The sequence below is a fragment of the Pecten maximus genome, chromosome 3 (assembly GCF_902652985.1).
Source record: "Pecten maximus chromosome 3, xPecMax1.1, whole genome shotgun sequence".
Lineage (NCBI taxonomy): Eukaryota > Metazoa > Mollusca > Bivalvia > Pectinida > Pectinidae > Pecten > Pecten maximus.
Window position 1 is genome coordinate 36247091 of NC_047017.1, and position 119935 is coordinate 36367025.

At 37.2% G+C, this 119935-nt stretch overlaps 2 protein-coding genes across 3 annotated transcripts; one reads left to right on the top strand and one right to left on the bottom strand.

Moving 5' to 3' along the window:
* Positions 1-6966: 6966 nt before the first annotated feature.
* LOC117324037 lies at positions 6967-93473 on the bottom strand. 2 transcript variants are annotated; one of them, XR_004531884.1, is made up of 21 exons: positions 93371-93473; positions 88171-90399; positions 87554-87723; positions 58271-58409; positions 54367-54428; positions 49376-49871; positions 48528-48624; positions 47363-47507; positions 46077-46164; positions 44356-44417; positions 44066-44145; positions 43799-43928; positions 42014-42086; positions 41450-41523; positions 41034-41217; positions 39742-39837; positions 39272-39323; positions 38799-38948; positions 18426-18525; positions 9652-11965; positions 6967-9112 (listed from the first exon to the last, which is right to left on the bottom strand). XR_004531884.1 is itself a non-coding variant. In XM_033879647.1 (20 exons), exons 2-20 carry the CDS (start codon positions 90203-90205, stop codon positions 11933-11935), a joined length of 4266 nt encoding a protein of 1421 aa, XP_033735538.1. In that variant the 5' UTR covers positions 90206-90399; positions 93371-93473; the 3' UTR covers positions 9119-11932. The 2 variants fall into 2 exon arrangements, 1 of the variants encoding a protein (XP_033735538.1); XM_033879647.1 differs by lacking the exon at positions 6967-9112 and having other exon boundaries at positions 9119-11965.
* Positions 93474-93499: 26 nt separating this feature from the next.
* Positions 93500-111034, top strand: LOC117324038. Its single transcript, XM_033879648.1, has 7 exons — positions 93500-93780; positions 99603-101090; positions 104878-104994; positions 105394-105829; positions 107121-107360; positions 110117-110265; positions 110566-111034. Exons 2-7 carry the CDS (start codon positions 99605-99607, stop codon positions 110649-110651), a joined length of 2514 nt encoding a protein of 837 aa, XP_033735539.1. The 5' UTR covers positions 93500-93780; positions 99603-99604; the 3' UTR covers positions 110652-111034.
* The last annotated feature ends 8901 nt before the right edge of the window (positions 111035-119935 follow it).

A 119935-nucleotide genomic window follows, 5' to 3' on the forward strand; every position in this document is an offset into this window, starting at 1 on the left:
TAGGGACACTCTTGTGGCCTCTGGAAACAGTCCCCGAGGACTATATTAGGGATACTTTTGTGGCCTCTGGAAACAGTCCCTCGAGGACTATATTAGGGACACTCTTGTGGCCTCTGGAAACAGTCCCCTAGGACTCCATTAGGGATACTCTTGTGGCCTCTGGAAACAGTCCCCGAGGACTCCATTAGGGATACTCTTGTGGCCTCTAGAAACAGTCCCCGAGGACTATATTAGGGACACACTTGTGGCCTCTGGAAACAGTCCCCGAGGACTATATTAGGGACACTCTTGTTGCCTCTGGAAATAGTCCCCGAGGACTATATTAGGGATACTTTTGTGGCCTCTGGAAACAGTCCCCGAGGACTATATTAGGGATACTCTTGTGGCCTCTGGAAACAGTCCCCGAGGACTATATTAGGGACACTCTTGTGGCCTCTGGAAATAGTCCCCGAGGACTATATTAGGGACACTCCTGTGGCCTCTGGAAACAGTCCCCGAGGACTATATTAGGGATACTTTTGTGGCCTCTGGAAACAGTTACCGAGTACTATAGTTGGGATACTCTTGTGGCCTCTGGAAACAGTCCCCAAGGTTTTCCCCTGCTATAACTATACTTCATGGCAATCTTTATCTACAGGGATCACGTATGGATTTCTCGTTATACCATCATAACAGTAAATAGGAAACTGTTGGCAAACAAACTTGACCGAAATATACACGTGTACAATACATCGAGAGGTCAGCGCCGCTGTATTAATTATGACTGGTGATAGTATGAGATATGAGCTTGTCTATTGTATGGTGGGTTCTGTGTGGACACGGTGACGCCACTGGGTGATGTAGCTACTACAGGACGGACACACACTCGCCGATATGTAGTATATATAACGGGTATGTAGGTAGACCACTCGTCACTCCAGTAATATAACTCCAGTTTTACGACAGTCTCCGGTTATATAGAATATCTAATGGTTAGCCGGCCGCTTTCACAAGTCTGTTAGAATAGTGAGTGCGTAGCTCAAATATCGATAGACCGTTCAATATTGTAAACCATTGTTAAAATCACCGAGTTGTGATGTAAGTCCTTGTAAAAATACATTGTATTACGATGTTTACAACACTGTTTCTTTTTTAATCAAGAAATGAACGTGTTAATCTTCAGTACCATATTCTAAAGACGGACGTCACACTTGACAAGGCTGTGGACTGTTGTCAGCGGGATACTAAATTCGATGATACGATATGTGAATTAGTTATGGCTTAATAAAAAGGAACATGACAAAATACACATTCGTCTAGAGGTCCGCATTGGGAGATTCGCTTGATCACATCTCTGCCTTTATTTGGTTAAACGTTTAAGAAAATCTGTAATAATTATCAAGTTATGGTATAATTTCAAATTATTCTAGATTCGTCTGGTTTTGAGGATTCAATGGATCAATGGGATACCTTACTCAATGTCTCTTTCATCTATAAACAACGGTTTTTGAAATGCTCAGTCGATTTATAGTCTCCAAATGTCATTATTTAACGCAGAAAAGATCGTCAGTTATTAAAACATTGCTTCTGGTATCGACATTCTAAAGAATTAATAACCGGTCTACAATTCCACTCAAATGAATAAGTACACATCATGGATGGAGATATGCCAGAAACTGACTCGAAATATCGGCTAATTCTCCTTAGTCTAACGCTTAAAGGCAATCCAACTGACTAGGCGACTCTTTTGAAGTGTTTGTCAATCAGAGAAATCCTAACTAAGGAAGCCGTATAATGGCACGTCTGCACCAACACAACTAAATGAAAGTATTTACGATAAATTATTTTCACGCACGTTCATAATGAAATTTACGTCTGCAAATGTGTGTTCGCACTTCAGCAATTGGACCGATGTTAACCGTAGATAAAGATTTAAGATGTATAGGAAAACGACTTCATTATCTTGTCAAGGGGAGCCTTCGCTAGTACGTTCCTGAAGTGTCTAATTCATGGTAAAGTTTGAGTGAAGGGACGACAGATGATCCAGTGAGGCACGCGTCGCCGTCAACACGTCCAAGTGTTCACGCTGATCACCACACCATTATCTGTAAGGGGAAGTATCGGTGGCAGATTTGGCGCACTGCAATCTTGATAGGCTGCACCATTACATCTCGTGTTAGGTAACGGCCTAGCTGTCTACCTTGGCAGTATCATAACACGTAATATTACTCAGCAATTAAGTCAGGAAATGATCTAAAGAGATTCGAGAAATAAAACTAATAGGAGGCCATCAGAGAGAAAACGTAAACATAAATTTAAGCTCCCTCAGATGTGTAAATGGTAGCAGACCTTCTTCTCCGAGGTGTAGATTGAATTATTTCAATAAAACTTGTACACCGATGCATCCGTGCCACCGCGTGGCAGGTACCAAGGAGCCACGCCCTCTCTCTCATCTTAATCAGTCCAGTATCTAAATGCAGCCATACTATCTTAGGACGCTGTGATGGCGTTCCTTCACGTGCAAATTCGGCCATCACAAGAAAGTTGCACATCAATGGAATATAAGAAATGCGTTACAATTGAAATCAGCCATCGTGTGTTAAACACCTGTGTATATGACGCAACTGTGTATACCAGGTACATACATACATACATACGTGTATGTACGTCGCTGTGTACAATCAATCAAAATAGTCCAGTACCAAAACGATCAGGGAATTTTGTCTATGTGTTTTTTTTTCAGTTATCAAGGGGAATCAAAAGAATGTCTATACTATGTACCAATACAATATACCTGTAACGAACTGCTCCTGCTATGATAAGAGGAACTTGCTTGCTTATTGCAAACACTAAGGCATTTGGTTTGGAACAAGTAAATGACAGCTGCCTGATCTATTCTTCAAAGCTTAATATCAAAGTTCTTTTTTCCTGTGGTGAAACATATATATTTTCTGAATAAAAACAAAGCGGAGACTATTTAGCAGGTTATTTATTGAGTAATCAGTATTACCATTCAGTAATCAGTATTACCATTCAGTAATCAGTATTACCATTCAGTAATCACTATTACCATTCAGTAATCAGTATTACCATTCAGTAATCAGTATTACCATTCAGTAATCACTATTACCATTCAGTAATCACTATTACCATTCAGTAATCAGTATTACCATTCAGTTTACCCCCACACAGGGAAGCACTTATAGCATTTGACTGCAGAGATCTGAAAACGACTTTCATATCTCAAAAGTCACCCAACACATGATACAGATGCTGGACACCGGTCACTTTGACACGTGAGCAATCCCTCAATGTCCACCGATATACAATAGCCATGTCAACACACACTGACATGCTTTTCTCCACAGAGACAGAAATAATCCTTAACAGGTGTTAAATGTTTTACACAAGTTATAATAAAATTAATACAGATAACAGGAATGATGTAGTTTTGAATATCAATTTGTGCTGGACATCTACGAAATTGCATTCTGAGAGAGGTAAAAAGAGAAAATATATCATTAGCCATGGCTTGGCTGGTATATCCTGAACCAATTTATTTTACTATAGCTATTATTCAGCATCACAAATTAAATATAGAAGCAAACATAAAGTTTAAAATAATATTAAAAACTAAAAGTAGATGAAGAATTATGGGTCCCTGAAAATTCAAAGCTTTCTTTTTAGATTAACAAAGTTCTCGGTGACATATGCCGAATTGTCACCCTGGTATTGTACAGAAAACTCCACAACACTGTACTGCTTGTTCTAGCAGCGCACGTTTACAGCCTAGTCACAACAAAATGTATGTTAAATGTGCATCATAAATCAAACTTTAAATGGTGCCTAACTAAACAGAAAATAGATTCTACTGCCAAAATATTCTGTTTAGTACTTTGTTTTAATTGCCTTATCATCCCCAATTTGTATTGTAATTAGTGGACTGTCAGGATCACTAAATGGTCGCTCATGTGTAGGTGTGGGGAAGAATTCCAGGGTGGTCGACTTTAGGGTGGGAAGAAAGGGTGTAGACTTAAGGGTGGGAAGAAAGGGTGTAGACTTTAGGGTGGGAGCAAAGGTTGTAGACTTTAGGGTGGGAACAAAGGGTGTAGACTTTAGGGTGGGAACAAAGGTTGTAGACTTTAGGGTGGGAGCAAAGGTTGTAGACTTTAGGGTGGGAACAAAGGGTGTAGACTTTAGGGTGGGAGCAAAGGGTGTAGACTTAAGGGTGGGAAGAAAGGGTGTAGACTTAAGGGTGGGAACAAAGGTTGTAGACTTTAGGTGTAGACTTTAGGGTGGGAGCAAAGGGTGTAGACTTTAGGGTGGGAACAAAGGGTGTAGACTTAAGGGTGGGAACAAAGGTTGTAGACTTTAGGGTGGGAACAAAGGGTGTAGACTTAAGGGTGGGAGCAAAGGGTGTAGACTTAAGGGTGGGAAGAAAGGGTGTAGACTTAAGGGTGGGAACAAAGGTTGTAGACTTTAGGGTGGGAACAAAGGGTGTAGACTTTAGGGTCAGAACAAAGGGTGTAGACTTTAGGGTGGGAACAAAGGTTGTAGACTTTAGGGTGGGAACAAAGGTTGTAGACTTTAGGGTCAGAACAAAGGGTGTAGACTTTAGGGTGGGAACAAAGGTTGTAGACTTTAGGGTCGGACCAAAGGGTGTAGACTTTAGGGTGGGAACAGAGGGTGTAGACTTAAGGGTGGGAACAGAGGGTGTAGACTTTAGTGTGGGAACAGAGGGTGTAGACTTTAGTGTGGGAACAGAGGGTGTAGACTTTAGGGTGGGAACAGAGGGTGTAGACTTTAGGGTCGGACCAAAGGGTGTAGACTTTAGTGTTGGGACAAAGGGTGTAGCCTTTAGGGTGGGAACAAAGGGTGTAGACTTTAGGGTGGGAACAAAGGGTGTAGACTTTAGTGTCGGGACAAAAGGTCTGTACACGCTCTACCAAGGACAGGTGTTTTTACATCCTTTTAATTTCACCTAGGTTGACAAAGGGGATTCCCCTTCTTAAGCAATTATGAAGAGGGCAAACAGAGTAAGAGAAAAATACTCATTCACCCCTTAGGAGTGAGACAAGGGGATCTCAACTCTCAGGGAAAGATTGTCTTATGTTTGTCAATTAAAGACTCCTACTCAACACCCCTCAGGTGACATGCCCTTGTCCCAACCCAAGGGAGTCTCCCGCACCAACATCATGGAGGTTTGGGGTGAACGATTGTATTAGTCTCCCACACCAACATCATGGAGGTTTGGGGTGAAAGATTGTATTAGTCTCCCGCACCAACATCATGGAGATTTGGGGTGAAAGATTGTATTAGTCTCCCGCACCAACATCATGGAGTTTTGGGGTGAAAGATTGTATTAGTCTCCCGCACCAAAATCATAGAGGTTTGGGGTGAATGATTGTATTAGTCTCCTACACAAACATCAGGGAGGTTTGGGGTGAAAGATTGTATTAGTCTCCCGCACCCATCTTCGCTAGCCAAGGCTTCTGATTACGTTACACTACACGAACCCTTGGCGGATATAGTCGTGTTCAAACCGTCGCGCCCTGGAATCCCAGGGCACCCAATCAAATCGCGTTTTACGTTCAGGCTTGGTTTCGCAGTAAACAAAAATTGCGGCACCCAGTACAGAGCTACAATGTCGACTATGTCATGGCATTTTACCTATATACAGAGACGAACTATCTTTAGGGAAACATTCGCAGTGTTTGATCAATCTATTTAAGTCATTGATCACATATCTCATCAAAATGACACAAGCCTCCATGTGTGTTTGTAAACATCTAAGATGAAGTAAATCGGTAACGCTCGTTTTGATTGGTCGAAAATTTCATGCGTAAAGAGTGGTAATTTTGAATCTCCGCTAGAGGGCCAGAACTGACGCCTATATCCGCCAAGGGTTCGTGGAGTGTAACGTAATCAGAAGCCTTGGCTAGCGAAGATGCCCGCACCAAACTCATGGAGGTTTGGGGTGAAAGATTGTATTAGTCTCCTACACCAAAATCATGGAGGTTTGGGGTGAACGATTGTATTAGTCTCCCGCACCAAACTCATGGAGGTTTGGGGTGAAAGATTGTATTAGTCTCCCGCACCAAAATCATGGAGGTTTGGGGTGAAAGATTGTATTAGTCTCCTACACCAAAATCACGGAGGTTTGGGGTGAACGATTGTATTAGTCTCCCGCACCAAAATCATGGAGGTTTGGGGTGAACGATTGTATTTATTAGTCTCCCGCACCAAAATCATGGAGGTTTGGGGTGAACGATTGTATTAGTCTCCCGCACCAAAATCATTGAGGTTTGGGGTGAACGATTGTATTAGTCTCCCACACAAACATCATGGAGGTTTTGGGTGAAAGATTGTATTAGTCTCCCGCACCAACATCTTAGAGGTTTCTTCATCACCAGCCATAACCAAGAATTTTAATTGACAAATGCATTATGACATTCAACAATAAATTTAGACTTCCAAGTTAACCCAGATAACCAAGAACATATCAGCAATGAGCAGATAGAAGTACAGTATACAGTATATATACTGTAATACATCAGTGTGTTAAAGCTTCACAATAAACCAAAGATTCCTAAATAATTGTTTCCATGAGGCAAAGTAAATTTCTCAATGTTTTTTGTAATTGTTTAAACAAACAAATAGCCAATTCTATAACATTCCATTTGATGCACTTTCTATCTGACCTATGCTGTAACAAAACTGAGAAAAAAAAAAGATATTAATGTGATTTTATAGAATTCTGTAACAACATCATATTTTCCTGATGAATTTTCACAAAATGAAAAATGCATTCAAATGAGACTTATTTTTGACAATAATCTTTGGTAATGTAGTTTTGGTACAGGGTGAATTTTGAAATCTGAGCGTAACATCCGGTACACAAACATCAAAGTAAGTGTTACTGATCCTTACAATGTTGGCAGTAGGTCCCATGTCTCTCTCATCAATTATAAGTATGAAACACACATATTTACATTGTTCATGGAAATGCATAAAACATCAATTTATTAAAACATACATATCACAGACAACCTGTTTAAATACAATCATATGGCAATGTGTCCAGCAAACATGGCATAAAGAATCTAGTAAGGCACACTCCAGCATCCTTTATAATCACCTCGTACAATTTAATACACAATTTACTTTTTAGTTGATAGATCTGGCTGACTCACAACAGCAGTATGTACCTCCTAAATGTATAATATCACTTTCGTTTACCAGGAGTATTTGGTGAGGGGTGTACCTAACACAAGCTCTAATATTGACAGGAAAAGTTTGATCACATCACATATTGCTGTCTGATAAAACCAATTTTATCTTTTGCTGTCTGATGTTTAATTTTCAGCTTCTATTTTCAAGTTTGTTTTACTTTCAAACCAAGGTTAAGATTTGATTTTTTTTATATTTTCTGTCCAATCAAAAGAATTGCTGCTTTTTTGTACATCAAGATTTAAATAAATTGCAATACAAAAACAAATTTTTCTTTTTTTTTTTCTTTTTGAGTGAACACATTTCTGTACACTAAAACAGAGGAAAATCCTCAAAATATTTCAATCTCTAGTTTTACTCGTATAGCACATTGTTTCTGGAAAACACCTGTTTCAGGAATTTTACATACATGCATGCTACATTTTACCCCTTTCAGAATAATATTATTTACTTTGATTGTAACCTTGTCTGTTATGTTGGTTAATTTCAAACTGATAACTTATATAATTATCAGATTTAACATTTCACACCTACATTGTACCCGATATTACAAGTGATAGCTGGGTACACTTCCCTTATATACACAATGTGGACGGATAACACCAGAAACACCACCAATCCTAGTCCTCTCACCTAGTCTTCCTACTTACATACACTGCCCTCCATTAAACCATTCACATTTTTTCGAACACAAGAATTTCAAATTCAGTAGAACTAGTTTAAAAGTGGAATACTGCCATCTTAATTTGATAACTTTTTATTATCTCCAGTGTAAATGAACTATTGAAAAATAAAAATCCTTGAAATGTGATGTTTTGGCAATATCATTTTCACAAATTTATATGAAATGAAAGCTATTTTACATACTCTTAAGAAAACATTTTTGAGGGATAATTTTACCAGTGTAATCTTATGGTGCAAATTATAAAAACATGTCTTTTTGAAATGTCTGCAGCCCTCTGTGTACACTCAAGGAGGTGGAGTAGACTGTTGCATGTATTCCTGTTACTACTGAAGTACAAATATTCAGGTTTATTTTGAGCTTATCAATAAAACAACAACTCAAAATAATGTGTCAAGTTTTTTGGAGGGCAGCTGTGTATGAACTACAAATGTTGAAGTTGAAAATGAAACAAAAATTACTATCAAATGCAGCAACATAAAGACAGAATTGAAATGACAATTCAATCCTATAATTATAAACATTGATCGGATGAAAAATTAAAAATAATAAATATTGGTTAATATAAGATAATAGACAACATAACATTCACATAGTAAACCATTTCCTGTAATCTACACTCAGATTTACATCCTTACCATCATTTAAGTTAAAAGTTTTATTGAAAAGTTTCCAAAAGATTTTAAGTGAAACTTTTGATTATATCCAGTTTATTTGAGGGTCTGCCTCCACAGAGATAGAACAGAAAGATGTGGCAATATGTAGTTTTGGGTCTAGAAATATTCTCCATGACAGCTCAAGGTCCTTGTTTGGGGTTTGATATTATCAAAACACATCTGGGACATGATCATTTGACAAAGGTTTCATGCCTCGAAACAATATGTCTTCACAAGGAACATTGTTATACAAAAAAAAAAATTAAAAATCATTGCGACCATTTGAAGAATTCTTATTTTCAAGCAGACAACTGTTCAAAAACTGATAGAAATTATGAAATCTTATGGAATACTTGTATTTGTGGTTCCTCATTAAATTTGCTTTTGTGTACAGAAGAACCGAATAAAACATCAACTTTGGGTAACTTGATGATCAGTGACCATCAAACGTCTGTGTATATTGAATCTCCTGGAACATATTTTGAACCAATCATCAAAAACAATTATATTATGCTCCCAGATGAAAAAACCCACCTATTACAATGTATTAACCTACAAGATAAACCTGGTACACTGTAGGCTGCATCATGAGAGATAAACCTGGTACACTGTAGGCTGATAGATAAACCTGGTACACTGTAGGCTGTGATATAAACCTGGTACACTGTAGGCTGTGATATAAACCTGGTACACTGTAGGCTGAGAGATAAACCTGGTACACTGTAGGCTGAGAGAAAAACCTGGTACACTGTAGGCTGAGAGATAAACCTGGTACACTGTAGGCTGAGAGATAAACCTGGTACACTATAGGCTCAGAGATACACCTGGTACACTGTAGGCTGAGAGATACACCTGGTACACTGTAGGCTGAGAGATAAACCTGGTACACTGTAGGCTGAGAGATACACCTGGTACACTGTAGGCTGAGAGATAAACCTGGTACACTGTAGGCTGAGAGATAAACCTGGTACACTGTAGGCTCAGAGATACACCTGGTACACTGTAGGCTGAGAGATAAACCTGGTACACTGTAGGCTGAGAGATAAACCTGGTACACTGTAGGCTGAGAGATAAACCTGGTACACTGTAGGCTCAGAGATACACCTGGTACACTGTAGGCTGAGAGATAAACCTAGTACACTGTAGGCTGAGAGATAAACATGGTACAATGTAGCCTTGGAGATAAACCTGGTACACTGTAGCCTCAGAGATAAACCTGGTACACTGTAGGCTCAGAGATAAACCTAGTACACTGTAGCATCGGACATTAAAGAAAATTGCAATAGGAACATGAAACAATTAATGATATAAATATAGGATGGAATGGTGTGCGTTTGCATCACAAAAGCTGATAAATTTCAGCAAGATCGGTAAACAAATAAATAAATTACAATGTAAAACTTTCAACAACAAATTGCAGTAAAAATTATTTTTGCATATAAAAATTAAACACGGAATGTGAACAAATATAAGCAGCACAGATGAAACATGGCAGCATTGCTGTGATCAGCTGTTTTAATCAGCTGTTTTGATCAGCTGATATAAAGACATATAAAGTAATGATTATCATGATTTACTGGCGACCTCAGTCAGAACCTGTCTGTACACACTCCACATGGTGAGAGGATTTGCATAGCGATTCAATTTGTATTCCAGTTTCTTCTGACACAAATGATGTTGTTTAGGAACCAAGATGTCACCAGCAGTTAGTAGATCTACAGCTCGTTAACAGGTGCATTAGTATGTCATTAACTGATTAATAAAAAAAGACCTTACAACTTTAAGACAAAATGATCTTTTAAGATGTGGTAAAATGAATAGGAAAGATTGACAAACTGACCTGTATCTGACCAGGGTAAGGAGAAGATAGGATATCAACTAAGTCTATCATAACCTCTAACCGTCCTCTAGTCGACTCTACACTAACTTATCCTTACCACCATGTACTAATAGCAGGACCATACATTATAATACTCCTACCCTTTGTTACAAAAAGTACAATGTTGATACTAAATACCTATGTATAGGGTAAAAGAGCAAAACTCCATTAAGGTTACATCAGACTCTTGTAAAATTACTGTATTCACGACCAAGACGATAAAGAGATTTCTTCTGTAAATGCAGATACATTTCATACTCTTATCAAATCTGACCTTCCATGAGAAGTGATGTATCAGAAATTAATGTGATCACTGATCTGGAATATTGTCTGACTTATCTTACACCCAGTGTGTACATATATCTGTTGAATGTCAGTGGATTCCAGACTCACATACCCCAACAAACCATTACACAATGTACGATCACTGAGGTTTCTATACCATTCCTACACGACTGGTATATACTGGCTCCTTCCTGCTGGGTCCCCATTCATCATATCCTATTTGAATGTACTTGGTGATTTAGGTCTACCAGAGGGGACAAAGTACAAACAACACAGGAGCAGCTCATCATGACTAGCCTTATTAGCACTTTCTGGCAAGGGTTTCCCATGTTGTAGTCTAGACCAAGGGAAGATAACCCAGGATTTACTTGTAGTTACTTAAATTCAATTTTATAATGTTTCAATAATAATATCTTTGTTACATCACAAAACAATCAGTCTTTGACAAGATGTAGCCATAAAATTATTTAAAAGAAATAATTAAAAAAAAAAGAAGGAAAATAAAGTTTGTTATATGATAATCACAACCAGGATACATGCTTGTAAACTACCCTCTCTTCACCATCACTTTGTATAGCACAACCTGCAGTGGTGACAGGTGACATTGAGACTTTTTCATGAACACATGATCCTATATAATACAACCTTGAAAGACAATTCTGGCAAGGACACTAGCGTTTCAGTAGTGGAACTTGTGGCCTGTGACAATAGCCAGTGTACCTGTACACTGACCACATAACACACAATTGATATCTGGTGGGATTCAAGTTAGCATTATGCAAATGTTAAAATCAGCTAGGGAAACAAAACTTTCCCAAATCATCCCAGTCGGGACTCCTCATCCCCACTCTGAACTTCTGACTCTCAGTCTGAAATTAGCACAACTCCAGGAATGATATAAAAAATCATGAACAATGATCTATACATGGATAAATCCAAACCGACACTGAATTACTGGCACAATGTGGATTGTCTGGAAGACCCCAGGGTCTGGCTAATTCACCTGACCGTGGCACAATGATGGCTGCCCATTATTCCAATCATAAATCGGATCCAAAGTTGAGTGCGTAACTTGTTTTCCTCTTGCAGAACCAGTTGCTACTTGCTATTGTGGCACCACACACTTTGGTACCACATGTGGAGGTATATACATCAGAGTATTGCTGTAGATGTTTTTTCCAGTACACCAATCTAACTCTACACAGTAAGATGTGAATGAGCTTAGAGCATCCCCTTACTGGCAAGTCGGTCTTTCTGAAATATACAAAACATATCTCTACTTAATTTAAACATCAAAAATTAACCTGGTAAAATACAGTCTGCAGTCAGTAATGAAATTGATCCCCAGGTACCTGTAATATACAAATCTGTAGCTACATATACAGTCTGTAATAAAACTGATTCCTAGCTATATATATAGGTACCAGTAATATACATGAAAAACTGTCTTCAGTTTTCAAATTATCGGGTAATGTACAAATCTGTCGTCAGTAATCAAATAATCAGGTAATGTACAAATCTATCATCAGTAATCAAATTATCAGGTAATGTACAAATCTGTCATCAGTAATCAAACTACCAAGTAAATATGTGGAGTCCGCAATGACATTTTTTTTATGTGATGTGCATGAGCAGCTTACAATTTTAAAATGTACTAGAATAACATAATACCTGATGTGAGAGTTAGGTAGCTGTGTGTGCATGACTTTATTTATTGGTACAACAGTTGGGTTAAATTACACCTAAGATCAACTGGAGCTCCATATGGTTTACCCAAAGGAACAAAGCCTTTTTACTGTTTCATATACCAGGTAGCAAAGTCTGAACTAATTCCCCATTCTTAGTTCTAGATGAAATGGTTTACCTCAATTAAATCAAGATTTCTTTATGTATTTTTAAGTTTTCAACTAAAGATGAGAGGAACCATCCTTTATCAGTATAATCCTGCATTTCACACTAATATAACCAAATCAATTACCATTCGTGTCACTAGAATCAAATTGTAAAAACCTTAGCATTAATTTTTAGAATATCTATACTGATGAAAACCTAATTTAAGTATTCCCATTACATCACGAAGTAATCTTAAAGATTAGTTTAAGAAGTAATGGCTGAAAAATTGGAGAAATATTGGCAATAAAATTCTTGTCGAGACCTGATTAGAACCAGCAGGAACAGTTCTGTGTTTCCATATGTGTTTAAATGTACCCACTGTAATCAAAGGGCCTAGTTGCGTGGAGGTATGTAGCATTTCCTTCAGTGGTGCTACATCAAAGGGAGGATTGGCGGGGATATCTGGCCACCAAGTCAACCTAGGAGAGGAGTATGTACAGTGTGTTGGTGTACTTATCACTACCAACAACAAGTCGGAATGACAGGTATGGTGTGTACCCCACACACACACTACACTGACGGTAACATTTTAGTCATTAGCTATAATAACTCTTAACGTATCGATAACAAACTGTTTGGCTCAGGTAAAATTATAAAACTTGTAAGACACAAGGGGCACATTGGTACACTTGAGGTAAGTGGACTTGACAAGTAAGTAAATTGTACAGGACAAACAACAGGAGTACCCCCCACTGTCACTCCACTTGTCTACCCATCCCTGTATCTGTTACAGGTAGAGTACCCCGACTGTCACTCCCCTTGTCTACCCATCCCTGTATCTCTTACAGGTAGAGTACCCCGACTGTCACTCCACTTGTCTACCCATCCCTGTATCTCTTACAGGTAGAGTACCCCGACTGTCACTCCCCTTGTCTACCCATCCCTGTATCTCTTACAGGTAGAGTACCCCCCACTGTCACTCCCCTTGTCTACCCATCCCTGTATCTTTTACAGGTAGAGTACCCCCCACTCTCACTCCCCTTGTCTACCCATCCCTGTATCTCTTACAGGTAGAGTATGCCCATTGTCATTTATTAAAGCTAGTTTTAACCAGATAAATAACACTTGAAATAATGACAAAAAGTCAAAGTAACGTTTATAGAAATTTTCTTCGGACTATTACAAATTTATGTATAGCCATTTGCCTAGATAATACCTAAATCATACATTATTCTACCATTCAGAATAGATACAAAAACAAGAAGAATTGATTGGTAAGATTTTCCAAACATCCTGTTTTCTAACATTAAATATCATCCCCTCTTCCTGACATCCATCATCTAGACAAAACCTACTTTTAAAGAATGGAAAAGCACTTATACTATAGATGTCTGTCGTCATTCCAAACCGATTCTTCATGTAGTGACCAAACTAGACTGTGTACAGATAACACTTACAGATAAGATTATACAAGAATTGGCTCCTCTTTTTCATATTCTTAATAGAAAACACAAACTTATTTTTTTTCAAAAGCTATAGCATTAATCTTCCTGACAGGCTGGTGTTAGCTACTCCAAACCACTACAGTACAACCTGTAAAATTCTCCAAACACTGAGCCATTCTAGTCGTGACAGTTTGGTGATAATACCAATATCAGCAGGGCGCTGAAGGCATCGGTCACAGATGTGTATACAACAGTAACGGACAGGAGAAATCCCGGCCAGGAGGCAGACACAAACAGGACTAGTTGGAAGTGTGTCTGAGATAAACTCTTCAATTTTAAAACGATAGCTATAATGTTAATAGTTTAATCTTAAATTCAAACATGCTGAGACATTAAACACTTAGACTGCAATAAATGTCAAGTGGGATATAATTATACAGCCGAAAACTTTCCAAAACTTCCTACCAGTGACGGCAAGGGTGCTATCAGAACTTCGGCACCACACAACAGTATATAAACTATGCTATAGATAGATATCTCAAGATCTGCCTCTATTCCAGCGATTTTATGAAGTTTTAATTCTATTTGAAGTTCTCCTTGGAAAGGAAAAGTACAAAACTTAAGCAAACCAAAAGAAAGGTTATCATGCAATAGCATTAATGTTCAGTAGTGTTTCTTTTATATCAGATGGAAATGGAAGTCTGTTTTGTTCAACATGTACAAAAAATGTAAAATTCTCCAAATCTACAGTAAAGATAATGCCCAATTAATCTGGTCATTACTCTTACACTCGCTAAAACAAACGCCAGCCTCTGATTTAGTAGAAATGAAAGGTGTGGAGTGATAGGACTGGAGCCAGGCTGACTATGGTCAGAGCCAGGCACCACTAGCTTACTCATTCCTTAGCATAGCTGGGGTGTGAGTGCACATCAGATACAGCCCACAGTCCCAGTGTCTGTCCCTTCATTAGGACCAGACAGGGAGGGTGTAAGGAATAGCTCCCAACAATCCCTCAAGATTAATGCTGCAGTCCCATTGGCCCAACCCCAACCACTTTAGTGGCAAAAAGCCCCCATCCCCTACTGCTTCAGTGGCAAAAGTTTCCCTTCCTTTACTACAAAAGTCCCCCATCCCCTACCACAGTCCGTCATCCCCCTAATATTGCCTGACAACAATATCTGACCATCAGGACTACACTGCTAAGTGTACATATTAACTATATATTGGAAGTTTTTCTTACTTCATACTTCATTACAGTGAAATCCTTATATCTACCTTACTGGACACTCCAGGTTATAATCTAGATCTGATATGTTGAGTTGGACACTCAGGGTTATCTGTAATCTTGTCTGATATGTTGAGTTGGACACCCAGGGTTATCTTTAATCTAGTCTGATATGTTGAGTTGGACACTCAGAGTTCTGTAATCTAGATCTGATATGTTGAGTTGGACACTCAGGGTTCTGTAATATAGTCTGATATGTTGAGTTGGACACTCAGGGTTCTGTAATCTAGTCTGATATGTTGAGTTGGACACTCAGGGTTCTGTAATCTAGATCTGATATGTTGAGTTGGACACTCAGGGTTCTGTAATATAGTCTGATATGTTGAGTTGGACACTCAGGGTTCTGTAATCTAGTTCTGATATGTTGAGTTGGACACTCAGGGTTCTGTAATATAGTCTGATATGTTGAGTTGGACACTCAGAGTTCTGTAATCTAGATCTGATATGTTAAGTTGGACACTCAGGGTTCTGTAATCTAGTCTGATATGTTGAGTTGGACACTCAGGGTTCTGTAATCTAGTCTGATATGTTGAGTTGGACACTCAGGGTTCTGTAATATAGTCTGATATGTTGAGTTGGACACTCAGGGTTCTGTAATCTAGTCTGATATGTTGAGTTGGACACTCTGGGTTATCTTTAATCTAGATCTGATATGTTGAGTTGGACACTCAGAGTTCTGTAATATAGTCTGATATGTTGAGTTGGACACTCAGGGTCCTGTAATCTAGATCTGATATGTTAAGTTGGACACTCAGGGTTCTGTAATCTAGTCTGATATGTTGAGTTGGACACTCAGGGTTCTGTAATCTAGTCTGATATGTTGAGTTGGACACTCAGGGTTCTGTAATATAGTCTGATATGTTGAGTTGGACACTCTGGGTTATCTTTAATCTAGATCTGATATGTTGAGTTGGACACTCAGAGTTCTGTAATATAGTCTGATATGTTGAGTTGGACACTCAGGGTTCTGTAATCTAGATCTGATATGTTGAGTTGGACACTCAGGGCTATCTGTAATCTAGTCTGATATGTTGAGTTGGACACTCAGGGTTATTTGTAATCTTGTCTGAAATGTTGAGTTGGACACTCAGAGTTCTGTAATCTAGTCTGATATGTTGAGTTGGACACTCAGGGTTCTGTAATCTAGATATGATATATTGAGTTGGACACTCAGGGTTCTGTAATCTAGATCTGATATGTTGAGTTGGACACTCAGGGCTATCTGTAATCTAGTCTGATATGTTGAGTTGGACATTCAGGTTATCTGTAATATAGTCTGATATGTTGAGTTGGACACTCAGGGTTCTGTAATCTAGATCTGATATGTTGAGTTGGACACTCAGAGTTCTGTAATCTAGTCTGATATGTTGAGTTGGACATTCAGGGTTATCTGTTATCTAGTCTGAAATGTTGAGTTGGACACTCAGAGTTCTGTAATCTAGTTCTGATATGTTGAGTTGGACACTCAGGGTTCTGTAATATAGTCTGATATGTTGAGTTGGACACTCAGGGTTCTGTAATATAGTCTGATATGTTGAGTTGGACACTCAGGGTTCTGTAATCTAGATCTGATATGTTGAGTTGGACACTCAGGGTTCTGTAATATAGTCTGATATGTTGAGTTGGACACTCAGGGTTCTGTAATCTAGATCTGATATGTTGAGTTGGACACTCAGGGTTCTGTAATATAGTCTGATATGTTGAGTTGGACACTCAGGGTTCTGTAATATAGTCTGATATGTTGAGTTGGACACTCAGGGTTCTGTAATCTAGTTCTGATATATGTTGAGTTGGACACTCAGGGTTCTGTAATCTAGTTCTGATATGTTGAGTTGGACACTCAGGGTTCTGTAAGCTAGATCTGATATGTTGAGTTGGACATTCAGGGTTATCTGTTATCTAGTCTGAAATGTTGAGTTGGACACTCAGAGTTCTGTTATCTAGTCTGAAATGTTGAGTTGGACACTCAGAGTTCTGTAATATAGTCTGATATGTTGAGTTGGACACTCAGGGTTCTGTAATATAGTCTGATATGTTGAGTTGGACACTCAGGGTTCTGTAATACAGTCTGATATGTTGAGTTGGACACTCAGGGTTCTGTAATCTAGATCTGATATGTTGAGTTGGACACTCAGGGTTCTGTAATATAGTCTGATAGTTGAGTTGGACACTCAGGGTTCTGTAATATAGTCTGATATGTTGAGTTGGACACTCAGGGTTCTGTAATCTAGTTCTGATATGTTGAGTTGGACACTCAGGGTTCTGTAAGCTAGATCTGATATGTTGAGTTGGACACTCAGGGTTCTGTAATCTAGTCTGATATGTTGAGTTGGACACTCAGGGTTCTGTAATCTAGTTCTGATATGTTGAGTTGGACACTCAGGGTTCTGTTATATAGTCTGATATGTTGAGTTGGACACTCAGGGTTATCTGTAATCTAGTTCTGATATGTTGAGTTGGACACTCAGGGTTATCTGTAATCTAGTCTGATATGTTGAGTTGGACATTCAGGGTTATCTGTTATCTAGTCTGAAATGTTGAGTTGGACACTCAGAGTTCTGTAATCTAGTTCTGATGAGTTGAGTTGGACACTCAGGGTTATCTGTAATCTAGTTCTGATATGTTGAGTTGGACACTCAGGGTTATCTGTAATCTAGTTCTGATATGTTGAGTTGGACACTCAGGGTTCTGTAATCTAGTTCTGATATATGTTGAGTTAGACACTCAGGGTTCTGTAATCTAGTTCTGATATGTTGAGTTGGACACTCAGGGTTCTGTAAGCTAGATCTGATATGTTGAGTTGGACACTCAGGGTTCTGTAATCTAGATCTGATATGTTGAGTTGGACACTCAGGGTTCTGTAATCTAGTTCTGATATGTTGAGTTGGACACTCAGGGTTCTGTTATATAGTCTGATATGTTGAGTTGGACACTCAGGGTTATCTGTAATCTAGTTCTGATATGTTGAGTTGGACACTCAGGGTTCTGTAATCTAGATCTGATATGTTGAGTTGGACACTCAGGGTTCTGTAATATAGTCTGATATGTTGAGTTGGACACTCAGGGTTCTGTAATCTAGTCTGATGAGTTGAGTTGGACACTCAGGGTTCTGTAATCTAGTTCTGATATGTATTATTATAAGTATACTTACCAGTCCCCCTGGTTTCTTGGAGCGAGTCCTAATTTGTGCAGAGGTTGCTACCTTTTTCCCCTCCTGTAACTGTCTTACCCGTGTCTGGGCATCCTTAATCCTGTGGATAATAACAAGTACAATCAATGATTGCGAACGCTTACCGGCGGCGGCAATCACACTATGCATTCATTTTTTATGTATGTATAAGCATGTGATTTTGAAATTGTATGTCACATAATATCGCTCCTAGACCTCTAATATAATGGATGTATAAACCAAATAAGAAGGGTGTGGACTTACAGGCTTTTCAAAACTAACCCTCAAAATCTTTAAAGTGGGTTTTTGTGTCAAAAAAAGTAAGTCCACTAAATGGTAAAATGTAAAAAAAAAATCACAAATTTTTTCTGCATGATTTTGCCACAGCATTACTCCTGGATCTCTAATGAATTTTTTTGGACTTGCCCCCAAAACTTTAAAGTGACTTTTGGTGCCAAAAAAGTTAAGTCCACAAAATGGCAAAATGTGAAAAATCGCAATTTTTTTCTGCATGATTTTGCCATAACATCACTCCTAGACCTCTAATGAATGTATAAACCAAATTAGAAGGGCATGAGGTGTATACTTTTGGACTTAAAAGCTCTCCAAAAATTTGCCCCAAAAACTTTTAAGTTTTGGGGTGGGATGCCAACGTGGACGCTGACGATGGGGGTGTCAGCATTAGCTCTCGGTTACTCGTAACTGGTGAGCTAACAATATACTGAGCTAACAATATACTGTCAGTTTTAATAAACAAATAGAACTATGGTGAGTCAACACTGTAAAGTTAAATGGTTTAAATAATGAAACCCTGGAAGATTAACATTGTAATGTTAAATGTCTTAACTAATGGAACTTTGGTAGATTAACATTGTAATGTAAAATGTCTTAACTAATGGAACTTTGGAAGATTAACATTGTAATGCTAAATGTCTTAACTAATGGAACTTTGGTAGATTAACATTGTAATGTAAAATGTCTTAACTAATGGAACTCCAGTAGATTAACATTGTAATGTAAAATGTCTTAACTAATGGAACTTTGGTAGATTAACATTGTAATGTAAAATGTCTTAACTAATGGAACTTTGGTAGATTAACATTGTAATGTAAAATGTCTTAAATAATGGAACTCCAGTAGATTAACATTGTAATGTTAAATGTCTTAAATAATGGAACTTTGGTAGATTAACATTGTAATGTAAAATGTCTTAACTAATGGAACTTTGGTAGATTAACATTGTAATGTAAAATGTCTTAAATAATGGAACTCCAGTAGATTAACATTGTAATGTTAAATGTCCTCAATAATGGAACTCTAGTAGATTAACATTGTAATGTTAAATGTCTCAATAATGGAACTCTAGTAGATTAACATTGTAATGTTAAATGTCTCAATAATGGAACTCTAGTAGATTAACATTGTAATGTAAAATGTCTTAACTAATGGAACTTTGGTAGATTAACATTGTAATGTTAAATGTCTTAAATAATTGAACTCCAGTAGATTAACATTGTAATGTAAAATGTCTTAAATAATTGAACTCCAGTAGATTAACATTGTAATGTAAAATGTCTTAAATAATTGAACTCCAGTAGATTAACATGGTAATGTTAAATGTCTCAATAATGGAACTCCAGTAGATCAACATTGTAATGCTAAAATGTTTTAACTAATGGAACTCCAGTAGATCAACATTGTAATGTTAAATGTCTTAACTAATGGAACTTTGGAAGATCAACATTGTAATGCTAAATGTCTTAGCTAATGGAACTCCAGTAGATTAACATTGTAATGTTAAATTTCTAACTCCAATGTTGCTGGATCAAAGATTTACCCTATCTGACTACCATACAATATCTATACTACCAGACTTTCAACGTGAATGTGCTTAAGTTATCTATTAATAAGGTTGGATAACTTTCAAGCAGTACTTTTTACAGTTCATTGATTGTGGACCCCCCACCTCCTCCCTTCCATCCTCATTAAGTAAAATTTGAAGTGTCACACCACATTCTGCCTACTACTATATGCCTGATGACAGAAGTTACGAAAGAATGTGATCGCTCATCCTTCACTCACTATAAGCTTTAGTGACTTGGATGTAGACAGAGCAACCAAAATACAAAAAGACGAAGATTGAAGATACTGAAGATATCATAGGTTTTTCTTTTAGTAACCAATCCAATTAAACTTTACAATGTATCTAGTAAACCACCTAGTAACCAGTCAAAGTTGGTAAGACAGAACTGTAATCTGTACAGCCAATCAGACACAGGAACACAGGAGGTTGTAAATGATCTATCAAGGGGTGTACAACTGGACTCTACCTGACAGGACAAGGAATAGGATCAAAAGATAAACCATATCTAAACATCTACACAGTTTTCTATTGGAAAATCAATGGTCCATCAGTTTGTTTGTATAGATAACTAATGAACAATGACATGTACAGTATTTAGTCTGTAATTACTACATTATATAACTCCTCAGTGATCAAGCTGACTATACAGTCTGTATGTTCTACAGTATATAATTTGATCCTCAGTCGTCAAGCTGACTATACATTTGTCTGTTTGTACTACAGTATAGTATTGAGTTTCTATGCATCAGTTTGTGTTTCTTCTGTGTTGTTGAGGTTGTGCCATTGGGCAAGACACTTAACCCTATAATTGCCCTGGATAGATGGCATGTGAAGGGCCTTTTGCTTATTGTTAAGTGAGGTAGTCACCAACTACTACGAGGAGAACCTGAGGTAGCACACTACAGTAGGACAGCCTGACCATGGGCGATTTTTTTGTCAACTCTTTACGTACTCATTCAAATTTCGTGGTCGCTACCGGAAGTGAATGCTGGGTAGGTCCTTTGTGTATTGGAGCATATGGCCATCACATCAGACATCGATAAAACGATCTTTTACTGTTGTGTGATGCTTAATATTAAATGAATTAATGATTGATGGAGTTGGTAAAATGAGGATCTTGAAAATCTATAGTAACAGTGACCTCATGTTTGACCCATGGTGGTTGAAATTGTGAACATGTACAAAAGATGATGGTTATGAGTAAGCTAGCTAGAACATGAAGTTTCAGGGCATAAAAATCAAGGACTTCTGTCAATATGGTGTTATACCGATAAAGTACTATCTAAAATACTGATTTGGGCTTCATCCTCAGTCAATATTTGATATTTTAGGCTCATGTTTTAGTGCCCTGAGCGGTAATGGTTATAATATATATACACATCAAAGGTGTCTTCTTGGGATTCATCCTTTAGTTATTCATAGTGCAAAAACCTAAAATCTGCTGTATACTTGAATTATTTTTTATATTGTGCTTTTGTTTTTAAATCCTGTCCCATCCTTGTTTGTTATTTACAAACACATCTATTCCTGGCATCTCAACCTATAATCTATCAAGAACATTGACCTGTTATTGGGCTTACTTAAAACTCATTCACCCTTTAAATGGGTTTTTCAGATCCCTTGATTCCAGTAAAATACTTTAACTGCAAATAAAATCCTTATTTCAAAGATAATCTGTGAAATGTTTGTCTAACTGTTGGCATGGTTTGAATTCCTATATGAATACAAAGCTGCTATCTAACTGCCCCCAGTGGTGCTACACAGTTCTAAAATGTTCACTACAAATAGTTACATCCACAGAGGTTTAACACCTACATTCCAATGACCCAGAATGAAAAAATTAACCTCAGGGTTCGACCCTTAGATCACTTATCATAATCAAATAAATGATCTAGGGGTTGAACCCTAGGGGTGATTTTCCATTCTGTTTCATAGAATGTGTCAAGCCCCTGTGGCTACATCTATTGTTGCCCCTCCCCCAGGTAACCTGTGGCTACATCTATTGTTGCCCCTCCTCCAGGTAACCTGTCGTTACATCTATTGTTGGTCCTCCCCCAGGTAACCTGTGGCTACATCTATTGTTGCCCCTCCCCCAGGTAACCTGTGGCTACATCTATTGTTGGCCCTCCCCCAGGTAACCTGTGGTTACATCTCCTGTTGGCCCTCCCCCAGGTAACCTGTGGCTACATCTATTGTTGGCCCTCCCCCAGGTAACCTGTGATTACATCTACTGTTGGACCTCCCCCAGGTAACCTGTGGTTACATCTATTGTTGGACCTCCCCCAGGTAACCTGTGGAAACACCAACTGTTGGCCCTCCCCAAGGTAACCTGTGATTACATCTACTGTTGGACCTCCCCCAGGTAACCTGTGGATACATCAACTGTTGGCCCTCCCCAAGGTAACCTGTGGTTAGATCTACTGTTGGCCCTCCCCCAGGTAACCATTTACTGTTGCCCCTCCCCAGGTAACCCTGTGGTTGTACATCTTTTGTTACCCCTCCCCAGCGTAACTTGTGGTTGTACATCTACTGTTGCCCCCCCCCCCCCCCCCCCCCTCCCCCAGGTAACCTGTGATTACATCTACTGTTGGACCTCCCCCAGGTAACCTGTGATTACATCTACTGTTGGACCTCCCCCAGGTAACCTGTGATTACATCTACTGTTGGACCTCCCCCAGGTAACCTGTGGTTACATCTACTGTTGGACCTCCCCCAGGTAACCTGTGGTTACATCTACTGTTGGCCCTCCCCCAGGTAACCTGTGATTACATCTACTGTTGGACCTCCCCCAGGTAACCTGTGGTTACATCTACTGTTGGCCCTCCCCCAGGTAACCTGTGGTTACATCTACTGTTGGCCCTCCCCAAGGTAACCTGTGGTTAGATCTACTGTTGGACCTCCCCCAGGTAACCTGTGGTTACATCTACTGTTGGACCTCCCCCAGGTAACCTGTGGTTACATCTACTGTTGGCGTTCCCCCAGGTAACCTGTTGTGTCAGTTCACACACTAAACACAGGTAATAAACATGGTAGCACCTGTTCCTGTCTAATGAGGAATCAAGTAGCAGAGTTTATTGTTTTGTAACATCCTATCTTAGATAACAATGATTCATTCTTCAAAGACAATTCACTTATCACCTTTCTCAACAATCCTCAAGATGACAGGTTAAACTGAAATTCCACATATCTTCCTTCTTATCCAACTTACTCTAAACAATAAAATTCTCACAGACATATAGAAATCCTACCTTACCATTTAGACAGACACCTCCATTCTTTTTGTTTCTCTAATCAACACATTTCATTACCATGTCAACACAACTCAATCAATGGTCAGATTCAACATCATTTCCACACAGAATTTCTCAATAAACCACAGGCCCTTTGTACTTTATTTGCCATGAAATATTTTAACCTCAACTTAAGATGGTTCTGGCTCCTAAATTAGTGCCACCTTCCTATCTAATCAACCATAACTGTTGAGAAATAGGCATGTCGAGGTTCAGGTGGCCTGAAATTCCTTTAAAATATAGCCTGTGTTAAGTAGGGACTGATGCATACATCAATCTTCCTACTTTTAACTTGTTACCACAAGAGATTCCAGTGAGAATGTAAAACGCTGTGCTCTGTTGTGGCCAATGGAAAACTGTCTTGTTTGCAATACTGAACTCTGACAGTTGAGGAAAATTTATATAACTAATGAACATCGACCAAGAGGCCGAGAAGGTCTGTATTATTTGAAAAATGACAAGTATTCATATCAAAAATTGTTTTGAAATTTCTCAATATTACCAATGAGCTGGAAAATCATAATTATATAGTTGATCTATGTCATCAAGAAAGAAATTCAAGGATGTTCATGTGAGAGAACTGTATTCATAAACTCAGTGAATATTCTTAAAAAGAATTCTGTTTTTTTTTTGTACAGATTTAATAATCTCAGATTTAACCTCTGAAAGCACTCTAAGTTGACATTTGAGCTGACCTAAGTACAGCTTATTAGATAAAACTAATTTGGTACTACTAACCTACATTATGTACACTGTACTCGAGCGTCATTGATCCAGATCTTTTCAAGATGATTTTAGGGCTCTTCAATTTTTTCTAAATTATTTCTTGTACATTTGATCCTTTTGACCTTAAATGTACACCAAAGTTATTCATATGTCAGGAAACTTCAAAGTACTTCTTGCTAGTATCTGTTGCCTAGTGGTCACAGACCAAAGCACTTAAGTGTTCTGGAAAAGATTCTTGGAATTGTTCCCCAGAAGTTTTCCAACCTGATCCTTGAGTGCTGTGTGTAACATTCTGTTCTCCAATAACTGCATATTGTGATTTAATATAACAATAGGCATGAAATCACATTGCAGAACTGACTGAAAGTGCAAGGAAGCAACAAATATATCAATATAGACAATTTGGCAAATCAGTCTACGGAACAATTCTATAGAACTTTACCTGGGTTTTGCTCCTGAACACTTGTGAAGAGTTTTGTCTGAAAGGGTTGTAGATCTGTACCTAAATCCTAACAAGGATCAGGTGAGTAGGAACATAAACAATTTTTGAAAAAAAAACCAATATGCAGAAAATACATGTGAAAGACAAAAAACAAGAATCGTTGGAGTAGTATAGGCTGTACCCCCTACTGGTGTACTATCTCTTCTATGTGTATTTCTGTCCCCACATCAACATAATACCAGAAGATATGACAAATTATTTTATATCAACATGATTCCAGCAGACACCCTGACTTACCACCTACGTACACTGGACTGATACCAGCTATAAGGAATGAAACTGAACCAATTTTAATCACAGACATTTATCTAAATACCTCACACTTGTTGGTGAGAAGTAGCCATGTTTGATGTGAATTTTATCAGTAGTTACCTACAGACTGGGGAGAAAATAACTTGCTATCTATTACACCATCCAGGACTCCCTCTACCGCACAAAAACACAGGTTAATACCTTAAAGTGTTTTACTAATTTTGCAGAAAACCTTTTTGGCGGTTGAATGAAAGACATATTAATAGCAGTGTGATATCTGGAATGTAGTGATAATGTGATATGTTACATACTAACCACATGTATTTACACAGATATGGCAGCAAGATGAGGACTGTCGATATCCCATGTACCCCTGTGGTGTGGATTAGGAGGACTGACTAGATATCCTGTGAACCAATGTGGTGTGGATTATGAGGACTGTTTAGATATCCCATGTACCCCTGTGGTGTGGATTATGAGGACTGTCTTGATATCCCATGTACCCCTGTGGTGTGGATTATGAGGACTGTCGATATCCCATGTACCCCTGTGGTGTGGATTATGAGGACTGTCGATATCCCATGTACCCCTGTGGTGTGGATTATGAGGACTGTCTTGATATCCTGTGTACCAATGTGGTGTGGATTATGAGGACTGTCTAGATATCCTGTGTACCAATGTGGTGTGGATTATGAGGACTGTCTTGATATCCTGTGTACCAATGTGGTGTGGTAGATGAGGACTGACTAGATATCCTGTGTACCCTGTGTTGGGGGGGTGGATGAGGACTGACTAGATATCCTCTGTGTACCCCTGTGGTGTGGTAGATGAGGACTGACTAGATATCCTCTGTGTACCCTGTGTTGGGGTAGATGAGGACTGACTAGATATCCTGTGTACCCTGTGTTTGGGTGGATGAGGACTGACTAGATATCCTCTGTGTACCCCTGTGGTGTGGTAGATGAGGACTGACTAGATATCCTCTGTGTACCCTGTGTTGGGGTGGATGAGGACTGACTAGATATCCTCTGTGTACCCCTGTGGTGTGGTGGATGAGGACTGTCTAGATATCCTCTGTGTACCCTGTGGTGGGGTGGATGAAGACTGACTAGATATCCTCTGTGTACCCTGTGTTGGGGTGGATGAGGACTGACTAGATATCCTCTGTGTACCCCTGTGGTGTGGTAGATGAGGACTGACTAGATATCCTCTGTGTACCCTGTGTTGGGGTGGATGAGGACTGACTAGATATCCTCTGTGTACCCCTGTGTTGGGGTAGATGAGGACTGACTAGATATCCTCTGTGTACCCTGTGTTGGGGTGGATGAGGACTGACTAGATATCCTCTGTGTACCCCTGTGTTGGGGTGGATGAGGACTGACTAGATATCCTCAGTGTACCCCTGTGTTGGGGTGGATGAGGACTGACTAGATATCCTCTGTGTACCCCTGTGTTGGGGTGGATGAGGACTGACTAGATATCCTCTGTGTACCCCTGTGTTGGGGTGGATGAGGACTGACTAGATATCCTCTGTGTACCCCTGTGGTGTGGTGGATGAGGACTGTCTAGATATCCTGTGTGTACCCTGTGGTGGGGTGGATGAGGACTGACTAGATATCCTCTGTGTACCCCTGTGGTGTGGTGGATGAGGACTGTCTAGATATCCTGTGTGTACCCTGTGGTGGGGTGGATGAGGACTGACTAGATATCCTGTGTGTTCCCCTGTGGTGGGGTGGATGAGGCCATCCTCCCTAATGATTGGTTGTCTGATATAGATTGGACCCAGTACCAGTATGAGGCATATTGTTGGAGACTTTGCTGATCCCCACTTTTAAAGATGTCCAGAAACAAAGAATAGTGATTGAAACCTTTACCCATTAATCTGTTTGTATGTGGCCTCCTGGTCAGAGTATAACCCCCACCTTTCTTATCCTCCATCAAATCAAAGGTAATAACAAGGAATGGCTAATCTGATAGAAGAAAGGAGAAAGGCAGAACACTTACTGAGTTGAGATGCAGCAGCATCCTTAGTAAATCTTAGTTACTCTAAAACTGTGACCTATATCTCGATTGTTTCCTGTATTATGATAAAACACACAAATTCATATAAACCTGATCACATCAAACACTAATCAGATCTGGAATGCCTACTTCCTCAGAATAAAACACAATCAAATCTCTTTGAACGTTGTTTTTTCTCATAGGTTTATCATAATCAATCATAACATAAAATAGACACAATTTGGACTTGAAATTAGATACCATTTGAAAATGATTTAAAAATTTGAGTAATGGGTACTGGATTGATATAAAGCAGTGTGAGGCATTAGAATTGACTAGATATCAGTGTACCGACAGCCCTGCTACTCTCTACACCAACTCCTCCAACATTAGAACTGACTGGAGTATCAGTGTACTGACAGCCTGCTACTCTCTACACCAACTCCTCCAACATTAGAATTGACTGGAGTATCAGTGTACTGACAGCCCTGCTACTCTCTACACCAACTCCTCCTATATTAGAACTGACTGGAGTATCAGTGTACTGACAGCCCTTCTACTCTCTACACCAACTCCTACATTAGAACTGACTGGAGTATCAGTGTACTGACAGCCTGCTACTCTCTACACCAACTCCTCCAACATTAGAACTGACTGGAGTATCAGTGTACTGACAGCCTGCTACTCTCTACACCAACTCCTCCAACATTAGAACTGACTGGAGTATGAGTGTACTGACAGCCCTTCTACTCTCTACACCAACTCCTCCTACATTAGAACTGACTGGAGTATCAGTGTACGGACAGCCTGCTACTCTCTACACCAACTCCTCCTACATTAGAACTGACTGGAGTATCGGTGTACCGACAGCCCTGCCACTCTCTACACCAACTCCTCCTACATAAGAATTGACTGGAGTATGAGTGTACTGACAGCCCTGCTACTCTCTACACCAACTCCTCCTTCATTAGAACTGACTGGAGTATCAGTGTACTGACAGCCTGCTACTCTCTACACCAACTCCTCCTACATTAGAACTGACTGGAGTGTCAGTGTACTGACAGCCTGCTACTCTCTACACCAACTCCTCCTATATTAGAACTGACTGGAGTATGAGTGTACTGACAGCCTGCTACTCTCTACACCAACTCCTCCTACATTAGAACTGACTGGAGTATCAGTGTACTGACAGCCTTCTACTCTCTACACCAACTCTTCCTACATTAGAACTGACTGGAGTATCAGTGTACTGACAGCCTTCTACTCTCTACACCAACTCCTCCTATATTAGAACTGACTGGAGTATCAGTGTACTGACAGCCCTGCTACTCTCTACACCAACTCCTCCAACATTAGAATTGACTGGAGTATCAGTGTACTGACAGCCCTTCTACTCTCTACACCAACTCCTCCTACATTAGAACTGACTGGAGTATCAGTGTACTGACAGCCCTGCTACTCTCTACACCAACTCCCCTATATTAGAACTGACTGGAGTATCAGTGTACTGACAGCCCTTCTACTCTCTACACCAACTCCTCCTACATTAGAACTGACTGGAGTATCAGTGTACTGACAGCCCTGCTACTCTCTACACCAACTCCTCCTTCATTAGAACTGACTGGAGTATGAGTGTACTGACAGCCTGCTACTCTCTACACCAACTCCTCCTACATTAGAACTGACTGGAGTATCAGTGTACTGACAGCCCTGCTACTCTCTACACCAACTCCTCCTACATTAGAACTGACTGGAGTATCGGTGTACCGACAGCCCTTCTACTCTCTACACCAACTCCTCCAACATTAGAACTGACTGGAGTATCAGTGTACTGACAGCCCTGCTACTCTCTACACCAACTCCTCCAACATTAGAATTGACTGGAGTATCAGTGTACTGACAGCCCTTTTACTCTCTACACCAACTCCTCCTACATTAGAACTGACTGGAGTATCAGTGTACTGACAGCCCTTCTACTCTCTACACCAACTCCTCCAACATTAGAACTGACTGGAGTATGAGTGTACTGACAGCCCTTCTACTCTCTACACCAACTCCTCCTACATTAGAACTTACTGGAGTATCAGTGTACTGACAGCCCTGCTACTCTCTACACCAACTCCTCCTACATTAGAACTGACTGGAGTATGAGTGTACTGACAGCTCTGCTACTCTCTACACCAACTCCTCCAACATTAGAACTGACTGGAGTATCAGTGTACTGACAGCCTGCTACTCTCTACACCAACTCCTCCTACATTAGAATTGACTGGAGTATCAGTGTACTGACAGCCCCGCTACTCTCTACACCAACTCCTCCAACATTAGAACTGACTGGAGTATCAGTGTACCGACAGCCCTTCTACTCTCTACACCAACTCCTCCTACATTAGAACTGACTGGAGTATCAGTGTACGGACAGCCTGCTACTCTCTACACCAACTCCTCCTACATTAGAATTGACTGGAGTATCAGTGTACCGACAGCCCTGCTACTCTCTACACCAACTCTTCCAACATTAGAACTGACTGGAGTATCAGTGTACTGACAGCTCTGCTACTCTCTACACCAACTCCCCCTACATTAGAACTGACTGGAGTATGAGTGTACTGACAGCCTGCTACTCTCTACACCAACTCCTCCTATATTAGAACTGACTGGAGTATCAGTGTACTGACAGCCCTTCTACTCTCTACACCAACTCCTCCAACATTAGAACTGACTGGAGTATCAGTGTACTGACAGCCCTGCTACTCTCTACACCAACTCCTCCTACATTAGAACTGACTGGAGTATCAGTGTACTGACAGCCCTGCTACTCTCTACACCAACTCCTCCTACATTAGAACTGACTGGAGTATCAGTGTACTGACAGCCTGCTACTCTCTACACCAACTCCTCCTACATTAGAACTGACTGGAGTATCAGTGTACTGACAGCCCTGCTACTCTCTACACCAACTCCTCCTATATTAGAACTGACTGGAGTATCAGTGTACTGACAGCCCTGCTACTCTCTACACCAACTCCTCCTACATTAGAACTGACTGGAGTATCAGTGTACTGACAGCCTGCTACTCTCTACACCAACTCCTCCTACATTAGAACTGACTGGAGTATCAGTGTACTGACAGCCTGCTACTCTCTACACCAACTCCTCCTACATTAGAACTGACTGGAGCATCAGTGTACTGACAGCCTGCTACTCTCTACACCAACTCCTCCTACATTAGAACTGACTGGAGTATGAGTGTACTGACAGCCTGCTACTCTCTACACCAACTCCTCCTACATTAGAACTGACTGGAGTATGAGTGTACTGACAGCCTGCTACTCTCTACACCAACTCCTCCTACATTAGAACTGACTGGAGTATGAGTGTACTGACAGCCCTTCTACTCTCTACACCAACTCCTCCTACATTAGAACTGACTGGAGTATCAGTGTACTGACAGCCCTGCTACTCTCTACACCAACTCCTCCTTCATTAGAACTGACTGGAGTATCAGTGTACTGACAGCCCTTCTACTCTCTACACCAACTCCTCCAACATTAGAACTGACTGGAGTATCAGTGTACTGACAGCCCTGCTACTCTCTACACCAACTCCTCCTATATTAGAACTGACTGGAGTATCAGTGTACTGACAGCCCTGCTACTCTCTACACCAACTCCTCCTACATTAGAACTGACTGGAGTATCAGTGTACTGACAGCCTGCTACTCTCTACACCAACTCCTCCAACATTAGAACTGACTGGAGTATCGGTGTACTGACAGCCCTGCTACTCTCTACACCAACTCCTCCTACATTAGAACTGACTGGAGTATCAGTGTACTGACAGCCTGCTACTCTCTACACCAACTCCTCCTACATTAGAACTGACTGGAGTATCAGTGTACTGACAGCTCTGCTACTCTCTACACCAACTCCCCCTACATTAGAACTGACTGGAGTATGAGTGTACTGACAGCCTGCTACTCTCTACACCAACTCCTCCTATATTAGAACTGACTGGAGTATCAGTGTACTGACAGCCCTTCTACTCTCTACACCAACTCCTCCAACATTAGAACTGACTGGAGTATCAGTGTACTGACAGCCCTGCTACTCTCTACACCAACTCCTCCTATATTAGAACTGACTGGAGTATCAGTGTCCTGACAGCCCTGCTACTCTCTACACCAACTCCTCCTACATTAGAACTGACTGGAGTATCAGTGTACTGACAGCCTGCTACTCTCTACACCAACTCCTCCAACATTAGAACTGACTGGAGTATCAGTGTACTGACAGCCTGCTACTCTCTACACCAACTCCTCCAACATTAGAACTGACTGGAGTATGAGTGTACTGACAGCCCTGCTACTCTCTACACCAACTCCTCCTACATTAGAACTGACTGGAGTATCAGTGTACTGACAGCCTGCTACTCTCTACACCAACTCCTCCAACATTAGAACTGACTGGAGTATCAGTGTACTGACAGCCTGCTACTCTCTACACCAACTCCTCCAACATTAGAACTGACTGGAGTATGAGTGTACTGACAGCCTGCTACTCTCTACACCAACTCCTCCTACATTAGAACTGACTGGAGTATCAGTGTACTGACAGCCCTGCTACTCTCTACACCAACTCCTCCTATATTAGAACTGACTGGAGTATCAGTGTACTGACAGCCCTTCTACTCTCTACACCAACTCCTCCAACATTAGAATTGACTAGATATCAGTGTACTGACAGCCCTGCTACTCTCTACACCAACTCCTCCTATATTAGAACTGACTGGAGTATCAGTGTACTGACAGCCCTGCTACTCTCTACACCAACTCCTCCTACATTAGAACTGACTGGAGTATCAGTGTACTGACAGCCTGCTACTCTCTACACCAACTCCTTCAACATTAGAACTGACTGGAGTATCGGTGTACTGACAGCCCTGCTACTCTCTACACCAACTCCTCCTACATTAGAACTGACTGGAGTATCAGTGTACTGACAGCCTGCTACTCTCTACACCAACTCCTCCTACATTAGAACTGACTGGAGTATCAGTGTACTGACAGCCTGCTACTCTCTACACCAACTCCTCCTACATTAGAACTGACTGGAGTATCAGTGTACTGACAGCCTGCTACTCTCTACACCAACTCCTCCTACATTAGAACTGACTGGAGTATGAGTGTACTGACAGCCTGCTACTCTCTACACCAACTCCTCCTACATTAGAACTGACTGGAGTATGAGTGTACTGACAGCCTGCTACTCTCTACACCAACTCCTCCTACATTAGAACTGACTGGAGTATCAGTGTACTGACAGCCCTGCTACTCTCTACACCAACTCCTCCTTCATTAGAACTGACTGGAGTATCAGTGTACTGACAGCCCTTCTACTCTCTACACCAACTCCTCCAACATTAGAACTGACTGGAGTATCAGTGTACTGACAGCCCTGCTACTCTCTACACCAACTCCTCCTATATTAGAACTGACTGGAGTATCAGTGTACTGACAGCCCTGCTACTCTCTACACCAACTCCTCCAACATTAGAACTGACTGGAGTATCAGTGTACTGACAGCCTGCTACTCTCTACACCAACTCCTCCTATATTAGAACTGACTGGAGTATCAGTGTACTGACAGCCCTGCTACTCTCTACACCAACTCCTCCTATATTAGAACTGACTGGAGTATCAGTGTACTGACAGCCCTGCTACTCTCTACACCAACTCCTCCAACATTAGAACTGACTGGAGTATCAGTGTACTGACAGCCTGCTACTCTCTACACCAACTCCTCCTACATTAGAACTGACTGGAGTATCAGTGTACTGACAGCCTGCTACTCTCTACACCAACTGCTCCTACATTAGAACTGACTGGAGTATCAGTGTACTGACAGCCTGCTACTCTCTACACCAACTCCTCCTACATTAGAACTGACTGGAGTATCAGTGTACTGACAGCCCTGCTACTCTCTACACCAACTCCTCCTATATTAGAACTGACTGGAGTATCAGTGTACTGACAGCCCTGCTACTCTCTACACCAACTCCTCCTACATTAGAACTGACTGGAGTATCAGTGTACTGACGGCCCTGCTACTCTCTACACCAACTCCTCCTACATTAGAACTGACTGGAGTATCAGTGTACTGACAGCCTGCTACTCTCTACACCAACTCCTCCTACATTAGAACTGACTGGAGTATCAGTGTACTGACAGCCTGCTACTCTCTACACCAACTCCTCCTACATTAGAACTGACTGGAGTATCAGTGTACTGACAGCCTGCTACTCTCTACACCAACTCCTCCTACATTAGAACTGACTGGAGTATCAGTGTACTGACAGCCTGCTACTCTCTACACCAACTCCTCCTACATTAGAACTGACTGGAGTATCAGTGTACTGACAGCCTGCTACTCTCTACACCAACTCCTCCAACATAAGAATTGACTGGAGTATCAGTGTACTGACAGCCTGCTACTCTCTACACCAACTCCCCCTATATTAGAACTGACTGGAGTATCAGTGTACTGACAGCCTGCTACTCTCTGCACAAACTCCTCCTACATTAGAACTGACTGGAGTATCAGTGTACTGACCGCCCTGCTAGTCTCTTCACAAACATCTGTTATAAACAAATTCCGTACTACTTAGGGCTATGATATTTACATCAGATTTATAGCTGAATATTGTATTTTTTTTTTCTCCTTTTATTGTAAACATATTGGGATTGAGATCTACTCTCTTAGTTTCATCTAAATTTATTGAAAGTGGAAGTTTTTTTTTGTTTTTGGTTGCTTTTTTAAAAAAAAATTCAATGACATATAGTTTGGTTCAAATCTGGATAAGAGTGATTAAAGAGTGATTGCCCTTTGTTTTTTATACTCAGTTATTGGCATTACTTTCACATTTGGCAGGTTTAACAATATATCATCAGGGCAAACAGTTTTGCTTTCTTCACAATTACTTTAATTTGACTATTATTCTTGCTTCATTTCAATGTTTTTATGCATTTTGACACAAGAATATCTTTTTAGCATTGGGAACTGTCATATACTCCATTTACACAATAATTTCTAAAAAATTAATTCTCAAATCCTCTATTTTCAAACAGAGCTGATCGACTGACAACTATCAGTACTAATACTCCTTTACATGTTTTGTATTTTAATTACATATCAAACCCATTTGAGACACCATGCAGTAATTCAATAGGTGAAGCAAAGGTTTAATATCAAATCAAGCTGACTAGAACCAGGTTCATTCACTTTCTGATGCAGTCATTACACACCAACTTGAGCTTATTACATAACAATTCTCACACTTCAGATCTGAAAAATAAGCCTGCAATATCAGTGTTTATGAGCCATCACCCTTGGGTACATATGAAAACAATTAGCCACAAGAGATTAACACACCTGTCCTATTACACAACGACCAAATCCCATTTCACCAATTCAGTTTCAAAAGGATGGAAATCGTTCTACACACAACATATATTAGATACACGATTTCCAGCTGAAAATTTCTTCATCATAAAATGTTATGAGTGCTGGTAGTAATTACATTCAGCACTGCTGACAGACTGGCTTCATATCCCGGATGGCGGATAAATCCAAACAACATTATTATTACACAATTCAACACACTTCTTATAGCATTAACAGAGTGTCGAGTGTTTCCTGTAATGCCCTGTTAGCTAATCCACAGCATCAGCTAACAAATCTCTTTTTATTTTCACACATTTTATCATCAGAAGCTTTTTCATCTTGCACATAAAAGCCAAAAACGAAAGTGTGTACTTTGGTGAAAAATGTTATTATAATTCAGGACTTAAGTAACTATATCAACTTGGAAGCCGACCTGAAGCTTTAACATTGGCCTACCCCATCCCTGGGAATTACTGACAGAGAAACTATTTTGATGGAATACTAGGTCATATCTACGCCGGTCCTCAATGAACGCTGTAAAATTCAGCTCAGATATGAAAATAAATACATCAACATTTGAAATGCTGCTCTAACACATTTCTTGCGTCACAAGAGATTTTCTCCAATGGCAAGGAAATCTGTAACTGACTTTTTTTTGTTGAGCAGTAAATTAGGAATGGGCTGTAAATAGGACAAGTGTGGTGATAATGACTGGCAAATGACCAACATGTGGATTGTCTTACCTGGCCGACAACTACATAACAATTTCTATGTACATTCGAGGCATTAAGGATTAAAAGGAGTGGCAATCCCTTAACTCATAAACAACATTTTCACTTACTTATGAATTTTAAAGACACTCGAAATAGCAAGAAATTCCCATACCTGCTCCTCTGAATTCTTATCCATATGCATTTTATTTCACCTTAATTCGAGATAATACAGGAAGTAGTGTAAAAACTAAATGTAGCTATTATTCTCCTCCGGCAGTTTCCGTTTCCTTTTCTGAATTAATTTGTAGGGATAGAAACAATCCCTGGCATCCACGTAAAATTGTTCAAATGTTCACGTGTAAGTGAGAGTTGATTCTTTTACTGCATTCAGGTGTCAGACTCGGTCCTACAGCCATTCTTGCTAGTACATCAAGTTCTAGGATTCTCAATCCCGATGAAAATGTGAAACTACGGAATAAGATACTATTTGGACTAATTAATACAAACAAGGGTATAAACATCTTTGTGGTACTATATAGTACAGCTAGTATATAAATAACATTCTAGCCAACTGAATTATCAATTAAAATCAATTATAAATGGTTCACCATTCATATAATAAAATGCTCATTTAGTCACTAATTGATGCATCACTTACCAATTAATGTCAAAGCCCATATTTCAGTCTCAATCTAAAACCTATATGGCAAGTCAAGATAGTCAATTTGTACACAACCTTAAATGGCTGTTGTACAATAACAATGTCATTGCACAGTTACTGTTACATAGCTGAATGTCTCCCACGTAACAGCAATTGGTATGTCAGATAGGTGAATGTCTCCAACGTAACAGCAATTGGTATGTCAGATAGGTGAATGTCTCCCACGTAACAGCAATTGGTATGTCAGATAGGTGAATGTTTCCCACGTAACAGCAATTGGTATGTCAGATAGGTGAATGTTTCCAACGTAACAGCAATTGGTATGTCAGATAGGTGAATGTCTCCCTCGTAACAGCAATTGGTATGTCAGATAGGTGAATGTTTCCCACGTAACAGCAATTGGTATGTCAGATAGGTGAATGTCTCCCACATAACAGCAATTGGTATGTCAGATAGGTGAATGTCTCCAACGTAACAGCAATTGGTATGTCAGATAGGTGAATGTCTCCAACGTAACAGCAATTGGTATGTCAGATAGGTGAATGTCTCCCACGTAACAGCAATTGGTATGTCAGATAGGTGAATGTCTCCACGTAACAGCAATTGGTATGTCAGATAGGTGAATGTTTCCAACGTAACAGCAATTGGTATGTCAGATAGGTGAATGTCTCCCACGTAACAGCAATTGGTATGTCAGATAGGTGAATGTTTCCCTCGTAACAGCAATTGGTATGTCAGATAGGTGAATGTTTCCCTCGTAACAGCAATTGGTATGTCAGATAGGTGAATGTTTCCAACGTAACAGCAATTGGTATGTCAGATAGGTGAATGTTTCCCTCGTAACAGCAATTGGTATGTCAGATAGGTGAATGTTTCCAACGTAACAGCAATTGGTATGTCAGATAGGTGAATGTTTCCCTCGTAACAGCAATTGGTATGTCAGATAGGTGAATGTTTCCAACGTAACAGCAATTGGTATGTCAGATAGGTGAATGTTTCCCTCGTAACAGCAATTGGTATGTCAGATAGGTGAATGTTTCCAACGTAACAGCAATTGGTATGTCAGATAGGTGAATGTTTCCCTCGTAACAGCAATTGGTATGTCAGATAGGTGAATGTTTCCCACGTAACAGCAATTGGTATGTCAGATAGGTGAATGTCTCCCACGTAACAGCAATTGGTATGTCAGATAGCTGAATCTGACCACATAACAATGGCGTTGGGAATTGGTTGAGATTTCAACATCGATGATCAGATAAAATCCTCTTTTTTTTCCTTCTTTTTTTACTTCAGGGTTGAATATTGAACAGGTCTATTTCCTCTAGCCGAGCTTGTTGCCATTTTGATTTTATACTCTCCAAAAAGTTTCATATCTTTTTTTTTCATCATACTATTTCAATGTACCAATATTTATTAAAGTATATATTTTTTTGCAATTACCAGGTAACTGTTGAAATAGCATGATTGGTAAGAAGTTATAGTTAGAGTAAAATGACAGAACTTTCATTCTCACTCAGTGAAAATCTCATCTCATCACAGAGATGTTGTATGGATGATGTACAGGCTGATAGCAAAATCTTTATGTCCACTATAAGTTGTGATAGCATGAAATAATAATTTAGCTGCTGATTTTCTAATTTTTTATCAAATGTTCAAATATTGGTCATCTCCAAGCTTCATCATCAAACCTTATGAGTACAATTTACAAATTTTTCTTCAACATTTTACAATCAAAACTGCTTAATACGTGCAGGTTTGTGTTACTTTTTAAAGTTAGTTATGATGGAATGGAGATGTTGGTATAGGCCGAGATCTAGGACAGCAGATTCCATGGCATGTTTCATATCCTGGTGGTATAGGCCGAGATCTAGGACAGCAGATTCCATGGCATAATGTTTCATATCCTGGTGGTATAGTCTGAGATCTAGGACAGCAGATTCCATGGCATAATGTTTCATATCCTGGTGGTATAGTCTGAGATCTAGGACAGCAGATTCCATGGCATAATGTTTCATATCCTGGTGGTATAGTCTGAGATCTAGGACAGCAGATTCCATGGCCTAATGGCATGTAGTATTATGTCTCATCTCTAATTTTTCTTTTATATATATTGCATACAATAGATAAATCTGTATATGGTAACTTGACATGTAATTCCTCTGAATACAACATAATGTTATTGACAGCTACCATATAACATGGAAACATTACAGATTATGTAATAACAATACATTCATAGTGACTGTCCCTATAGTGGTCGACCAGGTCTACCAGTACCCCTGACAGCAGTTTCAATGTCATTACAGTTGTTGTAGTAAGGACATTTGTATTACTATGTTTAAACTTTAAAGGTCTTATATCACCATTTACATTGACAAAGAATGCAGCATACCTGATCAAAACATGATTATGTTATAGAGATCAGTGAAATCTAACACTACAAACAAGAGACCTAATATAAACAGAATTTATATATCATCTCAGGATTTAATATGGATTACCTAGTAAGGAACAGGATATACACGGATACTTAAATGTCTGAAACAACATGTATATGTCAGGGTTTAACAATCATCAACACAGTTGAAGGACACCCAACCTATATTATGAACTACATTCTACGACATATTCATCAAAACTGTGTTTTAGGACAAAAATGTGACACAATGGCGTCCTCACAGATGTATCAATGTAAGCTCACCAGAGTTACTTCCCCTGAACACAAACTCTCTTATATGTTTTTTAAGCCTGAAGGATCATTTCTTTTTTTTAGATTGAACACTGACATCCAGCATTACCATCTAGAAGGAAACTTTTATGCTCTTTTTTCAGTTTTACTTCCCTCCTTTCCCCGGGGGTGGGAGGAGTTACTCCTCACCCCTCAGGTTACTTCATGGGTCTTACCTTTGTTTTATGACTCGCTGCTGCTCTTTTTTCCAGAAATCTTTGAAATCTTTACAGAACACCAGCCACAATGAGAAAAAATAATCTGGAGTAACTTCCTTTTCTCCACTCTTTGGTTTTATACAGAAAAACATGACTACTTCCTGGAACCTACAAAATATAAGTTAGGGCATCAGTCATAGACTGTTACACTTTAAACTTTTAGAAAATTGATTCGATTTCAGTCAGTTAATAACATGATTAAGAACCTAAACATTTTCTTTCATTTTACTGAGAACTCTATCTTCTGACTTAGATCTGACTCCATCTTCTGACTCTGATCTGACTCCATCTTCTGACTTAGATAAACTTAAGGCCTAGTTTGGATATTTAGGTACAATAATCTGCCTTTGTAGTTAAACTATGATGAGAGTATATCTATACAAAATCTGTCAGACTGACAACACGTTTACTTGCAGTAATTAAGTACTTACTTTGTACGACTTTCTTTCAAATTGTCTTCTTGATCTTTATATTCACGACGTCCTACAACACGACAAAGAATGGTAACTCAATCACCATAGTAACCAGTCAGCATGTCTAGTTAACAAGTCAAAACTTATAAAATTCCTTCAGAAAATTATTCGACTTCATCCTGACAGTACATGTATAGTTTTCAATAACTGCTTTTCAATTCTATTGAAGTTCTGACAGTTGATCAGTGAACAGATCTGATGTACCAGGCATAAATAGTTTGGTTTATTTTGTTAAATGTCCTATCAACAGCCATGGTCATCCAAGGATGTTCCTGGTTTTAGAGGTGAAGGAAAGTCAGAGTAGCCGGAGAAAACCCATCGACCTACAGTCAGTACCAGGCAACTGCCCCACGTTGGTTTAAAAGGCATAAATGATATGTTACATACCTATGATACCAAAAAACAACATCACAAGTAACAGAAAGTACCTCTCTCAAAGAATTCCGTCATTATGTCCTTGAAAGGCTGCACACACTCTTGACTAGCTTTGGACTTAATTATCTTCTCTGCGCATTTCTCTGCCGCTGAAATCAAGCAACATTTACATTAAACATTCAGTCAATAATACAGCTGAATTACCACAAAACTGTTGATAATACAGCTGAATTACCACAAAACTGTTGATAATACAGCTGAATTACCACAAAACTGTTGATAATACAGCTGAATTACCACAAAACTGTTGATAATACAGCTGAATTACCACAAAAACTGTTGATAATACAGCTGAATTACCACAAAACTGTTGATAATACAGCTGAATTACCACAAAACTGTTGATAATACAGCTGAATTACCACAAAAACTGTTGATAATACAGCTGAATTACCACAAAACTGTTGATAATACAGCTGAATTACCACAAAAACTGTTGATAATACAGCTGAATTACCACAAAACTGTTGATAATACAGCTGAATTACCACAAAAACAGTTGATAATACAGTTGAATTACCAAAAAACAGTTGATAATACAGTTGAATTACCAAAAAAACAGTTGATAAAACAGCTGAATTATCACAAAAACAGTTGATAATACAGTTGAATTACCAAAAAAAACAGTTGATAAAACAGCTGAATTATCACAAAAACAGTTGATAATACAGCAGAATTACCACAAAACAGTTGATAATACAGCAGAATTACCACAAAAACAGTTGATAATACAGCAGAATTACCACAAAACAGTTGATAATACAGCTGAATTACGGTACCACAAATGTTGATAATACAGCTAAATTACCACAAAAACAGTTGATAATACAGCTGAATTACCACAAATGTTGATAATACAGCTGAATTATCACAAAAAAGTTGATAATACAGTTGAATTACGGTACCACAAATGTTGATAATACAGCTGAATTACCACAAAAACAGTTGATAATACAGCTGAACTATCAAAAAACAGTTGATAATACAGCTGAATTACCACAAAACAGTTGATAATACAGCTGAATTACCACAAAAACAGTTCATAATACAGTTGAATTACCAAAAAACAGTTGATAATACAGCTGAATTACCACAAATGTTGATAATACAGCTGAATTACCACAAAACAGTTGATAATACAGCTGAATTACCAAAAAACAGTTGATAATACAGCTGAATTACCACAGAACAGTGGATAATACAGCTAAATTACCACAAAGCAGTCGATAGAAAGTAACAGAAAAAAAAAAAAAAATGGAAAATATATAATCGATTTAAAACCTACCATCAAAATCTTTCTTAATTTTTTTCATCTCCTTTTCGATTTCATCGAAAGCCACCAGTTTGGCCTGATTCAGGTCACTAGTATCAGGGATCGGGGCGGTTAGACGGTCTGAGCTGGTAACATCCCTCTCATATATCTTCACATACTGGGTAACAATGTACCACAGCAGACTTGACCGATTGTCCTGTAAATAGAAATCAGGACCTGTAAGCTGATATGTCAATGTCTGTATCCTGTTGTAAGGAGACATACACACAAGCTTTGATTCACAGAAGTAAACAGGGATGAGCTTGTTATCACTGTTCTGTAACAGACATGGTGGGCCATTACCAAGCACGGACTTATTGCTAGATAATACAATACAGTGTAATCCAGTTTTACTTACCATTTTAGCTCTATCAAAGTATTTTGCTTACCTTTGTTTTAACATCCCTAAGATTAGGCAATATCTCTATACTGAAACCATCAGCTTGACCTCGCGATCGGTTCCCTGAAATAAGTACAAGAATTACATGTAATCATATGTCTCTTCTATCCGGCTTTTTTAGTAGAGTAGGTTTTAAGCAAACTCCAGATTCCCCGCATTCTTAATTTCCAGAGTCAATGGACAATAAATTATGGATGGTATTTCATAAATGGAGGATGTATTGAGATGTCAACTGTGTGATCTTACTATAAACCAAGGTTGGTTAAAGTTGGACTTCAACTTTTTAAGCAACAGATCAAAATGCAAAACTTTCAAGTGAAATGGTGATGACGCCAATGTCACCACTCGAAAAGTAACAGTACAGTCTCGCTTCACAACTTTTTGTTGGAGACGAGACAATAAAAAGACATTGCAAATACCATTTAATATCCATAAAAACACTATCACTCAACATGAACTTAAATATGCTAGGTATTGTGTATAGTCCAACAGTTATGGCTAGTGTTACAGCTAACAATGAAAGACACAATATCAGACGTCAGCAGACTCTTACCCCCGTTCATGTAGTTTCCGATTGCCAAGACTAGACCCAAGATATTTTTTATTCCTTCGTCTCTCATCAGCAACTGTAAACAAAACAGTTCAAACAAATTAAAACAAACATACTGGGTATTGCTAAAGCAATGATGTCCCCTACCAGCCCCCACTAAAAACAGTAACAGTGTCCTTGTCCTGAAACTCAACTTGTCTTAAGATAAGACAAGATATTATGATCCTTTATAATTGTTTGAAGTTTTAACAAAATCTCACAAGGAATGATGCTGCTAGAGCACCAACAATCTTTGCTGGTATGTATTAACATACGTACAAGATGGAAAGAGAGAAAGACTAGTAAACTTCATTTTTCTAATTAAATCCTTTTTTAAAATATCCGAAAGGTTTAACACTTCCTGTTTCTGTAGAATGATCAGTTTGTTTTTCTAATCATTGTAATCTATCTCAGGAATACAATCTATTTTCAAAGATATAATAACAATCACATTAATATGTTTAACTATAACATCCATAACATCGTTGAGTTACATCCAAGGATAATATTCTGGATCCGTGTCATAATATCCCTAGCTTGATCAGCACACCTCTATGTCAGTAGTGATGTCATGAACTATGGTCTCTTAAATCTTGTCTTAATCTACCAGTAGTGTTAAACTTACTACATCAGTGACACAACAATCAAACTTACATCAGTCGTGTTATAACACACCAATCAAACTTACATCAGTCGTGTTATAACACACCAATCAAACTTACATCAGTCGTGTTATAACACATCAATCAAACTTACATCAGTCGTGTTATAACACACCAATCAAACTTACATCAGTCGTGTTATAACACACCAATCAAACTTACATCAGTCGTGTTATAACACATCAATCAAACTTACATCAGTCGTGTTATAACACACCAATCAAACTTACATCAGTCGTGTTATAACACACCAATCAAACTTACATCCGTCATATTATAACACACCAATCAAACTTACATCAGTCGTGTTATAACACACCAATCAAACTTACATCAGTCGTGTTATAACATACCAATCAAACTTACATCAGTCGTGTTATAACACACCAATCAAACTTACATCAGTCGTGTTATAACACATCAATCAAACTGACAACTTACATCAGTCGTGTTATAACACACCAATCAAACTGACATCAGTCGTGTTATAACACACCAATCAAACTTACATCAGTCGTGTTATAACACAACAATCAAACTTACATCAGTCGTGTTATAACACACCAATCAAACTTACATCCGTCATATTATAACACACCAATCAAACTTACATCAGTCATGTTATAACACACCAATCAAACTTACATCAGTCGTGTTATAACACACCAATCAAACTTACATCAGTCGTGTTATAACATACCAATCAAACTTACATCAGTCGTGTTATAACACACCAATCAAACTTACATCAGTCGTGTTATAACACACCAATCAAACTTACATCAGTCGTGTTATAACACACCAATCAAACTTACATCAGTCGTGTTATAACACACCAATCAAACTTACATCAGTCGTGTTATAACACACCAATCAAACTTACATCAGTCGTGTTATAACACACCAATCAAACTTACGTCAGTCGTGTTATAACACACCAATCAAACTTACGTCAGCCGTGTTATAACACAACAATCAAACTTACATCAGTCATGTTATAACATACCAATCAAACTTACATCAGTCATGTTATAACACACCAATCAAACTTACGTCAGTCGTGTTATAATACACCAATCAAACTTACATCAGCTGTCATCTTCAGATTGTTGAATTTGTTTTCTATCACAGACATGCTTTCTTGAAATGTTTGTTGAAAAATAAAACAGTGGATTCTATCTGCAAAGTCCGGTATTAATGTTAAGTCATACAGAAACCTGAAAATAGATAGAAACAGGGTCAGAATCATGGACAAACAATATTTAAGGGGTTATGACTGTAGAAGTTGACTTGACTGTACAAGGACTTTTTATAAGACATTATCAAAGGGTGCTGATCATCTCTCTATACTTACTGGTCAGGTTTATCGAGAGGTACATCTGGATGTTTTTCTACATGTTTTTTCAGTTTCTTTATTTCATCAGGTTCACCTCGCTGCAAAATAAAGTATCTTTAGTTAATGTCACAGAGGTTAAACTGGCATGACTTTCAGGTAAATTAACTCTTTATGTGTACCTATAGAGTTAGTCTGAAGTTATTCTAGAGAATGGCAAGAAGTCACTCATTATGAGAGGAAAGCCTTTATACATAATAAATAGCCAGACTCCATTCTAGGACCATTATCACAGTGTAGAAGGTACTCACACTATCGTATATTGCCCTGAGCTTCTCTGCGTTGACCACTGAGGTATCAAACGTTAAAATTGCTGAAAAAATCCAAATGAAATATTTAGCAGGTGGTTATTAAAATGCAGGTTCACTGATATGTGAAGTTAACAAATACCGTTTCTTCTCAATTAATGATATGTATTTTGAGAGGACAGTAAACAATTTTTTGGGGATACCATGTCAACTTTAATATTTACATAGGACTGATTATATCTATAGGTCCTCTTCCTGATGCATTTCACAAATACTCTTACTGACTGACTGCTATTAAATGTACATGTTCAGCTAATCTAATCATTAATAACCTCTATTTTCCTTGTTGAGACAGGTCTCCTGCCATAAGATAAGGATTTGAGGTCAGTAGAAGGATACAAACTATACTGGTACAGTAAAACTCGGATAAGTCGAAGTCGACGGGACCAAGCAAAATATTCGACTTATCCGATGGTTCGACTTATCCGTGTTTGTATACGGAGACAAAACCCGACTATCATCGGTTGTATGCAGAACAAGTGCTTGCATGATAACATAGTCGAAAATAAGCAATACATAATAACAAAGAAATTAATTAATTGTACATGATAACAATTATTCCTTTATCTAATAAACAATATTGTGCACAGTTACAGATAAAAACAAAGTTCATGCGTAATATAGTCTTTGACATAGACACACGATTTACACACGGGAGTTGCAAATGACAGCATAATATTCTATGAAAACGTTACATATATTATAAGAATATAAATGTATATATTGTACTCATATTATTTATCTTTAAATCCGTTTATTTTGTTCTCCAATTTAACAATATTAAACAATAAACAGTCCGGGAAAATTGATCGACCGTACGCGTGCTGATTTTGTATCAAAGGTGAAGGCCGCGGTCAGTGTTTTATCGGCTGCATAATCATGCATTGCCACAATCTTTTGAACAGAGTAAAAACATCCCGCATATCATTGTTACTATTGCATCGTCGTATTCAGAATTTAGGCATATATAGATAAATCAATGACAGACAGGTATTTTTCTTTGCATTTTTCGATCTTTGCATTTTTCGATGGAAGATATGTAATTTATCGTTTACTTTTTCCTTATTTTTTTCGGTGGCCTTGTGCATCAAAACAGTAAACAGAACACATATTGGTTTGTAGACTAAAACGTGCACATTTTATTCTTAGTTATATATACCTGAACGTTTTACTTCACCTGAGCACCTGTATAAACAATGGGATGATGCGTAACCGACAGCCGGAAACTAATAATAGGCTCTGTTTACACCGTTACGGGTGATCGGTCACACTCGGTCAATCAGACGAGGCCAGCAAATTTTACCTGAGACAGCATGACGCCTCGATGTTCGACACAAAAATGGAAATTTTGGTATAGTTTAGAAGGGAGGGACCACAAAATATATTCGACACAACCGCAGTATTCGATTCAACAGTGTTCGAGTCATCCGTGCTTAATTTACTAAGATAAAGAAGGGAAAAAATCGGGACCGAACGAAACGTTCGACTCATCCGATGTATTCGATTCAATTGCAACCGTGTTCGACACAAGTGAGTTTTACTGTATGTGTATAACAATTTCTGGGGTGTACATTACTACTGTCCATTGTTATTAAATCATGTGTATTTGGTACAGATTATGAGATATAAGATTTACACATCATTTAACAGTAGAATAGACATACCCTGTTCTATTTCAGTCATCTCCATCCTCAGGCTGGACAGTAGGATGCCCACCACCTGTGCTCGCTTAGGCTCAATCACCTTGGCTGCCTGTAAACAGTAGGGAAGTCATTAACAAAACAGGACAAATTCATCTCACAGTCCACATTTATTTAATATTACATGTCCACATTTATTTAGTATTACATGTCCACATTTATTTAGTATTACATGTCCACATTTATTTAGTATTACATGGCCACATTTATTAAATATTACATGTCCACATTTATTAAATATTACATGTCCACATTTATTTAGTATTACATGTCCACATTTATTTAGTATTATATGTCCACATTTATTTAGTATTACATGTCCACATTTATTTAGTATTACATGGCCACATTTATTTAGTATTACATGAGAGATTACTTCAAAATAGGCTCTCAGATTGTAAATTCAATCTTTTAAGCTAAGAACAATACAATTAACAAGAATAAATGGATAAATATTACTTACCTGTTATTGTAACTTGTAGGGATTAATGATGAAGATATATTACTTACCTGTTGTTGTAGGGATTAATGATTGAGATATATTATTTACCTGTTGTTGTAGGGATTAACGATGGATAAATATTACTTACCTGTTATTGTAGGGATTAATGACGGAGATATATTACTTACCTGTTGTTGTAGGGATTAATGATTGAGATTTATTATTTATCTGTTGTTGTATGGATTAACAATGGATACAGATGACTTATCAGTTGTTGTAGGGATTAATGATGGAGATATATTACCTGTTGTTGAAGGGATTTGTAATGGAGATATATTATTTACCTGTTGTTGTAGGGATTAATGATGGCGATATATTACCTGTTGTTGTAGGGATTAATGCTGGAGATATATTACCTGTTGTTGTAGGGATTAATGATGGAGATATATTACCTGTTGTTGTAGGGATTAATGATGTAGATATATTACTTATCATTTGTTGTAGGGATTAATGATGAATATATATTACTTACCTGTTGTTGTAGGGATTTATGATGTAGATATACTATTTACCTGTTGTTGTAGGGATTAATGATGAATATATATTACTTACCTGTTGTTGTAGGGATTTATGATGTAGATATACTATTTACCTGTTGTTGTAGGGATTAATGATGGAAATATTACTTACCTGTTGTTGTAGGGATTAATGATGGAAATATTACTTACCTGTAGTTGTAGGGATTTGTGATGTAGAGATATTACTTACCTGTTGTTGTAGGGATTAATGATGGAAATATATTACTTACCTGTTGTTGTAGGGATTTGCGACGATGAAGATTGGATCTGTGGTTGGTGTTAAGCTGCTGTTTAGAGAAGAGCGTGTCTACCTCTGTAAAGTTTAACCCACAGGCCTCGTGTAGTTCCTCCCAGACCAGGCGGGCATTGGCTATACTGTAACAACATAATTATTATACTGTAACAACATAATTATTATACTGTAACAACATAATTATTATACTGTAACAACACAATTATTATCTTATACTGTAACAACATAATTATTATACTGTAACAACATAATTATTATACTGTAACAACATAATTATTATACTGTAATCACATAATTATTATACTGTAACAACATAATTATTATCTAATACTGTAACAACATAATTATTATCTTGTTTTCAGTTTAAATTGGGTTAAAATTTAATTCACTTTCTAACTATAATATCTGCTGTCATTGGTTATTCCAATGACCAAAGACAGAATTCATTAATATATTAAATTTCTCCTTGTTTGTATGATACAGAACAAGCATGTGGGAGTAATCAACAGACTCAAAATTATCCAATACAATGTAATCATATATCCTATTGGTGTGAGACAGGGGGGGAGGGGTGTTTAAATCCCTGGCTTGGGATCCCTAGTCTCACTGCAAAGAAGGGGAATGATTATTTTTCTTTTACACTCTTATGCATCTACATTGTTGACTTGACATGATTGAATGATGATGTGACATAATTGTATTGTTGCTGTTACATCATAAAATTGTTCTGGAAGAGGAATCCTACTGTCTGAACCCTACAGGTGAGATATGAAATCTCACACCAGTAAAAGTGTGCCCACACCTCTGTGGTTTAGAAAATAGGTTGTCCCCCTTGGTTTTTCCACAAAGATGAAAATAAGTTATTTCAGACAAATCAGAGACCTTTTCTTTTTATTTGTCTCACATTTCCTTCATTTTTTTCTTTTTCTTTTCAATTCTCTCTTACCATGTCTTCTAGATCTGGTACTGAAAAAGTCTGACCATAAGGTCTAGATCAGAACTGTAATGTCACAAATCTATAATATAATGATTATGATGATGATTTCACAAATTAAGTGTGTTACGCTGCTTGGCATTGCTTTTCATTATTGTTCTACCCTTGGTATCAGAATGACCATAAGAGCTAGGGTATATCTACTCACTCTTTGTTCTTTGAATGCTTGATATCATGTAACTGTATCCTCTGCCAAAACAATGGTTTCATGGGTGACTTTGGATTGATGGGAGATTTTGAGGGTCCTGTAACACATAATTAATGTGTAAATTGTCTGATGTCATCATCAATTATCATAAAATATAACAGTAGAAACAAGAATATTGCAGGACGGAACAATATAAGCTGTCAAATGCCATATATTTATACAATCTTGTATCAAAATATAATTTGCATCATCGTAAGAGGCTAACTGCCATGCTATAAATCTTACTCTTCACTTCAAAGACAATATTTAATTATCTGATACTTTGAGGAAAATAAGTATTCAAGTCTTCAACATCAGAAATTCACAGCAATAACTTTTGGAAAAATAGTTGAATCAGATTTCTTTTGAAGCAAACACATCTTCATAGCATAATTATGATGCCTACCAAGTTTCAAAGAAATCGATCGAAAAATGTAGGAGATCCCCAGACACAAAATTAATTACTGAAATAAACAAATTCAGAGTGATAAAATAGCTTTTCTAAAAACAGTTGAATTCAGAATTCTTTTCAGGGAGTTTATATCGTGATCATATTAATATGTACCAAGTTTGAAAGAGATCCATTGAAAAATTTTGAAGATTGATTGCTGGACAAAAGTTTACAAAAGTTTACGCCATTTAACTAGACAACGCTATGCCAAAATACCCCCGCCAAATTTTACAGGCTCATAAAAAGGTTAAAATTGCATCCTTATTATCACTCCATAGGAGTCACCATCAGAATGACATGTACATAACCATGAAGTTAATGGTGTTATAATGGTTATCAATGGGATATTGATACTTACTTCTACTGCTAGGAAGTCCCAGCATGCCTGGAGCAGGAGGAGGGGGTGGGGGTGGTGGGGGCCCGCCCATGAACGGGGGAGGTGGTGGTGGTGGTGGAGGAGGAGGGGGTGCTGGGGGCTCTGGCCGGAGCTCTGGAGGCACGACCGGCGTGCCCATGTTGTCTCCATTCTCGCGGAGTATGTTGATGGGGTACTTGCCCGTCACACACTCAGGTGTAACAGCAGGTGTGTGATATTCTGAGTTGGATGGAGTGGACTGTGGTGTGGCAGTGACTGCAATGATTCTCGACCCATCTGGTCCATAAACGTGCCCATTGACTAGATCCTTCCCAGCAGCCTCTGCTTCTGCCAGAGCCTCCTGTGTATACTCTTCAATGCCTGCAAGGGCCTTGTATTTTTCCACCTCTCTCTGTAGGTTTGCGATACGCTCAGCATATTCCTGGACACTTTTCTCATGCTCCTCACGGAATTTGTCAAGTACCAACTGATGTTCTTCCTGTAACAAAGCACAGATAATTGTTACATCACCGCATCACTATCTTCCAAATTAACATTTAAAATTGGATACCAGTGACAAGTATCTTCTTTAAGTGTTTGACATTTAGGTTACACTTCCTTTTTGTCAAAATTTTGTAAAAAACAGTTCACATGGATTGTAAACATACAGATATCACAGAGGCATCACCATTGAATGATCTTTATTGGTTCTATGTTAGTGTGATCTTTACTTTTCCCTTCTTTCCTCTGTTTCTCTTAATGATCTGATAATGAGGAAAACTTTCAATGAAATCCAAAAAAGATCAAGAACTTTCTCAGAAACAGAGATAAAAACATTCACTTGTCAAAACAAAGATGGCTGCTTGTCTGCCAAATTACGGTAAACCTCCCGTTTGTTCGAACAAAATTAAATAAATATTGACGAACCTGTTCGAATTATTCGAAATTATGCTTCAGAAAATAAGCGTGAGTTCGAACTACTGTATTCGAGTCAATATCGGCGAAAATCTCGGCAGAGTAAAATCATTAGACACAAACACATCCATCGTAAATCTGATACGTAATAACGGCGGCCTGAACAATGGCACATTTACAAGTAAGTAAAATGATAGTATTTCATTTAATTCAATGTTAATTGATCGTTAAACGTTCTTCATTTCGCGATAACTATGATGGTTATTGCGCGAAGCCGCTCGGGCAATGCGTAGCTACAGTAGGCCCCAAAACAGTACCGTACACGTTTCATTTGTGACACAAAAGTTAAACATTTGTACAGTATAATCTTTGCATGGTTATATTTTTTTTATCTGAATGAGAAACTATCGCTATATTATTATAATAAATGGTCTCTTAAATACATCAAAAGCAGTCTAAATAACCTGTTGCGTTTACGAAAGCACTACTGTAACTTGTAAGAATAGGCGATATATGTTGGTAAAATTAGGTCAGAACATCAACATGTCTGCTTTTAAATATGCCCAGTCGTATTATCTACCAAACATAGTTAATACCTGCAAAATTATCCATCACTAATTGGGACACCTGTGGATTGTTTTGACTGGATATGAATGCTTTTCACGTAACTCAGCACGATCGGGCAACCGATCCTTTCAACTATACCGCAAGCGACACCTCGCGTAGCATGCTTACCTAGCGTGAGGTCGCAGGCTTTCAGGTAATACCTTGATTGGCAATACTTAAGAGATGTCCAGTCACAATTAAATAATCATAATGCTAAGTTAACACTAGTTATATGTGAAAATACACAGACGATTTCTTAGTTTGCCATACACAGCACAAATACAAATATCGCATGTTATTTATACATTGCCGGGGCCTACATTTGCAATCAGCTGTCTCGTGCGTGGTGTATTTTGCAATGTAACAAAAAATAAATTAACGCTAAAATATGTGGCATATATTAAATCACAGACGCATTCTAATGATCACGCATACAATCTAATAACCTAAACGTGCTTGCTGATCAAATTTAAATCTTTGCATTTTTTCTGGGTCGGTCATCGGGGCCGGGTCGTCGCGAGCTTTCAATGGAGTTTACGGGAAAAAATGTTACTTTACGTTCTTCATTTGACAAGTTCGAACAATCCGAAATGGTGTCTGTTATAAACGTCCAGAGTTCAAACTATTACTGGCTAAAAAATTACTGTTTTTCTAGAAAAAAATGTGTGTTCGAACTATCCGCGTGTTCGAATTAATCGAAGGTTTACCGTATTTACTTGATCAGACTCAAAATTGGACGAGCACAACTAGGGACCAAGGGGAATATAATCTAAGTTTGAGTAATATCCTTCCAGTACTTTGTAAGAATTAGCAATAATAATCTTCAACTGTCAAAATACAAGACAGCTACCTGTCCACCATTTTGTTTCCCCAATCAGACTCAAAATTGAATGGACACAACAACTAGGGACCAAGAGGAACATACAGATGAAGTTTGAGAAATATCTTTCCTGCTTCTCAAGAAATAGCAATAACAAAGATTGTTTCGGATGAACGATAGATAATGGACACTGAAAAATTTGAATAGCCCACCATCTAATGAGGATATATACGTATATATATATATCATTACCCGGAGTAATTTTTCCAAAGGGGTAAGAAGTGACCTTTGACACTTAAACCTAGACAGATGACCACCAAAATCCACTCAGGTGTAGAACTTGATGTCATGATATAAACTGAAAAGTTATACAAAACACAAACTTGGACTAGAATTATAGTCTAATGAGATAAAGTGGTTGATGTTATACACAAACTAGGACCAGAATCATGGTCTAATGAGATAAAGTGATTGATGTTATACACAAACTAGGACCAGAATCATGGTCTAATGAGATAAAGTGATTGATGTTATAAACAAACTTGGACTAGAATCATGGTCTAATGAGATAAAGTGATTGATGTTATAAACAAACTTGGACTAGAATTATGGTCTGATGGGATAAAGTGGTTGATGTTATACACAAACTAGGACTAGAATCATGGTCTAATGAGATAAAGTGGTTGATGTTATACACAAACTAGGACCAGAATCATGGTCTAATGAGATAAAGTGGTTGATGTTATACACAAACTAGGACCAGAATCATGGTCTAATGAGATAAAGTGGTTGATGTTATACACAAACTAGGACTAGAATTATGGTCTAATGAGATAAAGTGATTGATGTTATAAACAAACTTGGACTAGAATTATGGTCTATTGAGATAAAGTGGTTGATGTTATACACAAACTAGGACCAGAATCATGGTCTAATGAGATAAAGTGGTTGATGTTATACACAAACTAGGACCAGAATCATGGTCTAATGAGATAAAGTGGTTGATGTTATACACAAACTAGGACTAGAATTATGGTCTAATGAGATAAAGTGATTGATGTTATAAACAAACTTGGACTAGAATTATGGTCTATTGAGATAAAGTGATTGATGTTATAAACAAACTTGGACTAGAATCATGGTCTAATGAGATAAAGTGGTTGATGTTATAAACAAACTTGGACTAGAATCATGGTCTAATGATATAAAGTGGTTGATGTTATACACAAACTAGGACCAGAATTATGGTCTAATGAGATAAAGTGATTGATGTTATAAACAAACTTGGACTAGAATCATGGTCTAATGAGATAAAGTGGTTGATGTTATACACAAACTAGGACCAGAATCATGGTCTAATGAGATAAAGTGGTTGATGTTATACACAAACTAGGACCAGAATCATGGTCTAATGAGATAAAGTGGTTGATGTTATACACAAACTAGGACTAGAATTATGGTCTAATGAGATAAAGTGATTGATGTTATAAACAAACTTGGACTAGAATTATGGTCTATTGAGATAAAGTGGTTGATGTTATACACAAACTAGGACCAGAATCATGGTCTAATGAGATAAAGTGGTTGATGTTATACACAAACTAGGACTAGAATTATGGTCTAATGAGATAAAGTGATTGATGTTATAAACAAACTTGGACTAGAATTATGGTCTATTGAGATTAAGTGGTTGATGTTATACACAAACTAGGACCAGAATCATGGTCTAATGAGATAAAGTGATTGATGTTATAAACAAACTTGGACTAGAATCATGGTCTAATGAGATAAAGTGATTGATGTTATAAACAAACTTGGACTAGAATTATGGTCTGATGGGATAAAGTGGTTGATGTTATACACAAACTAGGACTAGAATCATGGTCTAATGAGATAAAGTGGTTGATGTTATACACAAACTAGGACCAGAATCATGGTCTAATGAGATAAAGTGGTTGATGTTATACACAAACTAGGACCAGAATCATGGTCTAATGAGATAAAGTGGTTGATGTTATACACAAACTAGGACTAGAATTATGGTCTAATGAGATAAAGTGATTGATGTTATAAACAAACTTGGACTAGAATTATGGTCTATTGAGATAAAGTGGTTGATGTTATACACAAACTAGGACCAGAATCATGGTCTAATGAGATAAAGTGGTTGATGTTATACACAAACTAGGACTAGAATTATGGTCTAATGAGATAAAGTGATTGATGTTATAAACAAACTTGGACTAGAATTATGGTCTATTGAGATTAAGTGGTTGATGTTATACACAAACTAGGACCAGAATCATGGTCTAATGAGATAAAGTGATTGATGTTATAAACAAACTTGGACTAGAATCATGGTCTAATGAGATAAAGTGATTGATGTTATAAACAAACTTGGACTAGAATTATGGTCTGATGGGATAAAGTGGTTGATGTTATACACAAACTAGGACTAGAATCATGGTCTAATGAGATAAAGTGGTTGATGTTATACACAAACTAGGACTAGAATCATGGTCTAATGAGATAAAGTGGTTGATGTTATACACAAACTAGGACTAGAATCATGGTCTGATGGGATAAAGTGATTGATGTTATACACAAACTAGGACTAGAATCATGGACTACAAGAAAATTATTGAGGTCATACCTTAAGTTTTTTCAAATCCTCTTGATATTCATGTCGTAATGTAACCATAGCTGCCTGGTGATCTGTAAACATGTAATTGTATGTTATTGGACAATGATGCATCTCAGGATCCATATTACTGAGGAAAAACAAATTCAGCAGGAAGTACACAAACATATTGTCATTATCTGCAGCCATACAGACCTTAAAAGTGTCTGTATATCAGTAAGTAGCTGGACAGTAATACAGGAATGATCCTGACTACTACCTACAATATACCAGTAACCACAGCATGTCTTTTAATGGACGTCATCCTTTGTAACTGTCTCTCCTCAAATATGAAAGTGTATAGAAGCCTGCAGGTATCGCAGGGATATCAAAATCATCTAAATAAATGTGCTTGAGATGACTGATATACTGTATCTTTTTTTCTGGGTATGAATACCTTCAGATAATGTTAAATTTCAGAATTTTAATACCTACATTTTAGATATTATTTTGATAGTTGGTGTCATGGTATTTCATAATTTTTTTCTTCTGATACACGCACATCGTGTTATTTGATAATCATGATACTGGTTATACCCGTGGGTTTACCTTCAAAGGGAACAACAGATCACAACAGTGTAGATATATAAAGACAGGGTAAGGATCTGTACTTACTATAGAGTAAAGGGAATGGATTACTTTATATGTCAGAAACAAAAGTCTAAATGTTGTAATGTTCCTTGACCGGACTATATATAAATCTGTTGATACATGGATAATAAATAAATACATATTTCTAAAACAGGAATAATAAAAAGTAAAATGATCTAAAAAGCTGGTGATAAAACAGTGATTAGAATTGTAAACTACAAAATTAATTTAAAATTTGATACTAATTGTGTAGTAGATGTGTATTGAACTATAAAAATGAAATGACCACGAAGTAAAATCACAGCTATTTTTAGTGTTACTATATGTATTAACTCTTGTGTCATGATCTGAGTTAGTTGGCAGCCAAGTTTATTTGCAGATGAAGTTTTTAAAATTTATCTAGACGATACTGTAAAATCAGTAACTGAAATACAATATGTAGATATAATATTAATTTGCACTATATACATGTACATTGGAAAATTCACTGCATATATATGTCAATACTAAAATGTTTGTGTTAGACGTAAAAATACACACGTTTCATTATATAATAACAGACGAAAAAACCTCTCCAAAGCCAGATGACAAGTTATTCCCTAGCATCAACAAATCACATAAAAAAACCACATCCTCTCCAAAACCAAACAGCCGAGTCAGAAACTTATCCTATCATCAACAAATCTCTTATATTTAAACAACAAACTTTTCTCCAGGTTGTATTTTCTGTAATTTTCAAAATCCATTCTCATGAAGAAGCCTTTAATTTTACAATATACAATTGCAATGGGAAACATTAATTCCCCATCTCCGGGCAACCATCGTACAAATAAACAAAGGACCATAACTGTCGATAAATTTATACAGGGACCTGATCTTAATACACAAAACTCTACAAGCCAAAGAGGCACCCCTACACTAATTCTGGTATAATGTAATTGAGACAACGAGAAGACAAAGACAATTAGAAGAACTCAGTACATACAAAATTTATAGTAAAAGTATTTCAGGGTAAGCCCTGTTCAAACAAAGTAAATGACAGATTGACTGAGTAACAAATCAAGTACATCTTTACCGTCCTCTTCTGAAGTACTGTCAAGGGCTGAATATAATGGTTCAGGTCGAGACTAACTATTCAACTATTACATTATATAATTACATGTGGAAGGCAAACTATCATAGCTCAGGTCATTGACTAGAATGGTACAGGTCAGAGACTTGCTATATTTCAGGTCAGAGACTAACTATATTTCAGGTCAGAGACTAACTATATTTCAGGTCAGAGACTTGCTATATTTCAGGTCAGAGGCTAACTATATTTCAGGTCAGTGACTAACTATATTTCAGGTCAGAGACTAACTATATTTCAGGTCAGAGACTAACTATATTTCAGGTCAGAGACTTGGTATATTTCAGGTCAGAGACTAACTATATTTCAGGTCAGAGACTAACTATATTTCAGGTCAGAGTCTAACTATATTTCAGGTCAGAGACTAACTACATGTATATTTCAGGTCAGAGACTAACTATATTTCAGGTCAGAGACTAACTATATTTCTTGTCGTGGTCTATATATTACAGTACAGGTCCGAGACTAACTATATTTCAGGTCAGAGTCTAACTACATGTATATTTCTTGTCGTGGTCTATATATTACAGTACAGGTCCGAGACTAACTATATTTCAGGCTGGGGTTAACTATATAGACATAAATTTGTACTTATTTTACAGACATGCTTATAACAATACACATCATCCTAAACACAATCTTATATGTCTTACATGACTTAATGGTTTGGTTATACATGCAGAGTAAGTACAAGCATGTTTATGACAAAGCATAAAGACTGAGCTATTTATATTCCTAATCATGATAAAGGTTATTATGGCTGATAGTAATTACAATGTACATATATAGCATCTCACAAACTATTACAACACTTACGCATATGATTTGAATGTTTGCGATGCGATCGTGCTGAAAAAGTATCAAAAAACTGTGATAATACTCATGCTGTTCTTAAAATCTTAAGTAACATGCTTTCTGCTTTTGGTTTCTTAAGCAACATTTCCCACTTTTATGATAATCAATCTTCAACTGAATTCAATTTAAAAAAAAACTGATTCAAAATTTGTAAACGACTGGACCATGAGTAAGACTTATTGAAAATGATAAGAAATTGGCTGTGAACATAGTAGTTCAATAGACTGTTGTATGTCAGGAACATGTTAATGGCATTTTAACGCACTATTCACTTCTATTGGTCCAATGATTCATCTTCAATGGTGAGGTCGTGACCTTCCGAAATCGTCATTATGACTGGTAAATGGCCCAGGCAGACACATTACACAGGAATGTATATTGGTGTGGGGGAGTGGGGGAGGTACCAATGTCACCAATCACCCCGGATATAGACAAACTACAACACAATCCAGATGTCTGATTTCTACTTTTCAGACTTGACCGACATATCTGCCCTGGTTATGACCTACTAAAGTTCAGGAATACACATTGATAGGAAGAAAGCCCTATGCTTCCTACATCAATGGTAGGCTGTCTTACTGATCTACAGTTCCCCTGTTTAATTCTTGATTAAATGTATATTGGAATCTCCACAAAAACCCATACTTTTAATCACCTGTTTATAAGAAGCCGTTATTTGTTTTATTCATCACAATTAATTTTAGTTAATTATATTTATATGATATATATCTTGATTAGTAGACAACTAATTAATACCAATTAATGCTCTGTTGTTTTGATATATTTTCTGACTACAAATTAATGCTCTGTTGTTTTGATATATCTTCTGACTACCAATTAATGCTCTGTTGTTTTTATATATCTTCTGACTACAAATTAATGCTCTGTTGTTTTTATATATCTTCTGACTACCAATTAATGCTCTGTTGTTTTTATATATCTTCCAGGGCTTCATTTCACTGGTTTGGGAAGGGGCTTTTTGTCTCATTTTGGGAAGAAAATTGATGAATCGGGAAAGATTTTTTCATGATTAAACGTCAAATTTTCGGAATTTGAATTCAATATGAAATAATTTCAATTGGGAATGGGGCCCATTAACAGCCCAAAAAAAATTCTCAGAAAAAGCCGTTTTCTGACTACCAATTATAATGCTTTATTGTTTTTATATCAACAACTTTGACACACGACAAGGCTGTATAATATACCAGCTCCTGTTTCTACTGATTTGTAATAAAAACAGCTATCTGCAGCAGGAATCAGTATAGCCGTCCATTCTCTGTTATCAGGGTAGTGGGTTCGTACCTGCTTCTGTGTACTTGAGTCCATGTTGACTGTCCTGATCGGGCAGGTTGGGTGGCCACATGGGCGTCAACTTGCCAATGTCAGCATTCTGTTTGGCCACAGGGTTCTCCGTGTGGGTCCAATAGTACATACAGTCCGTCTATAACATATAAACACCTTATTAGTCCAACCAACAGTTAAACAAAATCACAGACTTTAAAACACCCTACATTGATATATAAATGTAGTATTCTGATATATAATATCTCTACATACTTTTTAATGTTTTATATTTACTTTACCTGAATACTTACAAAGTTTTCAGTGTTAAATCAGTGGTTTCCCATAGACTTAAACAATAATTTGCTTTAATTTCCAAAGATAGCATGTACCATATCCAACTATAGCAGTCCAAGTAAAATATTTCTTACTTTATAGCAATGAAATAGAAAAAGAAATATTGTTCAAAATTCACATGTATCCCTATAGTTATCAGAGAATTCACTTCTTACTTTAACTAACGCAAAACATAACAGTGTTTACTTCAGTAGAACATCTTACAACATAACAGTGTTTACCTAGTCAGTAGAACATCTTACAACATAACAGTGTTTACCTCAGTAGAACATCTTACAACATAACAGTGTTTACCTAGTCAGTAGAACATCTTACAACATAACAGTGTTTACCTCAGTAGAACATCTTACAACATAACAGTGTTTACCTAGTCAGTAGAACATCTTACAACATAACAGTGTTTACCTAGTCAGTAGAACATCTTACAACATAACAAGTGTTTACTTCAGTAGAACATCTTACAACATAACACTGTTTACATCAGTAGAACATCTTACAAAATAACAGTGTTTACCTCAGTAGAACATCTTACAACATAACAGTGTTTACCTCAGTAGAACATCTTACAACATAACAGTGTTTACCTCAGTAGAACATCTTACAACATAACAGTGTTTACCTCAGTAGAACATCTTACAACATAACAGTGTTTACCTCAGTAGAACATCTTACAACATAACAGTGTTTACCTAGTCAGTAGAACATCTTACAACATAACAGTGTTTACCTAGTCAGTAGAACATCTTACAACATAACAGTGTTTACCTCAGTAGAACATCTTACAACATAACAGTGTTTACATCAGTAGAACATCTTACAACATAACAGTGTTTACCTCAGTAGAACATCTTACAACATAACAGTGTTTACCTCAGTAGAACATCTTACAACATAACAGTGTTTACCTAGTCAGTAGAACATCTTACAACATAACAGTGTTTACCTCAGTAGAACATCTTACAACATAACAGTGTTTACCTAGTCAGTAGAACATCTTACAACATAACAGTGTTTACCTCAGTAGAACATATCTTACAACATAACAGTGTTTACATCAGTAGAACATCTTACAACATAACAGTGTTTACCTAGTCAGTAGAACATCTTACAACATAACAGTGTTTAACTAGTCAGTAGAACATCTTACAACATAACAGCTAGTGTTTACCTCAGTAGAACATCTTACAACATAACAGCTAGTGTTTACCTCAGTAGAACATCTTACAACATAACAGTGTTTACCTCAGTAGAACATCTTACAACATAACAGTGTTTACATCAGTAGAACATCTTACAACATAACAGTGTTTACATCAGTAGAACATCTTACAACATAACAGTGTTTACCTAGTCAGTAGAACATCTTACAACATAACAGTGTTTACCTAGTCAGTAGAACATCTTACAACATAACAGTGTTTACCTAGTCAGTAGAACATCTTACAACATAACAGTGTTTACCTAGTCAGTAGAACATCTTACAACATAACAGTGTTTACATCAGTAGAACATCTTACAACATAACAGTGTTTACATCAGTAGAACATCTTACAACATAACAGTGTTTACCTAGTCAGTAGAACATCTTACAACATAACAGTGTTTACCTCAGTAGAACATCTTACAACATAACAGTGTTTACCTCAGTAGAACATCTTACAACATAACAGTGTTTACATCAGTAGAACATCTTACAACATAACAGTGTTTACATCAGTAGAACATCTTACAACATAACAGTGTTTACATCAGTAGAACATCTTACAACATAACAGTGTTTACATCAGTAGAACATCTTACAACATAACAGTGTTTACATCAGTAGAACATCTTACAACATAACAGTGTTTACCTAGTCAGTAGAACATCTTACAACATAACAGTGTTTATACCTAGTCAGTAGAACATCTTACAACATAACAGTGTTTACCTCAGTAGAACATCTTACAACATAACAGTGTTTACCTCAGTAGAACATCTTACAACATAACAGTGTTTACCTAGTCAGTAGAACATCTTACAACATAACAGTGTTTACCTCAGTAGAACATCTTACAACATAACAGTGTTTACCTCAGTAGAACATCTTACAACATAACAGTGTTTACCTAGTCAGTAGAACATCTTACAACATAACAGTGTTTACCTAGTCAGTAGAACATCTTACAACATAACAGTGTTTACCTAGTCATTAGAACATCTTACAACATAACAGTGTTTACCTCAGTAGAATATCTTACAATATAACACTGTTTACCTCAGTAGAACATCTTACAACATAACAGCTAGTGTTTACCTCAGTAGAACATCTTACAAAATAACATATATAAGGAAGTCTATGCCATTATATTATGCTATTATTACGCTATATAGCTCATACACATGTAAGAAAATTAACTTATAATGTATTACAACGGTAATTAACAGCTATATCTTAACACCTGGGATTAGACTGACTATATTAATTATAGCCTCCACATAACTATATCGTAAATTATTTGTTTTTACCTGTGGCATGGGAGGACCACTTTTTACAGCAGAAAAACTTTCACTGAAATTTTCAGTAAATTCCAACATCACGTAATTATTTGATCCGGTACATCCAATAAATGACATGACCGATTGGTCCACTTTACACGAATATCTGATATATATCTGAGGACATATCACAGATTCAGCCTACTAGACATACGGAGACGGTGGTCGGTGGTTTCCCGTCACATAAACAGTAAATGTCACAATACATGATACTGTCATACAAATCTGGGCAAGTCTCCAGCTCTCAAATATTTCCACTTTTATGAATGAAATTTAAATACTTTGACACAAGACGTAAATATGAATGGAATTTCATTTTAAATACCAATGCCATTCTCAACATAAAATGACTACACCACTTCGACAATAATTACTACGATTATATCTCTGTAGGATGGCCTGAAGGCATCACTCTTTCTTCGTCATTTTGTCTATTTGTATTTCATGCTTGGCCAATAAGAAAATGATTGTTTTAATCAAGAACTGTAATGTATACATAAATAATACTGATGTGTATAGTACTGTAGTCTTTACTCCCCTATCAGTATTTATACTGATGTGTATAGTATCCTAGTCTTTACGCCCCTATCAGTATTTATACTGATGTATCAGGTATAGTACTGTAGTCTTTACTCCCCTATCAGTATTTATACTGATGTGTATAGTATCCTAGTCTTTACGCCCCTATCAGTATTTATACTGATGTATCAGGTATAGTACTGTAGTCTTTACTCCCCTATCAGTATTTATACTGATGTGTATAGTATCCTAGTCTTTACGCCCCTATCAGTATTTATACTGATGTGTATAGTATCCTAGTCTTTACGCCCCTATCAGTATTTATACTGATGTGTATAGTATCCTAGTCTTTACGCCCCTATCAGTATTTATACTGATGTATCAGGTATAGTACCGTAGTCTTTACTCCCCTATCAGTATTTATACTGATGTATCAGGTATAGTACTGTAGTCTTTACTCCCCTATCAGTATTTATACTGATGTATCAGGTATAGTACCGTAGTCTTTACTCCCCTATCAGTATTTATACTGATGTATCGGGTATAGTACTGTAGTCTTTACTCCCCTATCAGTATTTATACTGATGTATCAGGTATAGTACCGTAGTCTTTACTCCCCTATCAGTATTTATACTGATGTATCAGGTATATATAGTACTGTAGTCTTTACTCCCCTATCAGTATTTATACTGATGTATCGGGTATAGTACTGAAGTCTTTACTCCCCTATCAGTATTTATACTGATGTATCAGGTATACATAGTACTGTAGTCTTTACTCCCCTATCAGTATTTATACTGATGTATCAGGTATAGTACTGTAGTCTTTACTCCCCTATCAGTATTTATACTGATGTATCAGGTATATATAGTACCGTAGTCTTTACTCCCATATCAGTATTTATACTGATGTATCGGGTATAGTACTGTAGTCTTTACTCCCCTATCAGTATTTATACTGATGTATCAGGTATAGTACTGTAGTCTTTACTCCCCTATCAGTATTTATACTGATGTATCAGGTATTGTACCGTAGTCTTTACTCCCCTATCAGTATTTATACTGATGTATCAGGTATAGTACCGTAGTCTTTACTCCCCTATCAGTATTTATACTGATGTATCAGGTATAGTACTGTAGTCTTTACTCCCCTATCAGTATTTATACTGATGTATCAGGTATAGTACTGTAGTCTTTACTCCCCTATCAGTATTTATACTGATGTATCAGGTATATATAGTACTGTAGTCTTTACTCCCCTATCAGTATTTATACTGATGTATCAGGTATAGTACTGTAGTCTTTACTCCCCTATCAGTATTTATACTGATGTATCAGGTATAGTACCGTAGTCTTTACTCCCCTATCAGTATTTATACTGATGTATCAGGTATAGTACCGTAGTCTTTACTCCCCTATCAGTATTTATACTGATGTATCAGGTATATATAGTACTGTAGTCTTTACTCCCCTATCAGTATTTATACTGATGTATCAGGTATATACTGTAGTCTTTACTCCCCTATCAGTATTTATACTGATGTATCAGGTATAGTACTGTAGTCTTTATTCCCCTATCAGTATTTATACTGATGTATCAGGTATATATAGTACCGTAGTCTTTACTCCCCTATCAGTATTTATACTGATGTATCAGGTATACATAGTACTGTAGTCTTTACTCCCCTATCAGTATTTATACTGATGTATCAGGTATAGTACTGTAGTCTTTACTCCCCTATCAGTATTTATACTGATGTATCAGGTATAGTACCGTAGTCTTTACTCCCCTATCAGTATTTATACTGATGTATCAGGTATATATAGTACCGTAGTCTTTACTCCCCTATCAGTATTTATACTGATGTATCAGGTATAGTACTGTAGTCTTTACTCCCATATCAGTATTTATACTGATGTATCAGGTATATATAGTACCGTAGTCTTTACTCCCCTATCAGTATTTATACTGATGTATCAGGTATATATAGTACCGTAGTCTTTACTCCCCTATCAGTATTTATACTGATGTATCAGGTATAGTACTGTAGTCTTTACTCCCCTATCAGTATTTATACTGATGTATCAGGTATAGTACCGTAGTCTTTACTCCCCTATCAGTATTTATACTGATGTATGGGGTATAGTACTGTAGTCTTTACTCCCCTATCAGTATTTATACTGATGTATCAGGTATATATAGTACTGTAGTCTTTACTCCCCTATCAGTATTTATACTGATGTATCAGGTATATACTGTAGTCTTTACTCCCCTATCAGTATTTATACTGATGTATCAGGTATAGTACTGTAGTCTTTACTCCCCTATCAGTATTTATACTGATGTATCAGGTATATACTGTAGTCTTTACTCCCCTATCAGTATTTATACTGATGTATCAGGTATAGTACTGTAGTCTTTACTCCCCTATCAGTATTTATACTGATGTATCAGGTATATATAGTACTGTAGTCTTTACTCCCCTATCAGTATTTATACTGATGTATCGGGTATAGTACTGTAGTCTTTACTCCCCTATCAGTATTTATACTGATGTATCAGCTATATACTGTAGTCTTTACTCCCCTATCAGTATTTATACTGATGTATCGGGTATAGTACTGTAGTCTTTACTCCCCTATCAGTATTTATACTGATGTATCAGGTATAGTACTGTAGTCTTTACTCCCCTATCAGTATTTATACTGATGTATCAGGTATATACTGTAGTCTTTACTCCCCTATCAGTATTTATACTGATGTATCAGGTATAGTACCGTAGTCTTTACTCCCCTATCAGTATTTATACTGATGTATCGGGTATATACCGTAGTCTTTACTCCCCTATCAGTATTTATACTGATGTATCGGGTATAGTACCGTAGTCTTTACTCCCCTATCAGTATTTATACTGATGTATCAGGTATAGTACCGTAGTCTTTACTCCCCTATCAGTATTTATACTGATGTATCAGGTATATATAGTACTGTAGTCTTTACTCCCCTATCAGTATTTATACTGATGTATCAGGTATATACTGTAGTCTTTACTCCCCTATCAGTATTTATACTGATGTATCAGGTATAGTACTGTAGTCTTTATTCCCCTATCAGTATTTATACTGATGTATCAGGTATATATAGTACCGTAGTCTTTACTCCCCTATCAGTATTTATACTGATGTATCAGGTATACATAGTACTGTAGTCTTTACTCCCCTATCAGTATTTATACTGATGTATCAGGTATAGTACTGTAGTCTTTACTCCCCTATCAGTATTTATACTGATGTATCAGGTATAGTACCGTAGTCTTTACTCCCCTATCAGTATTTATACTGATGTATCAGGTATATATAGTACCGTAGTCTTTACTCCCCTATCAGTATTTATACTGATGTATCAGGTATAGTACTGTAGTCTTTACTCCCATATCAGTATTTATACTGATGTATCAGGTATATATAGTACCGTAGTCTTTACTCCCCTATCAGTATTTATACTGATGTATCAGGTATATATAGTACCGTAGTCTTTACTCCCCTATCAGTATTTATACTGATGTATCAGGTATATACTGTAGTCTTTACTCCCCTATCAGTATTTATACTGATGTATCAGGTATAGTACCGTAGTCTTTACTCCCCTATCAGTATTTATACTGATGTATGGGGTATAGTACTGTAGTCTTTACTCCCCTATCAGTATTTATACTGATGTATCAGGTATATATAGTACTGTAGTCTTTACTCCCCTATCAGTATTTATACTGATGTATCAGGTATAGTACTGTAGTCTTTACTCCCCTATCAGTATTTATACTGATGTATCAGGTATATATAGTACTGTAGTCTTTACTCCCCTATCAGTATTTATACTGATGTATCAGGTATAGTACTGTAGTCTTTACTCCCCTATCAGTATTTATACTGATGTATCAGGTATAGTACTGTAGTCTTTACTCCCCTATCAGTATTTATACTGATGTATCAGGTATAGTACTGTAGTCTTTACTCCCCTATCAGTATTTATACTGATGTATCAGGTATAGTACTGTAGTCTTTACTCCCCTATCAGTATTTATACTGATGTATCAGGTATAGTACCTGTAGTCTTTACTCCCCTATCAGTATTTATACTGATGTATCGGGTATAGTACTGTAGTCTTTACTCCCCTATCAGTATTTATACTGATGTATCGGGTATAGTACTGTAGTCTTTACTCCCCTATCAGTATTTATACTGATGTATCAGGTATAGTACTGTAGTCTTTACTCCCCTATCAGTATTTATACTGATGTATCAGGTATAGTACCGTAGTCTTTACTCCCCTATCAGTATTTATACTGATGTATCAGGTATAGTACTGTAGTCTTTACTCCCCTATCAGTATTTATACTGATGTATCAGGTATAGTACTGTAGTCTTTACTCCCCTATCAGTATTTATACTGATGTATCGGGTATAGTACTGTAGTCTTTACTCCCCTATCAGTATTTATACTGATGTATCGGGTATAGTACTGTAGTCTTTACTCCCCTATCAGTATTTATACTGATGTATCAGGTATAGTACTGTAGTCTTTACTCCCCTATCAGTATTTATACTGATGTATCAGGTATAGTACCTGTAGTCTTTACTCCCCTATCAGTATTTATACTGATGTATCAGGTATAGTACTGTAGTCTTTACTCCCCTATCAGTATTTATACTGATGTATCAGGTATAGTACTGTAGTCTTTACTCCCCTATCAGTATTTATACTGATGTATCAGGTATAGTACCGTAGTCTTTACTCCCCTATCAGTATTTATACTGATGTATCAGGTATAGTACCGTAGTCTTTACTCCCCTATCGGTATTTATACTGATGTATCAGGTATAGTACAGTAGTCTTTACTCCCCTATCAGTATTTATACTGATGTATCAGGTATAGTACCGTAGTCTTTACTCCCCTATCAGTATTTATACTGATGTATCAGGTATAGTACCGTAGTCTTTACTCCCCTATCAGTATTTATACTGATGTATCAGGTATAGTACCGTAGTCTTTACTCCCCTATCAGTATTTATACTGATGTATCAGGTATAGTACCATAGTCTTTACTCCCCTATCAGTATTTATACTGATGTATCAGGTATAGTACCGTAGTCTTTACTCCCCTATCAGTATTTATACTGATGTATCAGGTATATATAGTACTGTAGTCTTTACTCCCCTATCAGTATTTATACTGATGTATCAGGTATATATAGTACCGTAGTCTTTACTCCCCTATCAGTATTTATACTGATGTATCAGGTATATATAGTACTGTAGTCTTTACTCCCCTATCAGTATTTATACTGATGTATCAGGTATAGTACTGTAGTCTTTACTCCCCTATCAGTATTTATACTGATGTATCAGGTATAGTACTGTAGTCTTTACTCCCCTATCAGTATTTATACTGATGTATCAGGTATAGTACCTGTAGTCTTTACTCCCCTATCAGTATTTATACTGATGTATCAGGTATAGTACTGTAGTCTTTACTCCCCTATCAGTATTTATACTGATGTATCAGGTATAGTACTGTAGTCTTTACTCCCCTATCAGTATTTATACTGATGTATCAGGTATATATAGTACTGTAGTCTTTACTCCCCTATCAGTATTTATACTGATGTATCAGGTATAGTACCGTAGTCTTTACTCCCCTATCAGTATTTATACTGATGTATCAGGTATAGTACTGTAGTCTTTACTCCCCTATCAGTATTTATACTGATGTATCAGGGTATAGTACTGTAGTCTTTACTCCCCTATCAGTATTTATACTGATGTATCGGGTATAGTACTGTAGTCTTTACTCCCCTATCAGTATTTATACTGATGTATCAGGTATAGTACTGTAGTCTTTACTCCCCTATCAGTATTTATACTGATGTATCAGGTATAGTACTGTAGTCTTTACTCCCCTATCAGTATTTATACTGATGTATCAGGTATAGTACCGTAGTCTTTACTCCCCTATCAGTATTTATACTGATGTATCGGGTATAGTACTGTAGTCTTTACTCCCCTATCAGTATTTATACTGATGTATCGGGTATAGTACTGTAGTCTTTACTCCCCTATCAGTATTTATACTGATGTATCAGGTATAGTACCTGTAGTCTTTACTCCCCTATCAGTATTTATACTGATGTATCAGGTATAGTACTGTAGTCTTTACTCCCCTATCAGTATTTATACTGATGTATCAGGTATAGTACCTGTAGTCTTTACTCCCCTATCAGTATTTATACTGATGTATCAGGTATAGTACTGTAGTCTTTACTCCCCTATCAGTATTTATACTGATGTATCAGGTATAGTACCGTAGTCTTTACTCCCCTATCAGTATTTATACTGATGTATCAGGTATAGTACTGTAGTCTTTACTCCCCTATCAGTATTTATACTGATGTATCAGGTATATATAGTACCGTAGTCTTTACTCCCCTATCAGTATTTATACTGATGTATCAGGTATAGTACCGTAGTCTTTACTCCCCTATCAGTATTTATACTGATGTATCAGGTATAGTACTGTAGTCTTTACTCCCCTATCAGTATTTATACTGATGTATCAGGTATAGTACTGTAGTCTTTACTCCCCTATCAGTATTTATACTGATGTATCAGGTATAGTACTGTAGTCTTTACTCCCCTATCAGTATTTATACTGATGTATCAGGTATAGTACTGTAGTCTTTACTCCCCTATCAGTATTTATACTGATGTATCAGGTATAGTACCGTAGTCTTTACTCCCATACCTGATATCATTTTTAACCTATACGGCTATGGAACACTACTTCATTAGCCCCTCATTAAGATGAATTTTATTCCTTAGCATTTATTATATAGTTATAGATATTTTAAGGGATATCAATAAGAAAATAAAATTGATATATTATATATATATATAATTTACAGAGAAGTTGAACAATTGTTAAACAAAACAAACAATGCAGCAATTTTAATAAGAATTCCAGATATATTTGTGCTAATAAGGAGCAAGCCACAATCTGTGATTAAAATTAATGATTTAATAACTGCATTTGAAAGACATTTATAACTTAATTTATAAACAAAAGATGGAGCTGTGTATACATTTTACAGTTGTAATGGCCACAAATTATAGATAATTTTAGATGAAATTTCACCTAGATTTTAGTAAAAGAATGCTGATGAGGTTTGCTGATGACATATTAGTTACAGGTAAGGTGTTTTATTGGTGGTAATGATTAATGGGCCAGCACAATGTCTACTGACACTGTATATAATGTATCATCTAAGATAGGATACACCTGGGAACTATAGGTATCCATCAAAGATGATCCACGTTACTGGAGTATTCACATACTAGCTAGTTATAGTCAAACAGTTTAACAAAGTATTCACCTAGCTAGCTCCATATAGCTATAGTCCAACAGTTTTACAAACCCGGTAAATCTTAAAAAATTAACCTAGGTGAATGAAAAATATTAATATTTTATTTCTGTCAAATCTATTTCTGATGAAGATGATAATCCTCTGATGATAAGGGAGTACCATATACATACATTTTACATACCTCTATATGTCAACATGAAGAACACACACAGACACCTTCTGTAACCCGTATCAACCTCAGTTTAACTCTTCACACCATCATCAACCATCTCTGGTAAACTTTGAAATGGCCTCAACAGAACTGATTCTCACCCCAGCATGGACACCCATGTCACGAAAGACTTGTCAGATAATCTACAACCACCTGTTAGATAACTACCTGACCAACAATCTTAAACGTGGTCAATTAATTTCTGTTTCTACCTGTAAGTATAGGAGATCAAACAGTCGCCTGGTGGTGTGTTTATACATATTAATCCTCGAACCTGTATCTATACCCAGCTTGGCGATGGAGACAAGCAGACCAATACACACAGGTATCAGACCTATCAATTAAACTGTAGCTATATATAGACTTACCAATTTTCAAAATTTATCTTTCCCAATAAACCTATACCAATAACAAATTATCAAGTCAACTGTAAGCAGCACTTCAATGAGAGACCAGGAACAGAGCAGTTATAGTGGCATTTTGTTAAATGGTATAGACAGATCCTAGTAACAATGTTCAATGGTTATATGGACAGATAGTAGTAACTATGTTCAATGGTTATATGGACAGATAGTAGTAACTATGTTCAATGGTTATATGGACAGATACTAGTAACTATGTTCAATGGTTATATGGACAGATACTAGTAACAATGTTCAATGGTTAAATGGACAGATAGTAGTAACTATGTTCAATGGTTATATGGACAGATCCTAGTAACAATGTTCAATGGTTATATGGACAGATCCTAGTAACTATGTTCAATGGTTATATGGACAGATCCTAGTAACAATGTTCAATGATTATATGGACAGATCCTAGTAACAATGTTCAATGATTATATGGACAGAAGCTAATAACATTGTCCAATAGTTATATAGACAGATACAGCAGTAACTATGTTAAAATAGTTCACAGACAGACCTCAGTAACATTGTTGAATGGATGCTATATATGGAGATATCCCTGCATGGTCTCACTACTGTGTGGCACTATAGCCACACCACCATGGTACATAATATGATTATACAGGCATCACAAGGAACCATGATATATCAGTATCTTTCCAAAACACACATCATCTTGTTAAAATGATTTTTACTACATACATTTCTGTACAGACATGATTTATATATTAATTACATACACAGTGTATAAAAACATACATGTACCTCCATTATTAACTTTTACAGACATTACTTCAGTAACTAGGCCATTTAATTAAATTCCAACTACCCATAGAGGTCTCCTCTGTAATAACTTATTGATATCAGCTGACATCCAGTATTCGCTGTTGCCTGCTGACTCCATACTGGCCAAAGTAAACTTTGGGATTGAAGGCCCTTGAGCCTGTTGTTAAGGCGGGTTGGACCTATCTGGCACAGAATACAAGGATGGTTGGACCAACCTGGTACCTAATACACAGGATGGTTGGACCAATCTGGTACAGAATAAACAGGATGGTTGGACCAATCTGGCACCTGATACACAGGATGGTTGGACCAATCTGGCACCTGATACACAGGATTGTTGGACCAATCTGGCACGTGATACACAGGATGGTTGGACCAATCTGGTACAGAATACACAGGATGGCTGGACAAATCTGGTACAGAATACACAGGATGGTTGGACCAATCCGACACCTGATACACAGGATGGTTTGACCAATCTGGTACAGAATACACAGGATGGTTGGACCAATCTGGTACCTAATACACAGAATGGTTGGACCAATCTGGCACGTGATACACAGGATGGTTGGACCAATCTGGCACCTGATACACAGGATGGTTGGACCAATCTGGTACAGAATACACAGGATGGTTGGACCAACCTGGTACCTAATACACAGGATGGTTGGACCAATCTGGTACAGAATACACAGGATGGCTGGACAAATTTGGTACAGAATACACAGGATGGTTGGACCAATCCGACACCTGATACACAGGATGGTTTGACCAATCTGGTACAGAATACACAGGATGGTTGGACCAATCTGGTACCTAATACACAGGATGGTTGGACCAAACTGGCACGTGATACACAGCTGGATGGTTGGACCAATCTGGCACCTGATACACAGGATGGTTGGACCAATCTGGTACAGAATACACAGGATGGTTGGACCAATCTGGCACCTGATACGCAGGATGGTTGGACCAATCCAGCACCTGATACGCAGGATGGTTGGACCAATCTGGCACCTGATACACAGGATGGTTGGACCAATCTGGTACAGAATAAACAGGATGGTTGGACCAATCTGGTACCTGATACACAGGATTGTTGGACCAATCTGGTACCTGATACGCAGGATGGTTGGACCAATCTGGTACCTGATACACAGGATGGTTGGACCAATCTGGTACAGAATACACAGGATGGTTGGACCAATCTGGCACCTGATACGCAGGATGGTTGGACCAATCCGGCACCTGATACGCAGGATGGTTGGACCAATCTGGTATCTAATACACAGGATGGTTGGACCAATCTGGTACAGAATAAACAGGATGGTTGGACCAATCAGGTACCCAATACACAGGAAGGTTGGACCAATCTGGTACCTAATACACAGGATGGTTGGACCAATCTGGCACCTGATACACAGGATGGTTGGACCAATCTGGTACCTGATACGCAGGATGGTTGGACCAATCTGGCACCTAATACACAGGATGGTTGGACCAATCTGGTACAGAATACACAGGATGGTTGGACCAATCTGGCACCTGATACACAGGATGGTTGGACCAATCTGGCACCTGATACGTAGGATGGTTGGACCAATCTGGTATCTAATACACAGGATGGTTGGACCAATCTGGTACCTGATACACAGGATGGTTGGACCAATCTGGCACCTGATACACAGGATGGTTGGACCAATCTGGCACCTGATACACAGGATGGTTGGACCAATCTGGCACCTGATACACAGGATGGTTGGACCAATCTGGTACAGAATAAACAGGATGGTTGGACCAATCTGGTACCTGATACACAGGATTGTTGGACCAATCTGGTACCTGATACGCAGGATGGTTGGACCAATCTGGTACCTGATACACAGGATGGTTGGACCAATCTGGTACAGAATACACAGGATGGTTGGACCAATCTGGCACCTGATACGCAGGATGGTTGGACCAATCTGGCACCTGATACGCAGGATGGTTGGACAAATCTGGTACCTGATACACAGGATGGTTGGACCAATCTGGCACCTGATACACAGGGTGGTTGGACCAATCTGGTACCTGATACACAGGATGGTTGGACCAATCTGGTACCTGATACACAGGATGGTTGGACCAATCTGGTATCTAATACACAGGATGGTTGGACCAATCTGGCACCTGATACACAGGGTGGTTGGACCAATCTGGCACCAGTATGATCTGCTGGTGTCTTATATACATGTAGAAAGCAAAGAGAAAGCTTTGCTTTAATAAGAAATACTATCATGTTGATACTTTTAACCATTATATATTGTAAAAATAATGCTTAGCAATTAATGATAAATCTTATCCTTGTAAACCATACCTGTTTCAATTAATGAGACATTGGAATAATAGATCACTGAAATTCCAGATCAAAATTAATTTCGAACACATATAATTACCAGGTCATCTGAGCCAATTCCAGCCACTTGTAATACCAAATCAAATACAGGTAAGTACTGTTTAGCTGATCTGAGCTAGTTAGATTCAGCTGATATGACACACACAGAAGGGCCAAGTTAGGACATAGCATGGTATCCCAGGTACAAACACCCATATCAGTACAGTAACACCTCTGTAAGCTTCCTCATCAACTCCACAACTACTCATACACCCTAATGGATGCTTGGTAACCAAGGCAGGCAATATTAACCTCTTGATATCTACCACAGTGTCATTCTCTCTCTCCTCACATCTACCAGTGTCATTCTCTCTCTCTCCACACATCTACCACAGTGTCATTCTCTCTCTCACCTCACATCTACCACACTGTCATTCTCTCTCTCCTCACATCTACCAGTGTCATTCTCTCTCTCTCCTCACATCTACCACACTGTCATTCTCTCTCTCTCCTCACATCTACCACAGTCATTCTCTCTCTCTCTCTCCTCACATCTACCAGTGTCATTCTCTCTCTCTCCTCACATCTACCACAGTCATTCTCTCTCTCTCTCTCCTCACATCTACCAGTGTCATTCTCTCTCTCCTCACATCTACCAGTGTCATTCTCTCTCTCCTCACATCTACCACACTGTCATTCTCTCTCTCCTCACATCTACCACAGTGTCATTCTCTCTCACCTCACATCTACCAGTGTCATTCTCTCTCTCCTCACATCTACCACAGTGTCATTCTCTCTCTCTCCTCACATCTACCAGTGTCATTCTCTCTCTCCTCACATCTACCACACTGTCATTCTCTCTCTCCTCACATCTACCACAGTGTCATTCTCTCTCTCTCCTCACATCTACCACAGTGTCATTCTCTCTCTCCTCACATCTACCAGTGTCATTCTCTCTCTCCTCACATCTACCAGTGTCATTCTCTCTCTCTCCTCACATCTACCAGTGTCATTCTCTCTCTCTCCTCACATCTACCACAGTGTCATTCTCTCTCTCTCTCTCTCTCCTCACATCTACCACAGTGTCATTCTCTCTCTCTTCTCACATCTACCACAGTGTCATTCTCTCTCTCTCCTCACATCCAGTCAATGAACTTAAGATTTTCATCTTCATAGACAATCGGTCTATGGGATTTCAAAATGTCATAGACCTGCTAAAAACTTCATAGACCTAGATTTTTTACCAAAATTACATGTTGACAGAATCGATCCGAACACTACTAGAATTTATATGAAAACGTTGAATTATCCGACACCGTTTGGTGTCGCTAAGAATCTGGTGCATATACAATGAAATCGGCGTAACATAACACCTACCTTACATATATGGATAAATGAGATATTTATTTACCCCAGAACACCCATTCAGTCCCACCTAAATGTTTTATTCCGTTCGTATAGACCCTCGCTTTCCGCTAGTCAAAATTCCATACTGTCGACCCGCCATTTTGAAAGTGACAGTACGACTAACTACCCGAATCGGAACGCAATGGACCGAAAAGACCATATATCAATATATGTTTTTCTTCTAACATAGTTAAAATTAAGAAAACTAAGCTTATTCTTCCCATAAACTGTTATATTCAATTCAAAATTTTATTCTTTATAAACTATAAGCGGTAAAATATATAAAAATAAATGTTGTATTTTTTTTCTTTTCCCTCCATCGCGCATTTAGGGTAATTAGGCCGACCACGACCTACACATAGTTAGCAATATGGCGTCGAGTCAAGTATGAGATTTTGACTAGCGTAAAGTGAGGGTCTATACAGACGGAATTAAATATCTAGGTGAGACTAAATGGGTGTTCTGTGTTAAATAAATATCTCATTTATCCATACATGTAAGGTTGGTGTTATGTCACTCCCGATTTTATTGTATATGCACCAGATTCTTTTGCATAGACATTCGGTCTTAAGTGTATTTATTTTCCATAGACCGACAGCAAATCTACTAGACTCGGTCTATCGGTCTATCGTTAAGTTCGCACACTGCACATCTACCACAGTGTCATTCTCTCTCTCTCTTCACATCTACCACACTGTCATTCTCTCTCTCCTCACATCTACCACAGTGTCATTCTCTCTCTCTCTTCACATCTACCACAGTGTCATTCTCTCTCTCCTCACATCTACCACAGTGTCATTCTCTCTCTCAATCCTCACATCTACCACAGTGTCATTCTCTCTCTCAATCCTCACATCTACCACAGTGTCATTCTCTCTCTCTCCTCACATCTACCACACTGTCATTCTCTCTCTCAATCCTCACATCTACCACAGTGTCATTCTCTCTCTCTCCTCACATCTACCACACTGTCATTCTCTCTCTCCTCACATCTACCACACTGTCATTCTCTCTCTCCTCACATCTACCACAGTGTCATTCTCTCTCTCTCTTCACATCTACCACAGTGTCATTCTCTCTCTCTTCTCACATCTACCACAGTGTCATTCTCTCTCTCTCTCTCTCCTCACATCTATCACAGTGTCATTCTCTCTCTCTCTTCACATCTACCACAGTGTCATTCTCTCTCTCTTCTCACATCTACCACAGTGTCATTCTCTCTCTCTCTTCTCACATCTACCACACTGTCATACTCTCTCTCTCTCTTCACATCTACCACAGTGTCATTCTCTCTCTCTCTCTCTCCTCATATCTACCAGTGTCATTCTCTCTCTCTCTCTCCTCACATCTACCACACTGTCATTCTCTCTCTCCTCACATCTACCACAGTGTCATTCTCTCTCTCCTCACATCTACCACAGTGTCATTCTCTCTCTCTCCTCACATCTACCACAGTGTCATTCTCTCTCTCCTCACATCTACCACAGTGTCATTCTCTCTCTCTCTCCTCACATCTACCAGTGTCATTCTCTCTCTCTCTCCTCACATCTACCAGTGTCATTCTCTCTCTCTTCTCACATCTACCACAGTGTCATTCTCTCTCTCTTCACATCTACCACAGTGTCATTCTCTCTCTCTTCACATCTACCACAGTGTCATTGTCTCTCTCCTCACATCTACCACAGTGTCATTGTCTCTCTCCTCACATCTACCACAGTGTCATTCTCTCTCTCCTCACATCTACCACAGTGTCATTCTCTCTTTTCTCACATCTACCAGTGTCATTCTCTCTCTCCTCACATCTACCACACTGTCATTCTCTCTCTCTCCTCACATCTACCACAGTGTCATTCTCTCTCTCTCTCCTCACATCTACCACAGTGTCATTGTCTCTCTCCTCACATCTACCACAGTGTCATTCTCTCTCTCCTCACATCTACCACAGTGTCATTCTCTCTTTTCTCACATCTACCAGTGTCATTCTCTCTCTCCTCACATCTACCACACTGTCATTCTCTCTCTCGCCTCACATCTACCAGTGTCATTCTCTCTCTCTCTCTCTCTCCTCACATCTACCACAGTGTCATTGTCTCTCTCCTCACATCTACCACAGTGTCATTCTCTCTCTCCTCACATCTACCACAGTGTCATTCTCTCTTTTCTCACATCTACCAGTGTCATTCTCTCTCTCCTCACATCTACCACACTGTCATTCTCTCTCTCCTCACATCTACCACACTGTCATTCTCTCTCTCTCCTCACATCTACCAGTGTCATTCTCTCTCTCTCTCTCTCTCCTCACATCTACCAGTGTCATTCTCTCTCTCTCCTCACATCTACCACAGTGTCATTCTCTCTCTCTCCTCACATCTACCACACTGTCATTCTCTCTCTCCTCACATCTACCAGTGTCATTGTCTCTCTCTCTCTCTCCTCACATCTACCAGTGTCATTCTCTCTCTCCTCACATCTACCACAGTGTCATTCTCTCTCTCTCTTCTCACATCTACCACAGTGTCATTCTCTCTCTCTTCTCACATCTACCACAGTGTCATTCTCTCTCTCTCTCCTCACATCTATCACAGTGTCATTCTCTCTCTCCTCACATCTACTACAGTGTCATTCTCTCTCTCCTCACATCTACCAGTGTCATTGTCTCTCTCTCTCTCCTCACATCTACCAGTGTCATTCTCTCTCTCCTCACATCTACCACAGTGTCATTGTCTCTCTCCTCACATCTACCACACTGTCATTCTCTCTCTCCTCACATCTACCACAGTGTCATTCTCTCTCTCTCTTTACATCTACCACAGTGTCATTGTCTCTCTCCTCACATCTACCACAGTGTCATTGTCTCTCTCCTCACATCTACCACAGTGTCATTCTCTCTCTCTCCTCACATCTACCAGTGTCATTCTCTCTCTCCTCACATCTACCAGTGTCATTCTCTCTCTCCTCACATCTACCAGTGTCATTCTCTCTCTTATCACATCTACCAGTGTCATTCTCTCTCTCCTCACATCTACCAGTGTCATTGTCTCTCTCTTCTCACATCTACCAGTGTCATTCTTTCTCTCCTCACATCTACCACAGTGTCATTCTCTCTCTTATCACATCTACCACAGTGTCATTCTCTCTCTCTCTCCCCACATCTACCATAAGTGACAACAGAAGGGTTATTATTTCTCAACATTAAGGTAAATACAGAAGCTAGATTATCTAATCAGAAAATAACATTCACTGGCATAAATTTATGTGAAACTCATCTTACATCACATGCATTTTGTAATAATACTTTCATTATTTCCAGGTACAATTATATAATATATTTATCACATGGAGATTTCCAACTAGTTCCATAAATTTCATACATGAATATCAACCTACACTCACCTACTGTAACTACTGTTGCTAGAGCTGTATCTAAACAAATCGTCATGGCAACAGTAACCATATATAGAAGACAATACTTCCCATTTCCTAGCTACTAAACCTCTTACAGCATTTGTGTGAACTTTAGATAGAGGCTGAAATGTATATTTTGTGTGAAATATATGATTGATGTCTTGTATGTATGGCTATTATATATACAGGTGTAGTATGGTAAAGTGAAGCCCATGGTAAGGTGAACCATTGTTCACTTTACCATTATGGTGAGCCCCCCCACCACCATGGTAAAGTGAAGCCCATGGTAAGGTGAACCATATTGTTCACTTTACCATTATGGTGAGCTGACACCCCCCCAATGGTAAAGTGAAGCATTTCATTATTTTCTTACTAATTAATTTTTTTTCAACGATTCTTTAAAGATTACCTTAATTCATTCCTAACACAATAACACCAAAAAAATATCTGGGTCAGGAAATTTAGGGTGGGGCGGGGCACTAAACCATGGCCGTGGTAAAGTGAAGAGTGAAGCAATCTATTTTCTCACTAATAATTTTTTTTCACCAGATCTTTTTTAGATTACCTTCGTTCCTCTATACAGTAAATCGTTAAAACTGACTTTGTGAAATGGGAAGTTTACTGTATCAGGTCCCTGGGCTTCGTTATTGAGAAGAAATTGTTTTGAAAAAATTAAGCATGTTAGACCCCTGTGACCCTGAACTTAGGTCAAGGTCATTCATTTGAACAAAGTTGGCAGCCCTTCAGCCTGCAGCATGCTAGAGGCCCAATATCAGGTCTCCCATGTCAGGACCTCTCGGTTATTGAGAAGAAGTTTGTTTAAAGGAATAAGTTAATGCTCTATGGATGCCGGACGGACAACAGACTCTTCTCCAATGCATAAGTACACTTATAGTAAGTAGTACATGATACTTAAGAATTTCATTTTATGACATCATTTTGTATAACTAAAGCATTTAATTGATATAGTTCCATTGTAATCTAAGAAACAAAATGTTTAAAATACCACAGTGTAATTTAATCAGAGGGCTTGTTCACACAAACAAATCAATGTAGGTAACACATTCTTTGGTATAATAGTAGTGTATTACGATCTGTCTTTTTATCTATTTTAACAATAACACATACAAACCTACATAAAAACCTCATTATGTTTGTAATTTCCTGAATCACTTACTGATCTTTTCTGTGATAAACATGGCTGTACTTGGTTGTTTAGATTTTGGAGTTGGTAATAAACATGGCTGTACTTGGTTGTTTAGATTTTGGAGTTGGTAATAAACATGGCTGTACTTGGTTGTTTAGATTTTGGAGTTGGTAATAAACATGGCTGTACTTGGTTGTTTAGATTTTGGAGTTGGTAATAAACATGGCTGTACTTGGTTGTTTAGATTTTGGAGTTGGTAATAAACATGGCTGTACTTGGTTGTTTAGATTTTGGAGTTGGTAATAAACATGGCTGTACTTGGTTGTTTAGATTTTGGAGTTGGTAATAAACATGGCTGTACTTGGTTGTTTAGATTTTGGAGTTAGCCATAAACATGATTCAATACTTACTTGTTATATTTTTCATTTTTGTTTGTACTCTGGTTATCATTCACTTGAAATTAAATACATCGTGGCTTTTATAAAACATTCAAAATGCAAATTCTTTTCTTAGTCCAATTAACCTAAAGTTAATTAACAAATTCTGGTTTAAAATGTAGCGCATTGAAAAATCTGGAAGGAGCAGTTCTAGGCCCTGTCTTGCATGGTCTCCTAAAAACAATCACAAGAACACATAAGAGATACAAAGTAATTAACATTTACATAATTCTCTCTCAGTGTTTCTTTGTTTTCAGTGATACTACGAGGGCTGATTGATATGTTGTGAGCCTCATATTGAAGGATTTGAATTTTTATCCGATTTTTTATTTTTTCATTTTTCAACATAACCCCTTTCAGTATCTATACACTTTTTTGCCAGCGGTGTTTGAGGGCCTCAATGCCACTTTTATAGAACTCCTTTTCTTAGCTGTTCAGAAAGTCATCCACTGCATGTTAGGGTTAGGATTAGGGTTAAGGTGCCTGAAATAGCTGTTTTCAGTTTTGGAAATAGCTAGATGAAAGTCTGATGGAGCGAGATCAGGTGAATAAGGCGGATGCTCAATCAATTTAAAGCCACAATCGTGAATGGCAGCCATGGCAATGACAGATTCTTTCACCCTAACCCTAACCCAAACTGATTTTGTCCATTTTGCAAAAGTCGCTTTTCTTGTTTATTTTTGAGTGCTACATCGTCGATATAAACTAACCAAATGAGACCAGTCCTTGGGTACACGCGCACGGCTCAATATAGTCAGAGAATAGTAGGACTTAAAAGGAGCATCCTTGAGTACCTCCTTCAATACAAGGCTCACAACATTTCAATCATCACTCGTATTTTTCCATGTATTGTTTTGTTTCTACATATTTTTTCCAAATTTTATGTCAAAAAGATACATACAAACCAAATGGATATACAATACAAACAAATCACCTAGTCATTCTATACATGTGTAACCAGAGACAATGAATTTGACCTTTTAACATAAATGTGATGTTGACATTGACCTTGAATGTAAGAACCTCAAATGGTGATCACAAGGTTCCATGATGGGTATACGCGTATAGAACCTTGTGATCACCATCCTATATAAACCTATGAATTAATTTTACCTTCATTCAGGAAGACAAATGTCTTGTCTGGACACATCTCAGACAAACCAGGCCAATGTAAAATAGTCAGCAATATATATCAAACTTATTTTTGTCAAACTGTATCTGTTGCACTCCCTTGGTTGAACTCAGCTCAACTTTGACCTTTTGAGAGTTGATAAACTACAGAAGAGACAAACCACATAACATCCAGTAATAAGACACAATATTATCTTATATATAATGAAACTATCTTCAGTCACTATGACAAGATATATTCTGGATATACAAAAAGAAGGAAGGAGAATGGTGGATATATATGCTTGTTAAACCTACCTCTCCCACCAACTGATCTTCCATACATACAAGTGACAGAGTCAAAGATGAATCTGACTTCACCTCGTACGGCATTTGGAGCGACAGATATCAGATATACCTGTTATACGACACACTCGACACATGCTCTAGTAGCATATATCTACTGTTGAGGCCTCATCATCAATGGCTTCATATATATATATATGTGTGTAGTACTGAAACCAAACTTCCACGCTACGGAATCGTGACAGATGACAACCACACACCCAACGACTTATTAGAGGCAATCACAGGCATTGAGTCAGCAGAAAAAAAACACTTGTGTGATCTGTATGTAATATGGAGTGACACTCCAGCGACATTTACATGGTAATTAACTTCATCCGCAGCCGTGATGCATTTTAACTCAATTATACCGTCAAATTACCACAATGGAAGACCACCGATTTACAACAATATAAGCCTTGTGGCTAATCTCCCATACTAGACCAGGATAGGAACCACTATGTGTTAGATGACGATCCAGTGTGGAACTTTCCCTGATACTTAGTCCTAATAAAGCATGATAACCAATGTCCGCAGGCTTCCTGTGGAAACTGTGACCATGAGGACGACAACCAATGGAATACTGATGATGGTGTTCAGTAAGGCTGGACCAACAGGAACAAAGGTACAACCAACCGGTATACTGTACATATACACACAGGTAAGTGAAAGGTGGATATAGCCCACAAACATACAGGTATCAGTCTTTGTTTGGGTGATGATAGTATCTCACTTCAAGCTTGTGTGTGACAGGGAGATAGCATCATCATATCAGGGTAACATTGTCTACATTACTATGTTAGGGGTGTATACTACATCATATCAGGGTTGAGGTTTGTATACTACATCATATCAGGGTCGGGGTTACATTGTCTATATTACTATGTTAGGGGTGTATACTACATCATATCAGGGTTGAGGTTAGGGGTGTATACTACATCATATTAGGGTTGAGGTTACATTGTCTACATTACTATGTTAGGGGTGTATACTACATCATATCAGGGTTGAGGTTAGGGGTGTATACTACATCATATCAGGGTTGAGGTTAGGGGTGTATACTACATCATATCAAGGTTGAGGTTACATTGTCTACATTACTATGTTAGGGGTGTATACTACATCATATCAGGGTTGAGGTTAGGGGTGTATACTACATCATATCAGGGTACCATTGTCTACATTACTATGTTAGGGGTGTATACTACATCATATCAGGGTTGAGGTTAGGGATGTATACTACATCATATATCAGGGTTGAGGTTAGGGGTGTATACTACATCATATCAGGGTTGAGGTGACATTGTCTACATTACTATGTTAGGGGTGTATACTACATCATATCAGGGTTGAGGTAACATTGTCTACATTACTATGTTAGGGGTGTATACTACATCATATCAGGGTTGAGGTTAGGGGTGTATACTACATCATATCAGGGTAACATTGTCTACATTACTATGTTAGGGGTGTATACTACATCATATCAGGGTTGAGGTAACATTGTCTACATTACTATGTTAGGGGTGTATACTACATCATATCAGGGTTGAGGTTAGGGGTGTATAATACATTGTATCAGGGTTGAGGTGACATTGTCTACATTACTATGTTAGGGGTGTATACTACATCATATCAGGGACGAGGTTAGGGGTGTATACTACATCATATCAGGGACGAGGTTAGGGGTGTATACTACATCATATCAGAGTAACATTGTCTACATTACTATGTTAGGGGTGTATACTAAATCATATCAGGGTTGAGGTAACATTGTCTACATTACTATGTTAGGGGTGTATACTACATCATATCAGGGTTGAGGTTAGGGGTGTATACTACATCATATCAGGGTTGAGGTAACATTGTCTACATTACTATGTTAGGGGTGTATACTACATCATATCAGGGTTGAGGTTACATTGTCTACATTACTATGTTAGGGGTGTATACTACATCATATCAGGGTTGAGGTTAGGGGTGTATACTACATCATATCAGGGTTGAGGTAACATTGTCTACATTACTATGTTAGGGGTGTATACTACATCATATCAGGGTTGAGGTTACATTGTCTACATTACTATGTTAGGGGTGTATACTAAATCATATCAGGGTTGAGGTTAGGGGTGTATACTACATCACATCAGGGTACCATTGTCTACATTACTATGTTAGGGGTGTATACTACATCATATCAGGGTTGAGGTTAGGGGTGTATACTACATCATATCAGGGTAACATTGTCTACATTACTATGTTAGGGGTGTATACTACATCACATCAGGGTACCATTGTCTACATTACTATGTTAGGGGTGTATACTACATCATATCAGGATAACATTGTCTACATTACTATGTTAGGGGTGTATACTACATCATATCAGGGTAACATTGTCTACATTACTATGTTAGGGGTGTACACTACATCATATCAGGGTTGAGGTTAGGGATGTATACTACATCATGTCAGGATTTATTTGTTGATAACAGATCTAGACAGACACACAGTTACATACTTTTCCCATCATGTTGGTCGTATATAAATAGATCTCATCTGATATAAAAGTCTACACGTTATCAGTAGATTGAATAATTATGATTAGTTTTGACCTACAAATGGAAGGTGATTGAAATCTGACTACATAATATTCATCACAAATCAGAGATGTTATTTCCAAAGGAATGCAATGTGGCTGGCAGAATGCATATGGGACCTTTTTATCAAATGAAATTTACATTTCAATCATAGATACATCAGATGTATGACAATCATGTGCTCATTGTTATGAGAGATAAAACTTATATTGTCAGACATGTTCATCATGACTCATGTTTCTACTGGTCCTAAATCAACACCTTGGTAACTGTTTCTACCAGTCGAAATAACATTACCATGGTAACAGTTTCTATTGGTTTCTACAGGTCTTAACCCATTATACCTTGGTAACTGTTTCTACAGGTCTAAACCCATTATACCTTGGTAACTGTTTCTACCAGTCGAAATAACATTACCACGGTAACAGTTTCTATTGGTTTCTACAGGTCTTAACCCATTATACCTTGGTAACTGTTTCTACAGGTCTAAACCCATTATACCTTGGTAACTGTTTCTACAGGTCTAAACCCATTATACCTTGGTAACTGTTTCTACCAGTCGAAATAACATTACCACGGTAACAGTTTCTATTGGTTTCTACAGGTCTTAACCCATTATACCTTGGTAACTGTTTCTACAGGTCTATAAACCCATTATACCTTGATAACTGTTTCTACAGGTCTAAACCCATTATACCTTGATAACAGTTTCTACAGGTCTAAACCCTTTATACCCTGGTAACAGTTTCTACTAGTCTAAACCCATTATACCTTGATAACTGTTTCTACAGGTCTAAACCCATTATACCTTGATAACAGTTTCTACAGGTCTAAACCCATTATACCTTGATAACAGTTTCTACAGGTCTAAACCCTTTATACCGTGTTAACAGTTTCTACTAGTCTAAACCCATTATACCTTGATAACTGTTTCTACAGGTCTAAACCCATTATACCTTGGTAACAGTTTCTACTGGTCTAAACCCATTATACCTTGGTAACAGTTTCTACAGGTCTAAACCCTTTATACCCTGGTAACAGTTTCTACAGGTCTAAACCCTTTATACCCTGGTAACAGTTTCTACTGGTCTAAATTAACCCATTATACCTTGGTAACAGTTTCTACAGGTCTAAACCCTTTATACCCTGGTAACAGTTTCTACAGGTCTAAACCCTTTATACCTTGATAACTGTTTCTACAGGTCTAAACCCATTATACCTTGGTAACAGTTTCTACTGGTCAAAAATCATAACCTTGGTAACAGTTTCTACTGGTCTAAATTAACCCATTATACCTTGATAACAGTTTCTACAGGTCTAAACCCTTTATACCCTGGTAACAGTTTCTACAGGTCTAAACCCTTTATACCCTGGTAACAGTTTCTACAGGTCTAAACCCATTATACCCTGGTAACAGTTTCTACTGGTCTAAACCCATTATACCCTGGTAACAGTTTCTACAGGTCTAAACCCTTTATACCCTGGTAACAGTTTCTACAGGTCTAAACCCTTTATACCCTGGTAACAGTTTCTACAGGTCTAAACCCTTTATACCCTGGTAACAGTTTCTACAGGTCTAAACCCATTATACCTTGATAACTGTTTCTACAGGTCTATAAACCCATTATACCTTGATAACTGTTTCTACAGGTCTATAAACCCATTATACCTTGGTAACAGTTTCTACTGGTCTAAACCCTTTATACCCTGGTAACAGTTTCTACTGGTCTAAATTAACCCATTATACCTTGATAACAGTTTCTACAGGTCTATAAACCCTTTATACCCTGGTAACAGTTTCTACTGGTCTAAATTAACCCATTATACCTTGATAACAGTTTCTACAGGTCTATAAACCCATTATACCTTGATAACAGTTTCTACTGGTCTAAATTAACCCATTATACCTTGATAACTGTTTCTACAGGTCTATAAACCCATTATACCTTGGTAACAGTTTCTACTGGTCTAAACCCATTATACCTTGGTAACAGTTTCTACAGGTCTAAACCCTTTATACCCTGGTAACAGTTTCTACAGGTCTAAACCCATTATACCTTGATAACAGTTTCTACTGGTCTAAATTAACCCATTATACCTTGGTAACAGTTTCTACAGGTCTAAACCCATTATACCTTGGTAACAGTTTCTACTGGTCAAAAATCATAACCTTGGTAACAGTTTCTACAGGTCTAAATTAACCCATTATACCTTGGTAACAGTTTCTACTGGTCTAAACCCATTATACCTTGATAACAGTTTCTACTGGTCTAAATTAACCCATTATACCTTGGTAACAGTTTCTACTGGTCTAAACCCATTATACCTTGATAACAGTTTCTACTGGTCTAAATTAACCCATTATACCTTGGTAACAGTTTCTACAGGTCTAAACCCATTATACCTTGGTAACAGTTTCTACTGGTCAAAAATCATAACCTTGGTAACAGTTTCTACTGGTCTAAATTAACCCATTATACCTTGGTAACAGTTTCTACTGGTCTAAACCCATTATACCTTGGTAACAGTTTCTACTGGTCTAAATTAACCCATTATACCTTGGTAACAGTTTCTACTGGTCTAAATTAACCCATTATACCTTGGTAACAGTTTCTACAGGTCTAAACCCCTCATACCTTGATAACAGTTTCTACAGGTCTAAACCCTTTATACCCTGGTAACAGTTTCTACAGGTCTAAACCCATTATACCTTGGTAACTGTTTCTACTGGTCAAAAATCATAACCTTGGTAACTGTTTCTACTGGTCAAAAATCATAACCTTGGTAACTGTTTCTACTGGTCAAAAATCATAACCTTGGTAACTGTTTCTACTGGTCAAAAATCATAACCTTGGTAACTGTTTCTACTGGTCAAAAAGCATAACCTTGGTAACTGTTTCTACTGGTCAAAAATCATAACCTTGGTTTTTTATTGTCATTACACACAATACAGTACAAACTCCCTAAGTACTTACACGATAAAATAAATGAAGTCAGGATAATCTGATTATAACCGGTAATTATGTTTAAGACCTTTTTACAATTATAATTCTTCTGATATTGATTCACAATACTAAAATTCAGGGAAAAAAGGAATTTTCTTGTTGTTGGAGACCATACTTTTCCCCCTCAATATTGACATTTTCTCAGGAAACAGGCCAATATGTGTAAGATCATCTCAAAATTCTAACCACAACTTCTGAAAACCTTTCCAAGAGCTACCTATTGTTACATAATAACCTGCTCATATTAGTCTCCTGCTATCTGTCAGCTGACTAGCTTGGTTACTTCAATACGAAAGATACGGAAACTACCTATGGAGTTTGTCTACAGATCTACAGTGTTTTGGACATTAAAACACCACTGATAGATAAAGGCTCACTCTCTGAAAAGGCATGATCAATGTGGGAAATCTCCTTAATACTGAGTGATTAAAGTAAAGGGATCATGATATCTGTAACAATAATTGTTAGGTTTTTATTTTCTATATTTAGGTTCCTGAGTAAATAAATTTGCAGTCAGAAAACATCTGATATGATGTCATATATCCAATGAACATCACCAAAAAGTCACTAAATCCCCCTTTCATAAATATGTATGGAAATAGATGACACCATTAAAAATTGTAAAATTATATTGATCTTTCTGAGAGATTACATTTCCAAATGTGAATTTGAAATTTCAATTTTATTTTGTTATCGATGGATTTATTCTTTCTGTGTATAATGACTCATGAAGCAAGACAGAGTTGTCTCCCCTCCAGGCAGAAGGAATACATGGTATAGGATTGTATCCCATAAGTTTAATTACTGAGAGTTACCGAGTCTGGTATATATTGTGGTATATATATATTATTGTTTAAAACTTCCAATCTACTACACCTAAATCAAATATACAGGCTAAGGTTGACCAATACTACACACACTCTATAAACACACACAAAATCTGGCTAAATGAGATTTGAATCTCTTGGGTTTAAAGAAGAATGCTATATGACATATGCTTAAATCAACTCATCAGATTTCTGACAAATGGTAATTTAAATTTGGTTTCTGAAATTGCTAGATCTAGATATCAGGGGTTAACTGGAAACCCTGAAGTATATGTCCCAAAATTAAACAAAACTTTGTTTATAACACAGATAGTCACAGATAGTGATAAATCTGGTCTGTCATTTGATCTGACCAATATAAAAAAAATATATATATAAATAACTTTACAATTGCAGTACATACCCTGAAGACAAACTGGCCCTCTCTCTCCTCCAATTCCTTGATGATACCAGCGGCTATAAGACAGGTGACCACCTGTGAGATGACCACTTGGAGGTCATGAGAGGTCAGAATTAGGCGTAAGTAGTGATTCTCATCTATTGATGAACACAGGAACTGAAGTAGCATCTTCCCTGTATCAGAGTGAAACAACAAACGTTACTCTTATCACATCATGATGGATGTATCTGATAATAAGGTCAAGTCTAATAGTCATTCTGCATGTCACAGCTGTTACGTATACACATACTTATTAAAGAAAATTCAGTAGACAGACAAACAAATATTAAATCATTTTTTATACATATGCCCACAAAGGCTTTGCACTCAGTATTGCATTACTAGTTCATCCTTTAAGTGAGGTCCTTCTGTAAGGCTTGAATGGAATTCCTGACAATTGGGGTCAACACCCCTTAAGTTTTCTATATATGCTTCAAAAGGATAGAAGATACATATCTTTCTGGAGGTATACCCCAACACTTAGTGTCAGAGACTGGAATGGCAGTACATGTGTTTGTACAACAAGTTAATCATGCATCATCATTTATATTTACACAACAATATCTAAACTTGTACCTTACCTTCAAATACATCCAGATGTGTGAAGTCCAGTTTGCCTGGTACAGATTCAGGCCATCTAACAGCATCATCTAGATTGACTTGAGGTCTGTAGGAATCATCCACAGTTTTCTGCCTTTCCTTCACCTTTTTCATATTTGGTCTTTCCAAAAGAGAGGAATCGGAGCCTGTCCTTTGTCGGTGGGAAGCTACTTTCTCCTGTAGTTTTTGATAATTATCCCGCAGTGAAGTAAGTAATTTTCCACTTGACATGATACTACCTGACACAGGTACTGTTGCTTTGGTTGGTGTTCTGTATTTACTAGGGCTCACAGTTTCTGCATCTAAATCTGTCTCCATCACTCCATCATCCCCTTGTGACCCTGCCATACCTCCACCAACAGTCTGAACCTTACCTGTTTGTTCCGACTGTCCATCATTCTTAAACAGTCTATGGAGCCTCTCCTGGTCCATCTGCTGCATGGCTTTGTCCAAATCTGTAACAAGTGCTGTCCGTTTTAAAGATGAGGAGCCTTTAAATGCATTCTGTTCATTAAAGTCCACAGACTTGCTACTTTTGGTGGAAGAAATTGGGTCCTTCTTTCTGATGGACATCTCCTCAGCACTTTGAGATTTACTGGGTGTTGATCCGGACCCATGCCGAGACCTACTTTCCATCTGGCCTAGACTAGGACTACGCCTGGCCTCCCCATCAGATTTGACAGATGGGGAGACTGGCCGAGTATCTTGGCGAGGACTGGCAGGGTAGGGGGATATAGCAGTGCTTGCTGGCCAAGGTGAGAATGTTGGTGAGGATCCCTCAGCATCATGTCTACCAGGGGGACTATATGGCTTAGGGGAAAGATTCTGCATACTGTGTTTGTAGGTGGGACTTGTTGGAGAACTAACTGTGGACACATTGCTGGCGTCCACCACCAGCTTCTCAGCCATATTTCCTACGCGATTTTCTCCATTCATATCATGACTCGACTGAAATATCAACTTTGCATTTTTCTGATCTGATTCTGAGGGTATATTGTATTCAGTAGATTGTTTTGAATTCTGAACATGTAGATTATGCATTGAACTTTGAGAACTAGAAACACTATCACTCCCTGATAATCGCCTCTCTCTTCCATCTTTTCTTGGTGTCCTTATCAGTTTATATTTTGTCTGTCCAGACGACTCATCATTACTCTGGTAGCCTGATGACACTGACTGGGCAGTTACTACCTCAGAATGAACATTTTTAATCACAGGAACTTGAATATCACCAACATTATTATCTCCAGAACCACCAGCTGGCAGACAATTAGATGTATTATTTTGCACATTGTTTAAATTGTTACCCAGTTTATTGCCAGTTGGAACAGTTGTGGCCTTGACCTCTGGCATTATATCTGGTTCTGGAGAGACAAGAGGAGCTGTTCCCACCCTAGCTCTTCGTTCAGCACTAAGTTCTCGCCTTCTTTGTCGTCGTCTCTGTAGGTCCTCAGCTTTACTTAGTGATGAGGATGTTGCCTCGGACTTAGGTGCTTCGTCAACTATTTTGACAGGTAATGTCACTGGTGGGGACACTGTTCCCTCATTATCTACCTGTTTCCTGATCTGTCGACTCCGAGGAAGTTTCGTGGAATCCAGTACAGGTACAACAGAGGACAGTACTTCTGTACTGACATTAATATTGCTCTCTCCTTCATTAGAATCTACATCTCTTGTGATGAATCTTCTTCGTCTTGATTTTTGACCACCTGTTTCCGTGTCCTTTGAACTTGCATCCTCACCATTTGTACGTTCCATGGACGACTCTCTGGATCTGGCTCTTTCCTGTCTTCTTTGTCGACGTCTCTCCTCTCTAGAAATCTCCACACCAACAGTCTCAGAGTCTGATTGCACATGTCCCTGGGCAGCACCTGATCTGCTTGCCCCTGTGGTTTTACTGAATACATTGCCCTGTTTTTCTTGGTCACCGCTGACCTGCTGGTGTTGGTCACTGATGTGAAATGACTCCAAAGTGTTCATCACATTTTCAACACTATTGTCATCACAATCAGCCATGTTTAGATTGCGTAAGTGTTTTTGTAATCAAAACAAAAAATCATCCCTGATACTACCTCTCTCTACCACCAAGGAAACACATTGTAGAGAAAACCTCCCTGTGTATACATGTGATAGAGGTCAATCTATTATCTCCATCCATTCCACAACAGCTATGAGGTGATCTGGATCAAACATTACACATGATTGACCACCTGGAATCAAGCAAAACAAAAGGATCAGCTAGTACACTCTTCATATATATCCATTCATCATCAAATCCTGAGCTGTACATATTTAAAACATGATAACACTACCTAGCTAGGCTACAATATTCTTATTAAAAAAAGGGAATACTATATTTAATATGTAACATTAATAATTTAAATTTTGTATGACATGAAAGAAATCTAGACACAATATGCAGACGCCTAGAAAGTCATGTCATATATCATCATACATGCTTGATTGCAGTGATATAAATAAGGCGTTTTTTTTTTTTTTTAACTTTTGTAACAATTATTGTTACTGATTTGATTAAACTTCTGTACAAAATGCATTAATTTGCCACCAGCATATGGAACAAACAATGTTTAAAGTGCAGGAATATTTTCATATACAGTGTATATTGATAAAGCATGTTTGAATTTATATCTCATAATTATAAATATGAACATGTATAATTTGTATATGCTAGATAATTGATTTGTGTAAAACATTTAATTAGTTATTGATTAGAATTATGTGTACGTGGTGAAACACTGTACCGAAAATACTTTTACTGCAGATTTTGAAATTATGATTACACAGCCCTGGAGTTTTTGAAATTATTGTAGCTTATGGTATGGATTTCGCTCATATTTTCTATCTTACAATTATTTACATGTATTGATATAACACTATAGTACTAACTACAACTTTGTTGTGATAATAAATCAAGAGAAATCATGCCATGTCACAATCATGCAAAGATTACTTTTTTATTTCATAAATACAGGCATAGTGTATCAGCATCATTATTAACATTTTATTTTCTAAATTGTTTTAATATTAATGATTTGATTGGTAGTATCACAATATTTGCTATACAACTTGGTACAATGTCTTTTTAGCTTTTATTGTGTTATTTTCGTATCTGAAACACTGACTCTGCATTAACTGCGGGTCATGTGACAGCCATGTGATTACATTTCTACAACATGCTGGGACTGTTCGATTATGAGAGCAAATTCAAATGCTTTGATTGGAAATTTGCGAATCATGATCAGCCCTAATTCGTTTACTATTTCTTATGTTATATTCTAAATTCAAGAAAATGTTAACTTGCAATAATTTCCTGATTTCAGTTTGCCGTTATTTCTAAAGAGTCTAAAGTGAAAGTAGAAATTTACAGCGGCTTACAAGTTACATTGTAGTTGTTCGGAAAAAGTTTGAATGTCAAAACATTCAGATATTGAATAATTTGATTTCTTTTACTTAATCATTTTTTTCTCATATCATTATGCTTATAATTAACCACCTCTTCTCAGTTGCTCCATCATATCTTATAATAAGTCGTCTTACAATCATAATGGACAGATCTAGACTAACTTCTGGTTGAAAATATCGCTCGGTTGATTTTATTCTGATATCTAATTTTTTTATTGGACGTAATTATTGTATATGGATTCTCTCAATACATCCTTAAATTAAAATAATGCTAAATATCATTTTATTTTTGAATCACTCTAGGCTTGCATATTCTAACTGCCATTTTGGTCATAATTTTTACCATCATAATTTAAAACAATATTTGAAAAATAAAGAGAAGAAAGAAGACAAACAAACAAAATATTTTTTTTTAAAAATCAACAGATTTCTATTGTCTCTTATATGAATCAGGTCATATGTAATGCATGCATGTACTTAAATTGACCTGTAAAATAAGGTAGCTATGTATACCTAGATAATATTTGCCCAGAAAAAATGTCGCGCACAAAAATGCCCTTTATTTTACCCAGCAGCCTGCCCTTTTCAAATCCTAGCTAGAACACTGCATATATATACTAATAAACTATTTCAAATGGTTCGTAACTTCGTAAGCAAGTTCATGATCATGTTCGAATTCATGTCCCCATAGAATTATATCATCTTCAAAGTGCTATAAAGGTACACAAGACCAGATAGCTTGAGTTTCTTTCCCAAACACCAGAGTCCTAATATAATTTCACTATTATAGTATACGTATAAATGGTAGCTGGTATTTCACTATTTCCACTATAATTCAATAATACATCTGTTGCATTACTTAAGCTTCCACCAGGAGAGGTGTACATGTCGCTCAAAGCGAGAGTTATGGTAGGTACCTGCATGATTCATGCCCTCGATTGATATGATAATTTTATAATGGCATTACAATGTCACCTGTGCAAGTTTTCTGTAAAATTACCCTTTTAAATCAATCTACTGACTGAATGAAACAAAGGCAAATTAAAAATGCTCCCAAATGGGAGTAAGCCTCTCTAGATCTACAAGCATCACTTTGGATTTAATAACATTTAATTGCTGATGCAAATTTTCTTTATAAGGTGCTGTCTTTGACGGTAATAAGTTTAGGTGCCTTTCTTTTCTGTGAAGCATAAGAGGTCCTATTCTATTATCTATAACTTGCAACCAGAACACTACAATTCATATTAGATGTACAGTGTATTTTCGTTACTACTCATGCTACGATCAGTTGATATCATATCATGATTTATATGAGGAGTGTGTACCTGAGTCAGCTGTCATCAACAGCTTTACTGAAATAGGCACTATACAGCATAATATACAGTATATATATCCTGTAGGATACAATCATACCATGCATGTTTTCTAATATTTATTACTTCAACCTGAACCGACTCGGTCCATTTAGATGTTATCAACTTAAATGACTTGCTTGCCATATAACATGTTAAATCAATTGCATCAGTATGAAACTTCACAAAGTTAACCAAGGCACTGATAACGAATAACACGGTAATTGACAAAAATCGACAAATTAGAGTCTGATTCGAACACGGACTTCTTCCGAGGACGAAAGGGATGCAAGAAAGTTCTAAGAGTGACCGACGTACCCGTACCGACATGATCAGAGTTTAGTCTATCACACATATGTTGAGTAAATAATTATATATTGTTACACGTATTGTTTACTATACTCACAATCCATGTTTTCACGCTAACACTCCATATCAGAGAACGAAAATCGCAATTTTGGAATGTCAGACATGTCAATTTCGGTAAACCAAACAAACACACTTCCGGTAGTAGGGCGCCATCTGGTATGGGGACACTTGTCGAATATTGGTGGCCTACAGATACATCAGGTTCGTCCCATTACTTCTCCCTGTAAATCCAATGCAGAGTTCATTTTCATTGTCATTTTTGTCTTCGGAAGAACAAAATCCGAAAGAAATGGAATCTCATGGTATTTTTATTATCTATGTTTTTCTCTTTGAATACTGGCGGGCAGATAAGACTGACGATTGTTGTCAGAGTGGTGCCCCTTGCTTTGTTTACGGAAGAGTTGCAATGTCAGCGTGTTGATCAGCCTGTTTGACAGGTAAATCAAGGTAATTGAGAGTTATTATCCCATGACGTTACTTATAGGGTAGATACTAGTGGGTGCAAACACAAGCGTGCTCATGATTCTTCAAATAATATGGTGATATCAGTTTTGATACATCTAAACAAGAACATTTTGTTCTATCGCAAGTCTTAGTTACTAATAGCTGACTAACGTTACATAGTACGATACTATATATAAGATCTTACATGTTGGAAGGCGAGTGTTGTTGCATGTAGTGTGCCTTAAAAGTAAAAAAGCCGAATGTTTCTGATGGTTTATCGACCCGTAAAAAGGTAAAATCTATATGAATTAGCGGCCACTTTCTCAAAATATAATCTAGCCTTACACTGTACCTGTTTTATTATAGTAACCATTGTTCTCCACTTTACCCAGACTGTAAGAATAGGATATGTTGGCTAAATGGGTAGACACTCTTAGATATATGGTAGAAGACTATACACACAGTGTTTCTGGAATCAGTGACAATTAAGGCGACAACCATTTCCACTTCCTTTATATTATCCTTCATTACATCAACATTGTGCAAGCTTTATTCCTTCTGTTCTCTTCACAATCTCTACACCTTCTCTTGTTGGTCTCTCAATCGTCACTCCCTTCCTTCATCTGTGATGTTGATGTTGCAGGTTTAAAGTCTCGATTTAGGTTATTAACCTCTACTCGCGACTCTAGGTTAGTAAACATTAGTCTGGGTTGACTGTTAGATCATAAGATGTTGTCAGTTGCCTTGGTGATCCCCTCCTCCTTTCTCAATGCGGGCTTGGGACTGGCTACGGCGGAGTTTCCTTCCTTCATCTCATCTATCCATAATATATACAGTCTAAGGATACTGCTTCTGCATAGCTAAATCCTCTATTTCTATTGGTTAACGCTACCCTAAGGGGCGGGACTAACCTATCCTGACTGAAATCCTTTGATGACCATTTCCCTGTCCAAGACTCCAGGTTACACCTATCAACCTAATAGACTAAATGGACCCAACATCCACACACCATTGTCCACCATCCCTTCACACAGATATTACCACACTCTTCATTTCTCTTTACATTCCTACCACCGTGTGTGATCTGGTCATCTCATTTGTTAAAAGCTCAATCTCTTTTTGATATCTTTTAAGTTGCCTTCTTCTTACTTTTCTGATCTAACACTTTGTCTCCTTCCCACCTGTCATATATACCTCCTCTTCCTTAAGTTTGTTCCACAAACTTTTACATAAACAACTTTCCTAATACAATTGACAATGATAAATTCATAACCACATTCAAAATATTTATATATTTTTGTATTATATTAGTGTAGCGGGGGATGTCAGCTCAACCTGTCAGTACATATAAGATAACTTCCCCCGCTACACTAATATAACCTACGTAATATATTGCATTCAAAAGCACGCCATTAAACAAACCAAATTATAATTCATTTTTTTTTCCATTATTTGAACGCGTATCTACCATTTTACAAAGAGAGGAAAAGAAGAAAACAATTTCATCTTCTTCAGTATTTGGTACAAATCCATTGTCCATATAAAACATTGTTGATGATTTTGATTTTGATTCTCTTTTCCATCTCATGGATAGTGCGATTGTCTGATTTGGATTGTAATGTCATCACTTTTGTTATGTCCATATTGATGTCCTATCCATTATTCTCATTTTAACCACAGATATCATTTCCTTTTCAAAAACAATGTCCACACTTTTGCTTTGACAAAAATACTTCATTGTAAAAACCAACACACATGCACATAGAAATGTAGGTTCCATGTAAAACATTAAGCAAAATAGGCTTTCATTGATAAATCAAAATATTTTGTCTGTCATTTTACCAGACCTCGGTCCTCTGAATACTGAGGCTCTTGATTATCACCCAATGAAAAATGGATTACATGCCAGTCTGTGTCAATTAATTAATACACTTATCCATCTGGTTAGCTTCTATTTAATTACCCAGTAGTTCTAATATATCCTACCGTCCATAGTTACTCAAACCAAGACTTTAACTGCCAATGAAACAACAACTGTAGTAAATTTTCCTTTCTCAGTCTATAGACTCTTATCGTTGACTTCTTTAACAGTCTTGAATGATAACATATTTATCATTTCTTTTTCTGTCAATTCTTAACCCTATAGTTTAAATCCATGAGAAACTAAAAATTATATCCTAGTACTGTTTTTAATGCTAAAAAGTAATGCTCACGGGGCTCTTACTGTCGTGATCCTTACCTCGTGTATCATAAACCTTATTCCCAGAAGAATCTTTATAAATGCATCTAGTTTAAAAAAAAATACTTAACCAAAGTTCCTAATAGTGCTGGCAATATGAATTTCTACTTTGTGACTTAGAAATATAAAAATATCTACTGAAAAGTTAGCTTACGAAGCCCATTCAGTACATACCACAAGGTTTGCTTGCTTATATGCAACTTTGTCACAGAGTAAACATGTAAGTGTGTACTGCCAAATTTATATAAAAAATGTGAATTTAGTGAACAAATGCAAAAGTCCTTGCAGTACTTGCAGTTCCCCTAAGAGACAGATGACATATGGCCATGATAACACTAAATCTCCCACATGGATGACACCACAGATTGAATGTACACAGAATTTCAGGTGTGACGACATTCAATCCATGGTGACATTCAATGCATGGGATTAAGTTTCTGGAAACATCAGTTATCTAGGCATTAATAAGTCACACAACTTTACCAAGTTTGAATAAAATTGATCTAAGGACTGATGAGCTATTGGTCATTACACAAAACCTGTGTATAGTCACCGTGGAGAAGGTTGACGGACTTGGAGGGCACAGGACTAGTGTCCCCTGGTGCTGTTACACACTCAGAGGGAGCGCGAAGCATGAATATGAGAGATACGAACATGAACTTTTTTTATCCGATCTCGGAGAGAGATATCGATGGCTAATTCAATTTTAATCAATTTTTGCATGTTCAGCAATAACTTATTTATGGTTGTGGTGTTTTATTTCAGCAAAGGGCTCGCGATTTACTCAAGCTAAGGCACATTAATGTTAATAACACAAGTGAAGATGAAGGATCGTTGTTTACGTTTTTACTGCTAAAAACCGTGAGTCTAACATGTTTTTGGAAGTAAACACTTGTTGGTTGCTGTGAAACGTGTCTTTGTTTTCATCAGTCTTGAAGGGACGGCGGTTTTGAGGGAGAGCTATAGCTAGCCCTCATTACTGCATGGCGACAGCGAATATGGAGCACATTCCTTTGACTACTATTGTAGAAATCATACAGTGTCTGTGTAATAACTGTATGTTTAAAATGTTCTGAATATAAAAGAAACAGAGGGTAACGGAGATATATCAAATCAATTTTTGTAAAAACTCTGTTGGCTATCTTCGCCGAAAATCTTTTGATATTGACCCGAAATTGACTTTAAATATTTTAAATGGGAATGTTTATATAATTAGCAAAGACAAATTTTCGATCCTATCCTCACAGTGTAAATTTTGAATTTTTAAAGCTAGCTGACACCTGACGGTCTTATTCTCCATGAATGTTTTAAGAGTCTCCATAGAATCTATATATTATATTTTGATGATATTTTGCCCTCTTTTATCGGTTTAATTTAAGCGTTCTGTTGTTTTTTGTTTCGTTATTAAATTAACCAATCTTATAATATTGCATAAGTTACGGTTTATAATAAGTATGTTGAATATGCTATTTTGGTAAATTGTCTTAATTATAGCTACGACTGTAATAGCTATTGCTTATATCATATGTTATATTATATTTATAATGATTGTAATGTAATTATGGAATATTTAATGTGAAACTAGTTTAGGAGAGACGGATTTGTAAAAGCTTGTATGTATTATTGCGAATATACTAGCTGTCAAACCAGAGACATATATATGTCTCTGGTCAAACCAACAGGAAATGAAAACATATATTTTCATTTTCAGATTTGATTTCTTTTATTTACATTTTGTACTTAATATTAATTGCACAAGTAAATATGTTTTAATGCAGAAGAAGTGTTACTAGCTCATTTTTCTTATCCGATACAAAATGATAAATTATACTGTATCTTTAAACGTACAGTTAAAGATGATTAACATCTGGTTTAAGTTATTATAAAGACAGTCTTAGGAAATTCTCGGTATATCTCTCGCAATTAAGTGAAAAAGTGAAAAATGAAGTCTATCAACACCCCCCCCCCCCCCCCCCCCCCCCCCTTCCCACCCCCCCCACCACAGATGTGATGCCATTTGATTACCAGGTCAGTTCAGGTATAGCCTCAGGAAATCTTTCAATACACTGGCCAATTAGAGTTACACAGGCCTGTCAATCATCTCCCCAAGTGTGAAAAATTGATCTTCAAATATGGTAGAAATTACTTCCATATCTGTGAATGTATTAGGCAGCTAAAAGAGTGGGATGGAGTTATGTATAGTTGAAATATATTGAATGTCTTTATTGTCTAGTAAATATACATAAAACAGGCTATAACAGCAAGGTAAAGTAAACAAATATTTCATACAGAAATGGAATCAAAGTAGTCAATCTTATATACACGTAGTTCATAATCTTACTTATCATCAAGGTAAAGTAATAATATAAACTGGAAATGGCGTCACATTTGTATTATTAATATATAAATTAAAGACCATATAAAAATGGAAATCATCACATTTTACTGTGTCCTGCACTCACTATTTCTTGCATATTGTGTAATATGTATAACCATGGATAATATATTAAATCATTTATTATTTCTAATTCTGATTTTGTATTATACAAGTTCATGTGAAATTTGCATAATGTGTATGTTGGAATTATAAAACATGTTATTTCATTAACATATAAAACTATTAAATTAATATTCAACTCTGACGGCAATCGAGCCGCGAATCATGAATGATTATAAAATGATTTTAAATACTTCTCGGTCAATTAAACCCCTAATATTTTACATGTGATACAGTTGTGCAATGTAGAACATATATTTGGGTCCATTCTCTGAAAATAATGCCAATTTATTAACCCCATTTTTCCATTTCGGCAAATACATATGCAACCCAGACTGCTCAACCCCACCAAATACCGTTGCCAGCTCCCGGTATTCTCCCTCACAACTCTGTCCCCCATTTTTTCGCTATTTCATGGCATTGACACAAAAAACAGAACTTGAGGTATCGACATATATACATTTATACACATTTAAAGTTTATACATTATGAGACAGGGTCACAGGATCGCTGTTTTTAGCGTCTCCACTCGCATCATTAATGTGCCTTAGCTTGAGCAAATCCTGAATCCTTCACAGAAATAATCACCGCATAACGATAGACTCGCTATTGCTGAACATGAAAAAATTGATTGAAATGAAATAAACTATCAATATCTCTTCGAGATCGGATCGAAAAAGTTCATGCTCGTATCTCTCACCATATTCACGCTTCGCGCTCCCTCCGAGTGCGTCGCCGTGCCACCTAATACAAGGGGACGCTAGTCCTGTGCCCTCAAAGTCTCAACCTTCTCCACAGTGAAAAAAAAGTAACCTGGTGACCATGACAAACAAAATTTCTTTAAATGGACTATATTTGAATTTGACCCATAATATGTAATGGTTCTGGAAACACCTGATGTCTTAGTAATAGACATTCAAAAATTATACAACTTTAATCACAGAGTTTAATAGGATTAATCAAAGGACTGATGATGTACTGGCCCACCCCCACCCACACTCACACATACGCACAATACCATAGAAACTTGTTAGCTGTTGATTAATCAATAAAAAGTCATATGTTTTTAATCATTTTTTTTTTTCTCAGAAATGGATGAGCTCTCTGACCATGATACTGTGCCTGCTAAAAAGCTTCGCCTGAGTGAAGAAGATGACTTTACATCAGGTCCAGTTATCTCCAATAAGAACAATGTAGACACAGACAGCCAGAAAACTGTGGACTACAGTATGGGATCAGACCTGGACTCCCAGGGGCTTGAACAAGGAGACACGGGTCAGTTGGTTGTTAGAAAACAGCAAAATGGTGATGTAGAACGTGATCCAGATCCAGATGAAACTTGTCAGAAGAAACCAAAACTGGAGAAAATTGAATCTGTCTTCAAAGATGCAAAGCTGATTGCTAGTATCATCAGTGGTACAGATGTTGAAAAGATGTATGAAAGTCTGAAGAGCAAACGAAGAAATCCAAATAGAGTTGATATTGTTATGAATGCAATATTAGAAGATGCAGGAATTCGTCGGAAGAGAAGAAATGTAGAAGAGGAGGACACCAGTTCTTTGTTATTGGCAGATTTTGTTAGTGTGATAGATAAGGCTATGGCCAATATGGAGTCCCTGCCATTAACAGCCGAGGAAATTCAACACTTGCTGCGAGAGGAAGGAAACAGACCAGACCGTGTAGATCGGGTGTTCGCTAAAATTCTTAGGCAGGTTTATCGCCCTAAACATTTTTCTGATGAAGATGTACGAAAGGTTATTTCACAGATGCCAGAAGCAAATCCTGATTTGGTCCGAAAGTTACTCTCAGATACCCAAGGTCAAGGTCAGGCAGATATGGTAAAACATGTGATCAGCATTCTTAAAAATAATACAGTACCCAGTCTTACAAAAGATGACTCTATTTCCAATGATCCAACTGTCAGCAATGACCCATTGTTTAAGGATATGAAGATTGTGAAGAAGATTGTTCCACATAGGGATCCTAATGAGATATATGCTTACCTGGAGGCGCACTATGAAAAAAAGAACAGGATTAAACTAGTGATTGAGGAACTCATGAATGTAGTGGACCCTGAAGACCCAGATCACAATGACATTGAGGTCAAAGACACAGAGAAACCTTCTATACCTGGGGTGAGAGGACTTGAAGAGGAGTTACAAGAACTGAAAGAGATATTTCCAGACTGTGATCCCAACTATCTTTACAATGCCCTGGAGGACAGGAGGGATGACAAGGATCGAGTTAAAAATCTTGCAATAGGGATGTTGGAGAAAAAAGACTACCCAAGACTGAAAGAAATGTTAGATAATGAAAGCAAATTAAAAAAGAAGCAGAAAGTTATCCAGGCAACATTTCAAATGAAAGATTTTTTGGCTAAGTTTCCCGATCCTGAAACATTTTTCTGTGATAAGAGCAAAGTAATGACAAATAATTACAAGAAACATGTATCGGTTCAACTTCAAAATGACTTTCAGACTCTATCTGAGGAATACCTGCAGCAGATAATGGAAGAAAACAACTTTTGTCTGATCCTTTGTAAGAGAGTTGTACTTACCAACATCAGTGAACTCGGAGGTAAGTTATGGCCTACAATGCAAGTCACCTTGTATATATAAACACCACTGATATCCATGGTATCTGTACCATTGTCTAACATCACTGATATCCATGGTATCTGTACCATTGTCTAACACCACTGATATCCATGGTATCTGTACCATTGTCTAACATCACTGATATCCAGGGTATCTGTACCATTGTCCAACATCACTGATATCCATGGTATCTGTACCATTGTCCAACACCACTCATATCCAGGGTATCTGTACCATTGTCCAACACCACTGATATCCATGATATCGGTACCATTGTCCAGCACCACTGATATCCAGGGTATGTCTACCATTGTCTAACATCACTGATATCCATGGTATCTGTACCATTGTCTAACATCACTGATATCCATGGTATCTGTACCATTGTCCAACACCACTGATATCCATGGTATCTGTACCATTGTCTAACACCACTGATATCCAGGGTATCTGTACCATTGTCTAACACCACTGATATCCAGGGTATCTGTACCATTGTCTAACATCACTGATATCCATGGTATCTGTACCATTGTCCAACACCACTGATATCCAGGGTATCTGTACCATTGTCCAACACCACTGATATCGGTACCATTGTCCAGCACCACTGATATCCAGGGTATGTCTACCATTGTCTAACATCACTGATATCCATGGTATCTGTACCATTGTCTAACACCACTGATATCAATGGGTATCTGTTCCATTGTCTAACACCACTGATATCAATGGGTATCTGTACCATTGTCTAACACCACTGATATACAGGGTATCTGTACCATTGTCCAACACCACTGATATCCAGGGTATCTGTACCATTGTCTAACATCACTGATATCCATGGTATCTGTACCATTGTCCAACACCACTGATATCCATGGTATCTGTACCATTGTCTAACACCACTGATATCCATGGTATCTGTACCATTGTCCAACACAACTGATATCCATGGTATCTGTACCATTGTCTAACATCACTGATATCCATGGTATCTGTACCATTGTCCAACACCACTAATATCCAGGGTATCTGTACCATTGTCTAACACCACAGATATCCATGGTATCTGTACCATTGTCCAACACCACTGATATCCATGGTATCTGTACCATTGTCTAACATCACTGATATCCAGGGTATCTGTACCATTGTCTAACATCACTGATATCCATGGTATCTGTACCATTGTCCAACACCACTGATATCCAGGGTATCTGTACCATTGTCTAACAACACTGATATAATCCATGGTATCTGTTCCATTGTCCAACACAACTGATATCCATGGTATCTGTACCATTGTCCAACACCACTGATATCCATGGTATCTGTACCATTGTCCAACATCACTGATATCCATGGTATCTGTACCATTGTCCAACATCACTGATATCCATGGTATCTGTACCATTGTCCAACATCACTGATATCCATGGTATCTGTACCATTGTCCAACATCACTGATATCCATGGTATCTGTACCATTGTCCAACACCACTGATATCCATGGTATCTGTACCATTGTCTAACATCACTGATATCCATGATATCTGTACCATTGTCCAACATCACTGATATCCATGGTATCTGTACCATTGTCCAACATCACTGATATCCATGGTATCTGTACCATTGTCCAACACCACTGATATCCATGGTATCTGTACCATTGTCCAACACCACTGATATCCATGGTATCTGTACCATTGTCCAACATCACTGATATCCATGGTATCTGTACCATTGTCCAGCACCACTGATATCCATGGTATCTGTACCATTGTCCAACACCACTGATATCTATGGTATCTGTACCATTGTCTAACACCACTGATATCCATGGTATCTGTACCATTGTCCAACACCACTGATATCCATGGTATCTGTACCATTGTCCAACATCACTGATATCCATGGTATCTGTACCATTGTCTAACACCACTGATATCCAGGGTATCTGTACCATTGTCTAACATCACTGATATCCATGGTATCTGTTCCATTGTCCAACACCACTGATATCCATGGTATCTGTACCATTGTCCAACATCACTGATATCCATGGTATCTGTACCATTGTCCAACACCACTGATATCCATGGTATCTGTACCATTGTCCAACATCACTGATATCCATGGTATCTGTTCCATTGTCCAACATCACTGATATCCATGGTATCTGTACCATTGTCCAGCACCACTGATATCCATGGTATCTGTACTATTGTCCAACACCACTGATATCCATAGTATCTGTACCATTGTCCAACACCACTGATATCTATGGTATCTGTACCATTGTCTAACACCACTGATATCCATGGTATCTGTACCATTGTCTAACATCACTGATATACAGGGTATCTGTACCATTGTCTAACACCACTGATATCCAGGGTATCTGTACCATTGTCCAGCACCACTGATATCCAGGGTATGTCTACCATTGTCTAACAACACTGATATCCAGGGTATCTGTACCATTGTCCAACACCACTTATATCAATGGGTATCTGTACCATTGTCTAACAACACTGATATAATCCATGGTATCTGTTCCATTGTCCAACACAACTGATATCCATGGTATCTGTACCATTGTCTAACACCACTGATATCCATGGTATCTGTACCATTGTCTAACAACACTGATATAATCCATGGTATCTGTTCCATTGTCCAACAATACTGATATCCATAGTATCTGTACCATTGTCTAACATCACTGATATCCATGGTATCTGTTCCATTGTCCAACATCACTGATATCCATGGTATCTGTTCCATTGTCCAACATCACTGGTATCCATGGTATCTGTACCATTGTCCAACATCACTGATATCCAGGGTATCTGTACCATTGTCTAACAACACTGATATAATCCATGGTATCTGTTCCATTGTCCAACATCACTGATATCCATGGTATCTGTACCATTGTCTAACACCACAGATATCCATAGTATCTGTACCATTGTCTAACATCACTGATATCCATGGTATCTGTTCCATTGTCCAACATCACTGATATCCATGGTATCTGTTCCATTGTCCAACATCACTGGTATCCATAGTATCTGTACCATTGTCCAACATCACTGATATACAGGGTATCTGTACCATTGTCTAACAATACTGATATCCATGGTATCTGTACCATTGTCCAACACCACTGATATCCATAGTATCTGTACCATTGTCCAACACCACTGATATCCAGGGTATCTGTACCATTGTCTAACACCACAGATATCCATGGTATCTGTACCATTGTCCAGCACCACTGATATCCATGGTATCTGTACCATTGTCCAACATCACTGATATCCATGGTATCTGTACCATTGTCTAACATCACTGATATCCATGGTATCTGTACCATTGTCCAGCACCACTGATATCCAGGGTATCTGTACCATTGTCCAACACCACTGATATCAATGGGTATCTGTTCCATTGTCTAACACCACTGATATCAATGGGTATCTGTACTATTGTCCGACACCGAATATATCCAGGGTATTTGCACCTCTGTACAAAATCTCTAAAAATCAGGATATTGTTTACATGGCAATACATAAATGAAAATAAACTGAGGTCAGAGTAATAAAAATATACATATGGTTAACATGTATTAAGGAGACATTGTTCTACCGTTGATATCCAATGCAATGATAAATGAACTGTACTGTTCGACCATATATAGTATGACAAAACAAACTGCCTTTAACTCTAACATTGTTGTGTTATTTCTTATGCAGAATTTATGTTTGAGCTGTTCCTCTCGACACCGAGGCCTTTGCTCCCCCTCCCAGATGAACCTGATGAATTGTTCTTCAATGAGGTGCTCTACTTGCGTCATGAAGAGGAAATCCGAGGTAATGTCTATACTTAAGCTAATGCTACATGTACACGATATATAATATGTATTATAAAGACCCATTGATTGCTTTAACTTTTCTATGGACAGTTAATTGATAGAAATGGACATTCTATCCTGGTCATTATAAAGTAGTGGAGGACAACTTTTTATTACCTTTGGGGACAACAGTTAGTTTGAAAGACTGATCAATTATGATAATTTTGTCATACAATCTCTTGTCCTTCGTGTGTTTACATGTATTTTTTCTCCATAAAGCAAATCAGAAAACATATATATTGCAAAAGGTATATTAATTTCAACGGATAGGGATGATTTTAGGTTTTACACAACCGATTACTGCTGTATGTTTAAGTGTATGTTAAGTGAGGTACTAATTAAAAATATATAAATACAGATCACCTGAAAGAACAGAGGATGATGAAGCAGCTGAGACGAGATGAGGCGGGTGCTAATGGCGAGCTGCTCCCCTGTGAGTGCTGTTTTGATGATGAATGTCTGTTTGAGGACATGACTTCGTGTCAGGATGGCCATCTGTTCTGTAAGGAGTGTGTGAGAAGATCTTCAGAGGTTGTTATAGGAGATGGAAAATGTTCTTTTCCTTGTTTGACTGACAACTGTGAATACCAGTTTCCAGTTCCTGTGCTACAGGAAGTCATGTCTCCGAACATGTTCTCCATCTTGTTGAGGAGAATGCAGGAGGAGGAAGTGAAACAGGCAGCCATACCAGACCTGGTCAGCTGTCCATTCTGTAGCTTTGCCACCATCATCTCTAATCCTGATGATAAAGTGTTCAAGTGTCTTAACCCAGAGTGTCTCAAGGAATCCTGTAGGTAAGTGTCTTACTGTAGTGTCTTAAGGAATCCTGTAGGTAAGTGTCTTACTGTAGTGTCTCAAGGAGTCCTGTAGGTAAGTGTCTTAACCCAGAGTGTCTCAAGGAATCCTGTAGGTAAGTGTCTTACTGTAGTGTCTTAAGGAATCCTGTAGGTATGTGTCTTACTGTAGTGTCTCAAGGAATCCTGTAGGTAAGTGTCTTACTGTAGTGTCTTAAGGAATCCTGTAGGTATGTGTCTTACTGTAGTGTCTCAAGGAATCCTGCAGGTAAATGTCTTACCGTTGTGTCCCAATGAATCCTGCAGGAAAGTGTCTTACCACACTGTCTCAAGGAATCCTGATTGTAAGTGTCTTACCAAAGAGTGTCTCAAGGAATGCTGCTGGTAAGTCTATTAAACCAGTCAAGTATCTCAAGCAATCCTGATGGTATGTGTCTTAACTCAGAGTGTCTCGAGCAATCCTGATAGTATGTGTCTTAACTCAGAGTGTCTCGAGCAATCCTGATAGTATGTGTCTTAACTCAGAGTGTCTCGAGCAATCCTGATAGTATGTGTCTTAACTCAGAGTGTCTCGAGCAATCCTGATAGTATGTGTCTTAACTCAGAGTGTCTCGAGCAATCCTGATAGTACATCTGTATGTGTCTTAACTCAGAGTGTCTCGAGCAATCCTGATAGTATGTGTCTTAACTCAGTGTCTCGAGCAATCCTGATAGTATGTGTCTTAACTCAGAGTGTCTCAAACAATCCTGATAGTATGCGTCTTTACTCAGAGTGTCTTGAGCAATCCTGATGGTATGTGTCTTAACTCAGAGTGTCTCAACCAATTTGTTATCTGGAAAGTTCCCATGATACCAGTATAGGCGAATGCTTTTTTTCTGGAGTGTCTCAATCCTGTAGTGTCCATATCTATGTTATATGTTATTGTCTTATCATTGTCTGATAATGCAATATGTGGTCATATGTGTGTACATCAATCTCACTAGTGTCTGAAGTACATTATACACATCAAAGATAGATTTTTTGACTGTGTACTTTTAGTGATTATTCATAGAACATCACACAAACAGTAATAGAAGATCAGGTCTGCATGAACATTTACTAACCACTACCCCTCCACTCCTAACCTGTCTGAATATTTACCTGTATTATAAAACAGAATTGATACATTATCATTATTATCATTATTATCACATTTTGTTTAGACTGTGTGGTGAATTATCCTTATTATAAATCACATTTTGTTTAGACTGTGTGGTGAATTATCATTATTATAAATCACATTTTGTTTAGACTGTGTAGTGAGCTGAGTCACATCCCCCTGCGGTGTAACGAGGTGGAGAAGCAGGGCGAGACTGACATGAGGACATATATTGAGACAAGAGTCACAGAAGCTATGCTGAGGAAGTGTCATAGATGTCAGAAGAGGTTTATCAAAGAGGAAGGGTGTAACAAGATGACATGTACCTGTGGCGCCACCCAGTGTTACTCTTGTCGGGAAGAGGATATTGGCTATGATCACTTTAATGACAGGTTTGTGAGGATAGCAGATATGATACGGTCAAAGTTTATACCCATAGGAATATCACATTGCATCTATAAAAGAAGATTGTTATTTATATGTAGTTTATTGTGTCACCTGTGGAGCATGGTAAACACTTATCGATCACCTTGTCTGTTGGCATGGCAACACTAATGGATCACTTTGTCTGTCGTCATGAGGACACTTGAGGGATCACCTTGCCTGTCGTCATGGCGACACTAAGGGGATCAACTTGTCTGTCGTCATGGCGACACTTGAGGGATCACCTTGTCTGTCGTCATGGCGACACTAAGGGGATCACCTTGCCTGTCGTCATGGCGACACTTAGGGATCACCTTTTCTGTTTCCTTGCCATTTACCACATTTATTTGTAAGATAGTATGTTGCTGTAAGATAGTATTTGGCTATGTCATAATGAGTTCAAACCTTGTGTTAATATTCCATTTGTTTCTGCATATGGGGTTACTGCCCTTTGCACATAGGAAATTCTCGTAATTTTCCTGACTTTTATTTCGCTACCGCTTGGCGTCATTTTGTAGTTTAGAATATGGATTTGTCATAATAAATTATAGTTTGAGTTTGAACCTCATGGCAGTATTCCTTTTTAGTTCACCTGAGACAAAGTCTCAAGTGGCTTTTCTAATTGCATTTTGTCCGTCGTCATGCATTGTGCATTGTGTGTCTGGAAACGATTACACTTTGTAACGAGGTATGATTTATGTGTTGTGAGCCTCGTATTGAAGGAGGTACTCCAGGATGTTTTTTTTTATTCCTACTATTCTCTGACTTTATAGGGCCGTGTACCCAAGGACTGGTCTCATTTGGTTTGTTTAAATCTACGAGTTTAGGTAGCACTCTATAGTAAACAAGACAAGTGGCTTGTGCAAAATGGACAAAATCAGTGAAAGAGCAGTGATCCAATGTTTCCATAAAAAAGGTTTAACACCTATTTCTACCACAATACCCTGTGTTATTCAACTCTCAGACCATCAGTTAATCATTACAGCTGTTGATTAACAATCTGTTTATACCACACGTGGTATAAACTCTGTACGCATTTCGATTGGCTAACACGGTGAACTTTGACCCAAGCTGCAATTGTTATTGACGTCATCAATAATCTAATGACGTCACATCACCAGGGTCCCGGACGTCACCGGTACACTTTATTTGCATACGCGAAATTATACTTGGCCACGTTTCCCTTTGATTCAAGCCGATATTATTGTGGTAGAAACAGGTCACACGACTCGAAATTGTTGGATATGGAATTTATTTCACACTCGTAAGTTATTTTTTAAAAGTTGCAAAAAAACACTCGCTAAAGCTCGTGTCTTTTGTAACTTTTAAAAATTAACTTACTCGTGTGAAATAAATTCCATATCCAACAACCACTCGTTGTGTAACCTCTATATCCATAATGATATGGTAGCAACACTAGGGAAAGATGTCCCTTCATATGCTACAGTGAAAAGGTGGGTGGTGGAATTTAAGCGCGGCTGACAGAACCTTGAGGATGACCCCCGTTCTGGAAGGCCTGTCAATATTGCAACCCCAGAAATGGTTCATGAAATTGTTATGACTGACAGACGAGTCACAAACAGTTATATAGCCAGAAGAGTTGGCATTTCACAGGAAGGGTACATTCCATTCTGACCGAGGATCTTGCAATGAGAAAGCTTTCGGCCTGATGGGTACCAAGACTTCTGACAGTTGATCAGAAGCACATCAGGCGCACATAATCGTGTGCTAATCTTAACCTTTTTGAGGAAGATCCTTCCAACTTTCTCAGAGATTTGTCACTTTAGTTTAAACATGGGTCAGTCATTTTACCCCAGAGGCCAAACAACAATTGAAACAATGGAAGCACCCTAGCTCTCCCCTGTCAAATTTAAAGAAGGCAAAGACTGTTCCATCATCTGGGAAAGTAATTGTCTCGGTTTTCTGCGATGCAGATGGTATTCTGCTGATAGATTATCTCCAAAAGGGAAACAAAAATCAATGGCACATACTATGCTTCAGTTCTGAGCCAGTTACGGGAAAATATTACACTTAAGAGCCGCTGAAAGCTCACTAAACGTGTGTTATTCCTTCAGGACAATGCCACTGTTCACAAGTCTGTCGTTTCCATTGCTGCCATTCACGATTGTGGCTTTAGATTGATTGAGCATCTGCCTTATTCACGTGATCTTGCTTCATGAGACTTGCATCTATTTCCAAAACTGAAAACAGCTATTTCAGGCACCCTAATCCTAATCCTAAACTTAACATGCAGTGGATGACTTTCTGAACAGCCAAGAAAAGGAGTTCTATAATAAAAGTGGCATTGAGGCCCTCAAACACCCTGGCTAAAGTGTATATATAGATACTGAATGGGGATTATGTTGATAGTAATACAACATTGTTTGGCAAAATTCAAATCTCCAATACGAGTCTCACAACTAATCAATCAGCCCGGGTAGGTCTATTTGACTGTTTTCTGGTTTCTGAGAAATACTAGTAGTGATATGAATTCTGAAATCAAGGATCATTGGATGCCCTGATATCATCTGTTTATTCACTAAAATCTCTTATCTACTAAAATGTTGCCTTCTGTTGATGACACTATGGTCTGATAGTGTTATCTATTGGTGATGTTGTTATATATCACTTGATATAAAATTAGTTCCAGTTAAATCAGTCAACTAAGATTTCATAAAATGAACCTATCTTCATTCAGTCATAAGTATGATTGCTGTTTATATAGAGGGTGCAGAAATTACCAGGATTCTTCAGAATTACATGTAAAAGAAATGGAGGCTGCAGCCGAGGAGGCCCGACAACAGTACCTAAAGGATCATCCGGAGGCCAAGGACATGGTGCTCAAGTACGACCCTGTAAACCATATAGAAGATGGTAGGTACAAGGGACTGTCACTTATAAAGTACTGGGTCTAATGCTGGGGAGTACTTCGTACAATGTAGGGAAATATGTCGTCATAATGGAGGAAGCATGGTTTGATAAAAGACTAGAAGGATTAGAAGTTATGAAAAGTCATTCAGGTCTTACTGAAGAGTGACTGTTAAGTCTGTAAAACAAAAAACTTATTGTTAATAATGAAGAATGGGTACCGACAGGGTATTACACTATACCTAGTTCGACATTATGATGTCTTATTCTTGTGATGTTGCCTAATATTAACTGTATATATTTCAGTGAAGAAAAACCCTACCTACATGTGGGGAGGTGGTCGCCATGAAAATGAATACAGTGACGAAGAAAACAGTGATTATGATTATTGATTCAGTGAAGTAATCAGAAATACAGTGGATATTATCAGAAGTACCTGCCTTACAACACACAGAAGTATGGCCATCAGTTAGTCTTGTTCACTGAAAGGCTCCTATATCTTTCTCAGGGCAAGATGACTTGATGATGCTGTGGTCAGTTGATTCCGACAATGTGGTGGTCATTTCATTCTGGTAATGATCCAATAACCTCTCCTTACTGCTAGGCCATGTCAATATCCCAAGTGGAGATATTTTCAATTTAAGTATATCTTGAGATTAAATGTTGTGAGTTTTGTTTACATTGTCTTTAGAAAGTATTTGTTATTTTTTAGTGAACTAATGTTAATTGTGATCTGTGATTGATAATGGCAGCAATTTCTTATTGTAAATAAAAATTGAAATATTAATATGTTTATTATTTTAGATTCTTGATTACAAAGTTTAACTGTAACTGATCTTATAGTTTTAAACATGTAATATTTAATTAATTACACTACTTTTTATTAGGGAAATTTAACATAATTAAGAAAAGAAATAAGCCATGCACTTACATTTATAATAGAAACACACAGAGGTCTTGTATCTCAAATCTATTTAACAAGGTTTGTGTCTTTTTAATATAAATCTGTAATATCTATGGATGTTTCTTTGTAAAGCAGTTATTGTGATAGCTTGAAGTGTGGACCATTGTTTTACCTTCTTATAGCCACTCCCATAGGGGTTAGATTGATGTACAGTATTTATATGTTCGAAGTGCATGGTGTGTTTGTTAATTTTCATTAATTTAACCTGGATAAAGTACATGGTGTGTGATGATTTCCATTAATCTAACCTGTTGGAAGTACATGGTGTGTATGTTAATTTTCATTAATTCAACCTGTTAGAAGTACATGGTGTATGTTAATTTTCATTAATTTAACCTGTTAGAAGCACATGGTGTGTGTGTTAATTTTCATTAATTTAACCTGTTAGGAGCACAGCATGCATACATGGTGTGTGTTAATTTTCATTAATTCAACCTGTTAGAAGTACATGGTGTGTGTAAATTTTCATTGATTTAACCTGTTAGACGTATATGGTGTGTGTTAATTTTCATTAATCTAACCTTGATAAAGTACATGGTGTGTTTGTTAATTTTCATTAATTTAAGTGTTGAGCTATGTGTGGACCTAGTTCAGGACAGTTTTCTGTCTGTGGACGAATACGTTCTGTTTAGAATGGAGACAGACTTGTTTCTTATTTTGATTCAAATATATCAGTTCTGATGTTGTGTACATGTTAGTCTGAATGAATCTGACGATCCAGTTTAGTATACTTTAGGTTGCTAGCGTATCATCCCCTACATATCTACAGTACATAATATATGTATATAAAAGTGGATAGTCAGATTCATTTGGACTAAGTACATAATGCCCATATATATGTTTATCCCAGAATACAACAATGTAATATCTTAATGTAATATTTGATGGATTATTTTACACCAATGTAATATATTAATGTAATATTTTTGCATATGCACTTGTGCAATATACTAAGTACCATTGTTTCATTGGCTGCAACAGTCAGTAATCTGTTGTCAACATTATAATCATAGCAGCTGATGATGTGATAAATTATTGCACAGCATTAACAAATTTAACCACACAGCTAACTATTGTTATAAAAGCAATATCCTTCCCAGTGAATGATGTCACAAATATTTATTATGCCCTAGCTTGTAAACGAAGTATGGAGGGGATATAGGATTCAGCCCATATGTACGTACCTATCTATGTTACACTTTGTTGCCAACGCTCTGCAGAGTTCATTTCTCAAGGGAATTTCCTGAAAATTTTATGAGTTTACTATGGCAACATTCCCTTATTTACTGAGTTATTGCCCTTGGTGTATTTTACACACATATAATTTTGACAGCACTCTTAAAGGTTTATTTCCCCACAGAATTCCATGAGACATGATACATGAGTTTATTATAGCAATATCTTGGAGATGTTTGTTTTTTACATTCAGCATTCCCTTATTTATATAGTTGTTGCCCTGTTAACTTTAAAACACTCAAACTTAGCTTTATCAGTGCTGTTACATGTACATTATTCTACAGAGTTTCATGAAACTTTATACATGGGTTTACTCTAGTATTATCCCCAACACTTTTGCTTTTCTTAAGCGGCACCCCTTATTTACAGAAGTATGGTAGCAGTGTACAGTAAAAATGCCAAATTCTGAAAAATATGGCACATGTTTTAGATATGTAAACATTGCAAGTTAACCTTACATATAACCTCTAATAAAGTATATATATTTGAAATCTGTACAACATTTGCAATTTTAATAGAGCTCTGAAGGATAAGTAAACTGATATTTTCTGTGATTTTTAGAGCTGTGAATACCATGGTAACAGCTTAAAAAATTCTCAAAAATTGCAAAATATTATGATATTTGACCCTAAATGGCACAATTCTCTACACAATTTTTTTTCTGAAACCTATTTAAAATTAAATATCTCTATCCCAAAGACAGAATTAATCTTGTTTGGACATATGTTGTAAATTAAGTTTTTCCGCTATCTTACCTTTTCTGTGGGCTTCCATTTTGCGCTGTAGGCAAAACTAAATTTCCTGTGTAAACACACGTTCGGAAAATCCGGATATTTAAAATCCGGAACCAATTTATTGATTTTTGTTTTAATAAATGTGAAGCCTGTATGTACTAATTCATACTGAATATACCAATTATAGTGTACAGTTATTTTTTCATTTTTTATGCATATCATAATACAGGAGTTATTTGCTTAACAAAAAAATTGCCCATGGCCAGGCTGTCTTACTGTGGTGTGCTACCTTATACATCACTTTTTTAAATTCTAATTTTACTAAAAACCCAATGAATGTCAAGAATATGTTCCGACGAACAAAATGACATATCGGGTTACTGTGTATCTTTAATAGTCACCGAGTATTGCTGATTTCCCTGAGAGGTGTATTTTGACAACTTTTTCTCCCAATCCAGTAATAAGGGGAGGTAATTTTAAAGATGAAAACTCCCATAATTCTGTATATCTCTTGAATAAAGTTGTGTTTTGAGTTGAATGTGGTACTTTGAGTCTCTTTGCATGTAATCAAGCAAAAAATACTATACAACTATCAAATTTAGCCTTGTAATATGACGTCATAGTTACCATGACGTCATCAGTAACTATGACGTCATCAGATGGTATCTATGACGTCATAAATACTCAATGGTGTCATAATAAATAACCAAATTCCTTTCCAAACCTCAGCTTAGCAACACATGCAATATTCTAACTGATAAATCATGACATGACATCCAAGATTTCAAAATGTCATGCCTATGACATCAAAGTCATCTGTTTCCACCCCGGTAATTCAGATATGTACCAATGATCATATGAAAGTGTCCGCTGATCCCATTTTATGCGGAAAATGCTATTTTTTCTGCTTTACCGAAGGAAATGACAATAATTGACAATATTGTATCAACCGTACACTCAATCAATTGAAATTACATGCTTACCATTGTATAAATAAACTGAAAATAATGGTTTCACCAAATATTTCAAAAAATAACACTTACTGTAATAGTTTCCATGGATACGGGGTAATAAATCAGGTAAAACAAACCAGAATTCAGTCTATATGGTTTGTTAGATACCAATAAGTTATTTTGGGTTTGTTATAAAACATAGAATATCTTTTCAATTTACACTGACTCATTAACATTATGCTTAATTAACCCACCCTTAAAATGGGTAGATATGCGAGTTACCTCCCTTGATTCCTCTAATATGACAAGCCAGATAATAAACAAGTTTTAGATTGTTTTTATGCATTTTTGAGCAATAATGAATTAAAATGAAGCTTAATCAAGCATAATTCAGCACAATTTCCAAAAATAACATTTTTCAGCCCTTATAAGGTAGCAGTGTACAGTAAAAATGCCAAATTCTGAAAAATATGGCACATGTTTTAGATATGTAAACATTGCAAGTTAACCTTACATATAACCTCTAATAAAGTATATATATTTGAAATCTGTACAACATTTGCAATTTTAATAGAGCTCTGAAGGATAAGTAAACTGATATTTTCTGTGATTTTTAGAGCTGTGAATACCATGGTAACAGCTTAAAAAATTCTCAAAAATTGCAAAATATTATGATATTTGACCCTAAATGGCACAATTCTCTACACAATTTTTTTTCTGAAACCTATTTAAAATTAAACATCTCTATCCCAAAGACAGAATTAATCTTGTTTGGACATATGTTGTAAATTAAGTTTTTCCGCTATCTTACCTTTTCTGTGGGCTTCCATTTTGCGCTGTAGGCAAAACTAAATTTCCTGTGTAAACACACGTTCGGAAAATCCGGATATTTAAAATCCGGAACCAATTTATTGATTTTTGTTTTAATAAATGTGAAGCCTGTATGTACTAATTCATACTGAATATACCAATTATAGTGTACAGTTATTTTTTCATTTTTTATGCATATCATAATACAGGAGTTATTTGCTTAACAAAAAAATTGCCCATGGCCAGGCTGTCTTACTGTGGTGTGCTACCTTATACATCACTTTTTTAAATTCTAATTTTACTAAAAACCCAATGAATGTCAAGAATATGTTCCGACGAACAAAATGACATATCGGGTTACTGTGTATCTTTAATAGTCACCGAGTATTGCTGATTTCCCTGAGAGGTGTATTTTGACAACTTTTTCTCCCAATCCAGTAATAAGGGGAGGTAATTTTAAAGATGAAAACTCCCATAATTCTGTATATCTCTTGAATAAAGTTGTGTTTTGAGTTGAATGTGGTACTTTGAGTCTCTTTGCATGTAATCAAGCAAAAAATACTATACAACTATCAAATTTAGCCTTGTAATATGACGTCATAGTTACCATGACGTCATCAGTAACTATGACGTCATCAGATGGTATCTATGACGTCATAAATACTCAATGGTGTCATAATAAATAACCAAATTCCTTTCCAAACCTCAGCTTAGCAACACATGCAATATTCTAACTGATAAATCATGACATGACATCCAAGATTTCAAAATGTCATGCCTATGACATCAAAGTCATCTGTTTCCACCCCGGTAATTCAGATATGTACCAATGATCATATGAAAGTGTCCGCTGATCCCATTTTATGCGGAAAATGCTATTTTTTCTGCTTTACCGAAGGAAATGACAATAATTGACAATATTGTATCAACCGTACACTCAATCAATTGAAATTACATGCTTACCATTGTATAAATAAACTGAAAATAATGGTTTCACCAAATATTTCAAAAAATAACACTTACTGTAATAGTTTCCATGGATACGGGGTAATAAATCAGGTAAAACAAACCAGAATTCAGTCTATATGGTTTGTTAGATACCAATAAGTTATTTTGGGTTTGTTATAAAACATAGAATATCTTTTCAATTTACACTGACTCATTAACATTATGCTTAATTAACCCACCCTTAAAATGGGTAGATATGCGAGTTACCTCCCTTGATTCCTCTAATATGACAAGCCAGATAATAAACAAGTTTTAGATTGTTTTTATGCATTTTTGAGCAATAATGAATCAAAATGAAGCTTAATCAAGCATAATTCAGCACAATTTCCAAAAATAACATTTTTCAGCCCTTATAAGGTAGCAGTGTACAGTAAAAATGCCAAATTCTGAAAAATATGGCACATGTTTTAGATATGTAAACATTGCCAGTTAACCTTACATATAACCTCTAATAAAGTATATATATTTGAAATCTGTACAACATTTGCAATTTTAATAGAGCTCTGAAGGATAAGTAAACTGATATTTTCTGTGATTTTTAGAGCTGTGAATACCATGGTAACAGCTTAAAAAATTCTCAAAAATTGCAAAATATTATGATATTTGACCCTAAATGGCACAATTCTCTACACAATTTTTTTTCTGAAACCTATTTAAAATTAAACATCTCTATCCCAAAGACAGAATTAATCTTGTTTGGACATATGTTGTAAATTAAGTTTTTCCGCTATCTTACCTTTTCTGTGGGCTTCCATTTTGCGCTGTAGGCAAAACTAAATTTCCTGTGTAAACACACGTTCGGAAAATCCGGATATTTAAAATCCGGAACCAATTTATTGATTTTTGTTTTAATAAATGTGAAGCCTGTATGTACTAATTCATACTGAATATACCAATTATAGTGTACAGTTATTTTTTCATTTTTTATGCATATCATAATACAGGAGTTATTTGCTTAACAAAAAAATTGCCCATGGCCAGGCTGTCTTACTGTGGTGTGCTACCTTATACATCACTTTTTTAAATTCTAATTTTACTAAAAACCCAATGAATGTCAAGAATATGTTCCGACGAACAAAATGACATATCGGGTTACTGTGTATCTTTAATAGTCACCGAGTATTGCTGATTTCCCTGAGAGGTGTATTTTGACAACTTTTTCTCCCAATCCAGTAATAAGGGGAGGTAATTTTAAAGATGAAAACTCCCATAATTCTGTATATCTCTTGAATAAAGTTGTGTTTTGAGTTGAATGTGGTACTTTGAGTCTCTTTGCATGTAATCAAGCAAAAAATACTATACAACTATCAAATTTAGCCTTGTAATATGACGTCATAGTTACCATGACGTCATCAGTAACTATGACGTCATCAGATGGTATCTATGACGTCATAAATACTCAATGGTGTCATAATAAATAACCAAATTCCTTTCCAAACCTCAGCTTAGCAACACATGCAATATTCTAACTGATAAATCATGACATGACATCCAAGATTTCAAAATGTCATGCCTATGACATCAAAGTCATCTGTTTCCACCCCGGTAATTCAGATATGTACCAATGATCATATGAAAGTGTCCGCTGATCCCATTTTATGCGGAAAATGCTATTTTTTCTGCTTTACCGAAGGAAATGACAATAATTGACAATATTGTATCAACCGTACACTCAATCAATTGAAATTACATGCTTACCATTGTATAAATAAACTGAAAATAATGGTTTCACCAAATATTTCAAAAAATAACACTTACTGTAATAGTTTCCATGGATACGGGGTAATAAATCAGGTAAAACAAACCAGAATTCAGTCTATATGGTTTGTTAGATACCAATAAGTTATTTTGGGTTTGTTATAAAACATAGAATATCTTTTCAATTTACACTGACTCATTAACATTATGCTTAATTAACCCACCCTTAAAATGGGTAGATATGCGAGTTACCTCCCTTGATTCCTCTAATATGACAAGCCAGATAATAAACAAGTTTTAGATTGTTTTTATGCATTTTTGAGCAATAATGAATCAAAATGAAGCTTAATCAAGCATAATTCAGCACAATTTCCAAAAATAACATTTTTCAGCCCTTATAAGGTAGCAGTGTACAGTAAAAATGCCAAATTCTGAAAAATATGGCACATGTTTTAGATATGTAAACATTGCAAGTTAACCTTACATATAACCTCTAATAAAGTATATATATTTGAAATCTGTACAACATTTGCAATTTTAATAGAGCTCTGAAGGATAAGTAAACTGATATTTTCTGTGATTTTTAGAGCTGTGAATACCATGGTAACAGCTTAAAAAATTCTCAAAAATTGCAAAATATTATGATATTTGACCCTAAATGGCACAATTCTCTACACAATTTTTTTTCTGAAACCTATTTAAAATTAAACATCTCTATCCCAAAGACAGAATTAATCTTGTTTGGACATATGTTGTAAATTAAGTTTTTCCGCTATCTTACCTTTTCTGTGGGCTTCCATTTTGCGCTGTAGGCAAAACTAAATTTCCTGTGTAAACACACGTTCGGAAAATCCGGATATTTAAAATCCGGAACCAATTTATTGATTTTTGTTTTAATAAATGTGAAGCCTGTATGTACTAATTCATACTGAATATACCAATTATAGTGTACAGTTATTTTTTCATTTTTTATGCATATCATAATACAGGAGTTATTTGCTTAACAAAAAAATTGCCCATGGCCAGGCTGTCTTACTGTGGTGTGCTACCTATTGTCTTTAGTTTCTTACACTCAAACTTCATCAGTGCTCAAACAAGTTTATTTCTCAACAGAATTGCTATATATAGGAGCGTTTCTCTTACAGTCATAGTCTAGTTGCCTTTTTACTATAAACATCTCAAACAGGGTTTGCTTAACTATAATGTGTTGTTTATTATGATGGGATTTGTATCATGTGATGCCTTGTTACTGTACAGTTCTAAACTGCTGTGCCAATGTTTAAAAAATATACTATTTATGGATAAGTTATTTGTAATCATTGTTATAATATTCATTTACATATATTAGCACAAGAAATCCTGTAGTAAAAGTGTGAATGTGTTTGATGATTAACTTTAAGTGCGCAAGACTTTTACATTAAAAATAATAAAACATTAAAGATTGTTTGTAATTTTAAGGTGAATATAAATCAGAGCATTATGGATGCAAGTAAATATTTAATTGGAGGACAAGGACGCCGTTTGTACTATATACCAAAGACTACTGCCTAAGATTTCAATTTTAACCCAATAAGGATTGGGTGTTTTCAATAATGTCTTGCAAATTTAACTGTAAGTATACACAGTTTTTTTCTGAACTGGAGTTATTTTATTTCTTTTCATATTCTCATCACATCACAATTTAACTCAATAGAGTGAGAAATAGGTCATACATTGATGTACACACGGCAGAGATGCTACAAATATTCACAGAGAATGTCAATATCTCGTACAAGGGAATATAAATACACACCTTATCATTTCTACCGAAGGGAGACAATTTCAAGTATTAAGTATGATTATGTATTTTATCATTGAAATGCTAGAGGAAGGGCCTAGTTTCTGCAATTTTCAATAATCATACAAGCTAAAAATGTCATCCCATAAATAACTGTACCCCTTCTCCCTAAAAGAGGAGGAACATACATGTAACTCCCATGGAAATATGTGAATCAAGAAAAACTCCCCTAGAAATATGTGAATCAAGAAAAACTCACATAGAAGTATGTGAATCAAGAAAACTCCCATAGAAATGTGAATCAAGAAAACTCCCATAGAAATATGTGAATCAAGAAAAACTCCCATATAAGTATGTGAATCAAGAAAAACTCCCATATAAGTATGTGAATCAATAAAAACTCCCATAGAAGTATGTGAATCAAGAAAACTCCCATAGAAATATGTGAATCAAGAAAAACTCCCATATAAGTATGTGAATCAAGAAAAACTCCCAT

What these genes read in the sequence shown, in the direction of transcription:
- LOC117324038 (XM_033879648.1), top strand. Translation starts at nt 99,605, where the DNA reads ATGGATGAGCTCTCTGACCATGATACTGTGCCTGCTAAAAAGCTTCGC. An exon ending in CAACATCAGTGAACTCGGAG is followed by an intron (nt 101,091 to 104,877) that starts GTAAGTTATGGC and finishes TTTCTTATGCAG; the next exon opens with AATTTATGTTTGAGCTGTTC. An exon ending in TCATGAAGAGGAAATCCGAG is followed by an intron (nt 104,995 to 105,393) that starts GTAATGTCTATA and finishes ATATAAATACAG; the next exon opens with ATCACCTGAAAGAACAGAGG.
- LOC117324037 (XM_033879647.1), bottom strand. Translation starts at nt 90,205, where the DNA reads ATGGCTGATTGTGATGACAATAGTGTTGAAAATGTGATGAACACTTTG. An exon ending in ACTCAAGTACACAGAAGCAG is followed by an intron (nt 54,429 to 58,270) that starts GTACGAACCCAC and finishes ACATGTTTACAG; the next exon opens with ATCACCAGGCAGCTATGGTT. An exon ending in GACGGAATTCTTTGAGAGAG is followed by an intron (nt 39,324 to 39,741) that starts GTACTTTCTGTT and finishes GTCGTGTTGTAG; the next exon opens with GACGTCGTGAATATAAAGAT.